Source organism: Anolis sagrei, chromosome 6 (assembly GCF_037176765.1).
Source record: "Anolis sagrei isolate rAnoSag1 chromosome 6, rAnoSag1.mat, whole genome shotgun sequence".
NCBI lineage: Eukaryota > Metazoa > Chordata > Lepidosauria > Squamata > Dactyloidae > Anolis > Anolis sagrei.
Window position 1 is genome coordinate 38,302,809 of NC_090026.1, and position 126,575 is coordinate 38,429,383.

Sequence of the window (126,575 nt, forward strand, 5' to 3'; positions counted from 1 at the left end):
TTTACCCATTTAAACTTGCAATTACTCAAGTAATTTTTTTCCATAGGGAAGAAGTAGGGAGAGTGAGATAGTAAGCCTTGGGAATAGTAAGACAAAGTGGGATCACATTGGATTAATCAGGACCAAGAGACATGGCATTTATCAACATCAAGTCATTTTCGATTTATGATGACCCTGCAAATGAGAGATCTCCCTGAGCCTGGGTCTTGCAGACTCCTCTACACTGCCACATAAAATCCAGATTATCTGCTTTGAACTGGATTATATGGCACTGCAGGCTCATATAAGCCAGTTCAAAGAAGATAATCTGGATTATATGGCAGTGTAGAAGGGACTTTGTCATGTATAGATTCTTTAATTACTTACCAGCGATAGAATCTAGCATTATTTAGGAGATAATAACATTTAGTTTCAACACTCTTAAGGATAAGTGCCTATCATTAGGTGCTAAAATATGCATCATGTGTTACTTTGTACTCATATGAATGAATATATAATTTGGAAATCATCTCAGGACTCCCAAATATATGCATGGCACATATATTAAGTCAGAACAGTCCAGACATCTTATCTGAAACCATACAGCCATATCTACTGAAATAACAAGTAGGCAGAGACAGAAATGTAATTATTTATACACTGTAGAAATTCATCAGAATTTTTCAAATGATGTGCTCCCGTATCCCTCCCAACATTAATTTTATGTGCCTGTACAGTCTATGTTTTAATCTAGATGATCCCAAAAATGCCATTGCAATCATATTTAAAAATGATAAATAAACAAACATAAAATAACCTGCAGGAAATTTCCCATGCTTTCCCATGAGGATGATGAGTTATGAGCAAATGAATTAGACTGACAGTATCTATTATTTTTTCAGGAAAACCAGCAGAGGTAGAAAGTCTTGCAGAAAGAAGTCTTCCCAAAGAGGTAGGCCAGGCATGTTAACATGTCGCCCAACAAGAGGGTCTGGCATCTTTGGGCTGCTTCACATTGAAGTCTCATTGAGGACCAAGATTAGCTCAGCTTTGATCCAGGAGCATTTAGCCCCTAACACATACTGGTAAAATCCTGTGTAAAGGGCTCTAGTACTATTTCCAACAGAATGTCAGTATCAAATCTTTGGCAAGAAACTGCTAGTTGGTGGTGATGCGATGGTGGGTCTATTGGTGGCATGAGCCATGAATTAAGGTAGTTGCAACCTGATCCAAATCTCTGAAATTGTGGGATCACTTTAAAAGCTTAATGGGTTCACATCTTGTTAGGCTATGGGAATCCATAACTTGAACAGGTTGTACTCTCTCAGCTTTAAAGAAAAGCAATGTCAAAACTGCTTCTGAAATGATTGATCCATGAAAACTACACAAAAGTTTTACTTTAGGGTTGAAATAAGTTGAAAATTTTTTGAAGGCACATAGCAACAAAAATAGGAAGTGGGCATTTCCACTCACCAAATTTCCTCATTCAGTTTCATCCTTCTGGTTAACATCCTTCCTTGAGTCTTCGTAAGTCTGCTTTACCCTGATGATTCAAATGTAGAAACTATTTTAATGCAAACACTGATTTTATTAAACTGAAATTTCCAGAAACTCCTGGCTAGTATTACCGTTTTGAAGTATTCTAGGAGATGACCCCCTTCCCCAATTTACTAAATTTCTACCATAGAATTTGCAAAGTGAAGCAAAGATGAGAATGCTCATCTAGAGTGCTCACAAATAATTTCCTTGCTTTCCTTGAAAATTCACATCCTGGAATTAAAGACAAGGCCAAATTTTAGGTCAAAATGCTACAAGGGTTCCAGGCACATTTCAGGCTCAGCACTTCTTGGATGCAATTATCTGTATATGTATTATTGCAGAAGGAGGTTTCCTTTACCTCCTTACACAACACCCATTGTTACAAATGCAGAAGAACAGCTAGGGTGCTGATGGACAGGGATCTGCCCTCTTGGCCGTTAAGCAGCAGTGGGGACCTTCCTTGTCATTTTTCAGCTGGTTTCACACATCTTCTGGGAGTGGAGAGGCCATTCCTACTTTATATTCTGGGGGTACAGAAGAATAACTGGAACTTGTCTAGGCACACCTCCATTGCTGTCAGTGGCCACAAAAGAGAAAACTGTTTTCATGAGCTTTCCGGCTGCTACTGCACTTCTGGAGAAGTGGGGAAGAGGTCTCCTCATTCTCCCACAGGGTATGGTGGAGACTCACTGGCAATGATTCTTGGGACCTCATCAGATGGATGCCCAGAAGCAGAGGAACAACAGGGGAAACTGTAGTATTGTCCCCAGCTTTGTCCCCTTACAATGGTTGGTTGTGGGCTGCCATCCCACAACATTTTCCAGCTGTCCCTAGCTTCCTCCTGCGCTGTCGCTGACGTCTGTACCTCAGAACTTCTTTTTAGCATGTTACTGAGATGGAGCCCAATGGAGGCCTATCAGAAGTATGTCATATGTGTCAACCAGGCCCGTAGCCAGGATTTTGTTTCGTGGGGGGGGGGGGGGGGGGAGCTGAATTTTTTCGGGAGGGGGGGGTTCGGGGGGGGGCTGAGTCTGAGTGAAAGAGGTACTAGCCTAGCAAACCTTTTGTATCATTACCCCAATACCCCCATGCATATGGGATATATTGAGTATGGTGATCAGATCATGATATGAATAAATATAACAGTTTAAATAATGCACCAGTAAGGCCTTTTCGCGAACCACCATGAGAATTGGGGGGGGGGGGGCTGAAGCCCCTCAAGCCCCCCCCCCCCCCCGGCTACATGCCTGGTGTCAACTCTTATAGCTTTGGTGGATTACATCCTGGCTCCATCCCAGCAGTGTGCTGAGGAAGAAAATACCCCATCTGATGCAATCCTTAGATCTTGACAATAACTGCACACTTTTTCACTGTCATTCTCTCTTGATTGCAGATTAAAGAAGATTGCCTTGGAGGAAGTCATAGCTTAGAGTTGGGTTTCTTTAAAGAACTGTAGTTTGGTGATAGTGGTGGGAATGGGAACATTAGAAGTGCTCCTTCTCCCTCTGCTCCTTTTTATAGAATTACAATAATCAGGTTTTCCTATGCAAATGAAATAACAATGAAAGCAATTTCAAGTTTATACTAATTCTTTACTTTTCCCAACCTGCAGGTACAACCCGGAAGCCCAGCAAGATTGTCTCCCTCATCCTGTCCTGCTCTTGGGGGAGCTGGAAGAGGAGCAGGAGCCGAGATGCCAAAAAGAGAGACAAAGAAAAGAAACACTGAATGGAGTCAAGTGGAGCTTCAAAGTGGAAGACTCCCTTGTCCACCCTATTACAATATTAATTAAAAGACTGGTTATAGATGGAAAAAATAGAGCTGTCTTGAAGAGCAAGGGAAAAGTGCATCTATGGGCCCTTCCAGACAGCCTCATAATCCAGGACACAGAAGTGGGGCAAATAAAAATCACTGTACCTGAAAGCACATCCAAACACAGAGCTGTCAGTCCTAGCAAATAGTCCTCTGGTGCCCTGTTACGTTTGTTTTTAACATATTTTAGAAATCTGCAAAATGTATGCAGGGCATCTGCCAGACGTTTTCTTTTAATTTTTTTATTGACACTCTGAGATGTGGTGGACCCCATAAGTGCTGATATAAAAATGAGTAAATATACGGTCATGAAAATACACACATTTTTTGCCCGATTTTGGATTTTAAGTGCATCTTTTTAACCTGTTTTTTGTAGCCGATTATGCGATTCAGTGTGCATTTTTGGGAAGTGTCATCTACCACCACAACCACCACCCCCCACCCACACACTCTTGTATTCTGGTTTCTCTTGGATTTAAGACCCTGTGTAGAAGGGCCCAAAGTAGTTGGAAATGTACCCCTCGAATCACAGGGTGATTCCACAGCTAGACCTTTTACAAATTGTGTAGGATAGGCAATTTTAAGAATCCCAGGATTATTAAAAATGGAGCCATGGAAGTTGAAATGTTAATAAAGTACTAAAGATTATGTGGCATGAAAGAGACCTCTGTATCAAATTACAGGGTTAGACAGGGTTGAGAACCACTGGAATCAAAGCAGAGTGCAAAACCGCATGCTCTTTTAGAGAAGCCAGCTGGGGGAATTTGGGTCAGCTGTATTGCTTGGTCAAATGCTGTGGACTTGTATGATAAATGTCACTATAAACAAAAAAAAATCTGCAAGATTCTGATAGTTTCTAGTGACCCAGCTATTTGAGGATGCAAGCTTCATGATCACTCACAATGGAAAGATCTTGTTTCAGTTTGGTCAGGAACATAATCAGATTTGGCAGAAGCATTCTCTCCTGATGTTTCACCTGCATCTATGGCAGGCATCCTCAGAGGTTGTGAGGTCTCACAACTTCTGAGAATGTCTGCCATAGATGCAAGTGAAACGTCAGGAGAAAATGCTCTGGAATATGTCCATATAGCTCAGAAAGCACACAACAACCCAATAAGGTGGGACTTTTTTTGTCACATTCCCTGTGTATTTGAATTTAATTTGATGGTTGTGGACAAATAATTCAAAATTACATGCATGCAAAAAAGCCTGCTGGACTGCCTGCCTGCCCACCTCCCTTCCCTCCTCCCTCCCTGTTTTCCATCCAGGAAAAACACATTTTGGATGTTGTTTTTGTGCCTTGAATGCTTGGGTGAGTAATTATTTTCTACTAGGTAATTACAGGACAGTCATCTAAAAGTTGGCACATTTGAAGCTGAATATATCAGTGTAAGTCAACTGCAAGGAAACAAAGCTTCAGCCCTTTTAAAATGCTCACGTCAGAGTCGTAAAACAAATAGGCTTCAGCCAGGAGAGTGCAAACTGTGGTTCTTCTACACCAGTGGTTTCCCTTTTTTTTTTTACTAGGGCCCACTTTGACAAGGGACCACTTTGACCATGAACCACTCTCCAACATTAGTACCAAAAGGGGAGGGGCTGGTCAGCTCTTTAGAAAGGAGCAGAAATAAAATAAATACAATAAATAAATAAATAAAGAGGAAGAAGGTTCGCCGACTGGATTTTCGTTCTCACGTCCCACTGCTGGGCTTCGGCCCACAGGTTGAGAACCACTGTTCTACTACACCCATTAAGAGAAAAATAACCATTCATACATCCTTTCCCCGCATAATACTCTTCTACTCCAAAAAAAATCGTGATGGAGGTTTGACCCCATCTTTACTGGTGGAACATAACAAATGGGCCTCAGTCTTTCTTATAATTAGCTAGAGAATTCTCCTTAATCAACACAGTAAAGGCTCTTCTACACAGCCATAAAACCCAGAATATTAAGGCAGACAATTCACAATATCTGCTTTGAACTGGATTGTCTGAGTCCACACACAGACATATAATCCAGTTCAATGCGGATTTTATACAGGAATTCATTTGAAATCTTCCCATACATGCCTGAAACTGGGATGTCCAAGCCCTATACTAGTAATATTTTCAGACTACGGTGGACCGCAGGTAACTGAATCTGTGGAAAGCAAACTCACTTCTTGGATAACAATGTTCTTTCTATCAAACGCCAGGACTAAAGTTCTTCACTGGCAATCAATTTGGTTTCCCAGCTGTGGGTCAGCTTGTACCTAATCCACCCCAAAGCCCAGCGTCAATTGTGAGCAGAACCTCTTGCTTTTCCCACTTGGTGTCCATTCCATTAATGTTCTCAGGGTGGTGCTGGGAAGGTTATCTAAAAGCCTGTTCATTTCACCAAGGGGTCCCTCAATGGATTTTGACACTCTCTGTGGTAAGGCCCACTAATTACTTGAGACAAGGCTAAGAACTGGACTTGTGTGAACTCTTGGCAATAACCATTCTCGTCATTTCAAAATAGCATTTTTTAATTTAAAACGGCACAGAGGATGCTAAATAAGGCTAGGTAAACTTTCTCTTTAAACTCTAAAAAAACAAACCCAAACAACAACTTATTGCCCAGTTTTTATCACCTCAGAATTATACAACATCACTGAAATCACAACAGACCTTGAGCAAGTTACTTCTTTGGACTACAGCTATCCATATCCTTCAAGCAGAATGGTCTGTCTGGCTTGGGAATTGTATTCGTTGTAGCCCAAAAAGTAACTTTTTCATTTTCAAACATGAGGATACTTAAAATTTATGCATCGTATCAGAAGCGAACCGAGGGTACAGTTGTAATGTATTTAAAAAACACAAAGTTTAAAAAACTTGGCATTATACTAAATGTCCTTTGACCAGTAACTGACCATTGGAGTGCCTCTAGCGTTGATATAAGAAGGTTCTCTATTGTGCATATGGCAGGGCTCAGGCTACATTGTAATAGGTGGTCTGTGGTTTGCTCTTCTCTGCACTCACATGTTGTGGACTCCACTTTGTGGCCCCATTTCTTAAGGCTGGATTTGCATCTCGTGGTGCCAGAGCGCAGTCTGTTCAGTGCCTTCCAAGTTACCCAGTCTTCTGTGTGTCCAGGGGCCAGTCTCTCATTTGGTATCAGCCATAGGTTGTGGTCCCTCGATTTAGCCTGCCACTTTTGGATTCTCACTTGCTGAGGTGTTTATGTCAGTATCTCTGTAGAGCTTAGAAAACTATTTCTTGATTAAAGATGTTCACATGTTGGCTAATATCCGAACAAGGTATGGACCGGAGATGTCACTGCCTTGGTCCTTTCATTATTGGCTGCTACTTCCTGGCTGATGTCAGGTGGTGCAATACCGGTTAAGCAGTATAATTTCTCCAGTGGTGTAGGGTGTAGACATCCTGCATGTCTCATTAAGAGCCACATCCACTGTTTTAGCATGGTGAGATGTGTTCCACACTGGGCATGCATACTCAGCAGCAAAGTAGCAAAGTGCAAGGGCAGATGTCTTCACTGTATCTGGTTGTATCTGGTTGTGATCTCTAGATTGTGCCAGTCAGCGTTTGTATGATATTGTTTCTAGCACCCACTTCTTGCTTGATATTCAAGCAGTGCTTCTTGTAGGTCAGAGCACAGACCAGGGTAACTCCCAGGTATTTGGGTGTGCTACAATACGCCAGTGGGATTACTTAAAATGCAGCACTTCCAAGTGTTGCACTGTGAATCATTCCAATTGTACATATTGTAGGCAACTGTGATGGATGCTCACAAACTTAAAAGCCTGGTGTTAACAATAGATAGCTCCACAGAGGAGGAAGTAGAACACGTTGGGGAAGAGAAGATACAACTGAGTGGTCTGTCCTTGATGAATGTATGTGGGATGTCTTGGGGGAGGAGAACAGTTCACAAATACAGAATCTGCATTTACAGAATGAATGCTATTATAGAAAATGCAGAACAATAACGCACTGGACATATCTGACTGGATTGTTCTTGATGAATGCAGGGGGATATCTCTGGGAGGAGGGCAGTTAAAGCTACAGAATCCAGTCAGAAATGCAGAGCTCTTAGGCAATCCCTTGTTGTCCAAGTAAGATTGTCCTCCAAGTTTGGGGTCCTGGTGATGGGTACATAGGTGACTGTGGAGCCCTATTCTAGACCTGCATGTTCTCCCACAGTGAGGACATTGATTTCTAGGTGGAAGGCAGTCCCAGTCTGGGTTGACTTGATGTGCCTTCCTCTTGGCACGTTTCTCTCTTTTGTCCTCCATTTGTGCCTCTTCAAATTCTACAGCACTGCTTGGAGCCGATCTATAAATCTCTTTTCCTGCTCTCCAACATTCCTTTTTCCGTTCTTGAGTTCGGAGTAGAGCAACAGTGATCGGGCATTTGGACAGCGGAGTGTATGGTGGAGGACCATCACTTCAATGCTGGTGGTCTTCGCTTCTTCCAGCATGCTGACATTTGTCTGCCTGTCTTCCCAAGAAATTTGCAGGATTTTTCGGAGGCAACGCTGACGGAATCGTTCCAGGAATATCTGTAGATAGTCCACGTTTTCCAGGCATATAGCAGAGTTGGGAGGACAATAGCTTTATAAACAAGCACCTTGATATCCCTACGGATGAAGAGCAATGAAGAGCAAAAACACTTGAACTGTGATTGTTCCGTCTCCCAGGAGTTTGATTTGCATTGCACCATAGTTGTAGGAAATAGCACCCGTTTTGCATTTTTTCCAGGGTTGTTACAGACTCAGCAACACCCTGATAGTTAACCATTTACAGTGGCTTGAAGTCAGCCTGCAAAGCCTTTGCTGCTGTTGGCTTACAAAAGTATCTTTTTGATTTTGAGACCGCCCCTTTTTCCTGGGGATGAAATCTCCATTTTGAGAACCTCTTCTGCCTTCTACAGAATAGCAAAAGACTCAGATGTGCTTGTGGTCAAGCCAGGCCAGCTCAGACAAGCCATCGTAAGTACTAACCTCTTGCCTTTAGAGCTAGTTCTGAGTTTAGATAGGGAAAGACCTGCTCTTTCTAAAATAGCAACTCAGCACTAGGGCAGAGAATATCCCAGGATTTCTCTGCCATTGGGAGAAGCTCTAACTACTTCGCCTCCAAGCTAGCTTTGAGTTTAGATAGGGAAAGACCTGCTCTTTCTAATATAGTGACTCAGGGCTAGGGTAGAGAGTATTCCAGGATTTCTCCACCATTGGAAGAAGTTAACTCAGCAGCTGAAGGTAAAAGTAAGAAAGGAACATCCACATGATTTTATAAGTTGACTGTTTGTATTTGTAACCTCAACAAGTTGTGCAAGCCTATCAAGGACTTTGAGGAAATAAAAATCTTGTTTGATGTTCAATCTGGAGATGTCTTAGTTCCTGGGACTCCTGAGCTTCAAAGTAAGGCCCCCACGGTCCACCCGGCTAAAGAAAGAAGCACATCGTAGTTTCAACCTTAAAGTGCCTAGGTGTGACTGCACAGTGATTGAAACTTACCTTTTTTTTTTTTGCAAGTCCTGATAGATGCCAAGTAAGAAGAGCTGCAAGTTCCTCCAGCTTGTGCCGATGCTGAGTCATTTCCAACACTCTCATGCTTAGCTAGTCTGAGTATGTCATTATGTCAGAGAGAGGCACAATAATGCTGAATAAATCTTTAAAAACAAACAAACCAGCAAGTGAGCTCTTATGTACTTACCTGGGGCTATCCATTACCGCCCAGGATATCGACATCCCAAGCTAAATTGCTGACCTCTAATGCAGACCCTATGGCTCAACGGCTGAATGGTAAGGCAATATTTATGCAAGTCCCACTGATTCAATGAATTTATTCCAGCTGGAGTTATCAGTTGGATTCCATAGGTCTATTCAAGGGAGACTTAACAAACAGTGGAAATCCTTTCTGGCACTCCAGGTGTGTTGTTGTTTGCAAATTGCTTATCTAGCCCACTACATGGCTCTGAGATGGCTCTCTCCACCGGTTCCTACAAGATGCAGAGGAGTCATTGAAGACTTAAGTCAGGCATGGGTCTACCTTCATTGTTGTTATGCTTTGTCGGCACCTGGTGGTCAGATAAAGAATCACACTTCTCATTTCCCCTATTTTTGGAGGAGTTTTTTTCCAGTCTTACATTCAGACTGAAACTAAACTGCCCTATATCCCAGGATGTGATCCCAGATTATTTGGCAATGTGGACTCCTATAATTTAGTATAAAGCAGGTAATCTGGGATCAAATCCTTGGATATAGGGCAGTCTAGATCCAGCCTCAATCTGGTACTAGTTGTCTTCGCGAGACACAATGACTTCCAGCATTCACAGCTCATAATCTTTGAACTAATCAGGTTATACCAGGAACCCCTTATGGCGCAGTCGGTTAAAGCTGCTGAGCTTGTTGACCAAGAGGTCATAGGTTCAAATCTGGGGAGCAGCGTGAGCTTCTGCTGTCAGCCCCAGCTTCTGCCAACCTAGCAGTTCGAAAACATGCAAATGTAAGTAGATCAATAGGTGCCACTCCAGCGGAAAGGTAACTGCGTTCCATGCAGTCATGCTGACCACATGACCTTGGAGGTGTCTATGGACAACGCTGGCTCTTCTGCTTAGAAATGGAGATGAGCACCACACCCCAGAGTGGGACACGACTGGACTTCATGTCAGGGGACAACATTTACCTTTTAATCAGGTTATATACAAACTTTGCAGAAAACTTTTTTTTGAGATTAGCAGCCATGTAGTTATTTGGCTTGGATACAGTGTGATTATTTTTCCACATCACCTCTTCCTTGCATAGGGAAGAGAAGCGGATGTGTTGTCACTGTGCCTTACCTGAATACCTGGCCAGGGGTGCTCAGAATGGGGTGCTCATGCAACCAACAAGGAAGGGGTTGTTCTACCTACTTCTTGCTGATCACATGGGTGCCCTATTATGACTTCTGTAGATAATACTGTAATGGCCAGTCATTCACAGAGAGCTCTGTAGCTAGTGAGAAGCAGGCGCAATACGGGGTCAATCGGATGGGCCAGCAGGACTGATGTGGCCTCTTCCTGCCTAGACCATGTGCAATTGACACAGCATCACAGAGTTCTGCTTAGTGTGTGCAGCTGCCATCACAATCTGGAACTGCAGACTGAATCTAGATTGACTAATTTAGACATAGCTACAGATTGAGAATGTATTTTGTCTAGTTCTTAATCCTGGCAGCCATTGTCTGCTTGTTTTCTGTCTCTTGAAGGAGCAGAACCATCATTGCAGACCCTTATTTTGAGCATTTGTGGTGAAGTACCCCCAAATGACAATGCCACTATGTGTAAGTCTGATGTTACTTCTTCCCCACTTTTAGGCCAGAATATTCCTCCCCTTTCTCTGTTTCCTCTGTGGCATTTTTGTAAACTGTAAGCATCAGAGAGTAAATATCAATTGTCAAACATCAGATGGATAGCAAGCAAAGCAACCTCTGCTGGGGATGTGGCATGCACAAAGGGACATATTTTCATTTATGGTGGGAATGCCCCCATGTGAAGAGTTTTTGGAATGATATATTTATCAAAATAGGTAATATTATAGGACTAAATATTACTCCGGATGCTAGTTAGCATTACTTATGGCTGTCACAAAGTGGAATTTAGAAATTGAAAAGAAAGAATTGGTGATTATTTTACTCACAGCAGCAAGAATTATAATAGCAAGGAATTGGAAAATAGTAACTAATCTTACACTGGAAGCATGGTATGGGAGGTATGGAACGTAGCCTTAAATGATAAACTATCAATGGAAATGAGGGTATTCGGAGGGGGGGGAACACTAACAGATCAGATTTTGATGCATACTGGTCAGTTTTCATTAAATATGCTTTTGAAAATGGAAAACAATATAACCTTTTTGGTCAGGAATTTTGGATATGGCATTTGATTAATGGCTGATTTATAAATATATGGCAAAGGAAAGGTTACTTGTTCAGGCCTTGGTGGTGTGGTTTGTAAAATGTCCACTGTTTTGTGTTTTGTTTACACTGTAAATTGTTAATGTAGGTAAATAAAAAAACTATAAATAATATATATTCTGCAAAGTGCCATGTATGGTGCTTTGACACAACTTCAATCTGCCCTGCGCCAGGATACTGTTGGGGTCATTTTCTTCCATACTAAAGGTGGGGAATTGAGGCTGTCCCCATTGTGTGTGTAGGGCACAACACCCAACAGCCCTAACATTGCCACTGGTAGGGATTATGTGAGTTGCAGACTGAAAATATCTTGAGAGCTGCTATTACCCAGCCTTGCTCTATATGAACCTAACTGCTATGGTTTTGTATTATTGTCCTCAGGAGATGGCTTCTTCAACTGTATGACATCCACAGGCAGGTTAAGTCATTGCTATTTCAGAAGGTAGGTAAGCAGTTCTCCCTTTTATTGTATCTTAAATCACTTGGTTGTCTTGTCTTGATCAATCTTTTTCTAAATCCTAAGATATTGTGTAGGTGCAGTGGGTTAAACCGCTGAGCTGCTGAGCTTGTTGACCGAAAGGTCGCAGGTTCGAATCTGGGGAGCAGGGTGAGCTTCCACTGTCAGCCCCAGCTTCTGCCAAACTAGCAGTTCGAAAACATGCAAATGTGAGATCAATAGGTACCACTCTGGCAGAAAGATAATGGCAATCATGCAATCATGCTGGCCACATGACCTTGGAGACGTCTACGGACAATGCCGGCTCTTTGGCTTTGAAATGGAGATGAGCACCAACCCCCAGAGTCAGACACAACTGGACTTAATGTCAGGGGAAAACCTTTACCTTTATCTAAGAGATTATGTAGCATGCTGTAACTCTGGATTCTCCCAAGTGGACAATTGCTCCCCATTGCCTACAGTCTAAAATAGTTTATTTATTATCATAATTATTATATGTATTTATATGGTGAGTTTAAACTCACCAACATCTTTACTACACGAAGATGAACTGGAGCAGGGAGCAGGGCAACGGAGTGGAAAAGAAAAGAGAATCTACTTTGGAAGAAAGACGTTAAGACACAAAGTTCAGGGCAACAGCAACACCACTGTTTATTTTCACCAAAGAAGACACAGAAAGAGAACATGGATATGGAAATGTCAACATTGGTGACCCAAAGCAGAAAGGAAGAACCTGGCTTTGGAAGCAGGTGTGCAAATGACTAGTTGTGCAACACACACACACACACACAAGCGTGCGAGGAGTGGAGTTCCAAGTAGGCCCACTGAGAGTGGGAGGAAAAATATTTTAATTTACCATTTATACATGAAAAATACAGATATCCGTTAATAAGGAACAACTGAATCCCTGGAAACCAGTCATTTATTTGGTCCCAAAGTCTGAGATCATGAAAATTGATGGTAAAAAATGTTTGGGAGGGAAGTAGCCTAGGTCCAGAGCTTGCCTTGCAGGTTGGTGGTGAATATTTCTATTACAGTTCCCCTGACCATGGCTATTAGGTGGCTTTGGGAAATGCAATCCCCACCTTCCAAAATAGTATCAAAAAAGTTTCCAAGCTCTGACTTGAGGTTATTTCAGTATAGGAAAAATGTACCCACTGATTCAAGGTTGTGTAGATGAACAAGGATAGGAATAAAGTGCAGGAAGTTTTTCAGCAAGCAGAATAAGAGGGGTGAATTGCACCCTGCTAAGGGTAATTCTTTTGATCTAGAGCCACCACCCCCTTTTTTTGTTCACTTAGCACTGGACCCTAATTTGGTTGAGAAGTGTCACACGGACATCAACAGCAGCCTTGATCCATTTTGCAGATCTTGCCCTGAACACCTACTATTATTTACCAGAAAGTGAAGAGTGCTAAGAGAACTCTAATGGATAAGAAGAACCCCCTCAACTATCATTAATGCCAAAAGGCATCCTCCTACCCAAATTCTTGCTACCCCGCTTGCTTTTGAAGTGCAAGAGGCCAAACTCTATGCACACGTACACACACACACACATAAAGCAGTTTTCCTGAACAAGAATCCATTTCTAAATGGAACTAACAAAGGAGACAATGAATATAAAAGCTGGGAGGCATGGTCACCAAAATTATGAGCTTGTGTGGACTTCAAAAGCTTGTCCTTCTTGGTCTTCATGCCAACCCATACTTTGTCGGGGCTGCCAAAATTCAATTGACACCAGACCACCAGGAAGAGGAACAACTAAGTTTGCATCTTCCCCTGCCTTTGTGTCCTGTATCTTCCATCTCAGATGGACTCACTGCATTGGGTAAGAAAAAAGGGTCTCACAAAAGACAGGAAAGTGAGAAAATTCCTCAAGAGATCAGTTTTAAAAAGTGGTTTCACCAGCATAACTCACACCTGCTCTGGCCAAGCCTTTTCAAGGAAGTCTGGAAATGAGTTTTGTACAAACGCTTCATACCTACTGCATGGAAATGTGGATGTGCTCATGCAGTGGGGGATGTTCCCTTGAATCACAAAAACCAGAACTCCCAGGGTTCCTTGGATGAAGTTATAAAAGGAGGCCATGAAAATGTCTCTATGGGTTTGGCATGCAAACATCAACATGGAAATTCCCTCCCCATCCTGATCTACAGGAGTTGGGAGAGAAGATATTGGTGTAGGTAGAGCCCCAATTCTACCCTGCTCCCCAGCTTTTAGGGTCATCCAAAATACTAGCCCAGCATTCCAGCTACGCAATTGAGTTTGTCCAACTGTTCAGGAAGCAGCTCACAAGCATCCCCTTCCTTCTCATTGGTGCCTCATCAGTGGAGGGCAACAAAAGCTGTGCAGTCAGGAAAGACAGGTCTTTCTTTGGTGAAGCTCTTGCAGCTGGGAGATTGCATACAAAGCTTCCCCTCTTGCCACCACTTTGTCCAGCCCCAGCCGCTGCAGTTTCTCCACCAGGTTCAAGCTGAAGATGCTGTTCCGGCCCTTCATGAATTTCCTCCGCTGCAACGGACATCCCCCCAAGGCCCACTCTGCCAGGCCATCCCAGCGGCAGCGCCACATGGGTGCCAGGGAAGGAGACAGCCAATAGGGAATGCTCAAGTCTCTGGCAAAGTGGGGCAAGGCTACCTCCTCTTCTTCTGCTCTGCCCCATGCAGAAATGCCTTGTTCCGTCAAGAGAGAAATCAGTCCAAGAGGGGAATAAGTCAGCTGCTGCTGCCGTTGTCGTTCCTCTTCCTCCTCCAGGCTGGGCTGTTCTTGCTTGGGGGGCTGGGGAGGGAGAGGGGCGCTCAGCCCCTCACAGGATCCACAAGAGGGCACAACTGTATTATAAAGACTAAAGAGAAGGGGACAAACACAAAGATACACATAAAAAAGAAAGGGAAAATTAATGTAATTGCATTCTCTATAGATGTTGCACTGAAGGCCAATCTGGTGCAACTTGACATTTATTGGCTCTGGGTTAATTTCAGTTGTGCCCTGGTTACTGTCATCCTCAAAGTGTTGCTTTGCTCAACACTCAGCAGAGCTTGAAATGTTATTCCTTTGGATTATAACTCCTAGCAGATCCGTTAGAATGACCATGCAGGATTCTATGTGGCCAAAAAGCTCAGTCACTGAGCCAGCAATGTGGTCCAGACCATCTGCTTGGTCTGACTCTATTGAAAACAGTAAGGGAAATCTTGGAAATACTGTGTTCCTGCCAACGGGGGATGTAAATCCCAAGTGGAGAAAAGCTTATTCCATTTTGTGCCCCATTGAGAAGAATAAAGTAAAGCCAAATCCAAGAAATCCCACACTTTCCTAAGGGGAAAACCATTCATACAAATGCAGTCTTGGGTTGTTGTAGGTTTTTTTGGGCTATGTGGCCATGGTCTAGAGGCATTCTCTCCTGACGTGTTGCCTGCATCTATGGCAAGCATCCTCAGAGGTAGTGAGGTCTGTTGGAACTAGGAAAATGGGTTTATATATCTGTGGAATGACCAGGGTGAGACAAAGGGCTCTTGTCTGCTGGAGCTAGGTGTGAATGTTTCAACTGACCACCTTGATTAGCATATAATGGCCTGACATTGCCTAGAGCAAACTTTTGTTGAGAGGTGATTAGATGTCCTTGTTTGTTTCCTCTCTGTTGTTGTGCTGTTGTAATTTTTGAGTTTTTTAATACTGGTAGCCAGATTTTGTTCATTTACATGGTTTCCTCCTTTCAGTTGAAATTGTCCACATGCTTGTGTATTTCAATGGCTTCTCTGTGTAGTCTGACATGGTGGTTGTGAGAGTGGTCCAGCATTTCCGTGCTCTCAAATAAACAAATAATCAAGGTGGTCAGTTGAAACATTCACACCTAGCTCCAGCAGACAAGAGCCCTTTGTCTCACCCTGGTCATTCCACAGATATATAAACCTTTTTTCCTAGTTCCAACAGACCTCACTACTTCTGAGGATGCTTGCCATAGATGCAGGTGAAACGTCAGGAGAGAATGCCTCTCGACCATGGCCATATAGCCCGAAAAATCCTACAACAACCCAGTGATTCGGCCATGAAAGCCTTCGACAATACATTAAATGCAGTCTTGTTTCCACTCATCCACAGATATTCTGAGCAATGTCTGTTCAGCTATAAATATTTTTGCAGCTTGCTCCAGAACAAGCAAGCTGCAAAAATTCCACTTTAATGGTTATGGGAACATTCTACGAAACTCTGGAATTTGCAGTTGAGGGTGGGCCGTTTAGTGCCTCCCTAAACTACAAATTCCAGAATTCCATAGGATGTAGACATGGCCTTTGAAACTGAATCAGAGTGGTGTAATGTGGTAGTCTGAAAAAGCCTCTATCTTGTTTTAACCTGGTTGAACAACAGTACTAAATGTAGTTCATAGCATAAGTCAACCCAATAGAATACTGGTTCTCAACCTGTGGGTCCCCAAGTGTTTTGCTCTACAACTCCCAGAAATCCCAGCCAGTTTACCAGCTGTTAGGATTTCTGGGAGTTGAAGGCCAAAACATCTGGGGACCCACAGGTTGAGAACTGCTGAAAGTTAACGCATAACATAGCAGGCTGCTCATTGTGGGTGTTGTTAAGTCTGGAAGAGTAAAAGACAGATTGATCTGCCCCTATAGAACCTGATCCTGCAAGATGTTAATTTCATAGGGTCTTGTACAGATTAACCTTCTGGCATAAACACAGAGCAAAGGGAAACAATGGTAAACCCAAAGCTACAATTAACTGTGACTGTCCAACAGACTGGTATGAAACCAAATGTATCTCCAGATATTGCTGAACATGTTACTCCCACAAGAACCCTCTGCCCCCCATGGCAATGGATAATTGCACTGCAGAGCAATATTTTCTAAGAAAAAAAGCATATTATTTGCCTTATAGCTCTGCAAATGCAATTACTATGACTGCCAAACTTCATGCCGTGCCTTAAGTGCCATTATGGTCCATGGTTGGACAGAACTGGACTGGTGCACAATGTGATTACGGAGCGGAGAGTGCCAACTATATTGTCCACACTGTATACTGTAATCTCTTTAAAATGCTGTGAAACACTGACACAAATGCTCATGCCATGCCTCTCAGTTTTTCAGTGCCTAAAGCTATTCTCAGTGAACAGGACTAGATGCACAGTGCCTTGAAGTCAAGGTACCAAAATGCAGTTGTCAAAGACACTTGGACATTGAATGTCTCCTCCTTCTCCCAACAATTCTCGCTATTTTTAGGAAAGAATTCTCATTAAACAAAACAGTAGTTAGGTTATCCAAATTGTAAGGTGCCCATTTTCCCTTTCTCTCTCTCTGCCCTTCCGCATATTCATGAAGATTTGAGGTCTGGGGAGCACCCTTTTGGGAAGCCATGGGTACCTTAGCTCAACATCACTGCATTAGTACTAGTTATGCCAGAGAAAAGCAAATGGGTTAGCAGTACAGTCTGGACTAGGAAAAGGTTAGTGGGTTAAAATCTGTGACTTCCCAAAGAGGTTGAATGGAGCTGCCTTCCCTCACCATCAAGGCCTATAGTATGACAATGTGTGAAGGATGAAGAAACGAGATGAAGATTGACATGTCGATACAAATAGATGAAAGCTTCATATTTCCTTGTTTCCCTGATTTTTTAAAAAGTTGACTTGTGATTCGGGATCCTTAATATTAAATTAAGCAAAGGGATCTCTTCTGTGATTTGCCTGCAATACTAATTTGTCAATATGTGACTAGCGTATTTTGAAGCACTCAATAATACCTGCTATACTTTTTTTTCTCCATAAAGGACAAAATATATTTTAAAATTATGGTTTTCCTCTTTTTACTTATCTGTATTTTTGATGTTATATGTCCTTGTTTGTTGATATGTTGTTTGTTGATATGTGCCTTTAACATGATTACCCCTCCTCTTAGTTCTTTTCTGCCAGATTTATTAAAATGAAGCTTGCCACAATCTTCCTCAAAGGCTGAGAGCATGGGACTTGTCAAAAGACACCCAGTGGATTTTCACAGGTGAGAGATACTTGAATCCTACTGGAATCCTAGGGCTACATCTTTAAATGATTTCACTTTAACTGCTAAGGCTCTGTCCTATGGAGCCTGGATGCCCCTTCCCTCATTGCAAATCCCAGGATTTTTTTAGGCTGAAAAAGCCCCCTCAGCTTATACTAAAGTCAAGATTATTTATTATTTTACTGTTGTTATTATTATTATTTTATTGCATTTATTATTTTACTCTATTATTATTATTATATTTATTATTTTTCTCTATTATTATTATTATTATTAAATTTACATTATTTTACTCTATTATTATTACATTTGCATCATTTCACTTTATTATTGCTTTATTACATTTATTGTTTTACTCTATTATTGTTATTATTACATTTATTATTTTACTCTATTATTATATTTATTCTTATTGGAAAGATAAGTATGCACATTTACACTGAAGGTTAGAATAATGGTTTAATCAGAGTTGAACAGTCTTATCTTAAATTACAGTTTTATGTAAATATTCAAATCTACTGATGCCTCCATTAATGTAATTGTATTGGTATCCATTTTTTATTTTGGAATTTACCAGTAGCTGCTGTATTTCCCACTCTTGGATTATACTCGAGTCAATACGTTTTTCCAGGTTTTTTTGTGGTAAAATTAGGTGCCTTTGCTTATATTTGGGCTGGCTTATACTCAAGTATATATAGTATTTGGTAACCTGTGGGTAGCATACCATACAGTAAAATGGAAGACCTAGCAAATACCTAGCGAAAGAGCATTGTCCTGCAAGTGTGGGTAAGTGAAACCATGTAATGTGAAGAGGTTCCTATCACAACTCTCGAACATTACACTACATTGGCACACCAAATTGCTATAAACCACCTGGAATACTAAAGGAAGGCCATAACTTCATTGTTCTGAGCACTTTTATATCCTTTTAAAAAGGAAGGTACTGCTAAATGATAGTGGTTTTGATAATTGATGAAAGTAATGGATAGGATAATGGATGGGACGAAAAGGTCGGATTAGAATTCCTCCAAGTGGCAGCTCATTCAACCTCTGATACTCCCCATTCTCCTTCCTATATCGAAAGAATATGCTGGCTGAGGATGCAGGGGTCAGGAGGAGACCCATTACAGATTGAGATTACAGATTGAGGGCTCCATGGACAGATTTCAACAGGCATATCCACAGGGCATCTTATCTGGGCTTGTCTGTCTGCCCATGATACTACAATGAAGAATGGACACAAGCCAAGTGGCCAATTTCCCTGGTTAGGTCTTAATTTGGATGACAACAAAGTCTGTCTCATCCCCACTTGGTGCTGGGAGAGGACAGTTTAACTGTGAGAGACCTGAAACTGAAGCGCCTCTGAGCATGCACAAGTTCTTTCCTTTACCAAATATAAATATTGCTTAAATGACTAGAGGCTGGCAACATAAACTTCCCAGACAGATTGAATCTTCAGCACACATTTTTGGGCATTTTACCAATGCACTAAGGGAGCAATAATTCATTTTGTTTTCTTCCTCTCCCATTTTCAAGATAAGGACCTACTTTCCTGTTTCCTTCAGCCAGCATAGCTTAGGAGGAATTGAGCAGGAGACAGCTGTGACCTGCCCAGCTCTCCCCAAACAAGATAGAGAGGAGAGGAGAGGCAGGGAGGGATGTCTTACTTCAGAGCCCCTGTCAATGCAGCAGGGGCCGCAGGAGATGCCCATACTGGGAGCAGCAACGCCTAGAAGTCAGGATTCAAATGGGGGAGATGCAAGGAGACATGTTAAACATTGCCACACAGACACACAGCAATGCAAGGTGAGGGGGGGTGTCCTCCTTTGGCCATGATGGCGGAGCAGAAGCCAGGATGGAAAGCAAGTGGAAAGGACCACAGGATGCTTACCTGGGTGTCACCATGGTGACCTCGTTGCTAGGGTGCAAGATGCAACAGGTGGTGATGGTGAAAGTAGGCGGGGTCTGGGGCAGATTGTTAACGGATTGAAAGACTGAAACTGACAGGAAAATGAAGGGTTAATGAGGAGGGTAAGTGGGTTGGGGACTATGGAGACATACAGACAGACAGACAGACAAGTACCTGGGTACCTACGAGATAATATGGAGGTGAAGATTTGGACAATGGGGAATGATGCTTTCTCCTAGTATATGCCATCAGCCCTTCCATTTATCTAGAGGTGATGGAAATATTTCCCTGCCTGAAAGCTACTATCACAAGGAAATGGCTGTATGAATTATAATTTATTATAATCACCTTAAGGTTTTGTTTTACTTGGTCACCAAATTCTGGACTATGACCGCAATAAGATCTAGCTGCCAAGTCCAATGGTGAAGTGTAAACTATAATACTGAGATGGCCTTAAGTTGCTTACATTTTCAGGCTAGTTATAGGAAGAGAACTAAAGGAAGGCCTCAGCTGTAGCATTTTGTCTTTTCTTCCAACACACTTTCATAAAACTGGCAAGGAATGATGGCCATCAAAGGAAGGCTGCAGTAAGGGAAACCAGCTTCAATGTACCAATAAGTAATATACATAGGACAGTGGTTCTCAACCTGTTTTTTCCCAGGTGTTTTGGCCTACAACTTCCAGAAATCCCAGCCAGTTCACCAGCTGATAGGATTTCAGGGAGTTGAAGGTCAAAACATCTGGGGACCCACAGGTTGAGAACCACTGCAATAGGGGATAGGTCTGATTAAACAGTCATGAGTCAGGATGATTCAGTCTGACCACCATATCTGTGGTGAGGACACAGTCCAGACTTCATGTTAATATGCAAAAATGTGGACAACAGGACTTCTGCCATGCCCTCCACAATACCATAAAGATGTGCTGGAGAGTTTAAAAAATGTCTAGAGATGACAGTTTGTTGGACATGGATAAATTAAACCATGGATTGAGGTCCCACAGATATGGATGTCGTACCCTAGGTTTTTTTTAAAAAAGCACAGAAATTGCTAGTGTTCCTAGCCAAAACTTGAACATCAGCATCTTGTCTTTCTCAAATGTTGCTTCTCCTTTCCACACCCCACAGAAAATACTGAAAAGGAGAAGGATGCTGGAGAGGAGTATTCTTCCCACCACTTACCACTTGGCCTTTCCTTGGCTTTGGCAGGTGTCGAGGTAGCAAGAGCAGGGAAGGAGCTCACATCCACATCATCTTCCTCTAGGTCATTAAGGCTGTAGACCTCCTCCAGGTCTGTGTCAAGCTGCCGGAAATCTTTGGTGAGCACGCCCGGCCGGGGGTCCAGGATTCCTGCCAGGTGAGGCCGGGCTAGCTGCTGCCAGTGATGGAGGGTCATGGAGCCTAAAAGAGACAGAGTAGAGGTCTAGGTGATGTGTGGAACCATTTGCCCAAGGCACCAATCAAAACTAGGGGATGCTCCCAAGGTAGACTGCACAGTTGAAAACTGTCATCCAAACTTTTTTAAGCTCTGGAAAAAATGTAGAAGATGATAATTATAATGTTTATACCCTGCTTTATCTCTCCCAGAGACTCAAAGCGGCTTACATTAAGTATAATTTATGGATGATCAACTTGTAACATACTTCCTGCATGCCAGTAATAGCAAAACTTTGACTTTTCTTTAACTGCTATGACTGTGTTTTCTAGAACTTTTCTGATAGTTGAATTTTGGATTTTGTGATTTATAAAAACATTTTTTTAAAATCTGTTGGAAACTACTTTACAACCTGTGTGTGTTCCAGTGGTTTGAACAATTCTGGAGACTAGGGTTTCATTCCCCACTGAGTCATGGAAACCCACTGGGTGACGTTGGGCAAGTCAATCACTCTCAGTCCCAGAAAATCCTATGACAGCTTCATTTTAGGGTTGCCATAAGTTGGAAACGACTTGAATAACAAGACATTTTGAGTTCCAAACTACGAAAAATATAGGATACAAATATATATTTAAATACTATTGTTGTTGTGGCTGTCAGAATTTGCAGTTCAGGGAGAAGTACTTGGAGTTCTTGCCAGAGCAATCCAGTGCGCCACCACATGAGAATTTCCAGGATTCCTTTGGATGCAGCCACCATAGTTAAAGCGGAATAATAGTGCTATAATTGCACAGTGTGAAAAGGACCTCAAGACAGAAAAAAAGGGGCTGACATTTGAGCTGTATGGTGGTGGGACATCTAGAGATCCCAGCTTTCCCATAAATAAGCCATATCGGTCCCAGCTCCACTTTACCACTTACCTTCCAGAGGCTTGATGATTTGAAGCTTATCAGGGAAGTAAGAGAAGGAACTCAGAGAGAAGCCAGATCCACCGGAGCCGCCTGAATAGTTGGTGCCAGTGGAGGTGATGCTCTCATTGGGTGTAAGAAACCCGCTGGAGTCCTCAGCATCCCGAGCCAAACGTCTAAGTTTGCATTCACGCTCCACCTCAAAGAATGAGCGATCAGTGCTGTGGTTTTCCTGGCGAGCCGATAAGCATTGGATAGCAGCTTCCAAGTCATGTCGGCCAGGTGTCCCCAGCGTACCAATCTCACCTCGGCTGAAACAGACCAGATAGGGGTGTTTACATCAATCCTTACAGCATCACCATCCCTGCTCTAAGTAACTTACAATCACAAATGAAACTGGAAGAAGGAGGGATCAGGAAGGGAATAAGTAATGGCTATGTATAATAACAGCCCTTTTGCGCAGAGGGAGAGCAAGAACTATATTTGAAACATGCCCAGATTGGCTAGGTCTGTATTTGAAAACACAGATTGAGCATCCTTTATTCAGAAATCTGAAATCCGATACTCCAAAATCCACAATTGTTCATATGGGTGGCTGAGATAGTGTCAATATTGCTTTCTGATGGTTCAATGTACACAAACTTTGTTTCATGCATAAAATTATTAAGGTACTGGGTTGTTGTAGGGATTTTTTCAGGCTATATGGCCATATTCTAGAGGCATTATCTCCTGATGTTTCACCTGCATCTATGGCAAGCATCCTCAGAGGTAGTGAGGTCTGTTGGAACTAGGAAAATGGGTTTATATATCTGTGGAATGACCAGGGTGGGACAAATAACTATTGTCTGCTGGAGCTAGGTGTGAATGTTTCAACTGATAACCTTGATTAGCATTTGATGGCCTGGCAGTGCCTGGGGCAATCTTTTGTTGAGAGGTGAATAGATGTCCCTGATTGTTTTTCCTCTGTTGTTTTGCTGTTGTAATTTTAGAGGTTTTTTTTTATTAAGGTACTGTTATATTATCCAGGTGGAGGTCATAAGGGGGTGCTTGAGAGAGAAAGATAGTCCATTTTACAGGGGCGAGTTGAAAGAGGAAAACTATTTTCCCGTTTTCCCTGGTTATTCCCCTCTCCACTTCTCATATCATAAATGAGGTTTGTTTCTGGCAGGAATATTAAAAAATTAACTAGGTATTTTAAATTACAAAAATGTGAGTCAAGCACTGAAAGGGTTAAGTGGATACAATGACTCAGCAAAAGCAGCGGTTCAATATAAGCAGGTGTGCCTGTAGCTTAGTAGCTCTCAGTCTGTGAAAGGTCTCTGTGGGAGAAAGCCCTCAATGTTAGAAGGCCTCAGTGTGAGATAGGTCTCAGTGTGAGCACATGATGTGGGAATGTGAATATGTACAAGATTTTTGGCAGACTATACAAAATGAGTCAAATCAAATACTAGGAAATGAGTGGGTCATAACAAAGGAAATGGCGGTATTAGGGAAAAGAGAGGAAACAGGAAATAAAAGGGAAATAAAAGAGGCAATAATAGAATGTGCAGAAGCAGTAATAGTATTAGGGTGGAAAGATAAATCAAAATGGACAATAAATAAATGGTACCAATATATGGTGGAGCAAATGGAATTTGAAATTATGAATGTGAAATTAAATGATTTAAAAATCAATGAAAATAGAATGAGAGAAATAGAAGATACATGGACAAGGGTAAAGAACTATATTATGAATCATTCCGGAGATCAAGCCATAAGAAATAAGATACAAATGTTATATAGCATACAGGATAGAAATGTATAAAGATAAATATATAATGATTGTCTCAAAAAGAAATGAATATGTGAAAGAAAATAATCCTCGTATTGGTGGTGGGAATTGTAAATGTTTTGTGTGTGCACAGTATGTTTTTTTTGTATTGTAAAAATTAAAAAAAGAGAAGGGCCTCAGTGTGTTAGTAGGCCTCAGTATGAGTAGGCCTCAGTGTTAGTTAACCTCAGTGGGAGAAAGCCCTCAGTCTGAGAGAACCCTCAGTGTTAGAAGGCCTCAGTGTGAGGTAGGGCTCAGTGTGAGGTAGGGCTCAGTTTGAGAAGGCCTGGTGTCAGAAGCTTTGGTCATAAGAAGCCCCAGGTTGAAAGCCATTGTGTGTGAATTCTGCTGTGTGTAAAAAGCTACTATATGAAGCTCCTGTGTAACTTTAGTATGAAAAGAGGCTCTGTGTGAGAGAGCCTCTTTTCATATCTGCATGAAAAAGAAGCCCAGCGTGGAAGTAAAGAAGGAAATCTAAAGAACTTTGTTTGTGTTATGGAAACCTTGTTCTTGTAAGTAGTACAACTATATTATTTTGCCATATAGACAAGTCTCATAAGGAAGATATAATTATGAAAAATAGTGTGTACAAATAATGTGTTCCATGGATGCAATGAGACGATTCTAGTTGAGATTAACAACTGGGTCCAGTCAGCGACCACACCAGAAAGGGCTCTGCCCATTCCACATCCCATTCATACTCACCGAGCATCATCATGAACTTCAGGTGCTTGACCATCCTGTCCTCCCACAATGGGACTGTCTGATCCATAGTAGCTGGTGCGAGGAGTGCTGTAGCGACTGCAGCCCAGTGAAGATGGCTTAGGAGAGCCTGGAGGAAGACTCAGTGGGGAGTCTGCCCGGGATTTGGCTTTCACAGCTTGCTTTACAGCCTTCACTGTCTCAAAAACCCGCCGGAAGCTCCTGGAACAAACAACACAGATACTCTCATTAGGTGTAAGAAACCCACCTGCAGTCAACGGTGGCAAATACAAGGAGAAGTTGGCCACCCATCTCCAGCAGTGAGAATGACTGGCCTCAAAGCATCACAGTATTTGTGCGCTAAATAAACAGAGATATCTTAAATTCAACTCCACGGCACTGATAACAACCAGGTGCAACAACTAAGCTCTCTCTGCAGCCATGTAAACATACCTCCTCAGATCTCAAGGAGATTATATTTTCCAATTTGAACCCCATCTCTTTCTCTAAATTTCATTTTTAGATATCAAACCTCTTTTCTCTGTTTACTTTTTTCTTCAGACTGTGCTGGCTCCATATCACTATCCTTTGAAAAATGTCTGCTTTCATGGTTTTCTCATGCTAACTCTTGTTTCACCCAGGCTACACTGTGTTTTACTCACTTGTATTCTGATGAACCAGAGCTATCCATCCCCTTTCGCATCGTGCCCTTGATCTCTGCAGCCAAAGAATCCTGTGATACAAAAAAGACATCATTAGTAAACTGAAGACGATTTTAAGCGATTAAATATAAGATCCAAGCAGTTATTCTATTCTGATCCTGCTCTCCTAAGGTGAAAGTGAACAGCAAAATACTATTGTGAAAGGGACATTTTTTAACCCTTTAAGGTTCACAGACCAAAAGATTGCAGTTTCTAATCCAGAGAGCTGCATGAGCTTCACTGTTAGCCCCAGCTTCTGCCAACCTAGCAGTTCGAAAATATGCAAATGTGAATAGATCAATAGATACCGCTCCAGCAGGAAGGTAACGGCACTCCATGCAGTCATGCCAGCCACATGACCTTGGAGGCGTCTACGGACAACGCCGGCTCTTCGGCTTAGAAATGGAAATGAGCACCAACCCCCAGAGTCAGACTTAATGTCAGGGGAAAACCTTTACCTTTACCTAAGGTTCACAAATTGAGTCCGACAGTCAATTGAAGCCATATTTAATGACACTGGGAGCCCCTGCTGGCGCAGGAGGTTAAACCACTAAGCTGCTGAATTTGCTGACCAAAAGAATGGCAGTTTGAATCCTGGGGGGGGGGGGTTAACTCCTGCTGTGAGTCCCAGCTTCTGCCAACCTAGCAGTTCAAAAACATGCAAATGTGAGTAGATCAATAGGTACCGCTTCTGCGGGAAGATAATGGTGCCCCTTGCAGTCATGCCAGCCACATGATCTTGAAGGTGTCTACGGACAATGCCAGCTCTTTGGTATAGAAATACAGATGAGCACCCCTCCTCAGAGTCGGACACAACTAGACTTAATGTCAGGGGAAACCTTATACCTTTCCCTAATGGCACTGTGTCTAATGGACACTTGGCTTGGTAGCCCAGGATTTGAGCTAGAACAAGTAATTCAATCAACTTAATTTTAATTAATTAAAATGCAGTGAAAATAATTGAGCAAGAAAAGGATGTGGCATATGGCCAGCCCTCATCCATTCCATGAATAAAAAAGAAAAGTTCAGCAGCTTAGTGGTTTAACCTGCTGCGCCACCAGCGCCCCCCCCCCCCCCCCCAGTGTCATTAAATACGACTTCAATTGACTGTCAGACTCCATTTTATAGAAGGAACATCATTTTACTATGCTTTCATACAGAATTAAACCTTAGCGTCCATGGCTTTTAGTATCCATGGGTTTCTGCAACCAAATTACAGCGGCCTGTTATACAAACAAACTCACCAACAAGCAGTGTTTCCAAATTATATACATCACACTTGTTTTTTTGGATCTTATTCCAATGATCTTGCTGTTATCATAGCAATAGAATATGTTGAGATATTTCTGGAGCATTACTGAGAATCTTTTCTGCATATTTAACTCAACTTGAAATCACTAGGAACTCACAGCATTGTCTATTTCTAAGCAAACTGGCTCTATCTTCTTTAGAGCTTACAGTCACTTCTTTTCCCCTTGACATTAAGTCTAGTCGTGTCCAACTCTGGGGGTGGAGCTCATCTCCATTTCTAAGCCAAAGAGCCGGTGTTTTCCGTAGACACCTCCAAGGTCATGTGGCCAGCATGACTGCATGGAGCACCGTTATCTTCCCACAGAAGCAGTATCTATTGATCTACTCACATTTGCATGTTTTCGAACTGCTAGGTTAGCAGAAGCTGGGCCTAATAGTGGGAGCTCACCCCACTCCCCACCAACCTTTCGGTCAGCAAGTTCAGCAGCTCAGCAGTTTAACTCGCTGTGCCACCAAGGGGCTTCTTTACTTTTCCCTTTAGTTTGGGCTTGTAAAAACCTAAACAGACACAAAGTGCACTGGAATCGGTGACTGACTTCTGAAAACAGCTCATTCTCTTGTGCTCAAACCTGCCTGGCAGGTAATTCCACTTGCAGAAAAATTAACCAACCATTCTGTAGGATGGAAAATAGGAATAAAGGAGAACTTTAAAGCAGAGGTCCTCAAACTTTTTAAACAGAGGGCCAGGTCACAGTCCCTCAAACTGTTGGAGGGCCGGATTATAATTTGGAAAAAAATGAATGAATTCCTATGTACACTGCACATATCTTATTTGTATTACAAAAAACCACTTAAAAACAATACAATAATTAAAATGAAGAACAATTTTAACAAACATAAACTTATTAGTATTTCAATGGGAAGTGTGGGCCTGCTTTTGGCTGATGAGATAGGATTGCTGTTGTTGTGTGCTTTCAAGTCATTTCAGACAGGTTGTCCCTGAGCGAGTGCCGGGTAAATGACCTTGGAGGGCCACATCCGGCCCCCGGGCCTTAGTTTGAGGTCCCCTGCTTTAAAACAACATGGTACCCATTTTTAGTGTCAAGAACTGAAGTCTAAAAATAAATATATAAGTGATCATTTGGATTTTTGGTATAGCAGATACCAACGTATTATAGAAAAATCAAGATGTATGTATAGATAGAGAGAAAGAGACAATTTATAGGTGACTTCATAATGTGTATTGATGACTGCTCTTCTCCCCCAGGTCCCAGCCTACATATCTCAAGGTGCTTCACTCTTACCAGAGGTAAGAAAGTGGGGGAGCTGTGGCGGTGGATGGTGCTGTTGGGGAGGCTGCGGTTCCGGAGGTTTTTAATCTCTTCCTGGGCTTCGTGCAACATGGCTCCGCATTCTGCATACTTCTCCTGCACATCTTGGAGCTGGAACGAAATTGCAGGGTGAAGAAGAAAAATGAGAGACATTCCATCAAAAAAGATTGGGGCAGGGGGAAAATGAGTCAAGCATCTAAGAGGAGATGGGGACCAAAAACAAAGCATTGGATTGCTGCAAGGTTTGGCAATCCATAACCTTACACAGCAATTGACACACTGTTTACATATTCAGTTTTAATTAATATGCTTGATTGACCATTAATCATGGCTTCCAGCTGTCACATTAGTAGCAGTGAGAATTTCCCAACATTTTTTGCTGGAAGGAATACTACTACACTATAGACAAATTGATTCAGTGTTGCTCTATTCAAGCAAACCCTGGAGGCAAAATCAGGGCCAACTTAACAGAGAAATCAATCATGCAGCAATAGTATGTCTGTACGGGAACCACAGTGAAGCAATGAGTTAAAACCTTGTGCTGCTGAACTGTTGACCTAAAGTTTGGCTGAACTGCTGACCTAAAGGTTGGCAGTTCAAATCTGTGAGATGTGGTGAGCTCTCATCTGTCAGCTCTAGCTCCTGCCAACTTAGCAGTTCGAAAACATGCAAACATGGGTAGATAGTTACAACTTTGGAGGGAAAAGGCAGAGATGCTCTGAGCAATCTTGCCATCCACACAAACAGGAGTTGATAACACAGGCTCCTCAGCTTGAATATGGAGAAAGCACCTCCCCAGAGCCAGAAATGAGTACCACCTCCAGAAGCCGGAAATGAAAGAAGAAGCCTCTGCCTTTGCTTGTGTTTGTGTGTCTTCATTGTATATGACTGTAAAGGCATTGAATGTTTGCCTATGTATGTAAAATGCTTAATGAGTCCCCTAGGGGAGAAGGGCGGAATATAAAGTATATTATTATTATTATTATTATTATTATTATTATTTGAAACATAACAAGATGAGTTCACAGCAGACACTCTGCTGGCTGTAGAATTGGATCACACGTCGGACACTTCCCAAGTGTCTAGGACTGTATGATGTATTGGCAAATAATGCGTGCAGATCCCAGTAAGGTGGCCTTCTGCAGCTGGCAGATGTTAATTTTGTCAGTGCCGATTGTGTTTTAGTGCAGGCCAAGGTCTTTAGGCACTGCACCCAGTGTGCCAATCCCCACTGGGACCACCTTTACTGGCTTGTGCCAGAGTCTTTGCAGTTCGATCTTTATTATTACTATTATTATTATTATTATTATTATTACTACTACTACTACTATGTGTAAAATGGCATGTTGAATGACCTCCATATCTGCACAGGATGCATATGTTCAGTACTTCATGCAGATATGCAAAAACATGAAGAATGCAAACCCCGGGGAAATTATGGACTTCTGGTCCAAGAATACCATACAGTCCTGGGGGAGACCTAGAAAATGCCTAGAGGGGACATATTTGTTGGACAAGGTTAAATGAAACCACAGAGAGCAGTCCTACAGATGTAACATTCTTGACAACTCCAACATCTGCAGCCCTCCTTTCCTGTCTTGTAGGGATAGTTCCAGGATACACACCTCTCCACGTAGCTGCTGTTGGACTTCCTTCACTGCTGTAAGATGTTGCTGCAGCTCCTCTACTTCAGAACCATACTAGTGGAGAAAGTGAGGAAAATATCATCAACAACATTCCCAGCATCCTTTGTTGCAATGATACTTGTTATTTAGGACTTCATTTTAATGATGTAGAACCATTCCATTTTACCAGTGCTGTTTTCATAGTTGGCATGTGTGGTGAAGTTTTGCCTCACATTTTCAAGGCCAGAACATAGCTAACAATTTCATTGCAGACCAACATGTGAATGCTATCAAGAAGTCTATAACATATAAGAAGTCTATAACTTGAGCAAGAACATGCAAAAATAAAGACAAAGTTCCTTTACTTGTTTGAGAGGCAATTCTTTAATTCAGCACTTGGGAATTTCATTCACAGTCCAAGAGACATGAAAGCAAGAAGCTTGTCCTGTGCCCTGCCAAATTTACTGTATATACTTGAGTATAAGCTGATTTTTCTGCCCTTTTTTAGGATGAAAAAGCCCCCCTCTGCTTATACTCGAATCAAGATTATTTATTATTTTACTGTGTTGTTGTTGTTGTTGTTGTTGTTACATTTATTATTTTACTCGATTTATTATTATTATTACATTTATTATTTTACTTTATTATTATTATATTATTTTACTTTATTATTGTTATGATTACATTTATTATTTTGATTATTACATTTATTATTTTACTCTATTGTTATGATTACATTTATTGTTTCACTGTATTATTACTGTTGTTATTACATTTCTATTATTTACTCTATTGTTATTTTTATTACATTTATTATTTTACTCTCATTATTATTGGAAGGACACATAAGCACATTTACACTGAAGAAGGTTAGAATAATGGTTTAATCAGAGTTGGACAGTTTTACCTTAAATTACAGTTTTATGTAAATATTCAAAAACATTTAACCTACTGATGCTTCAATTAATGTATTAAGTATTGTATCTATTTTTATTTTGAAATTTACCAGTAGCTGCTGCATTTCCCACCCTTGGCTTATCCTTGAGTCAACATGTTTTCCCATTTTGGGGGGATAAAATTAGGTGCCTCAGCTTATATTTGGGTCGGCTTATACTCGAGTATATACGGTATTAAAGGAAGTCACCTCTCAATTTAGGACAAGCCCATGAATTTCATTCGTTTGAAATGTAGTTTACAGTGCCTGGTACTTATTGATAGTTTTCCAGTCAAGTACTAACCAGAACTGCCTCTGCTTAGCTTTCGAGATCTGGCAAGACCTGGTGCCTCTGAGATATTTAGATGCCTACTAAAACTTCTACCAAGCCAAGAAGGTGAGCGATCTTGAGCTGCTCACTATCTAACCTATTTAACATGACTGTTGTTAGTATGGGGCAGGTAAGAAAGAGCCTTGCTAGCCTCAACCTGTCCGAGAAATTAAAATGTTATAAGGCTAAAAATGTTATAATGAAATAAATATATTTGTTAGGAATATCTGCCTCCAACTCTCATCTTTTACACACAAACTACTGTGCTATTTCTATTTCAGTCGCAGCATCTGGTGGGGGACTGGCATCCTGAAATGAGTAGGGAATGTGCCCCCACTGATCATTCCTTGTGGCAACTATATCTACTTTTAGAGCCCTATCAGGGATAGATAGGTGCAGCAAAACAGTTACAGCAAAAAGATGAGCAAGAGGTGCCTTACTCTAATTAGAACATTTATCTTATAGCTTGCAACAGATGGGGGGAATACCCATCAAAGCAGATGATAATTTAAAGCAGATGGTAGAGCAAATGGTGCCTTCTCTAAATTAACATCAATAACAAAAATTCATCAATTGCAGCCTTCCAGGGGGGCTTTTCAATCCTCCTACTGAAGGCAACATCTCTAGCTTGTGATGGGGACCACCCACTGCTTCTTTTGTTATGTTCAAGCAAGATGAGCTCTAAGAAAGAGATGTAAGAAAAACGAAGCCCTAGAGTGCCATCATTCACCCACAGTACTGTTAACACCAAGGGTTTCCTAACTAAAGTCATTGTAAAAGGGGTCCCTTTGATATGAGGGACAAGAGGAACCAGGACATATGCAGTAACTCTTCATCTGGAAGTCATAATGACATAGAAGTGAAAAAAATTGAACCATAGCTGGAGGTTTTGAGACACAAAATCAACAGAAGGTGCCTTCTTGGAGGTTGGACAACCAATTCTGGCAGACCGCTGACCAAACACCACTCCCAGTCAATGGACTACCTAATCCCTTTACTTACAGTGCGGCACTTCTGCTGCAGGTCTACAATTTGAGCAAGGAGCTGGCTGATCTCCTCCTGTTGTCGAGCTGTATCTTCTGTCTTACGGGCAAGTTCCTCAGAGAGTGAGACAACCTCTCGGCTGGCATCAGCTATTGGAAGGAAGACATCAGATTGTCATGGCATGGAAAAGATGGTTGCATGCAACAGGCCCCATGGCCTCTGACATACCCAGGAAGGCCTGTATACTACTAACAGGGACCAACACCAACGTCCATAGCCTCTCTTGAGGTTCTGCTCTCTGTGGTCTTCTGTAGACTTCCTGTAGTTGGATTCCTATCTTTCAAGCCTCTGTATCAATATCATCTATATTGTTCATTCTGAGATTTCTCCAACTTGTCTAAAGTTGTCATAAACCTGTACCCCGCTATTGTTCTAATTTGGCTATGAAAAATCCATCTATCATCTTCACTCATAAGATATTAATGGGGATGGGGAGAGTATATATTTAAAGATTCTTGTTGATATCAAATGTAATAGAGAAGCTGGTTATGAAATATCTATGGGTTTTTTATATCCTATAAGAACTCGTGGCCTTTCATCTGCTGTTGAACTCAGTTCCAGCTACCAATGCCAATGATGGAATATAGTAGGCATGGGTGATGCAAAGAAAATGTTTCTAAACTGTGTTCAAAGGTAGGGGGTGCTGGTGCTTCATTTCTAAAGCCAATATAGTGTTCATTCTGAGATTTCTCCAACTTGTCTAAAGTTGTCATACACCTGAACCCCGCTATTGTTCTAATTTGGCTATGAAAAATTCATCTATCATCTTCACTCATAAGATATGAATAGGGATGGGGAGAGTATACATTTAAAAATTCCTGTTGATATCAAATGTGATAGAGAAGTTGGTTATGAAATATCTATGCGTTTCTTACATCCTATATGAAAAAACCGTGGCCTTCCATCTGCTGTTGAACTCAGTTCCAGCTACCAATGCCAATGATGGAATATAGTAGGCATGGGTGATCCAAAGAAAATGGTTCTAAACTGTGTTCAAAAGTAGGGGGTGCTGGTGCTTCATTTCTAAAGTCACTTCCGAATTTTGGGGCTAAAAAATTCAAAACTTTAAGAAACTCCCAAAGCTTTGTAAGTACTTTGTTAATGGTGGTCGGCATGTGCATTAAGGAAAACATTACTCTCAGTGGGGAAACTTGAGGGGCTTCTTTTTTAAGCAGTTTAAGTTCTCTAGACTTTGCAAAAGTTGCTTGTTGCTTTCTTTCTTTATATCTCTTTGTAGATTCAACCAGTTTATTTTATATTTAAATGAAGACTGCTACAGACAGCTATTTTTGGGTCCTTCAGTCATTATTTGGCTATCATTCAGCATCATTTGGATATGCATTGTGGGAAATGTAGTTTAACAGCAGGGCCTTTTGCAATCTCTACCATTGGGGGCCTAGCCTTCCCAAAATTCAGTTAAGATGGCTATGATTAGCCATGCCCACCGCCTCCCTTCTGGCAGTGCCAGCCAAAAGAATGATATTTTAAAAGTTCCTTTGCCTTTACCAAAGTTGCTTAATGGTTGTGAAAATTAAAATAACCTTGGGAGACATCCGAACATTACCAAATATTTTGGGGAAAGATGGGTAAGTGGTTCAAATTCTAAATCCCCCCCCCCCCCTTGTTCCTGCGTGGTTCAAAACTCGCTTTAAAAGTGAAATTCGTATGTTCATATTCGATTTTTTATGTAATTTCGAATTTATCGACCATGCCAGAATATAGCCTAACTCAGAGCTTTCCAAACTGTGTGTTGCATGAAAAAATACGAACAAAGGCTGCCTGTCAGGAAGACACAATCAAGCCCACCTGACATACAGCCATACAGCCTCAGTTCAAAAACCTCAAGAGGAAGAGACTCCACTGGACTCCCATGCATTCTTTACCTCACTAGAGTTGGAAGAACTTCTAGTCCATCAGCCAGACAGGAATGCAGTCAAAGCCCTCTCAACAGATGGCCATCCAACCTCCATTTAAAAACATCCAGATAAGTTTAATCCCTACAGAAGTGGAATGCTGGTCCTGTTCAAGTGTACGTACTGTTATAACTTTAATAATTGGCACAATTTGTTGATTGAGTTGCAAGAACTGCCACTACTAAAATAGATATGTTTCTAATTAAGACAAGAAAATCTGTTGACAATGATGTTTATGATGAACCACATGCAGCGACTATAGAGGTAATCAACTGTAGTACATAAGTATAAAGGAAATAATTCCAAAATTGAGTTATATAGTAAATATTATATGAAACATATATGTGTGTGTGTAAAAATTATAATACATATGCTGTATATAATATGAAACTCTTATATGGGTTTGGCTTAATCTTCGGTTTGCTGGTAAAACCGAATTACTGTGTTATGAAAGAATGCATGTCTTAAAAGATTGTTACCAACATGGCAAGTTTGGAAAGCTGTGGTCTAACTAGTGGTGGTTTGTGGCTCGCACTACCATGGTGAATCCATCCTAGACTTTAAAAATGTCAACAACAACCTTTCCAAGGTGCTGAAACAGTTTTCAGGTCAGTGTTTAACACAATGGATACTCCTTAACTTTTGTCCTAGAAACCATAAGTGACCACTGAGTTCAACAACAGGTAGAAGGCCACAAAACTTCACCCACCATGGTTTAAACCAGTGGTTCTCAACCTGTGGGTCCCCAGGTGTTTTGGCCTACAACTCCCAGAAATCCCAGCCAGTTTACCAGCTGGTTTAAACTGATCAGTTATTACCATCTGAAAGGAAATGAAGCCATTGTTTTCTTTTTGAATGGTGCCATCTGCACTTTGATTTGAGAAAATAGGTGGAATATAAAATTACAATCAATCATGTACTGTATTTCCCACTTTCACTGCAAGGTCTTCTAAATGGAGTTTGTGACATATCAAAATGCCATTTCTGAATTCTCCTCAAACCTTTTCTCACTCACAGAATTGCTCCACGCAGTCAATCATCAGTTTCTGCTCCTGCTCCTCATACTGGGAGGTTTCTGTGGCAATGCTGGTAACCTGGGATGAAGGGAAAGAAGGAAGCCATTATCCGTTTGCTATCTAGGAAACTATATTTGACTGAATTGTCAAAGGCTACTCCACATGCAGTGCTCTGAAACAGAAGCAGACGAATCAATAAAAGTTTGCTGCTCTCCAACAGTTTAGCCTGACAGATATTATTGATGGTGAAGCCACATCAGTCATTCCATGCAAAACTTACTACAGACACCAATGGAACAAAGAAAGATCAAGCTACCTAGAAGAGGACTGCATACAGCCTACAGAATTCCTTTGAAATGTAGGTGTATTTTCAATACATGTCTGCCAATTACAAAAATAAATAAGGAATTCAATTTGGAACCATAGAGATGGAAGAGACCACAAGGGCCATCAAGCCAACTTCCTGCTATGCACAAACAGACCATCGAAACACTCCTGACAGATAACCATCCAGCCTCTGTTTAAAAAACTCTAGAGAAGACTCAACCACACTCTGATGCGGAATACTGATGGAAAAGTCACGTTGTTGTGATGATGATGTTTGTTTATACCCCACTTTTGCTCTCCATAAGAAGACTCAAAGTGGGAAGTTTCCCTCAATATTTAATCGGAGTCTTTTTTCCTGTAGTTTGAATCCATTGCTCTCTATCCCAGTCTCTGGAGTAGCAGAAAGCAAGCTGGATCCACCTTCAATATAATTGCTGTTGTTGTTGTTTATTTGTTCAGTCACTTCCGACTCTTAGTAACTTCATGGACCAGCCCACGCCAGAGCTCCCTGTTGGCTGTCACCATCCCCAGCTCCTTCAGAGTCAAGCCTAGGGTGGGTTGCAATTACCTTCCCCAGGGATCGCGTTTGGCCTGACCTCTCTGCCATGACCATCCCGTCTTGGGTGTCCCTTCACAGTTTCGCTCACGGCATCATTGAGGAGCTCAAGCTCCATTGCCGCGATAAGGGAGTGATTATTTACTGGAGCTTCAACATAATATCTTTTTCAAATATTTAAACATGGCTACCTTGTTCTCTCTTAACCTTCTTTTCTCTATGCCGAACATATCCAATGTACTATGCCACTCCACATAGGGCATGGTTTCAATGGAGTCCTGCAAGACTCTTTCCTAAAGCTACCGTATATACTTGGGTATAAGCCAACCCAAATATAAGCCAAGTCACCTAATTTTACCACAAAAAAAACTGGGAAAACGTACTGACTCAAGTGTAAACCGAGGGTGGGAAATGCAGCAGCTACTACTAAATTTTAAAATAAAATTAATACTGATAAAATTACATTAATTGAGGCATCAGCAGGTTAAATGTTTTTGAATATTTACATAAAACTAATTTAAGATAAGACTGTCCAACTCTAATTAAACCATTATTCTAACCTTCTTCAATGTAAATGTGCTTACGTATCCTTCCAATAATAAAAGAGTAAAATAATAAATGTAATAAAAATGATAATAGAGTAAAATAATAAATGTAATAAGACCAGAATAAAATATTGTAATGTAATAATAATAAATAGAGTAAAATAATAAATGTAATAAACTAATAATAACAGAGTAAAATAATAAATAACCTTGACTTGCTGAGGGGCTTTTTCAGCTTTAAAAAAAAAGGGCTGAAAAAGTCAGCTTACACTCGAGTATATACAGTAAATAGTGCTTGGAGTTCAATTTTATTGTTTCTGATATTGCCATGAGATTAATTTATTCATATGCCATCTTTCAATGGATTTTATTTATTTATTTATTTACAGTATCTATATCCTACCCTTCTCACCCCGCAGGGGACTCAGTGCGGATTACAATGTACATATACATGGCAAACATTCAATGCCATAGACACACAACATATATAGACAGACACACAGAGGCTATTTCACATTCCAGATTTCATGAGGGTATTCTGGCCACCAGGGGAGCTGTCGCTTCACCGTCCATTTGTGACACTGATGAAGTACTTCCTAATTCTTTGCACGCTTGCTGGAGATTTTTATGGCATCATAAATTAGTTAAACTAGCCTCCCCACATAAGCGGTACCTAAATTTCCTACTTGACAGATACAGCTGTCTTTCGGGCTGCAAAGGTCAACAGCAAGCTACAAAAATTGGTCAGAAGCTCACTCCGACCCGGGCTGGCTTCGAACTCATGACCTTTCGGTCAGTAGTGATCTTAATGCAGCTGACTCCCAGCCAGCTGCGCCACAGTCCCAGTGATTTCATAGCAGTTTTCACAATTAAGATATCAAAACAATGATAAAATCTAATATGCAGAAGAAAAAGAACATATTGTCGAAGGCTTTCATGGCTGGAATCACTCAGTTCTTGTGGGTTTTTTCGGGCTATATGGCCATGTTCTAGAGGCATTTCTCCTGACGTTTCGCCTGCATCTATGGCAAGCATCCTCAGAGGTGAGGACCTCACCTCTGAGGATGCTTGCCATAGATGCAGGCGAAACGTCAGGAGAAATGCCTCTAGAACATGGCCATATAGCCCGAAAAACCCCACAAGAACTGAGAAAAAGAACATACTTAGCAAAGATTTTTGAAAACCAGCTTTTGGGAGACGAAGAATGACTTTGCCTGTTACATAAAAAGAGCACCATTTGGCCATGAGAAGACCAGTCAACAAAGAGAGTGCCACATTCCAAAAGGTCCCCTTTTTATTATCTTACCCTCTTTGCCACTGAGAAAGAGAGAAGGTCATTGGCTTATAATATGAGGCTAAGGGCAAGTTGATATGGGAGAACACAAGCTATTTTTAGAAGAAAGCACTAGGCTTAGAAGTAGCATGGATGCTAAATGCTGGCCAGAATACATTTGGATAAATTGTGCCAGCCACACTCCTGACTTGATTTGCTCCCAACATGAACTTCTGAACCGTTTCCCAAAACAATCTCACTGGAGGATTAGCTGGTCAAGGATGATTGTGAACAGACTCACGCTTCACCAGGAGAGACTATAATCCAGTAAGCCAGTCAAAAGTGGTAAAACACACTCCACACCAGCCACTGTGATAGACTGAGCCTGAAGTGACAGAGCTGGATGTGAAAGAATTCCCCAAGCATCCTTGACATAGCATCCGGATACCCTTTTCTAAAGATGTCAAATGCTATTAACATTTCTCAATGTCTTGACTCACTTCTCCGACAGGTACACACTCATTGCTGTCACACACAAGCATCATTTTGCAGCTGAGCCCTCACCTCTGTACGCAGCTTCTGGTTCTCTTCCTCCAGCCCTTTTAGCTTCTGCTGAAGAGCATCATATTGGAAACACTGCTGCAAAGAGAGGGCGGATTCATTCCTTCGTAACCTGTTGGGGGCAAGTGACAAGACCATGAGAAAAATACAGCAAAGGAGAAAATAGCACCATATGACCACTTGATCTGCTGACTTAGTGCATCATTTCCAGAGATGAAGACGCCGCTTGAAAGCTAAATTTAGCACAAGTTAGTGCTAAAATATCTATATATTTTTTCAGTGAGGCATGACATCATTTTATGCACAGTTCAAGGACATATGGTTATATTTGTCAACTCAGATTTGGGGAAAAATTAAAAACAAAAAAACTATTTTAAAAAAACCTAGCTAAAATATCTTACAACTGTGAATAGATTTCACTTAACATTTTTGACCACAAAATAAATTAAGAAATATATTTGATAAACACTACCATCTGATCAACATTAGCGTGACACAACTGTCATTTCCTTTCACTTATTTTATCACTATTTTTGATGGCTTGTGATTTGCAAAAATCTCATCTCTTGGTTTTAAGTTTTGTTTTTTAAATTGGTTTGCTGTGAGTTTTCTGCACTGTAGGGCCATGCTCCAGAAGCATTCTCTCCTGACATTTTGCCCACATCTATGGCAGGAATCCACAGAGGTTGTGAGGTCTGTTGGAAAGTGAGGTTTAGATATCTGAGGAATGTCCAGGGTGGGAGAAAGAATTCTTGTCTGCCCGAGGCAAGTGTGAATGTTGCAATTGGCCACCTTGATTCACATTTACTGGCCTTGCAGCTTCAAAGCCTGGATGATTGCTGTCTGGGGGTCCTTTGTTAGGAGGTGTTAGCTGGCCCTGATTTATTCTTGTCTGGAATTCCCCTGGGTTGTTTTTTTTTTTAGTGTTGCTATTTATTTACTGTCCTGATTTTAGAGTCTTTAAATACTGGTAGCCAGATTTTGTTCATTTTCATGGTTTCCTCCTTTCTGTTGAAATTGTCCACATGTTTGTGGATATCAATGGCTTCTCTATGTAATGGTTTTATGATGTTTTTTGTGTGCTTAGGTGTATGTAATGTGAACTGCTTTAAGGGCATAGAAGTTGAAAAGTGCAATACTCATACGGTACACTCTAGGAGGGCTACTGTTTTTCCTCTACCTTCCCAATAGGAGAAATTAGGTCTAACCATTAGTAGGATGTAGTAACGGGATTGTCTTCCATTCTGCCTCAATGGCTTGGACAAAACAGTCTCAATTTTCCACTCTGCCAAACTCACCCAGCCACACAAACACAATACTTACGGGGTGGAGATAGTGGAGACCGGCTCACTCTCCTCAGTGCTGTTGGTATACAGATGCAGAAGGTCATCCCGCATTGATATTTCATGGCGTAACTGAGCAATCTTCAATAGACAAGAGACAAGGGTTCAATTTTAAAAAGGAACAATCAGAAGTATAACTTGGCACTTCTAACTTTGAAGCCATTCCATCAAAGCCTAATAAGGATTCTTTATAGATATTCCCACTACAGGAAAGGAAATTACTCTGAACCGAGTGTAGGGATGTGCCAATCCCTTCATTCTGAAGCTGCTGAGTTCCATCCACCCAAGTCTGAAATTCTGATGGAGAAACACTGATTTTTACCCCACATTTTTTTGGACAGAGTATGAAATACTGCTTGGAATGAAAGTGGTGAGGAAGGAGATCCAAATTCAAGTTCCCATTCAACTGTGTGTCTGTGGGAAATCACTCTTTTGGACGAGGCCAGTAGTTCTCAACCTTTGGTCCTCCAGGTGTTTTGGACTTCAACTTCCAGAAGTCCTAGCTAACTTATCAGCTGTTAGGATTTGTGGGAGCTGAAATCCAAAACACCTGGAGGACCAAAGGTTGAGAACCACTGGACTAAGCTATATTGTTGTTTGCTGCCCTGAGCCTCATGGAAAAAATGGTAAGATTGAAAAGCAAAAGACAATAACAAAAATACTAACACTGCCAGAGAGCAAACTAGAGGTGCTGTTTTTAATGGTTGTGCAAATATAGGGCTTTTTCAGGAGGTGCTGTTTGTTAATAAGCCCGAAAACAAGCAACAGCTACTGAAATTCTCTACTCTACAAAACCATTAAGGATACAGGAACCACCTCCAGTTTCATACTGGCAACCTTTAGAGGACACTGAGGAAAAGATAGTTCAGCTTCCTTTCACCTCTTTGTTGAGTCAGTTTTTCCAAGTTTCTCTTCAAAAATCCTGCAATACCTCAGTGCTGCCCAAATCTAGGAGTCTACATTCAAAAATGTCTTCTTCCAAGAGTCTCCTCACCTCTTCCTTTGCCAGTTCGATTTGCTCTTCCAAGAGCTCATTGCGTTCTGACAGACTCCGGTTCTGCTTCAGCAATGACTGTCCAATGCGGGCTGCTAACTCGAGGTCATGCTCTTTCTGTATAGATGGAGAAGACACAGCAGAGGTAAAGGTAACTTGTTTCATCCTTTCCTTACAAACCTCCTACTTGATTCATTCTTTGCCATCTTCCTTGTCCATGAATTTTGAGCATGAAACACACCGTTCTCAAGGTGATTTCATTCCTCACCTGCATTGTTCATTGCCAACCATAACAGTAATTAGTTACCGATAGAGTTACATTAAAATGTTTTGAAAAAGTAAGTTATTACTTCAGATGCTTTTAACTCGGGGACTGTTTGTACTTAATAACTACAAAGTCCTTAATATTAAGGAGTTATTTATCCCTTGCTATGTTGTAATTGTAAGGATATACAGTAACACATTATTTTAAATGAAATAAGCGGTAACAAGAAGTTGCTTGTAACTACGTGTAGTTATTACTGCATTTTCTTTTTCTGATTACTGAATAGCCAAGGATCAACTGACTAAAGAACTGCCATTATTTCTAGCCTAGTATAGGACCTTGTATTCTGTTTCAACACAATAAATTGTAAAATACAGTAATGAAAAAGTACCTCTTCCAGAAGACTGGTAACAGCATCTATATCGTGGTAAGTCTTAGTGATCCGCCCAACCCGCTCAGAGCAAAGTACTATGGAAAAATGGGGAGAAGAAGCAGAGAAAGTTGGAAATGATCCTATGTACAATAACAATTCAGGTATTTGTTACCAAGTAATCAAAATCCTGCACACATAAAGCATTAATCTATAAAATCTATATAAACGATACACTTTAAACATACCAGCATGCTTTTCTTTGGTTTCATTTATTTCAAATCATGAGGGCCAATTATGGAAATGCTACAGAGCATGCATAGGCTATGAAGATTTCAAAGGGCACATCTCAGACTGTCAATCACTTAGAGCAGTAGTTCCCAGCCAGTGGTCTGTGGATCACCAGTGGTCCGCAAAAACTAAAATATGGTCCGTGAAACATTTAAAATTTGAAAGCTTGTTCAATTTAAATTAATTTGTTAATGAATCCATAGCTACGCAAGTGGCACTGGCAAGTAGGTGTCAGGTGCGCGCAGGAGGCCCCGGGGGGGGGGGGGTGGGCAAGCGATTGACATCACGTGTCAAGTACTCATGCCACCCCGCATCAGTCGCACACATTATTTTGTCTTGTTCAGCTGTGTCAGTGATTCTGTTTTGCTGTTTAGTGATTTGACAGCTCCAGTAGTTTTACTGACCATGAATCCTCAATATTCATATTAATTTTGACGTATTTAATGATGATTAAAATTGGAGAGGTTGCAGAAGAAATCCAGGAAGAGCTAACTGAATTTCAAAATGATAGAAACTGCAAGGATGAGTTTCAATCTGATTATTTTGAGGGTATTTGGTGTTAAAAAGCAATTTTTGTACTAAAAGTCGAGGAATTGTCATGTACTATTTCATGCTCTTCTCCACAACTTATTTATGCGAACAAGGGTTTTCTGCTTTGCTGGTAAATAAAAACAAGTCCAGGAATCAATTGAAAGTAAGTGATAATATGTGTGTAGCCTTGAGCAATAATAGGGTCCCTGGTGGCACAGTTGCTGAACTTGCTGACCAAAAGGTTGGCAGTTCGAATCCGGGAAGCGGGGGAAGCTCCTGCTGTTAAGATTCAGCTTCTGCCAACCTAGCAGTTTGAAAACATGCAAATGTGAGACCAATAGTAGTTAGTTAGTTATAAGCACACAAACATTTCATGCCTGCTCTAGCTTGTGTGTACTGTATCAATCTAGCTAGAATAGGCACGGGCAAACTTAGGCCCTTCAGGTGTTTTGGATTTCAACTCCCACTGGCTGTTAGGAATTGTGGGAGTTGAAGTCCAAAACACCTGGAGGGCCAAAGCTTGCCCATGCCTGAGCTAGAGGCTGAAACTCTATGCTAATTTACTGTTTGCACATTCTAATGTACATGCACTCCAGTACGCATTCTAACATACATGTTATCCAATTACACTTATTCTTTGGATCGCATGGTTTCTGTCTGCAAGCGCTACAAGTGTATGTTGTTGTTTGTGTCACTGCTGATTTTCTATAGTCACTGATTTTTTCAAAATTTATGATTAAATATTACTTTGAAATGACTAAGGATTCTGCATGGTATAGGAGGAGGTCCATGTCTTTGGAATTCTCTCTCCAAAGAAATATGGGCAACCTCACACATACCTTACACTGGATGCTATAAACATTTGTTTGCTCAGATTTTTAGTGGTCACTTATACACCACAGTTGTAGTAGTTTCCACTGTTTTAATTGAATCTCTGTTTCTAAAATAACCTTGGAAGTATTCTGGTAGTAGTGGGTGGGTTTATAAAGAACTAATACATCTTAGGTATCCTTTATTCAAAATGCTTGACCCAGAAGTGTTTTGGAATTTGGATTATTTTTTCAGATTCTAGAATACCTACATTTGCGTAAAATGAAATATTTTGGAGATGGGACACAAGTCTAAACATGAAATTCATGTATGCTTCATTATACTATTATATTCATTATGCACATTGCCCGAAGGTAATTTTATATACAATGTTTTAATTATTATGTGTACACTGAACCATCAAAAAGCAAAGGGGTTCTTACCTCAACCACCCACATGGAAAAAATTGGGTTTTCGAGTATTTTGGAATTCCAGATAAGGGATGCTCACCCTATAATCTGTTTTCAATTAATATGTATTTGGCACATATTTTGCCATGTTTTTACCCAAAACAATGCATCTAAGGAGTAGTCATATGCCTATGTATCTCCACATCACAATAAATCATTTTTTGTAAACAAACACAGACACAATCAATCTCGACACAATCAATATCTCTGTTTGTTCAAGGCCATTCAATGAGTCACTCAAATGCCAGACAGTTTCCCAGGCCAAACATCTCAGATTGTTTTCACATAATATGTTTTAACTCCTACATCTGAATTTCAGAAATGGTTAGCTATACAAGTTAGAGCATTGATTCAATTTGAATACTGCTTTCTTTTGACTTCCATTCCGAGAAAACATTTGCAAACAGTGTTAACTAAATGTTTAAAGGTGTCTTTGAGAGCATGAGTAAAAATGCTCAACTCTAGCTTCTGGACTGAAAGGAAGGGGTAAATTAAATTTATTATTTTGACTCCTGGCAGGTATATATAATGCTTAATTCTAATTCAGAAGCATATTAGTTGAACTACGAAATAAGAAATAACACAGCCAAGAGAAGATATGGATTGAAAAAGACATTTCCAATGCCCAAACAAGCTACTCTACCCAGTCAACCTTGCCCTATTTAGCCTGTCTCCAAGGGCGATTGTCAGTTGCGATTAAATCTAAGTTATTTCTAACCCTCACTCCCTCATCTTACCTCCATACCTTGTGCCTAAGGCTACTTAACTGAGGATCAGGTTAGCTTTTGGACTCGCTTTGAAGGGTAAGACAAGACAATGAAATGACGTGCAGGAACAAGTCAGCCAACTCTTCCACGTGTGGTGTCGAAGACAACAAAAATAGATTATTTTCCCAACAGATTTGGGTGTGTTGAACTGGTTTTCTGAGTACGTCATCAACTCTTCACATTGAGTTTAGTAACAGTTACTTTTTTGGACCACAGCTATCACAATCCCTCAACCAATATGGCCAGCAATAAGGATGCTGGAAGTCTAAGCTTGGTCTTCATATCACAACATCACTTCCAAGTTCTGCTTGATACATATTTAAGCAAGATGTTCAGGATCTGGTAAACTGAAATGTCAACTAGAACTTTTATCAATCAAAAAATTATGTTATCGTTTTTAAGAGACACCACTGCATCCATCATGAAGGAGATCAGTGTTTCTCAAACTGGGCTCCTCCAGGTGTTTTGGACTTCAGCTCCCAGAAATCCCAACCAGTTTACCAGTTGTTAGGAATTGTGGGAGCTAAAGTCCAAAACATCTTGAGGAGAACAGTTTGAGAAACGCTGAAATCGAAAATTATAGCTGTGCAAGTAATATTGGGAAGTTGCCTTAGAATGAGTTATATCACTGGCCCATCTTGGTCAATATAATCAATATAATCAACAGTATATGGTAGCATCCCTCCATACTTTCAGGGTCTCCTTTTCGCAGTGTACATTTATGGCAATACCATTCCACTTTAATACACATAGCTCCATCCTATGGAAACCTAGGACTTGAAAGCTTAGGAAGGGGTATTTAGATCTATTAACTAGATAGCAACGGTACCTCATCAGCCTACAAATCCCAAGATTTGACAAGATGCAACCATGGCAGCTAAAATGGAATCACCATGCTAGAACTGTTGGTATAAAAAGGTCCTCAGACATAGGCTTTTACCAAACCTATCAGGAATTCAAAGCAGAGCATTCTGAATACAAGTCAAGTACTCTTCAGTGGACTCTCAGTTTCCACAAGGTTTGGTTCTAGGGCAATTGTTCTCAACTTGTGGGTCCCAAGGTGTTTGGGCCTACAACTCCCAGAAATCCCAGCCAGTTTACCAGCTGTTAAGATTTCTGGGAGTTGAAGGCCAAAACATCTGGGGACCCACACATTGAAAACCACTGTTTTAGGTCTTCCCCAGGGATACCAATATCAGTGGATGTTCAAGCTCCATTATGTACAGTGGCATAGTAAATCCATGGCATGGGCAATCCATGGTTCTAAAGTACGTATAAAACTAGAGGGCGCTGGTGCTTTGCTTCTACAGTGTTGCTAAAGTTCTGGTGGTAAAAATTTCAGAACTCTAAAAAAAAGTTCAAAATTTTTCTTATAAATGACAGTTCCTAATTGGTTCTGTCATAAAAATTGCAATTATAAAATAATGAAATTTTGAAAGTTTTGTTAGAGTTCTGAAATTTTCACCACCAGAACTTTAGCAACACTGTAGAAGCAAAGCACCAGCACCCTGTAAGTACTTTAGAACCATTTAGAGGCATGGATTTCCCATGCCTAATATTTTCAAGTCATGTATAGTGGAATTAATGGTTAAGGGGGCTGACTCTGTTGCTGAATTTTAGTAGGAGGTTGTAAACAAGTATCTCTGATTTTAATGAGTGTGTGAAGGAGAAATACTATAATCATAGTCCCAATTACGGAGCCAATCATAAGACCAGATATAGCTTTGTTTTGAAAACTGTGTGTGTATTTGCCCCTGCAACAATTCCAACAAGGATATTAAAAAGAGAATTCTAAACCCCTAATAATCTCAAAACTGCCTTTTGATTTCCAGATGAAACAAAGGAAGCAGAGAAGCATTTCAGCAAGAGGCCACTGCAAAGTAAGGAATCCTGGGCATTATTTGGAGTCATGACCCCTAAAGAGCCTTCTGCTCACCCTTTCCTTGATTGTTGCAGCCAGAGCATAGCAGAGGGATTACGGTTAGCCAGTGTTGTTTATTGCCATGCAGAGCCCAAGCTCAAGTCACTACTGTTTCTGACGCAGAAGAAGTAGGTTAACAGGAGACTATCAGAAATGACATCAAATCCCATTATGGTGTTTTGGCAGTGGGCATTATGCAATGGGGACAGGCCAAACCAAAGCACCCACAATCCCGTTATCCCCCTCCTCCCCCCAATTTGCCACTTTAACAAGCCAGCAAACCCCGCCTCCGTTCTCGCCTGCGTGCCGAATGGCACGTATCCACCGTGGAGAGACGCCATGATGGTCCCCCGGTCTGAATGCTCACTCACCTCCTCCCTCTGTAGGGGACCCTTTTGGCATCTCATCACCCAACCAAACCATAATTGGAAATAATTAGAGCATGAATTCCGGGAGAGTAGGGACCATAAACAACCCAACTGCGCAAGCGCTAAAAGGCCTTCATTCATATATCTATTCTGGGCACAGGCTGCGCTCAGCATGGATCACCCCCTTTGCTCCTGCCTCACAAGACCTGAAAAAAATATCAGAACTGATGTTTAAATATTTGGAGGGTCAGACAAGGTAAAATATTCTGGTTTTGGCATTGGAGATTCAAACAGGAATGCTAAAATAGATCACGAATGGTACAATTGATCTAACAGACACAAAAGTATGCTTCCTCTGAGATGCCTTCAACAACCATTACGAGTAATTCTGCCTGATCTTATAAAAGCATTGTGAAGAATTTTATTTGTTTGTCACAGCCCTATCCTACGCAATTGTTGAAGCTATTTACTTTCATAATCTAGAGAAGGAACAGGTAATTGCAGGGTTTTCTTTCCCTTTAAAAGTTCTGGCTTATCTCTGAACTTGACCTACTTATGAATCGATACTGGAAGGCAAATCCAATAGTAAGGAAAGAATGCTAGGAGCACATCTCCTCTTTAAAGACAAGCACAGTATTTTAAAAAATGTACTGCTCTCTCCATAATAATAGTTTCTGTACATTATAGTTTCTGTTCTTTTTTTCATTACAAAGTTATAACATTATGGTTCCACTTTATTTACAGTATTTATATTCTGCCTTCTCACCCCAAAGGGGACTCAGGGCGGATCACAGAATACATATACGGCAAACATTCAATGCCGATTATACAATGACAAGACATTGCTATGGAATTTGTAATTTTGACAGCAAAATATTGGCAGCAATATGTTTTGGCCCATCAAGATTTCCAGCACAATAACCTCCCAGACACAAGGTCAGTATTTGGATAGAACACTGCTAACTTGTGCTCAAAGACAGAAGGAAGTGGGATATAAATGAATAAACAATCCATGCAATAAATGTATATGCAAATAATACTGCAATGTCAACAGTGGAACAAACCTTTTTAACAGATTGTGTATATATTCTTCCAGCTACCCCTTTCTTTCATCTTGATCAAGCCCCTTGATAAACCTGGTTCCATACTATGCAGCTACAGTACAATGCTTCCATTTTCAACTGCCATGGCTACAATCCTGGGGACTGGTATTTGGTATCCAGCTGGAATTCTCAATATTCCTCCCCAAACAACAAATCCCAGAAAATACACATGAAGTACACATTCCCAGTTAGTATGAAACTACACATCAAGTACACATTCCCAGTTAGCTCTCGAATAAAAGTTTTTCAGCAACTGAATCTGCCAATGTAGTGAACTGACTTACTTAAGCTATTTACAAATTGGGCTTTAAGTAATAAGCCGCTTTATATATGCCTCTAGGATGGAACAGAATTACATTATTATTATTATTATTATTATTATTATTAAAGAGAAAAAACACTCATGATTTGTGAATCAGTGAATATTTTGAAAGTGAGGAAGACAAAAAAATGGAGAATGATGAAATGTGGTTTGATTGTATATTCCTGCATGGTAGGGAGTTGTACTGAGTGGCCTTGTGGTCTCTTCCAGCTCTCATGATTGTATAATTCTATGAAATTGGCTCTTTTCAACCTCAACTTTATAACCATTCCAGCCAAAACCATATTTTGCAATAGTGCAATAAGGTGCACTACCTAAAGTAAACTTGAAGTAGTTTAGGAAGTTTTCAAAGCACGGTTTAACATAAAATGGTTGTTGCTCTACCATTTATCCTTATTAGTGGTCATGTAATTCCTTAAATTACATGAAGTAATTTAAAGACTTACATCAAGTTGGGTAGATAGCTACTATCCTCTCAGCAACTCAGTCTGACACATTTCCATTTGGCCCAGAATTGAGCCGACTAAAATCCAATAGCAACCTGACTCAGCCAGTTCTATCACTTCATCAACTTGCATAAGAAACAAAAGAAAACCGAGTGACCTTCCCCCAAGATAAAGTCCCCATCCCCCACCCACCAGCACCTCCAAATGACATATGTTTAGTTATCATTTGCCCATGGCAGATCGGAGGTAATACTATTGTGGAGGCAATAAAAGGGACATTGTTTAATTTGCTCCATGGAAAGAATGGTCTTGCACACTTACAAGTGGATCAACTTGCTAACTGGATAATGTGCTTATAAACCAGCCTTAAGAGTGCTGTCTGTAAACTGAGACTAATAATGACCTACTCTTACAAGGCTATTGGAAGAAGCTACTATATTAAGGCAATGGTCAAGCACTTCCGTTGCTTGAAAAGGGAGCATATGTAATGAATAACATTGTGGTAGGAGGTTTTTTCAGAACACACACACAGCCTGAAGTCAATTGAATTGGATAGTGAAGCTCTTCGTAGACGCAGTGCAAATATAGATCCTGAAAAAAAATTTGGACTGTATTGTTGGTGTTTACCTCTAAGCAGTTTTCAATTCATAGTGACCCAGGGTTATCCCATATTGGGTTATCTTAGCAAGTTTTGTTCAGAGGGAATTTGCCATTGCTTTTCTCTGAGAGTGAGGAGAGGGTATGATTTGCTCAAGGTCACTCAATGTGTTTCCATGACCGAGTAAAGATCTGAACCATGGCCTCCAGGGTCATAGTCAAAACCATGCTGGGTCTCCTATGGGTTTTATGATACCATAAAATGGATAAATCTAAGTTATACCTCAAGAAGAAATCTTCTATACTTCTATAAATCCTCTATAGGAGAAATCTCCCCCCTGGGGAGATAGGGCAGAATATAAATAATGATGATAATGATGATGATGATGATGATTATACATAACACATTAACTCGTACCAAAGACACTATTACATTACAACCTGTGCAAGCTAAGCATATATTTGCTTAGGATTTGCAGAGGGTTACAAAAGGCCAGAGAAAAAATTGGTCTCCAAACCAAACCACAGTATCAACAACCTGGAAGAAAATTATGGCAGATCCCAAAATGTGAAAGAAAACATAGCTGCCAAAAGTCTGCCAAAAAGGAAACCAATTTCCATGTCGACATCTTCCTGCCTGTCATTATATAACTCTGCAGATATTTTAGGAAGATGACAATTGTCTGTAAGCATTAAACTAAGAGCCTGCTAGCTATATACCAAACAAGAGATAGTTGGGGAAACCTTTCTCCCCCTTTTACAGCCAAACCCCGAACTTACTCAATAAACCTTCTCAGACACAGAACCCTAAAGGAAGAAGATGAAAACAAGCCACTCAGCACAGAACTGCCTGTGTACCAACGTAAACATTAACAGCTCTTCCAATTCAATGTTTTTCAAGCTACCTGATGTGATGGATGTACAGTCACTTTTCTCCATTATGCCTGGGATTAGCACCATATTTGAACCATATTATTTAGGTATTTTCATGGAAATCTGATGCAAACTAGACATTTGTGGATTATGATCCAGCACTATTGTATGAACGAGAACTTTGAATAATTTATACTTCAGAAAACATAGGATTCAGGACATGTGGGTCTCTAAAAGTTGGGACGACAGTGTCTATCACACCTAGACAGCATAGCAAATAATGGCAAAGGACCACCGATGATACAGTTTGACACTATCAGAAGGACTACATGTGCTATACGAAAGAGGTCATTGGTTGAAACCTTAAAAAGTTTGTTTAAATCAGGCATGGGTAAACTTTGGCCCTCCAGGTGTTTTGGACTTGAACTCCCACAATTCCTTACACCCAAGGGCGGCTCAACCCATTACGCAAAGTAAGCATTTGCAGTATAGTTGATTTTGCCCAGGGACGCTCTTGGGGCGCTCTTGGGGGGAAATAGATCTTGACATATGCGAGTTGTAGTTACTGGGATGTATAGTTCACCTACAATCAAAGAGCATTCTGAACTCCACCAATGATGGAATTGAACCAAATATGGCACACAGAACTCCCACGATGAACAGAAAATATATATCAGTGATTGGTTGGAGGGGGCGGGGGGGAGGTGCCAAAATACTGTTTGCTTACAGTTGAAAATTACTAGGGCCGCCTCTGCTTACACCCAGTAGGCTGTTAGGAATTGTGGGAGATGAAGTCCAAAACACCAGGAGGGCCAAAGTTTGCCCATGCCTGGTTTAAACTTTCCTTAAAGGTGGTTTTAAAAAAATCTCTTCTTTTTTCACAGGTCTATGGAAACAAATAAGCCATTTTACACAAAAACAAAACAATCAATGTTACTGTCATCATGTAATCAAATTAATACAACTTACTAGAGGTTATAAAGACCTGAGGGGCTGAAGGGTAAGGGCCCATATATTTGGAACTGAGTCGTTGCTGTTCAAAATGGTATTATAATACCTATCTGACCGATAATAATCTTTAGACAAATTATTCTGTTTCAACACAGACATTAAACTATGATTTATAGTGAATAAGAGTTGGCTCCTAGGTGACCAAGGTGAGATTTATTTATTTTTTAAAGTCTGTTCTCTCTTTTTGACCACAACTGGTTATCATTAGTAATATATAGACACACTGATGGTAAAAACTCCATGGGTTTATTCAATTTTGTGGACTAATTTGTAACACTATCCTATCCTATGCTGTCTGGGGTTTGCACACTTTTTAGAAGTCTGACTTTATTGTATAATACTTCTTTAATCGGGACAAATCTACCCTAGTTCAGTTTGTCCAGGGAACAAATAGTCAAGAAGCAAGATCACACCATCATGCTGACCATTTTGTGGCAACAGCATCATCAAACCATAATGTTACGTTGGTGTTTCACGTCACAAGGAGAACCTCCCTGTAACTTCAACCACAAGGTTTTTTTTGGTGGAGACTGTTGTATGTTTATATGAAAATAATCAGAGGTGAAATCTTATGAAAGCCAGTCTAATATATAAGTTAGAGACTCATCCAGGCCCCTTTCAGCCATGAAGCTCCCAGGGTGTCCTTGGGCCTGGCATTCTCTCTCGCAACCTGACCTAAATCACAAGGTTGTTGTGTGGAAACTGTTTGGGAAAATGCCTCATACACTGAACTAAGCCTGATAGGAAAATCCAGGATAAAGCATAACCCATTCATAATAACAGTGATATGTGAATTCAACCTTATGACCTTTCAGCTTCACGCTGCATGCAAAGTCATTTTACAAATTTCGCACTAAACAAGGAAAAAAGACTATTTAGTGTAGTGAATAGTAGAGACATCACACTGGCAACGAAGATCCGCATAGTTAAAGCAATGGGAATCCCCATAGTCACCTACAGATGTGAGAGCTGGACCACAGGGAAGACTGAGCAAAAGAATATAGATGCTTTTGAATTGTGGTGCTGGAGGAAAGTTCTGAGAGTGCCTTGGACAGTGAGAAGATCCAACCAGTCCATACTTCAGGAAATAAAGCCTGACTGCTCATTGGAGGCAAAGATGAAGTACTTTGGCCACATCATGAGAAGAAAGGAAAGCTTAAAGAAGACAATTATGCTGGAGAAAATGGAAGGAAAAAGGAAGAGAGGCCGACCAAGGGCAAGATGGATGGTTGGCATCCTTGAAGTGACTAGACTGACCTTGAAGGAGCTGGGGGTGGTGACGGCTGACCGGGAGCTGTGGTGTGGACTGGTCCATGAGGTCACAAAGAGTCGGAAGCGACTGAACGAATAAATAATAATAATAATAATAATAATAATAAACCTTTATTTGTACCCCGCTACCATCTCCCGAAGGACTCGGTGTGGCTTACAAGAGGCCGAGCCCAAATACAATAGTAAAAACAATAACAACAACAGCAAAATAACTCAAAAAAAAACAAAGCAATGACATTAACAACACACAATGATGCAACTAAAATCAATGGCAGGGCCAAATGTAATAATTAAAGTTAAAAAGTGTGGGGTGTGGCCAGGTGGGGTGTTTGGAGGGGGATGGGCATGCAGATATCCTAGATCTCTGATAAAGTGCATTGGGACATAATGCTAAAAGTTTCCTTATTCTGGGAAGGCACACTGGAACAACCACGTTTTCAAGCTCCTCCTAAAGATTGCTAGGGACAGGGCCTGCCTGATGTCCTTAGGGAGAGAGTTCCAGAGTCGAGGGGCCACCACCAAGAAAGCCCTATCCCTCGTCCCCACCAATCGCGCAACAACAAACAACAACAAAAGATCTTTGTATCCACTGGGGTTTGGTTCCAGGATCCCTGTGGATACCAAACTCTATGGATCCTCAAGTCCTATTATATACAACAGTGTAGTAAAATTGCGTCCTTTATATAAAAGGGCAAAAGCAAGATTTGCATTTTGGATTTGGGGGGAGGGTATTTTCAAGTGTTAGATGGTTAATTCATTGATATTGAAACCACAGATATGAGCAAATTATATGCTCATTAGAAAACTGCAGGCTGACAAACAAACCTGCACAATACACTTTTTTTTTTTCAAACACAGGATTGTACCCTCATTGGTTTAAAAACCCATAAAATGTAAAGCAGTCCAGGGATAGTATAGATCAGTCTTCCAAAGCAATGATGGCTAATGATGAGAGATGTAGTCTATCTGGAGGATTTCAAATAGGAGCAAGGCTGATACTGATCATCAGAAGTCTTATAGTGTTTAGCATAAAATACAATATTTCTCATTTCAAGCATGTGCATACCTTGATTGTTTTCCAATTTAGAGAATTAACATAATGCTCTTTGCAGAGGGAACACGGTATATAGTCTCTTATCTAAAACCTCTCTGTAGTAGGGGTGGTCTGATTGTTTAGGGAGATGGGACACTACCCACCGAATCTCCAAAAAGTGAGGGATAGAAGGTACGCTGAAGCTTTGCAAAATAAAGGGTTGGGCAGGAGTCTAGACACCGCTGGTTTGTGGGCATCTCTTGGCTTTGCCTTCAGTGACCTCATCCTCCATCCTGTCAATCTCATCCTCCATAGGCTATGGGACAGGTTAAGCTCAGCTGTATTCCTGGATCTCTTATAAGTGACCTACCTGTCGCTAAAGTTTATTACTTAATAATAATACTAAGATTGACAAGAAGCAACTGGACAAGTTTACACAATATGAGGATTGAAATATAAAACTGCAAAGACTCTGGCACAAGCCAGTAAAGGTGGTCCCAGTGGTGATCGGCATACTGGGTGCAGTGCATAAAGATCTTGGCCTGCACTTAAAAACAATTGGTGCTGACAAAGTTACTATCTATCAGCTGCAAAAGGCTACCCTACTCAGATCTGCATGCATTATTTGCTGATACATCACACAGTCCTAGACACTTGGGAAGTGTCCAACGTGTGATCAAATACAAAAGCCAGCATAGTGATCTTGTTTGCTGTGTACTAATCTTGTTATGCATCAAATAATAATATAGTAACACTTCATTTGTATTCTGCCCTACCTTCCCGAGAGGACTCAGGACAGATTCCAGTGTATATATAGACATAAACATTCAATGTCCTAAATAAACTCATTGCATGTGGATCTTTTTCATTCAGATTTAATCTCTCAGATGTGTAAAAGAACTGAATGATAATCAAATACGGAAAATACTATATGTTATGCCAGCACGAGATTAGAAGGCAAATACGTTTTTACTCATATAGACAACCCCAAAGAAACAGTTAATTGTAAGGATTTTAGTGTTTTCCAGAACCTTTCAAGGTCACCAGAAACAAATGGCTAAAACTATCAGGTTGGAAGCCATATAAAAAGATCCAGTTTTTATACGGCTTCCAAATGAATTGTTTTAAAAACCATCTCTAACCTTTACGAAACATTCCTAACCAAGAGAAGGAAAGCAGACAATTTGATTTTTTTTTCATGTCAGGAGCGACTTGAGAAACTGCAAGTCGTTTCCGGTGTGAGATAATTGGTCATCTGCAAGGATGTTGCCAAGGGCACCCCCGGATGTTTTGAAGTTTTGCCATCCTTGTGGGAGGCTTTTCTGGTATCCCTGCATGGGACGCTGGAGCTGACAGAAGGAGCTCATCCATGCTCTCCCCACATTCGAACCTCCAACCTGTCGGCCTTCAGTCCTGCCGGCACAAGGGTTTAACCCATTGTACCACCAGGGGCTCCTAGACAATAGATAAAAATGACGGAGAAAGCAGATCTTATGTTATTTTGAAACTGTTTATTTTATTTTGTTATTTCATGTATTTCTTTTTGGTATTTTTGTTTATTGTATTTTATTTTGCTGTACTGTAATTTTGGGCTTGGCCTCATGTTAGCTATCCCAAGTCCCCTTTGGGGACATGGTTGCGAGGTATAAACAAAGATTATTATTGTTATTATTATTATCTTTACAGATCTGTATAACAGGTAAATGCTGGAGCCAAGAGACGAATGCAAGAGGAAAACAGATCAGACAGACTTCTCAACAGCCTTCTAGAAGAAAGATAATAAACATCAGCAACCCAGGACACACACCTGTCTCCAGTGCACTCAAAGCATGCAAAGCAGCAAGATCAAAGTAACCTTTCCCCAAATTGAAGTCATCTTCAGAATTGTTCAGCTACCCACTTCTCATCATCCCCAGTACTGTGGCTAGAGTTGCAGCCCAATTATTTCCAAGGGTATTGGGCGTGGAAAGGTTTGAAAGGTTGGATAACTGCAGAGCTCTACACCAAGCCACAAGAGAGACTGTTTTAAAGAGGAAACCCCAATCTTTTGCAGCAATTTATTTATTTACAACATTTATATGCCACTCAGAGCGGCTTACAAGATATATATACATATAATATATTATATTAGCATAATACAATATCAATATTATATATTACTATATTGTACTATACCATTATATTTTAATATTATTGGTAATATTAAACGTAAAGGTTTTCCCCTGACATTAATTCCAGTCATGTCCGACTCTGGGGTGTGGTGCTCATCTCCATTTCTAAGACGAAGAGCAGGCGTTGTCCATAGACACCTCCAAGGTCATGTGGCCGGCATGACTGTATGGAGCACCGTTACCTTCCCACCGGAGCAGTATCTATTGATCTACTCACAATTGCATGTTTTCGAACTGCTAGGTTGGCAGAAGCTGGGGCTGACAGTGGAAGCTCACACCACTCCCTGGGTTCGAACTTGTGGCCTTTTGGTCAACAAGTTTAGCAGCTCAGCGGTTTAACCCACTGCACCACCAGGGGTTCCCAATATAATATAATATAATATAATATAATATAATATAATAAATATACATAGGTAAAGTTAAAGGTTTTCCCTTGATATTAAGTCCAGTCGTGTCCCACTCTGGGGTGTGATGTTCATCTCCATTTCTAAGCCGAAGAGCAGGTATTGTCCATAGACACCTCCAAGGTCACGTGGCTGGCATGACTGCATGGAGCGCCGTTACCTTCCCACCGGAGCGGTACCTATTGATCTCACATTTGCATGTTTTTGAACTGCTAGGTTGGCAGAAGTTGACAGCGGAAGCTCATGCTGCTCCCCGGAATCGAACCTGCGACCTTTCGCATAGTGCAATATCAGTATTATATATTACTATATTGTACTATACCATTCTACTGCAATATTATTAGTAATATTACATATAATAATATAAAACATATAATTATAATGTCATTATTAGTAGTAGTAATCGGAGCCCCCGGTGGCACAGTGGGTTAAACCTCTGTGCCGGCAGGACTGAAGACCAAAAGGTCGCAGGTTCGAATCCAGGGAGAGGCGGATGAGCTCCCTCTGTCAGCTCCAGCTCCTCATACGTAGACATGAGAGAAGCCTCCCACAAGGATGATAAAAACTGGGTTGTTGTAGGGGGTTTTTTTGGGCTATATGGCCATGGTCTAGAGGCATTCTCTCCTGACGTTTCGCCTGCATCTATGGCAAGCAAGGAACTAGGAAAAAGGAGGAACAGAAAGGAGGAAACCGTGAAAATGAACAAAATCTGCCTACCAGTATTAAAAAACTCTAAAATTACAACAGCACAACAACAGAGAGGAAACAAACAAGGACATCTAATCACCTCTCAACAAAAGTTTGCTCCAGGCACTGTCAGGCCATTATATGCTAATCAAGATGGTCAGTTGAAACATTCACACCTAGCTCCAGCAGATAAGAGTCCTCTGTCCCACCCTAATCATTCCACACATATATAAACCATTTTTCCTAGTTCCAACAGACCTCACTACCTCTGAGGATGCTTGCCATAGATGCAGGCGAAACATCAGGAGAGAATGCCTCTAGACCATGGCCATATAGCCCGAAACAACCTACAACAACCCAGTGATTCCGGACATGAAAGTTTTCGACAATACGATGATAAAATCATCAAATAATCCGGGCGTCCCCTAGGCAACGTCCTTGCAGATGGCCAATCATCTCACACCAAAAGCGAGCTGCAATTTCTCAAGTTGCTCCTGACCAAAAAAAATTATTAGTATTATATTGTATTACATTATATAATATCAGGGTGGAAGGAAAGCATCCCAGGAAAGAGTGAGATCTGGGCACGAGAAGGTCAGAGAAAAAAACAAGGACAAGGAGGACATTTAAATCCGTCCTACCTTTCCAACCCCATCTCCCCTTTCTTTGCAAACCCGCAACCCCTTCTTACCCTCCTCCAGCTCCTGGGAAATCAAGTCTGTGTTGTCCTCCAGTGCTGTATTCCCATTGACTTCATCATAGGAGGCAGGGCTGGTCCAGAATTCCATTCCCTGAGAGCCCAGGAGCTCCTCTACCTCAGTGGGGAACATTTATCTCCTGGGAAGGCACCCTCCTCTGTTACCCTTAAGTCCTCCCCACCCTGCCTATGCAAAAACAAACAAACAATTGCAAAGCAAGCGAAGCTCTAAAACGCCTGTGGCTTCCAGCCTGAGCAACCCACACTCTCCTCCTGCCCTGTGCTTTTTTTTCCTTCTCAATGCAGCCTCTGCTTGCCCCCACCCACCCTTACTTATAGAGTCTGCTGTCCACCTGCTGGGGAAGAATCCACTTTCACCTGCAAAAAAGGGGAGTGCCTGAAAGAAGGATGGGGGAATGCTAAGCACATTTCAATGCCTTACCTGTGCATTGCAAAAAAGGCACAATTTGAGAGCTGGAAGATGTAAAAGCTAAGCTTATTGGAATTGTTGGGGAAGGGGAGAAACATTCGCCTCCCCCTGTTGCTATGTTGCACAATGGTCCAGCCCAGCTCCATCTTTATGCAGTATTTCTGAATGGGAGGGTGGGTACATGTGGGCTGAGCACTTTTTAAAAACCCATATGGAGATACATTCAAAATAATGACCACTTGAATGGTGAGGGATTAGGATTTCTATACATTACAAAGCACCGTGTGTGTATTTTTGAGACACATTTTCATTTATCTTGATCTTACAGGGAAATTAAGGCTGTATCTACCAGGCAGAATTAATGCAAGTTGACACCACCAGAATTGCCATGGTTCACTGATATAGAAAAGGAGCCCCTGGTGGCGCAGTGGGTTAAACCCCTGTGCCGGCAGGACTGAAGACCGACAGGTCGCAGATTCGAATCCGGGGAGAGGCGGATGAGCTCCCTCTGTCAGCTCCAGCTCCCCATGCGGGGACATGAGAGAAGCCTCCCACAAGGATGACAGAAACATCAAATCATCCGGGTGTCCCCTGGGCAACGTCCTTGCAGATGGCCAATGCTCTGACACCAGAAGCAACTTGCAGTTTCTCAAGTCGCTCCTGACACGACAAAACAAATACTGTAGAAAAGGAGCCCCCGATGGCGCAGTAGGTTAAACCCCTGTGCCGGCAGGACTGAAGACCGACAGGTCGATGGGTTCGAATCCGGGGAGAGCCGGATGAGCTCCCTCTGTCAGCTCCAGCTCCCCATGCGGGGACATGAGAGAAACCTCCCACAAGGATGATAGAAACATCAAATCATCCGGGTGTCCCCTGGGCAACGTAGTTTCAGACGGCCAATTCTCTCACACCAGAAGCGACTTGCAGTTTCTCAAGTCGCTCCTGACACGACAAAACAAATGCTATAGAAAAGGAGCCCCCGGTGGGTGCAGTGGGTTAAACCCCTGTGCCGGCAGGACTGAAGAACGACAGGTCGCAGGTTCGAATCCGGGGAGAGGCGGATGAGCTCCCTCTGTCAGCTCCAGCTCCCCATGCGGGGACATGAGAGAAGCCTCCCACAAGGATGATAAAAACATCAAATCATCCGGGCGTCCCCTGGGCAACGTCCTTGCAGACGGCCAATTCTCTCACACCAGATGCAACTTGCAGTTTCTCAAGTTGCTCCTGACACGACAAAAAAAAAAAAACTGCTATAGTATACCGGGAGATATACAAGGGTTGAATGAAAAGTATTGCCTCTACCTTTGTGACTTGGGTTTGGATGGGAATATTTTAATAAAACCAAACACAGAAATAATCCTTAGTACTGGGTTGTTGTAGGTTTTTTCGGGCTATATGGCCGTGTTCTAAAGGCATTTTTTCCTGACGTTTTGCCTTCATCTATGGCAAGCATCCTCAGAGGTAGTGAGGTTTGTTGGAACTAGGAAAAAGGGTTTATATATCTGTGGAATGACCAGGGTGGGACAAAGGACTCTTGTCTGTTGGAGCTAGGTGTGAATGTTTCAACTGATCACCTTGATTAGCATTTGATTCTCTGGCAGGCGAAACAAATGCTAATTTCCGAATGAAGCAGACAGTGTTTAAGGACCGGGACATCCGTAGGGATACCAAGGTGCTTGTTTATAGAGCTATTGTCCTCCCAACCCTGCTATATGCCTGTGAGACGTGGACTATCTACAGATGTCACATGCAACTCCTGGAACGATTCCATCAGCGCTGCCTCCGGAAAATCCTGCAAATCTCTTGGGAGGACAAGTGGACAAATGTCAACATGCTGGAAGAAGCAAAGACCACCAGCATTGAAGTGATGGTCCTCCGCCATCAACTCTGCTGGACCGGCCACGTTGTCTGGATGCCCTACCACCGTCTCCCAAAGCAGTTGCTCTACTCTGAACTCAAGAACGGAAAATGGAATGTTGGTGGGCAGGAAAAGAGATTTAAAGATGGGCTCAAAGCCAACCTTAAAAACTCTGGCATAGACACTGAGAACTGGGAAGCCCTGGCCCTTGAGCGCTCCAGCTGGAGATCAGCTGTGACCAGCAGTGCTGCAGAATTTGAAGAGGCACAAATGGAGGGCGAAAGGGAGAAGTGTACCAAGAGGAAGGCACGCCTCTCACCTGGAAACCAATGCCCTCATTGCAGAAGAAGATGCAGGGCAAGAATAGGGCTCCACAGCCACATATGAACCCACAAGAATACTGGAAGACAATCCTCCTCAGAAAATGAGGGATCGCCTAAGTGAAAGTGAAGTGAAGGCGAAACATCAGGAAAAAATGCCTTTAGAACATGGCCATATAGCTCTTTAACTTGCTTGAAATTTCTCTCTGAGTGATACAACTATCGTCCTGAATCAATCTGTCAACCTTTTGCTTGTGAAACCCCGTGGTTGCTGCCACAGGACGTTCAACTCTTTGTTTGTCACGCAAGTCAGATGTTCCCACCTCAACATCTTTAAACTTACTCACCCAGTGACACACAGTACTCACATCAACACAATCACCATAAACAGCTTGCATTCCCTGATAAATCTCCTTTGGGATGACACCTTCTGTTATGAATTCAATGACTACATGTTGCTTAAGTCGCATTGACTGACCGTCTGCGCAAGGTTCAATACTTTGCACTTTAACAACAATGCTAAGGCTTCCCGCCAAAATGGAAATGTAGAGGAGAGTCTACTGAACAAGCCACTACCTGTCACATACCCAGTTCTGCCATCTGTTGAGGAGTTATGAAGGTGGAGGCATTACTTTTCATTCAACCCTCATAGTTTGGGAGCCCTCAGTGGTGCAGAGGATTAAACCGCTGAGCTGCTAAGCTTGTTGATTGAGGTTCGAATCTGGGGAGCAGTGTGAGCTTCCGCTGTCAGCCCCAGCTTCTGCCAACCTAGCAGTTCGAAAACATGCAAATGTGAGTAGATAAATAGGTACTGCTCTGGTGGGAAGGTGATGCAGTCATGCCAGCCACATGACCTTGGAAGTGTCTAAGGACAACAGCGACTCTTCAGCTTAGAAATGGAGATGAGCACCAACCCCAAGAGTCGGACACGACTGGACTTAATGTCAGGGGACAACCTTTACTTTTAGAGTTTTTTATTGCTAATGGAGCCCTACATTTGAATATCAAATCATGTTTGAATTACACATTTTTGTCTAAAATTAAGGTAAAGTTAAAGGTTTCCCCTGACATTAAGTCTAGTCGTGAGTGGATCGATAGGTACCAAGGTAACGGTGCTCCATGCAGTCATGCCGGCCACATGACCTTGGAGGTGTCTACAGACAACGCCAACTCTTCGGCTTAGAAATGGAGATGAGCACCACCACCCAGAATCAGACACAACTTGACTTAATGTCAGGGGAAAACCTTTTATGGTTTGACGAGGCGCCAGCATTCTTTGGCAGAAAAGGTAAAAGACCTTGCAAGACTACAACCCCCACTCTAGCTTCTAGAACTCAGCCATGGCAGTTCAAATGGGGTCAAACTGAATTAATTCTACAATGTAGATGCACACTATGAAAGTATAATGGATTGGACTGAATAAGATACACATTCAATTTCCAATTGCAAAGTGCAGTGGTTCTCATCCTTCCTAATGTTATGACCCCTTTAACACAGTTGCACATGTTGTGGTAAACCCCAACCATAACTATTTTTGTTGCTACTTCATAACTGTAATTTTGCTACTGTTATGAATCATATGCAGGATGTATTTTCATTCACTGGACCAAATTTGGCACAAATACCCAATACGCCCAAATCTGAATACTGGTGGAGTTGGCGGGTGTTGATTTTGTCATTTGGGTGTTGTAGCTCCTGGGATTTGTAGTTCACCTACAATCAGAGAACATTCTAAAGTCCACCAATGATGGAATTGAACCAAACTTGGCACATGGAACTCCTTTAGGGAGTTGTTTTGAACCACCCCACTGCAACGAAATAAGCAAAGCCTGGGCAGACTTTTACACGAGGCACGCCACTCGGTAACTAGAATGTATTTAGGCAAACCTCTGTAATCTCTCCCATGTTATTATTTTCGGCAGACTTCAATAATTTTCTTTAATGTCCAGACAGCCTACACAGTACACAGCTTTCTGCCAACCCCCAACAGACATGGAATTCTAGGCAGGCTAAAATGATTTTGAGTAAGCCCTGAATAATTTACACTTAAGATTTAATAATGGATGAGGTCTTCACTGAAAGGAATGGTGCTCTTGCCAAAGAGGGTGGAGAATAACAGGACAGTAGTAAATGTGGAAGTGTGCTGAAGATACAACTATAACCGTTAGTTTGGCCAGATCCTGAGATCTGTAAAGCCTCATCTACTACAAGAATGATCTAGAAGACCATCCAACACTGCAGAATTATAGAAGTTTGACACCACTCTTAACTACCATGGCTCCATCCCAAGGAACCTTGGAATTTGTCGTTTGTTGTGGCACCAAAAGTCTCTGATAAGAGAAGTATAACTTCCCATAAAACCACAAATCCCAGAATTTCATAACTAAGGCCTTATCTACACTGCCATAGAATCCAATTTCAGAAAGCAGATTAACTGCTGGATTATATGAGTCTGCACTGCCATATAATCCAGTTCAATGCCGTTAATCTGCATTCAAAAATTGGCAACGTAGATGGGACCTTTGCATCATAAAAGTTAATGTATTCCCGAACTGCTATTGATTCTGCATAGGGTGCAACCTATGAGGCATACACTCTATCAAGATAGCAAAATGTTTGTATATGTGTCTGTATGTATTTATTGTGACTGACTACATAGATATTCCCCCCTTTTCCCAGTGAGATCAGGATACATGACTCTCCTCCTCATACCCAATTTATCCATATAAACCAGGGGTCCTCAAACTTTTTAAATAGAGGGCCAGGTCACAGTCCCTCAAAATGTTGGAGGGCCGGAATATAAATTGAAAAATTGAAAAAAACTGAATGAATTCCTATGCACACTGCACATATCTTATTTGTAGTGCAAATAACACTTGAAAACAATACAATAATTAAAATGGAGAACAATTTTAACAAATATAAACTTATTAGTATTTCAATGGGAAGTGTGAGCCTGCTTTTGGCTAATGAGATAAGATTGTTGTTGTTGTTGTTGTTGTTGTTGTTGTTGTGTGCTTTCAAGTCATTTCAGACTTAGGTTGACCCTGAGCGAGGGCTGGGTAAATGACCTTGGGGGGCCATATCTGGCCCCCGGGCCTTAGTTTGAGGACCGCTGACATAAACCCTCTATGATGTAGATCAAGTGAAGACAGAATCATATCCTTCAAATGTCCTGATTTGGCAGGGACAGTCCAATTAATTCTCTGTCATCCCATTTTCTTGGCTGCTTTTAAAATGACCCTGTTTTCTCCTTTTCATCCAATTTTCTCCCTTTATCCTCATCTTACTTCAATTGCTACAAACTGAGTTCAAATTTAAAAACTCTAAAATTACAACAGCAAAACAACAGAGAGGAAACAATCAGGAACTTCTAATCACCTCTCAACAAAAGATTGCCTCAGGCACTGCCAGGCCATCAAATGCTAATCAAAGAGGTCAGTTGAAACATTCACACCTAGTTCCAGCAAACAAGAGTTCTTCGTCCCACCCTGATCATTCCACAGATATATAAACCCATTTTCCTAGTTCCAACAGACCTCACTACCTCTGAGGATGCTTGCCATAGATGCAGGCGAAACGTCAGGAGAGAATGCCTCTAGAACAGGGCCATATAGCCCGAATAAACCTACAACAACCCAAATTGCCGATGTAGATTACACCAGCAGAAGATGGAGAGGAAAATGAAATCTAGCCCTTCCTTGTAGACTCGGGCAAAAGCAAACGTCTCATAGTTTATGTATTTTCCTCATCAATAACATTGGTCATTTTGACTGCACTTGTCCACTTGTGTCTCGGTTTTCGTCTGGAGGACCTACAGAATGACTGGACCATGATTATCCAACAGGTTTCACGGTGGAGAGGGCTGGGGAATGAACTTGGATCTCAAACCCAGGGCAATACAATCTGTTCAAGAATTGATGCAACTCTGTCAGAATGAAGCACGGGGCACATGTTGCTGAGACAGCTATAGATGGAGGTGAATATGGACAGATGCAAGTGGCACATGGGTAGGTAATCTCCTCTCCAGAATGATCAATCCTGTTTTGGTCTGAGTGCTTGCAATCTGATTAGCCACCCAGGGGATCTTTACTAAGAAAGATTAATTGGAAGGTTCAGCGTGGGTGTCATGACTCATATCTTACCCCAGTGCACGCTATCCTATTCCTTCCCTTTCTCCTACAAGAAATGTATAACAGAGCCTTGAATGCTTGGGTCTTGTTTGATTACAACTCCCATCACTCCCTAAAAGAGTTAGAATCAGAGTTGGAAAAGATCACAAGGCCCAGCTGGTCCAACCCCTTGCCGTGCAGAAATACACAATCAAAGCACTCCTGAGAGGTGGCTATCCAGTCTCTGTTTAAAAATTCCAAATAGGAGAGTCCACCCCATTCCATTGTTGAATAGCTCTAACCATTAGGAAGTTCTTCCTAATGTTTAGGTGGAATCTCTCTTCCTGCAGCTTGACTCCATTGCTCTGTATCCTAGCCCCTAAAGCAGTGGTTCCCGACCTTTGGTCGATGGACCACCAGTCGTCCCCAATAACTAAAATATGGTCAGCGGCCTCACAGTTACATAGTTGCAACAAGAGCAACTGGTCTTGCAAAACCGTCTTATAGTGCCGAGGTAACAGAGATGTTGGATGTTGGGAGGGGAGAGACTGACCACTCACGAAAGATGCGAAAACAAGCCTCCTAACTGCTGCTTCTCCTCCTCCCCACTCCCCTTGAGCGGAGCCATTCCATGTGGAACCTGGAAGCAGGGGTGCCTTGGTGTCTTTGTTTTTAGGCCTGTTCCTGAAGCTATTTGGGATGATGATCCAGAAAATTGCATTGGATAGACCACATCAGCTCTAGATTATTAAATTTGGTTTTCTGTGAGCGAGCAGATGGCGACTACTCGGTGGCATATGTTCTGTATCAGAAACTAGAGCTGATGTGGTCTATCCAATGCAATTTTCTGAAGCAGCACCCCAAATAACCAAACTGAATCTAAAGTTGGCCAAAAACTGATTCGCAACCCTTTTGGTACTAATGTTGGAGAGTGGTCCCTGATCAAAGTGGTGCCTGGTCAAAAAAAGATTGGGAACTACTGCACTAAAGCAATAGAAATCAATCTTGGCCCCTCCTCAATATGACATCCTTTCAAATATTTAAACATGGCTATCATGTCTTCTCTCAACCTTCTCTGTTTGAAGGGCATGATCATATTTAGAAGATAAGTATGATCTGCCTTGGTTAGTACTTAGATGGGAGAATGCCTATAAATGCCACCTGCCGTGGGCTCTATTTCAGAGGAAGGAAATGGCAAACTCATCTCTGAGAATCCCTTGTCTATGAATTTTATAGTGTTGCCATAAATTGACAGGATAACATGAAGGTGCGCAGAGATATATATACATAAGCCATTGCTGTGGATGTAAATATTTCCCCTTTATATCAACACAAATCTATGGAAAGATGCAATATCGAATCTCTTTTCAGAGTCTGAAAGAAATGAACTGTGACTTCTCTTGTTGTCAAAACTTTATTATTTCACATAGATTGATGTTCTCTCTGCTCCAAGGACTGTTATGGTTTACTTGTTTTTTAATCATACACTTGTGTTTATGCTTTTGGCTCTATTTGTACACTCCAGTTGTTTAATAACAAATGTTTTTCAGAAAGAAACAAAGAAAAAGCTTTGAAAGTGCCACCCTGATGAAGACTAACTTGGAAACTTATTTTTAATAAGTAATATTTCCAAGCTCCGGGTCCGGCCTAAAACAATGGTAGCTGCCAAGAGCTGTCCGAGGGATCCAAGTATACGATTGCTCAGAAAACTATGCAGAAATTATTTGCATACTCTCCATCCGAATTCCATGACTTGAGACAGGATGTCTGAGTGACCACTGCTCATCCTTTCTCCAACTATATCCTCTTCCCCTTGTTTTAGGAGGAATGAGGATGTGATTTAATTTTGGACTAGGACAGCAATAAAACATGAGCTGGTTCTCTGCAAAAATAATAATAATAATAGTATTATGTGTGGAATTTGTATCCTCTGATCATGGTGATATCGCCAAGGACAATTCTTGTGACTGAAGCAGCTGGAAAAGGTGCCAGATTGGTCACAGTCATTATATATTTGCTATGTTCCACAAACAGAAAAGTATTCTTTGCACACACACATACCATTTTTCTCCATGTGACTGCATGCCCAGGGGCTGCTCAGAACTGCACAGGAAGCATTGTGTGCAAACTGATCCTGAAATGTTAGCCATTGCTCCCTAAGTGTTCTTTCATATTACACAGTTACAGCACTATGATTCCACTTGAATGGCCACAGTTGCCCCTTGAAGAATCTCAAAGTGTACTATTTAGGGAGAAATATTTAGAATTTTCATCCATAGAGCTCTACAGAATCCCATAGGATGAAACCATGGCAGTTAAAGTTAGAGAGCAGTAACTGTAAAGTGTTAAATGGTCCCAAGACAGAGATGGAAAAACTGTGCTCCTCTAAAGAGGTGTTGAACTGTGCCGTCACACCCAAATCCTATAAAAATAAGACTAAGATGTGCTTCACTCTTTGTCTGAGCAGACAGCGGGGGTCTTTCTTTAGAAACTTGAGATTCCCAGCAACTGAGGCTACTACAGGTTTTGAACACCAAAACAGAATATTTATTTCTCAAAGTCCTTGCAGACTTGGCACAGCTTGTCAAAGTTACAAACAAAACAGTCAATTAGTGAAACCATAGCGATGTTCTTTCTTTCCTTTTTCCTCTAGTCACTGAGTTGCCTTCCTCCAAATGGTAGAAAAAATCCTGAGATCTTTTTACCCCAACCCTGAGCTACTATCTTTTAGAAAGCGTAGGCCTTCCCTATTCCAGCCCAAGGTTAGTTTTGGAGATGAAGCAAACAGTGTTCAATAACTATTTCAATAGCCCTCAATAACTATCTCGATAGTCCTTTATACTAAATAGCTCAAAATCTCAATATGCTTCTCTATAGCTCAATACCTATCTACCTACCTATCTATCTATCTATCTATCACTCATTTAACTCAATTGCTCAATAATTCAATACTTTCCTTTACTCAATTATACTTACAATGATTTTTTCAGAGCTCTCTGACTGGCCTTTTCTCTAAAACTGAAGGGGGCAGGGGAGATTCCAAAATGGAGATCTCAAGTCCAGGAAAAAAGGCGGTCTCCTAACCCAAAGAGATACTTTCTAAACCAATAGCTGCAAAAAGGTCTGCAGGCTGGCTTTCCAGCCTCTGATGCACAGTACCGTGTCCATCCCTTAGTTGCATTAGAGTGTCTCTTTTGATTGAAAGGAGAAAAAAATCAATAAATCCAATATTACAGCTGTTCTGTCACCATTTATTGTATGATTGTTTCATTCCGTAGCAGTCCAAATATTGCATAGTTTTGTAAGAATGCTGAAGCTGCACAAATAAGGGTAGGTAGCAAGTTTGTGTGGAAAACGGATTGTCAGAAGTCGCATCACCAAAGGCCAGCATAGCAAAACTACAGCAAGATATGAAAGTGATTGTTCCAATAATGGTATGTTTGCATTTGCTTATACAATGTGATTGCCATGAGACTATACACTGGTGTGATAAAGTCCTTAGTTTGCAAAAGCTGATACCACCAACTTCATGCCTGTCAGCAGTGAGATGAATGGCACATTGTTGAGTGAAAAAGAACATTGCAGACAGGTAGGAAGAAGGCTTTGCTTGCTCATCTAATTATACTCAGGAGGGATAGATTGAGGGTTAGAAGAAAACTCTTATTTCATGCAATTTTCTAGTGTTTCATGGAATCAGGAAGGGCAGAGCAGCTGGTTAGAGGGTATGAATAAAACACTAAGCTCTGACTCAAAAATAGCAAGGATGTTCCCGAAGAGCCCGGAAATCTCCTGAGACAACCTCTTTAAGACAAGATTAGCTGCCTACGACCTTGGTAGGCTGTGGAGGACACTATGGGGGTAAATAAGAAGTAGACTGATTTAAGGCCACCAGCAGAGCTGTCAATCAAGGCTTCATTTTAAGTTTGGGGGCGTCTGAGCTCTAGAGTCAGCTTCACATGTGTTGACACATTCTTTATGTTTGTCTAACATATATTTAGCAATCGAAACAAAGACACGCAGGAAGAGTTATTGCTGGATTGGGCATTGTCCTAGAGCTCCCAGCCAATGAGGGTATCCCAGGGCAAAATGCCCCCTCCTAGGCCCCTCTTGACAGAGAAATTGTGCTCAGACTGCCTATAGAATAAATAAATGATTGTTTTATTTGGTTTTATATTTAAATTAACTGTTTTAATCATATTTTATGTCTTTGATGTTGACTGTAAACCGCCCTGAGTCGCCTGCGGGCTAAGAGAGGTGGTATATAAATATAGTAAATAAATAAATAAATGCTACGGGTAAAAACCACAAAAAAGGAGGATTAGGACTACCCAAAATTAAAAGTTATTATGAAGCAAACTAATTGAGACATGCAGTAGAAGGGATGCTAAACAAATCTGGCACAAACTGGATGGAAATAAATACTAAAGCTATAGAAGTGAGATTCAAAAATATATTTTTAAGGAACACTCAAAAAAGGAAATTAATCAAATGGGAAATGTACCATTAAAAGCTATACTAATAATATGGAACAAATATAAGAAATACCTAATCAAAGGAAATTCTAAAATAATGCCAGATATAACGGAGGGGAAATTTCCTAAAAACCTAAAAAATGTGATGGAAAATAAGTTGAAAAAGAAGAAATTAGGCAAAATTGGAAGTTGGGTGGAACAAATAAAGGAGAAGAACAGCGTTAAAGAAACCCTACATAAATTAAATATATCATGGCACCATTGGGCTCAACTGGACAAATGGTTCAAGCCCCATGTAATGCCTTTCTCTGGAAGCAACCTACACCTAAACGTGTATCAAGTGTCAGGGTTTTTTTTAGCAACTGCCTCTCATTAAAAATAATAATGATGGTGTATTCAACTAAAACTTGGGAAGATCCGGGTCCTCTAGGCTTAATATACACTGCCACATAATGCTGTTTCAGAATGCCATTTAACTGCATTGAATTGGATTATGTAAGTCTATATTGCCATGTAATGTGGTTCAATGCACCTAAACAGTTCTGTCCCAACTTACATGTCTGAATGCATCTCCCCTTATGAACCATCTAGGACAGTGGTTCTCAACCTGGGGTCCCCAGATGTTTTTGGTCTTCAACTACCAGAAATCCTAATAGCTGGTAAACTGGCTGGGATTTCTGGGAGTTGTAGGCCAAAAACATCTGGGGACCCCAGGTTGAGAACCACTGATCTAGGACCTTAAGATCATCTGTGGAGGCCCTGCTCTCATTACCTCCTTCGTCACAAGTACGTTTGGCGGAGATGAGAGACAGAGTCTTCTCGGCGGTGGCCCCTCGGCTGTGGAACGCCCTCCCTGTAGGTATTAGATCGGCCACCTCCCTTTTAACATTCCTAAAAAAAGTCAAGACATGCCTTTTTGAACAAGCGTCTCCAAATGCAGAGTAACTGACATAGGAAAATGGAACGATGACAATGAGACCGGACAACGTTTTTAACAAGGAGACACTATGAATTTATATTTTATTGATATGTTTAATTTTTATTATATGTTATGTTTTTAATTGTATTTATGATATTGTAAGCATTGAATTTTACCCTGTTAACCGCCTTGAGTCGCCTAGGGGCTGAGAAAGACAATATACAAATACAGTAAATAAATAAATAAACAAATAAATACAATTAAACTACATTTGGAAATTGTATTACAGGCAGTAATACAATTTGTTCGTAAGTATCCAACTTAAGAACAACTCATAGTTAAGAGTGGGGGTGAGACAACAGAAAGTGAGAGAAATCTACCCCATTGAAGAGACATTCAGTCCTGAAAACGTTATCAAGGGAAAAGGTTTCTCTACTGAAGCTTTATCACCAATCGTTGGTTCCACAACAAGCCAATATTTCCAAATCCAATGATCACAAAAACAGAAAGTGAAGGGAAATCTTCTGACCTGGGGCACAGACAGCAAAACAAACACCACAGGGGTGTTAACCTTTCTCTATGCTATTCAAATCTAATAGATAGATCGACAAGACAGATAGATTAATAGATAGACAGACAGACAGGTAGATAGGCTGGAGTTACCCTTAAAAATTTACCTGTTCCGACTTACATTCAAATTCAACATAATCTTGTTGATAACATGGGGATTGCCTGTATATGGCAATGTAAATAGGGCCCTAGTGTCTCTGGAGTTTTAAAATCTACTGAATGATTTAGGGCCAGACATCCATCCATCTCAATGTGTTCCACCTCACAGGTTTGTGAAGAGAGCCTTGTATGCCCTCTTGAGTTCATTGGGAGTAAAGCAGAATATGCCATATGCACTTAAATTATATTTTAAACTTCTGGAGAGCTTAAAGTGACCCTATTAGGCTATTTTCTGAGCAAGATTTGTTCAGAAGCGTTTGCCATAGGTGGAAAGGTGGAAAATGTGTGGTGGCCAAGATCACCCAATGGGTTTCCAAGGCCAAGCAGGGATTCGAATCCAAGTGTCCATAGTTGTAATCCAGTATTCAGACCATAACACAACATTGGCTGTCAAGATACAGTCAGTATATAACAGGCATGTGCAAACTTCAGCCCTCCAGGTATTTGGGACTTCCAAGTCCCACAATTCCTAACAGCTGATAGGAATTGTGGGAGTTGAAGTCCAAAATGCCTAGAGGGTCAAAGTTTTCCCATGCTTGGTGTATAGCCTGTGATGGGCAACATGTGATCCCCCAGAGGTTTTTGGATTACAAGTTCCACCTCCCCCTTACTATTGGATGTTCTGACAAATATCCGGAGGACACATATTGTCCATAAATTGTGGACAATACAGAGCTAGATGAATGATAAGGAAGAGTAGGAATCATATCACCTTCTAAATGTTTGATGGAAAGTCCCAAAAGGCAGAAAAGCCATAGTAAGTAATATGGAGAATTGGGGGAGGAGGGGTTGTACGATTTTCACTCCTGCTAGAACACAACTTCCTATGTTCCTAGAGTAAGTTATTATGGATACAATAAGTAAGGATGTTTAGGACTGTCCTCTTATAACTTCACTCTCCACTGGTCTCAAATGAAATAAGCAAGAACAGAACTACCTTGCTCCTGTTCTTTTAATTGCCACACAGTTACTTTATTGGAGGGTTTCCCTTTCACTAACTGAAGGGTTCTGCTCACAGATTGACCCCCCATGAATTTGTGGGAGATTTCTCTCTCCCTGCCAGCTCTTTTTAAAGTATTTTCATGTGCCCCAAGAGGTTGCTGTGGGATAAAGCAAGTCAGGAATTCCAGTTGCAGACATCTAATTCGATTCAGTCCCAAACATTTCCCATCACTTTATCTTAGAAGTCTTGAATGATATGAGAATATCAACTGATACTTTGAAAAATCAAAAATCCACTCCTTACAACCACCAAGACCAGTGGGTCTCAACCTGTGGGTCCCCAGATGTTTTGGCCTTCAACTCCAAGAAATCCTAACAACTGGTAAACTGGCTGGGATTTCTGGGAGTTGTAGGCCAAAATGCTTGGGGACCCACATTTTGAGAACCACTGACCTAGATGAACCTGAAATACTGTACATGATCAAATAAACATGCCATGCCAATGCTCTACAATATGAAGAACACATTAGTTTGATCCTACTATGGAAGTAGTGAGGAACCAGCTTGCTTTTTGAGACCAGTTCAGAAGGTCAGATGACTTAGTGGGCCTTAAAGACCACTCCCCAAAGCCCCATTCTAGATTATTCAACCAGACCTTGGAAATATCAGTTTCCTTAGACTACAGTTCCCAGAATCCATACCAACTCCGCGAATCCAATTGGGATTCTGGAAATTCAGACATTTCCAAACCCCATTCCATCGCATTTTGCATTTCTCTGTGGAAGGAGATGGGTTTGAAGTTCCACTAGCACTTAAAGAAAACTCTGCTTTAGGGACGGTGACCAAGACTTTGACTGTCTCCACTAACTGCTTGCTACCTCATCAGGCCTTGGCTTATCTATGTGAAGGTTAACTGAGACTTCTCTACTTTTGGGCTCAACTTCCTAAATTTGGGGTTCTTCAGATGTAAAGAACTACATCACTTCCCCTCTTTTCTAGACAGTATGGAGTTGTACAACACTACATCTGGAAAGCCTCTACAATGAAACAATAAAAAAGGCTAGAATAAACTCACTTTCTCTCCCCGATCTACATGAGGATGATGAATATGATGCATGTTTTTACAGTTATTTTAGCAATAATAAAAAATGCACAATGTAGTCCATACACTTGGAAGGAGTGCTAGATAAAAGCCAAGAATTATTACCAACCAGCCTTATATTCGTAGAGCCCTTCAAGTCCCCCAGAAACACAACCAAAGGTAACTTACAGAAGTATTCCAAAGTCTTCTCAATCTGCTGTGGTGTAAGGCAGTTGGGAGCATCCGAGGCAACAAGAGGGGTTCGGATCCAGTCCTCGTGTTCATATCCAAACACAGTGTCTGCCCGGAGCTGGTACAGGGGCAAGTGGTCACCCAGAAGGCTGATGATTTCCACCTCAGGCACATTGGTGCTATTACAGACCTCTATAGGGAATGGACAGGGAAAGAGCAAATGGTCAGCAGAAGGGAAGAGAAGGATGTATGCATCTGTTCAATCTTGAGAAGCTGAGTTGCCTGTGGTGCATTTGCATCACATTGTTACAACAGTCTAAAACCACTTTAGTTGTCATGAGTCTGAATCCTATAGCATATTGGGATGTACACAGAAAACAGTGATTTATGTTAGAAAGTTCTAATATACACCCTGAATTACAAATCCGAAGAATTCACAGGAGACAGATAGGACAGTTAATGTGGTATCAGACTACTATGACTGAACTGTGTTCGTATACTACTGGGAAGCCAATGAGAGGCACAGTGGACTGGTTTAAATCAGATGTTCAGAAAGGTTACTTTGGGGACTATAAGTTCTATCATTCTCCTTGTCATTTATGACCACTGTGGGAAGGATTCTGGGAACTGGAGTGCAAAGACAGAACTTCTCCAAAGCTTTGTGTTTTCCCAGACCCTTTGGGAATTATTCCCTCTACGAAGCAAACAAAGAGTGGAATATGTGTGCAGTCAAGTTATCTGCTAACATATGGCAAGCCCAAACATTTCATAGGGTTTTCTTATGCAAGGAGAAGAAGAGGTGTTTCTTCTGGTACGTCTTCCGAAATATAGCCTATAGTACTTGGACTTTGTATTTCTAGGTGCAAAGATTACTGCAAATGCAGACTGCAGCCAGGAAATCAGGAGACGCTTACTTCTTGGGTGGAGAGCAATGACCAATCTTGCTAAAATAGTGAAGAGTAGAGACATCACCCTGGCAACAAAGATCCACATAGTCAAAGCAATGGTATTCCCCGTAGTCACCTACGGATGTGAGAGCTGGACCATAGGGAAGGCTGAGCGAAGGAAGATAGATGCTTTTGAACTGTGGTGTTGGAGGAAAGTTCTGAGAGTGCCTTGGACAACAAGAAGATCCAACCAGTCCATACTTCAAGAAATAAAGTCTGACTGCTCATTGGAGGGAAGGATAGTAGAGGCCAAGATGAAGTACTTTGGCCACATCATGAGAAGAAAGGAAAGCTTAGAGAAGACAATGATGTTGGGGAAAATGGAAGGAAAAAGGAAGAGGGGCCAACCAAGGGCAAGATGGATGGATGGTATCCTTGAAGTGACTGGATTGACCTTGAGGGAGCTGGGGGTGGTGACGGCCAACAAGAAGCTCTGGCGTGGACTGGTCCATGAAGTCATGAAGAGTCGGAAATGACTGAACGAATGAACAACAACACTTGGTACTGGGTGGTGGTCTCCCATCCAAGTACTAACCAGAGCTGATGTTGTTTAACTTTCAAGAAAAGGAAGGCACAAAATCTTGCCCTTCCCAGTTGTTTTTTAATTGTTCAGTCGTTTTTAACTATTCGTGACCTCGTGGACCAGCCCACGCGAGAGCTTCCTATCCACGTCACCATTCCCAGCTCCTTCAAGGTCAAGGCAGTCACTTCAAGGATACCATCCATCCATCTTGCCCTTGGTTGGCCCCTCTTCCTTTTTCCTTCCATTTTCCCCAGCATCATTGTCTTCTCCAAGTTTCCCTGTCTTCTCATTATGTGACCAAAGTACTTCATCTTTGACTCTAATATCCTTCCCTCCAGGCATTATTTCCTGGAGTATGGACTGGTTTGATCCTCTTGGGGTCCAAGATTTCACTCGTGGCATCATCGAAGCACTCAACTTCCAGCACTATGATAAAGCAATGATCCTTTGCTGGAGGTCCTTCCCAGTAGATTCAGGCAAAAGCAAACCACTGCAGTCTCTCCTAGCTTGTATGTTCCTCCTCATTACTAACTTTTGCCATAGTGCCCACATTCTAATACATGTCCATAAATGTCCCACTTTTCTACAGCTAAAAAGGCCATACGTAGCCATTTTTCAGGATCCAGGCTAGTGTGTATGTAACATGAAATTCAAGTGACAAAGAAGGTTCAGCTTTCTCATTGCATAGTTGTCTTCATTGCGGTATCACGTTTCCAATAAAAGAACTCTGCTGCCACCTTTTGTCCATGGAAAGACATGGAAATTTTCAAGAGACATGAGGGGGCGGAAAGCAATTGTTTCTCCAGAGAACTGAAGGTGGTTTAAATGAGAGATTCCTGCTTGTATGTCTATACTATATGTTTGTTTCCAGTAAACAAGATTGACAGGGTTTTGCAATAAAAAAGAAATGCATTTATACATCACGATTCTCTCAAAACAACTCTCTTGAAAGCTATGATTTGTCTCCTAGCTCAATCCCCAAGCGAAAAACATTTGAGCAGTTCTGACATTTTTACTCATAAGTTGCACATCCTCCTAGGAGTCCTTTAATGCTACATATTCAAAGTACTGGTTTTATGTTCAGTCCCTTTCCCCCTAGGCAGCAATTTTTGAAGTTTTTATTCAGAAGGCATTTGCACAGGCATTTTAAAATGTTCTGCTGCTATAAGAACTAGAATTTTGGTCACCCCATTCAATTCTCCCAACACCAAAACAAGATTCACAATTACTTTGAACATCATGCATAAGGAAAAGTCTGCAAAATGTAGTTTCTACTAACCAGCATAGGAGACCTAATTGGTTTTTGTTTTAGTTTAAAACAGATTTGGCTGGGTCCAGGCTTAAGAGTGCAGCTACACTTTAGAATTAATTCAATTTGACACCCCTTGAACTGCCATGGCTCAGTGCTACAGAATCATGGAACTTTCAGTTTCACAAGGTCATTAGCCTTTGCTACCAAAGAGTGATGGTAACTCACCAAACTGCAAATCCCAGGATTCCATGCATCGAGCAATGGTAACTCAAGTGTTGTCAGACTGCATTAATTCTACAGTGTAAACACATCCTTAGTATATCGAACTCCAATATGCTGATGACAACGTCATCTGTGCACATTCAGAAGAAGACCTACAAGCCACTCTAAACACCTTCGCAAAAGCATACGAGAAGCCCGGCCTGTAACTGAACATCGAGAAAACCATAGTGCTCTTCAAGCAGTCACCAGCCAATCCCTCTCCAATGCTAGAAATATAGCTTAATGGTGTAACATTAGAAAATGTTGACAATTTCCACTACCTTGGCAGCCACTTCTCCACAAAAGTCAACATTGACACTGAAAGACAACACCCCCTGAGCTCTGTGAGTGCAGCATTCTTCTGAATGACGCAGAGAGTATTGGAAGACCGGGACATCCGTAGGGATACCAAGGTGCTTGTTTATAAAGCTATTGTCCTCCCAATCCTGCTAAACGCCTGCAAGACGTGGACTGTCTACAGACGTCACATGCAACTCCTAGAACAATTCCATCAGCGTTGCCTCTGAAAAATGCTGCAAATCTCTTGGGAAGACAAGCAGACAAATGTCAGCATGCTGGAAGAAGCAAAGACCACCAGTATTGAAACGATGGTCCTCCGCCGTCAACTCCTCTGGACCGGTCACATTTTCCAGGTCACATTGTCCAGGTGCCTGACCACCATCTCCCAAAGCAGTTGCTCTACTCCGAACTCAAGAATAGAAAACGGAATGTTGGTGGACAGGAAAAGAGATTTAAAGGTGAGCTCAAAGCCAACCTTAAAAACTCTGGCATAGACACTGAGAACTGGGAAGCCCTGGCCCTTGAGCGCTCCAGCTGGAGGTCAGCTGTGACCATCAGTGCTGTAGAATTTGAAGAGGCACGAATGGAGGGCAAAAGAGAGAAATGTGCCAAGAGGAAGGTATGTCAATTCAACCCTGACTGGGACCGCCTTCCACCTGGAAACCAATGCCCCCACTGCGGGAGAACATGCAGATCAAGATTAGGGCTCCACAGTCACCTACAGACCTACTGCCAGTACACCAATCTTTGAGACAATCCTACTCAGACAACGAGGGATCGCCTAAGAAGAAAAACTTCCTAGTGAAATCAATAGTGCTTAAGTTAGCTGCTTTGCTTTCCTATGCAAAGCTATGGCAGGATTTACCTTTTTGAAATGCCAACACTATTTTGTCTTGGTCTGGTTATGAAAAGCATGGAGCATATCCAGACAGGCTTATAGCACAATGACATTTAGTCTTGTCAGAGGAAAGTGATTTCAATGCAGCTTACTTCGAGTTAAGTTTCATAGGATTGCAGCCTTAAATACTATTATGACCCATTTAACTAAGTATGACTTATAAATGCTAACACTGGCATTTTTTTTTAATCGGGTTGGTTCATTTGTTTCATTGCAACCTTGGTGCACTTCAGCCTAGCTTGATAACTTTTAAAATCACCACTTTCTTCTCCTTTGTCTTGATCTGTTAGTAGGAACACGTGAGAGCTATCTCTATGTTGTCACTAGCTTTACCTACTTAATTCTGTGCAACCAAAATCAAGCTGCTGTATGAGCTGTAAAAGAAGGAGGAGATGGTGCAGTTGGTTGGCTTGCATGTTGTTCATTCGTTCAGTCGTCTCCGACTCTTCGTGACCTCATGGACCAGTCCACGCCAGAGCTCCCTGTCGGCCGTCACCATCCCCAGCTCCTTCAAGGTCAGTCCAGTCACTTCAAGGATGCCATCCATCCATCTTGCCCTTGGTCGGCCCCTCTTCCTTTTGCCTTCCACTTTCCCCAGCATAATTTTCTTCTCTAGGCTTTGCTGTCTCCTCATGATGTGGCCAAAGTACTTCAGCTTTGTCTCTAGTATCCTTCCCTCCAGTGAGCAATTGGGCTTTATTTCCTGGAGGATGGACTGGTTGGATCTTCTCGCAGTCCAAGGCACTCTCAGAACTTTACTCCAACACCACAGTTCAAAAGCATCAATCTTCCTTTGCTCAGCCTTCCCTAAGGTCCAGCTCTCACATCCGTAGGTTACTACAAGGAATACCATGGCTTTGGCTTGCATATCTCTGGATTAATTTGTGGCCTTCCAATTCACAAATGGATAGCTTCTACCTTTGGGGCTATTGGGTAGACATAAATTTAGATCTCAAGTGTTCTTGTGTTATGACCAAATACAATGGTCCCAAACCATGGGAGCTGCTTCTGTTAATAGCAGAAAGATTGTATCTCCATAAAACACTGCTTGGGTTCCTTTGTGTATTTTATTCCTCATTGCTTCATTTCCCCGTGTTCTTTTTCCACGGAGGAGACAAAATGCATCATGTAATGGGTAAAAGTGTAAGTAGTAAAGCAGGAAATCTCGTGCTCAGATTAAACCTCGGGCATGAACTTTAAGCAGATAACTGTTATCTCAACCTCTAGCGTGCAATGCAGAAAGAACAACACTAGCCTACCTGTTTCGTACTGTTGTTAGGATGACAGAAATAAGATAAGAGACTGAAATTTTAAAATATAGTGATGAACTTTATTTAGTTGTTCTTAGAAAATAGAATTATATTCACCCAAAGGTTACTGGGAAGGACAAGGCTTGCCCCTCTCCTCTCACCTATCCTCTGCTGAATTAATTAGATGCAAATTAGCTCAATTTGCAACAGTGGAAATAAGCTGAGGACAAAGGGGTAAAGGAGGAGAGAGAAACTGAAACATATTAAAAGCAGCAGAAAAGTGGGGCAGCAGAGGATTAATCCAGACTCTTCCTGACAATGTTAGCATATATAGGATATAGATGCAGTCCACCATGGTGTTATGAAGAGATACATTTGAATTCACTCTCCTAAATGTTACTCAAGGCCTCCTAGTAGCACGGTGGTTAAATAATAATAATAATTATTATTATTATTATTATCTTTATTTATACTCCGCCACCATTTCCCCAATGGGGATTCGGGGCGGCTAACATGAGGCCGAGCCCAAACATAATAGAACAAAATAATATACAAGACAATAAAATATAAATACAACAAATATATAATACATCAAAATAAAATAAACAATGCAAAAACATAATAAAAGCAGACATAATGGGTGGGCCAAATGTGCAAGATAAAATGCTAAAAACATTAAAACCCTAGGTGAGGAGTCTGAGACAGACAGAGGTGCAGAGGCGCTGAGCTGCTGAACTGAAAGGTTGGTGGTTCGAATCCGGGGAGCGGGGTGAGCTCCCGCTGTTAGCCCCAGCTTCTGCCAACCTAGCAGTTTGTAAACAGGCAAATATGGATATAAATAGATCAGTAGGTACCACTCCTGCGGCAATATAATGATGCTCCATGCTATCATGCTGGCCACATGATCTAGTAGGTGCCTACGGACAACGTCGGCTCTTCAGCTAAGAAATTGAGATTACCACCACCCCTCAGAGTCAGACTCGACTAGACTTAATGTCAAGGGGAAACCTTTACCTTCATAATATCCATTAGATTTATCTGCCAAGTATATATTTAATTACTTTATCACATATCGGCAATAGTATGATAGCTGGGACCCTATGCTACACTGGTTGCGCAATGTGGGTCTGAATTAGGGGAACACGTGCGCAAGTGAGCACACTGAGTGAGACACAGCTGCGGTGGAGTTGTTGCAATGGAAGGAAGGATAAAAAGGAGGGGAAAAATATGACCAATCTTTTGGCACAGATAGCTCATTTCTATCCTGTTTAAGGTCTTTGTAAGCCGCTGTTTATCATTTAACATTAAATAACTGTTACATTACTTCATTCTTCTCCTGTCGCACGTGAGTTAAATTACTTCACTGCTGTCCTCTCGCAGCTCCGTCTCTCACTCACTCCGCTCACTTGCGCACGTGTTCCCTTCATTAATTCAGACCCGTGTTGCGGAACTTGCATAGGGTCCCAGCTATCATTCTATTGCCCACAAATTTTTCAGTATAATGAGCTTTGTAACTAATCATTTCCCAGTTCTAATGAAAGGACTGCTAAATGTGACATTTTATATGGGATTTCTTAAAATAATATTAGTGTAATACATTCTCACATTTCTAGCATTCAGGCTGCTAGTGCTATGTATCACAAATGTGAGTAGATCAATAGGAACCGCTTAATGGCGTTCCATGCAGTCATTCTGACCACATGATCTTGGAGGTGTCTAAGGACAATGCCAGCTCTTTGGCTTAGAAATGGAGATAAGTACCACCCACCAGAGTTGGACACGACTAGACTTAATGTCAAGGGAAACCTTTACCTTTTACCTTTACCTAAATGTTACTCACCAGTGAGGGTGGTTGCATCGTGTTGGTTCTGCGGTCCATCCGGGTTTGAGGCAGATAGTGTTGACTCTTGCTTGACAAGGAAAAATGGCTGGCTGTTCACAGAAAGGCTCTGGCCTACGTGTAGCTGTTCCAATGCTGATGTGTCCAGTTTGGCTGGTGTCACGGGGAGGATATAGCTACCATGTAGAACTGGAACACAGCACCAAGGCTGGGTAGTAGAGGATGACACAGAGGTCTACTCCACACCTGTGGAAAGATAAGAAGGCAGGATGGTTGAAAGCTGTGACAGCACCAAGATCCATACTAAAATCCATTGAAAACATGGGTTGTTGTAGGTTTTTCGGGCTATATGGCCATGTTCTAGAAGCATTCTCTCCTGACGTTTCGCCTGCATCTATGGCAAGCATCCTCAGAGGTCATGAGGTCCTCACAACCTCTGAGGATGCTTGCCATAGATGCAGGCGAAACGTCAGGAGAGAATGCTTCTAGAACATGGCCATATAGCCCGGAAAAACTTACAACCCAGTGATTCCAGCCATGAAAGCCTTTAACAATACATTCTTAGGAGTCTCTGTTGTCTTTGATCCAGAGTTTGGGAAAAATATTATTTTGCACTACAATGCCAGCTTATCTGACCATATTGTTGGAGATATCCTTCCAAACACAAAAAACAAACAGACAAACAAACAAGACCGAAAATAAAATCCAAACCCTTTGCAGCCTCTATCTATCCATTCCATTTCTCTAACCCACGCAGTCTTACTTATGTCTCAGAACTGAATATAAGGTCTGGGAAAATTGAGCAGCAAGTAACTTATGTTCCTTCACCCACCAGGAACTTAATCCTTAAGCATCATCCACTGCTGGCAGATAACTGCAATTTAAAAAAAAAACCAAGGACTTTTTTGTCCATATGGTCTCAGAAAGTGATACACGATCCGCTATTCTGCCAGGTCTTGAAAGGCTAGAAATCTAATTACTTTCTCCTTCTGGTAAATCTGGCAGCACTTCTGATGTTGGGGCAGCAGGAAAAAGAACCCTTGAGTTGCTTCAGTTTTTTTCCGCAAGCGAGGGATGAGTACGACAAGCATGGCAGATATTGACATTTGGTGATTTTATTACTGGGCATATTCTGGGTTTACAGCACTAACAGCTGACAAGTCACAACGCAGAGAAGGTCTGTGAGGACACATAAAACCTCACGTACTAACGGAGTTGTGCCAGGTGGCATGTCTGGAGGAAGATGGACTTTGCACCGTAGGTCACAAGTTTCCTCGGATTGTGGCATCATAGTTTCAATCACAATATGGGAAGAGTAGGAAGAATGAGCCAGTAGGAAAAAGTTTGATCTTGTTTCAGTTGTATCATTCTGTCCCTTTTCTGTTTCCCTTTTCTGTGCCACATCCAAATTCTGAAAATTGTGCTTTTTGTTTTTAGACTGGCTATACAGGCTGCAGGATTTTTGGGAGTTATAGACCAAAACACAACTTTGCTCATCTCTAGTTATGTAAACATGGGCTCAAACTATATATGACATGGAATTGGACACATGATTTTGCATTTTATGTCTCTCCAATTGAGAAAGGTAAATATAGTACCACTCCTATATCAAGTGGACTTCACCTGGCTATGCAAAACCATAGATAGTAGTGAAATTTATTGTTTTCAAGGGACAAATGACAGAAGTACAAAGAAAAAGGTGTAGGTGGTACAAGAAGCCTTAAGGGAATAAGTGAAATTATGGATACATGAAACCACATATTTGGTGATGGCAGCCTGAGCAGCAGCACAAGTAGAAAGGAATGGCTTATCAACTAGGTTGTTGTGAGTTTTCCGGGATGTATGGCCATGTTCTAGAAGCATTCTCTCCTGACGTTTCACCCACATCTATGGCAGGCATCCTCAGAGAATTGTGAGGTCTCTCAAGACTCAATCAAGGCCTTATTGTTCAAAAGGATTAAAATATCATTGGTTACATTAACAAAGTGAAAGAAGAAAGTGCAAAAGCTGGGTTGCAGCTAAACATAAAAAAACCAAAATTATGGCAACAAGAATGATTGACAACTGGAAAATAGAGGGAGAAAATGTGGAGGCCGTGACAGACTTTGTATTTCTAGGTGCAAAGATTACTGCAGATGCAGACTGTGGCCAGGAAATCAGAAGACGCTTACTTCTTGGGAGGAGAGCAATGTCCACTCTCGATAAAATAGTAAAGAGTAAAGACATCACACTGGCAACAAAGATCCGCATAGTCAAAGCCATGGTCTTCCCTGTAGTAACCTACAGATGTGAGAGCTGGACCTTAGGGAAGGCCGAGCGAAGGAAAATCGATGCCTTTGAACTGTGGTGTTGGAGGAAAGTTCTGAGCGTGCCTTGGACTGCGAGAAGATCCAACCAGTCCATCCTCCAGGAAATAAAGCCCAACTGCTCATTGGAGGGAAGGATACTAGAGACAAAGTTGAAGTACTTTGACCACATCATGAGGAGACAGCAAAGTCTAGAGAAGACAATTATGCTGGGGAAAGTGGAAGGTAAAAGGAAGAGGGGCCGACCAAGGGCAAGATGGATGGATGGCATCCTTGAAATGACTGGACTGACGTTGAAGGAGCTGGGGGTGGTGACGGCCGACAGGGAGCTCTGGCGTGGGCTGATCCATGAGGTCACGAAGAGTCGGAAATGACTGAACAAATGAACAACAACACATTAACAATTGTAATATCCATATCTACTGGGGCCGTGGTGGCGCAGCAGATTAAACTGCTGAGCTGTGGAACTTGCTGACCGGTTTGAATCCCATCGTCAGCCCCAGCTTCTGCCAACCTAGCAGTTCTAAAACAGGCAAATATGAGTAGATCAGTGGTTACCACTCCTGTGGCAAAGTAATGATGCTCCATGCAGTCATGCTGGCCACATGACCTAGGAGGTGCCTATGCACAATGCTTAGAAATGGAGATGAGCACCACCCCTCAAAGTCAGACTCGACTAGACTTAATGTCAAGAGAAAACCTTTACCTTTATAATATCCATTAGATTTATCTGCCGAACATATATTTAATTACTTAATCACAAATCTTTCTGTATAATAAGGTTTGTAACTATTCATTTCCCAATTCTAGTGAGAGGACTGTTAAATGTGACATCTTATATGGGCTTTCTTAAAATAATGTTGATGTAATAAATTCTCACATATCTAGCATTCAGGCTGTGAGTGCCATGTGCATTGTCGAATTACCCGTTTGGCACCACTTTACCTGGCATGGATAAATTCTATGGAATTATGGCAGCTGTAGTTTGTTGAAGCATCAGTATTCTTTGACAGAGAAGGTTGAAGACCTTGTAAAATTACAGCTCCTGGAACTCCATAACATTGAGTCATGGAAGTTAAAGTGGTTTAAAACTGCATTGATTCTACAGTGTAGATTCACCCTAAATCACAATGTTTACATAGATGTACAAATGAGGTGGAGCCCCCTGTGGCACAGTGGGTTAAACCACTGAACTGCTAAACTTGTTGACCAAAAGGTCGCAGGTTCGAATCCGAGGAGCGGCATGAGCTTCCACTGTCAGCCCCAGCTTCTGCCAACCTAGCAGTTCGAAAACATGCAAAGGAGAGTAGATCAATAGGTACCACTCAGGCGGGAAGGTAATGGCGCTCCATGAAGTCATGCTGGCCACATGACCTTGGAGGTGTCTATGGACAATGCCAGTTCTTTGGCTTAGAAAGGGAGATGAGCACCAACCCCCAGAGTCGGACACAACTGGACTCTATGTCAGGGGAAAAAAATTAACTTTACAAATAAGGCATCAGAATTTTTTGAAGAAAAAAATTGAGTTTGTATTGGTTTTTTATTGATTTTATTGATTTTATTGATATAATGCATGAACTAGTGTGATGTAACTGTGTAATTGTGTAATTTTGTGTCTTGATTATTTTGTACTGCAGGCATCGAATTGTGCCGTGCTTCTGTAAGCCACCCTGAGTCCCCTTCGGGGTGAGAAGGGCGGGGTAAAAGAACCCAAAATAAATAAATAAATAAGAAACACTGCTACTTGCAGGGGTACAAACAAATACATTAGAGAATTGTAAAAGGGGTGAAGGAGGTGGAAAATCCCTCCAAGCAGCTATGCGAGGACTAAATGTACCATATTTGCTGGTCACTGAGTGCTAGTCTGTTGTGGTGTAATGATATTACACGGAAGAGGAACTGCAACACTGCATGCTACAATTGTTTCCTGCAATCTTCATTGCTTATTAATGGTTGTTTCCTTATTTATGTCCACTGTATGCAGTTTTAGGGACTTTGGTAGGAAAGCAAGAGACAAATCAGCAAGCTTTGGGATATTGCCGGGAAATAAAATCAACCTCCAAAAGGCCCATAAGAAAAAGAAATACTCTTGAGGTTGAAATTAGATTGAAACACTGTTCAGCTCCTTTGGAATTGGAGACAAGGCTTTTAGGATCAAAAGATGCCACTTCCAGGCTTAAACCTCTAATTCAGGTATCCACTAACAAACCAATTCAAAAGACAAAGGGTCCAAGGCACCTTTTTCTCTGAATCAGCATGAGTTCAGATTTTTTTTCCTAGTCACATGTCCTGTTTATATCTGAGAAAGTGCAATAAAAGAGTAATTTTACAACAGAGGCAACTCCCTAGCAGATTCTCTTTCCTTATGCACAAAGGGCTGGATGGAGGTGTGTGTCTTTACCCATGTATGCCACCAGCACAGTTTTATGGGTGTGTGTTTGTGTCTGAAATCAACAACTGACCTATGTTTCTTTCTTCCTTATTAGTGTCATTGAGAGTCACAAGGTACCATAAGAAAAATGGGCTATCAGTGGTTTTCAACCTGTGGGTCACCAGGTGTTTTGGCCCACACCTCCCAGAAATCCCAACCAGTTTATCAGCTGTTAGGATTTTTGGGAGTCGAAGGCCAAAACATCTGGGGACCCACAGGTTGAGAATCACTGGGCTATATAATTGATAGTGAACCTTTTAGAGAATGAATGTCCAAACCAGATAGGGTTAGGGGGGGTTGGGCACATGGGGGGGGCAGCAAGCGAGAGGAGTCAGTGGGTTGAGTGAGTGAGCATGTGAGTGAGCGAGCAAGGGGATGGGGAAGTGGGGGTAGGATGGCAAGCTGGGGGAAGTTGAGGGGCTAGTGTGGGGAGGAATGGATGGAAGCCCCCCAAAGCTGTACTACTAAATCAACAGGCCTAGGATACTCCTAGAAAGATGGTTACAAGTATTACTTAGGACCCTTCTACACAGACTTATAACCCACAACAAATCACAGGTTTACCTGAGGTTTCCAAACCCAAATTAATCTGGAGTAAATTAGAATTTTGTTGTTGTTGTTCATTCGTTCAGTCATTTCCGACTCTTCGTGACCTCATGGACCAGCCCACGGCAGAGCTCCCTGTCAGCCCTCACCATCCCCAGCTCCTTCAAGGTCAATCCAGTCACTTCAAGGATGCCATCCATCCATCTTGCCCTTGGTCGGCCCCTCTTCCTTTTCCCTTCTATTTTCTTGAGCATAATTGCCTTCTCTAAGCTTTTCTTTCTTCTCATGATGTGGCCAAAGTACTTCATCTTTGCCTCTACTATCCTTCCCTCCAGTGAGCAGTCGGGCTTTATTTCCTGAACTGGAATTTACTCCAGATTAATTTGACACTTGGAAAGATCTGGATCTTAATGTGAGGTCTGGATCTTTCCAGCTGTGAACCTGTGTGGATTAACTCCCCATTGCCATTCTGGTTATTTGGGCTCTCACTATACCATTTTGCCCCAAAAATCTACCTCTGATTGATGGAGGAGAGCATGTAGCCACGCATCCCTCCAAGAGAAGGTGCAGGTTTTGAGGAACGTGTGGGGACTAAATTCCAGGAGGAACTGGGATTAAATATCCCAATTCCTCCCAGGAATTAATCCTGTCTGGAAGGGTCCTTACAATTCCATACTATTTGAGGGAACTTTAAAATGCTATCTTTCTACATTACAAATCCCTGGATTATTCAGACAGTACAGCCACTTTGGATGTTGATGGTACATTCTGGGAATTGTAATGATAAAAAAGAAATTTTCTCTCGGTTCTGACATTTAGGGTACAATGCTTTTACTTCTCAGTTCTTTGAAATAATACCTTCCAATGAGTTATTTGTAATTACTTTCTCTTTGCAGAAATGAAGACATACTAAGTAGACTAAATATAATCAAGGCCCTGGATCCCACCTGATCTCGGAAGCTAAGCAAAATGATCTCTGGTTAGTACTTGGATGAGAGTCTGCCAATGAATACTATTAAAAATAATAAATTGTAATAATTTTATTTCTTACCCACCTCTTCTCATGTCTCAAGGTGGGTTACAACATTGCTAGAATGCAAAATCATTTAAAAAAACACTCTATAGAATACATATATCAAAATATATTTCCATAAAATACATAGTTATTTATATATTTACTCTATTTGTTTCCTGCCTTTCTCTACACTGGAGGGAACTCAAGGCAGCTTTACATATTAAAATACACATAAAAAAAGTTAGAAGTTTAAAATTTGTCATTAAAAACTCATTTCAGCTATAGTACTTACTTAATAAAGCATAATAGCTTTTAATAAATTTGTGGTTGGACAGGTAATGAGACCAGTATGAACAATATTGCTAGTGATCAGAAAAGCATTGTGGTTACAATACACAAATACAGCTAAATGAAGGCTATCATGCACTTCCATTTACAAAATAATTCCATATATATATTCACAAGAAAGGCCCATTGCTTTTAATAGATCTAATTCCAAAAGTAAAGAAGTGTAGGACTGCAGTTGGGAGAAAAAGAGAATTCTGTCAGTGACATCACTAAGACCCCTTCCACACAGCTCTATATCCCAGAATATCAAGGCAGAGAATCCTACAATATCTGCTTTGAACTGGGTTATCTGAGTCCACACTCAGATAGTGTGGGATTTCCTGCCTTGATTTTCTGGGATATGGGGCTGTGTGGAAGGGCCCTAAAGTTGGTGTCACCTGGGGTGGTAACTCTTGGCCCTTTCTCACAGCCATATAACACAGAATATCAAGACAGACAATCCACAATATCTCCTTTGAACTGGATTATCTGAGTCCACAGTGCTATATAATCTAGTTCAATTGTGGATTTTATACAGCTGTGTCAAAGGGGCCATGGAGTCATCCTATGCACTTCCTCCCCGACCGGACCACAGTATTGTAGCTAAAATGCCAAAAAAATTTTTGACAAAATCATCATCAGCAAAAAAACAACAGCTTGTGCTTGTAATATGCACAGGTAGGTCATAACAACATATCTGACTGGAGCACATGCAGACTAGAAGGTTCAAAAGGTAAATGATCATTGACTTTTAGCCTTGTAGATATATTGATAGAGTACATCTAAGCTGAGTTGATGATAAACATTCTGGTTGTTGCTTGGTTGGGGAAAATGATTCAAAACTCGTTTCAGATGTAGGGGGCACTGGTGGTTTGATTCTAAAGTCAATTAAAATTTTCACAGAAAAAAAATTCAAAACTTTTCAAAACTTCCGGGACTTCAGAATTCTTTCATTAATGGTTTGAAAGTAAAAAACACTGGGGTTTTTTTTACTTTGAAAGTAGTTGTTTTACTCCAGAACTGGGGAAAAGCAAGCGGAGGAAATTCCTTCCTTCTCTGGTTTAAAACTGGCTTCTCTGGCTTGAACCGAGACCAGGAAATTCCTGCGTTCTCTGGTTTAAAACTGGCTTCTCTGGCTTGAGCCGAGATCAGGAAATTCCTGCATTCTCTGGTTTAAAACTGGCTTCTCTGGCTTGAACCAAGGCCAGGAAATTCCTGCCTTCTCTGGTTTAAAACTGGCTTCTCTGGCTTGATCTGAGGGCAGGCACCAGAAGCGGGGAAAGCTGAATCATTTCCAACTCACTTCCTGAGTTGTAACAAAAATGGTGGAAAAAGCTTCAGAAGGGCAAAGGGAGCAACTCTATCCATGCCTACTAATTACCATTGTTTTTAAACACCGCCTTTTCCCAGTCTTAAGTACTATTATGTAAACATTTATTTTAACATCTATATAGCCAGAAGAGCAATTATACAGACCAATTTAAAAACCAAAGAGACAATCACCCTGAATAAAAGAGGAAACATACGGTAATCTTATTTACTGCTGGGGAATTGCAAACAGAGACTAGATAGGAAAGCAAGCAGGTTGACATTCTAGAGAGTTATGCGAAATGTTGATCAGATTTACCTGACTGATGCATCATGGCACACATGGAAATCATGGTTCTTGGAAAGGCAGCTGGGCTAAAAATGGTCCACATTTGCATTAGCGATTGTATTACTGTTCCAGTCTTTCCCCAGAATGGAGAATTCATACAATCTGGGGGAAAAGGCAGAAGAATTAGATGGGAAAACATAGAACTAAAATTTGAGAGAATGCTTCTGAAACATAGCCATACAGCCTGGAAAACTCATAGCAATCGAGAACTAAAATAATTACATGAGGAAATTGTCTGGATATTCTGTTAATACACTAAATGTGGTATTACTGCTCAAGCAGGGAGCTTTGAGATGGTAGAACAGAAGCTTTCTGAAGCTCTAGGTGCTCTCACTACCTATTACAGGGAAAACCAGCTGATCTCTAATCCATCTAAAACACAGACATGTGCCTTTCATCTCAAGAACAGACAAGCATCCTGAGCTCTGAAGGTCACCTGGGAATGAATCACACTGGAGCATTGCAGCGCACCCAAGTACCTGGGAGTCACTCTGGACCGTGCTCTTACCTACAAGAAGCACTGCCTGAACATCAAGCAAAAAGTGGGTGCTAGAAACAATATCATACGAAAGCTGACTGGCACAACCTGGGGATCACAACCAGACACAGTGAAGACATCTGCCCTTGCGCTGTGCTATTCTGCTGCTGAGTATGCATGCCCAGTGTGGAACACATCTCACCACACTAAAGCAGTGGATGTGGCTCTTAATGAGACATGCCACATTATCACGGGGTGCCTGCGCCCTACACCACTGGAGAAATTACACTGCTTAGCCGGTATTGCACCACCTGACATCCGCGGGGAAATAGCAGCCAATAGTGAAAGGACCAAGGCAAAGTCATCTCCAGCTCATCCCCTGTTTGGGTATCAGCCAGCACGTCAGCGACTTAAATCTTGAAATAGTTTTCTAAGATCTACAGAGACACTCGCTGGAACACCTCAGCAAGCGAGAGTCCAAAAGTGGCAGGCTCAAACCCAGAACCTCAACCAATGGCTGATACCAAATGAGAGACTCCCCCCTGGGCACACAGAGGACTGGGCGACTTGGAAGGCGCTGAACAGACTGTGCGCTGGCACCACGAGATGCAGAGCCAACCTTCAGAAATGGGGCTACAAAGTAGAATCCTCGACATGTGAGTGTGGAGAAGAGCAAACCACTGACCACCTGCTGCAATGCAACCTGAGCCCTGCCACATGCACCATGGAGGACCTTCTTGCAGCAACACCAGAAGCACCCCAAGTGGCCAGATACTGGTCAAAGGACATTTAATCAACTACCAACTCACAATTTTCGTATTCTGTCTGTTTTTGTTTTTTTGGTTTTTTTGCTTTGTTCTGTTAGAAATGTAATATAATCGACTGGTTGCACTGACACGATAAATAAATAAATAAATAAATAAATAAATGTGGTGAGAATGGATACACTACTTTCATCTTTTTTTCTTCTTCTTGGTAATGTCCAACTGAAATCAGCAGAACTTATGAAGAAGCTAATGTATACAGAGGAACAGTACAGTATATTTAAGGCTCTCCGGTGGCACAGCGGGTTAAACCATTGAGCTGCTGAACTTGCTGACTGAAAGATTGGTTGTTTGAATCTAGGGAGTAGGGTGAGCTCCCGCTGTTAAGCTCAGCTTCTGCTAACCTAGTAGTTCAAAAGCATACAAATGTGAGTAGATCAATAGGAACTGCTTCTGCGGGAAGATAATGGCACTCCATGCAGTCATGCTGGCTCCAACAGTGTTCACATTTGGTCCAGTTCCATCATTGTTTGAGTCCACAATGCTTTCTGGATGTAGGTGAACTACAACTCCAAAACTCAAGGTTGATGCCCACCAAACCCAATATTTTCTGTTGGTCATGGGAGTTCTGTGTACCAAGTTTGGTTCAATTCCATCACTGGTGGAGTTCAGAATACTCTCTGATTTTAGATGAACTATAAATCCCAGCAACTACATCTCCCAAATGACAAAATCTATCCCCCCTCTCCCACAACCAGCATTCAAATTTGGGTGTATCAGATATTTGTGCCAAATTTGGTCCAGTGAATGAAAATACATCCTGCATATCAGATATTTACATTACGATTTATGACAGTAGCAAAACTACAGTTATGAAGTAGCAACAAAAATAATTTTATGGTTGGGGGTCACCATAACATAAGGAACTGTATTTAGGAGCCGTGGCATTAGGAAGGTTCAGAACCACCGCTCTTAACTCTCTAAAAAGTAACAGTTATGGAAAAATAACAAGCAGAGTTAAAAAATAATGTAACAAGTTACTTCCTTTATCATTACAATAAGTAACAGAAATGAATTCATTTTTAAACACTGTAAAGTCAGGGGTATATATTGGTTTGTGTTCTAGACTGGAGTCAGTTAGACAGCACCCGAGAACAACAATGAACAATGGAAGGCATTCATCTTTGTAATTTCTGTAAAGAACTTTTTATTAACTCAAGCTCGTGGTAACTCCTTAACTAAATACGGGATTCCTTATCAATTAAGAGCTGTTCTTTCTTTCTTAATGGGTATTAAATTGTGTTCTTGATTTTACTGTTTTCTCATAGGAAAATACATTATGTGTTTAAACAAGATGGTTTTTAGTTCAGCCGTATTGTGAGCTCCCTTAAGGATTTCCATTATTGAGGAAGGGGAGCTGGGTTGTAAATGCAATAAATAAATAAATGACCACCGACTGGGAGAGACTCAGGTTTAAACAAACAGGTCTGACACTGTCACAAGAAATCTGACTCTGCGCCGTGAACACAGTCCATTGGGAAATGGACCTGTCACACTGAATAAGGACATCCAAAGTAAAAAACTGGGGCTGCATAAAAGAACAACGAAATATTATACACTTCAATCACATTTTGCAATCTAGTCCACTGAATGGTTGTGTTTCTTTACTGTGACAAGAACATGCTTTGTTTGGTCAGATTTCCATACTTGGGTTTAATTTTCCAGAAAAAAGGATTCTTTTTTTTTTCCTTTTTCTTTTTGCAAAGGATAGTTGTGGAAAGGAACTGGTAAGTCTAAAACTTGGGGAAGGTCCTTTGTTAGATTGCTGAAATATGCCTAGCTTAGTGTTTCTCAACCTGGGGGTCAGGACCCCTGGGGGTGTCGTGAGGGGGTTTCAGAGGGGTCGCCAAAGACCATCAGAAAACACTTATTTCTGATGGTCTTAGGAACCCTTTTGGCAGTGACGACTGAAGATTTATTTATTTACCTTACTTATATACCGCTGTTCTCAGCCCAAAGGCGACTCACAGCGGTTCACAACAAATACGAACAGCAAAAATGCATCCTTGTTGGTGTTGGTGAATGACAACTCCCAGAATTCAAAAACAGCCCCCCACCCCCACCCCACCAGTAGTTAATGTTGGCCATGTCGGTAATGTGCCAACTTTGGTGCAGATCCATTTTGGGCTGGGTTCAGAGTGCTATTTGATTATAGGTTAACTGCCATGCTGGAAGAAGCAAAGACCACCAGCATTGAAGCGATGGTCCTCCACCATCAACTCCGCCAGACCGGCCACGTTGTCCAGATGCCCGACCACCATCTCCCAAAGCAGTTGCTCTACTCCGAACTCAAGAATGGAAAATGGAATGTTGGTGAACAGGAAAAGAGATTTAAAGATGGGCTCAAAGCCAATCTTAAAAACTCTGGCATAGACACTGAGAACTGGGAAGCCCTGGCCCTTGACCGCTCCAGCTGGAGGTCAGCTGTGACCAGCAGTGCTGCAGAATTTGAAGACGCACGAATGGAGGGCGAAAGGGAGAAGAGTGCCAAGAGTAAGGCGCGTCAAACCAACCCCAACTGGGACCGCCTTCCACCTGGAAACCAATGCCCTCACTGCAGAAGAAGATGCAGAGCAAGAATAGGGCTCCACAGCCACATACGGACCCACAAGAATACTGGAAGACAATCATCCTCGGAAAACGAGGGATCGCCTAAGCAAGTAAGTAATAGGTTAACTATCAATCCCAGCAATTACAACTCCCAAATGTCAAGGTCTATTTCCCCCAAACTCCACCAGTGTTCACATTGGGGCATATTGAATATTCATGCCAAGTTTGGTCCAGATCCATCATTGTTTAAGTCCACAGTGCTCTCTGGATGTAGGTGAACTACAACTCCCAAACTCAAGGTCAATGCTCAACAAACCCTTCCAGTACTTTCTCTTGGTCTTGGGAGTTCTGTGTGCCAAATTTGGCTTGATTCTTTTGTTGGTGGAGTTCAGAATGCTCTTCGATTATAGGTTAACTATAAATCCCAGCAACTACAACTCCCAAATGACAAAATGAATACCCCCCCCCCCCCAACCCCACCAGTTTTCAAATTTGGGCATATTGGCTATTTGTGTCAAATTTGGGCATATTGGCTATTTGTGTCAAATTTGGTCCAGTGAATGAGAATACATCCTGCATATCAGATATTTACATTACGATTCATAACAGTAGCAAAATTACAATTACGAAGTACCAATTGAAATAATGTTATGGTTGGGGGTCACCAACACATGAGGAACTGCATTAGGGGGTCACGGCATTAGGAAGGTTGAGAACCACTGGCCTAGCTGCTCCTCTGTTTTGTGGTATAGAAACCACTCCCTTTTCTTTCCCTGATATTTTTGCCTCTGGCACCAAATGTTCTTTCTGTTACAGTAGTAATTGCTGGGAACACACCTATTCACTACCCAAGGTATTCCTGTGCCTGACTGTACTAACATGAATACACATCTTTTCTGTAGGCACTGCTTGATCTAGAGTACACTAGATCCAACTTCTGTTGGCTAGTTCCAACTTGAGAAGGGCTGTTGAATCAGTTGTTAAAATGGTGAGTCATGATATGGGTAAATCCAATTCCTTCCCACAGATGCAGACTGTGGCCAGGAAATCAGAAGACGCTTACTTCTTGGGAGGAGAGCAATGTCCAGTCTCGATAAAATAGTAAAGAGTAGAGACATCACACTGGCAACAAAGATCCGCCTAGTCAAAGCCATGGTATTCCCTGTAGTAACCTACGGATGTGAGAGCTGGACCTTAGGGAAGGCTGAGCGAAGGAAGATCGATGCTTTTGAACTGTGGTGTTGGAGGAAAGTTCTGAGAGTGCCTTGGACTGCGAGAAGATCCAACCAGTCCATCCTCCAGGAAATAAAGCCCGACTGCTCATTGGAGGGAAGGATACTAGAGACAAAGTTGAAGTACTTTGGCCACATCATGAGGAGACAGCAAAGCCTAGAGAAGACAATTATGCTAGGGAAAGTGGAAGGCAAAAGGAAGAGGGGCCGACCAAGGGCAAGATGGGCCGACCAAGGACTGGACTGACCTTGAAGGAGCTGGGGGTGGTGACGGCCGACAGGGAGCTCTGGCGTGGGCTGGTCCATGAGGTCACGAAGAGTCGGATACGACTGAACGAATAAACAACAACAAAATGCTTCAGCTAGCTTCATATTGTTAGTCTAAGGGCCTATATGCTATTATTCCACTAGCTGTCATGACAACAATCTGTGAAATTCTGGGCTAATAGTTTAGCGAAGCCCAATAATATTAATAATAATAATAATAATAATAATAATAATAATAATAATAATCTCAATAATAATTGAGAGCCAAATTGACAAAGAAAAAACATGGCTGTGGCTCACAAAAGGAACTCTGAAAAAGGAGACGGAGGGCCTGATTCTGGCAGCCCAAGAACAAGCCATTTGAACCAATGCCATCAAAGCCAGAATTGAAAAGTCAACAACAGATCGCGAATGTAGACTCTGTAAGAAGCAGATGAAACAATAGATCACATCCTCAGTTTTTTCCCCCTGTAGTGTCAGAAGTTACTTCTGGTGTGACAGAATTGGCCATCTGCAAGGACGTCGCCCAGGGGACACCCGGATGATTTTGATGTTTTTATCATCCTTGTGGGAGGCTTCTCTCATGTCCCCGCATGAGGAGGTGGAGCTGATAGAGGGAGCTCATCCGCCTCTCCCCGGATTACAACCTGCAACCCGTCAGTCTTCAGTCCTGCTGGCACAGGGGTTTAACCCACTGCACCACCGGGGGCCCTACATCCTCAGCTGCTGCAAGAAGATTGCGCAGACAGACTACAAGCAGAGGCATAACACTGTTGCTCAGATGATTCATTGGAACTTGTGCCACAAATACCATCTGCCTGCGACAAAGAACTGGTGGGATCACAAGCTGGAAAAGGTTACAGAGAATGAACACGCCAAACTCCTCTGGGACTTCCGGATTCAGACAGACAGAGTTTTGGAGCATAATACTCCTGACCTCACAATCGTGTTAAAAAACTAAGTATGGATCGTCAATGTCGCAATCCCAGGTGACAGCAGGATTGCAGAGAAACAACTGGAAAAGCTGACACAATATAAGGATTTTAAGATCGAATTGCAAAGACTCTGGCACAAGCCAGTCAAGATGGTCCCAGTGGTGATCGGCACACTGGGTGCAGTGCCTAACGACCTTGGCCTGCACTTAAACACAATCGGCGCTGACAAAATTACCATCTGCCAGTTGCAGAAGGCCACCTTACTTGGATCTGCACGTATTATTCGCCGATACATCACGCAATCCTAGACACTTGGGAAGTGTCCGACATGTGATCCAATGCAACAGCCAGCAGAGTGTCTGCTGTGGACTCATCTTGTGTTTCAAATAATACCTTTATTTATATACCGCTCTGTCTCCCCAAGGGGGACTCAGGGCGGTTTCCAAATAATATCACAGAAACAGAGAAGTAAACAGCATAACATAAAATTAACAAAACAACATAAGCATAAAATTATCACAATAACACATGCATATTAAAAATAATCCTGCCTGTTCAGCAATTAAAAAGCCAGACCATGGCTAGTGCAAACTCAAAATATGAGGGGACCGGGAATTAAGTACAGTGCTATAACAGGCTAACGGCAATAGTAGGTATGGGTCTGTGGCTGCTCATTTCCAGGGACTATTAGAGGGATGACTTGGTAATAGGTAAAAGGTGCAAGGCCATATTTAATAATGTTTGGGGCTGGACTAGAACTGGTCATTCTCAAAGGTTTGTTGAAACCACCAGGTCTTCAAACTCTTACAAAAGGAGGGGAGGGATGGGACCTGTTTTATTTCCATTGGAAGGGTGTTCCAGAGGTGGGGGGCCACCACCAAGAAGAACCTCTCTCTCGTCCCCACCAACCATACTTGCGATGGTGGTAGGAACAAAAGGAGGGCCTCCCTGGAACATCTTAGAGTTCGCACTGGTTCATAGAAGGAGATGCGATCACGGAGACACAGAGCCCAAGAGCATTCTAGCTAAGAATTCTAAAGGCTTCACATCCCAGGATTCTATATGTTGGGTTGTTGTAGGTTTTTTGGGCTGTGTGGCCATGTTCTAGAAGCATTCTCTCCTGATGTTTCACCTGCATCTATGGCAGGTATCCTGAGAGGTTGTGAGATCTATTGGAAACTAGGAAAATTTCCAACAGACCTCCCAACCTCTGAATGCCTGCCATAGATGCAGGCGAAACGTCAGGAGACAATGCTTCTAGAATATGGCCATACAGCCCAAAAAACCTACAACAACCCAGTGATTCCAGCCATGAAAGCCTTCAACAATACGTTCTACATGTTATTTCTATAGCAATTAAAGTGCAATAATAATGCAATAATAGTACAGTGCGATAGTAAAGTTATGTCATCAGTTGGGGACCCCGCCCCCAGCACTAACTGATGCTCTGGGCCAGAGTGAAAAGCGGGGGGGGGGGGGGGGCAGGGGACAGTTCCACCTTGTCTCATGTGCTATGCTAATCTATATAAATAAAATGTAAAGTTCGTTTGTGGGATTAACATAACTCAAAAACCACTGGGCGAATTGACAACAAATTTGGACACAATACACCTATCAGGTTAATGAGTGACCATCACTCATAAAACACTGGGGGGGGAAAACAACTGAAGAGACTTAAAAAGCCAAAAAAACCCCACCAAAAATACATTACAGTGCATGTGCAAAACCTCATACATACACAAACACACATATATACACAAATATATATACACACAAAACACACATACACAGACTGGAGCTACAGCAACGTGTGGCAGGGGACAGCTAGTAATATATTATAATATAATGTAATGTAAGGCAATATAATACTACTAATAATATGATATTATAATTATATATTTATATTACATGTAATATTACTAATAATTTTACAATATAATGGTATAGTATAGTATAGTAATATTTAATACTGATATTGTACTATGCTAATAATATATTGTATGTATTATATCTTGTAAGCCTCTCTGAGTTCCCTTCGGGGTGAGAAGGGTGGTATATAAATGTCACAAAAATAAATAAATAATAGAGCTTTGAATTAGGATCCTGGGATCTTAGGGTTGAAATCTAGGCTCAGCTATGAAAACCCACTGGGTAATCTTGGTTAAGACATGTTTATGGCTTGTGTGTTTTCTTCCACACACACATTTTGATCACAATTTTCTTAAATTACACAATTTTATATACAGCACGTTTCTCCCAAGACGGAAGCATATTTGTGCACATTTAGTTATGTGTTTTTACTCCGTATAATTGTTTTAAAGCAGGCAGAGAATCTGAAGCTTATATGTACCAAAACACAGACACACAAGTTTTTTTTAGCACTCTCTCAAACTGTGAGTTCATTACATTAGAAAACTCTTGGAAAGTTACCCTTTTCTTGGACTACAACTCTGTCCCAATTCCCGCCCATTGTGACCATTTGCCATTGGGGAAAACTGGGAATTGCAGGCTAAAAGGTCATTGATTAAACTATTCATCAAATCCATAACAGCTGGATAAGCTTGAGAGAGAGAAAGGAAGGGAGGAAGACAGGAGGGAAGAAGGGAAAGAAAGAAGGAAAACACATGGTAATTGAAAGCTGATGTGATCAAAAACCCAAATGCCTTTTAAAATACTTCTTCTCATCTCAGGTACGTTACAAGGATTGCTTGATTCTTTATGCACCTCAACTGCCTCTGTGACTCAGGGCCCTTCTACATAGGCCCTAAAATGCAGAAGAAACTGGAATTAAAGGTCTCTGTGTGTGGCTAAATGACTTTTAAGGAAAATGTGTGCTAATTCAGATTAACAGTTGAAAAACATGTGTTAAAAAGGTGGGCTTAAAACCCAATATCGGCCAAAAAAATGTGCATATTCGCATCACTGAATATCCTTGCAGTCAAGAAAAACACGTGCTGGTGTAAATTGCTCCAGCACATTGTATATTTTAAAATCCCAAATAGCTGATCAGGGTTGTAAGCAAATGGAAACATGGACACACAGGTGACTAAACGGAAGCACAAATGGAAAGCAATTACAATGAGAGCTCTTTGCAATCATTCTTTTGTTTTGATATTTATGAAATGAAACATCTTGTGCTTGAATTCACAGTAGGATGAGGAGAGATAATAAGAAATTTACTTGTGTGTAAATTTTGATATCTGCATCAGTTCATATAAGATCCAGTGCATCGCTGAGAGTCAATTAAAAATAATTAAACTAAATTTCTCCTGTCCATTTTCCGGATTTCTAAAATCTGTTACAAACAAAGATGTCAAGACAGCAGGGGACCATTTATCGGGACCGACAGGTCTGTGTTTGGACTTGCTGTCAGATCCTGCAATTTTTTGCTCCACTTCATTGTCCCGGATTATGACACTGTCTGGAAATGCCCTCAGACACACTGAAATGAAGCCACACTTCCCTTCAAGACCAAGGTACCTGTGCTGCACAACACAAATTCTCCACCACAAAGCCCCTTCTGCATAAAATAATGATGTTGGAGCTCCCCATGACCTCTCTATCCACAAACAATGCAGCACTGGCAAAGACGTGCATTAAAGCACCTCTTTGGCAGAAGCAGGGATGGTAGAATCTTAAAAAACAAACCTTGGGTGCATCTACATTGTAGAATTAATGGACTTTGACACCACATTAACAGCCATGGCTCAATACTATGGAATCATGAAAGTTGGAGTTTTACATGGTCTTTTGGCCTTCACAGCCAAATAGTGATGGTGCTTCACCAAACTACAGCTCCCATGACTTAACAGCATTGAGCCATGGCAATCAAAATAGTGTCAAGCTGCATCCATTTTACAGTGTAGTTGCACCCCTTGGCAGTTGACCTCTCCTCTCTTGACTCAGGACATTTGCTGTGAAGGTAGGAGGATAATAATATGAACAGCACCCACACCAGCAATCTGCGCTCGGTATTCTGAAATAGAGCCAATAGCCAACAGCTCGGCTTACTCCATCACCTTTCAGAGCATATACTTGCCCACCCATCCATCCCCATCTCCCCTTTCCAAATCCCAAAATTTTAAAGAGGGGGAAAGACACCAACCGTGAGGCTTCTTTGCATTTCTCTGAGTCCTTTGGTCTTTCATTCCCCTGGGTAGAGAAAAGACACTGTGTCGTCAATGACTCAGCTCAGCTCTCAGATTCCTTGGCTCTCACCAAAGTCCTGTAGCTTTGCAGCTTCTCTTGGCCCAGTTCCTACTGGCACATAAACTCTGCTGGGGAATGGAGTCGGCTCTATCATAAGGCAAGGCAAACTTAAGTGGCAAACTCAAAAACAATGCATCTGCACTGCAGAATTAATGCAATGTGATGCCACTTTAAATTCCTATGCCCCCTTCTACACTGCTCTATAATCTAGACTATCAAATCAGATAATCCATATTATTGGGTTTCAACTGGATTATTTGAGGCCCCTTCTACACTGCCATGTAAAGTTTCCGCTTTGAACTGGATTAGATGGTAGTGTAGATTCATATAATTCAGTTCAAAGCAGATAATGTGGATTATCTGCTTTGATAATCTGGATTATATGGCAGCGTGGGACTGAGTCTACAATGCCAAATCACCCTGTGCCATCACACCCAGACCCTATAAAAATAAAACTAAGATGTGCTTCTGTCTTTGTCTGGGCGGACCGCGGGGGTCTTTCTTTAAAAGCTTGAGATTCCCAGCAACTGAGGCTGCTACAGGTTTTGAACACAAAAACAGAATATTTATTTCTCAAAGTCCTTGCAAACTTGGCACAGCTTGTCAAAGTTACAAACAAAACAGTCATTTGATGAAACCATAGAGATGATCTTTCTTTCCTTTCCTTCAGTTACTGAGGTAACCTTTCCCCAAATGGCAGAAGAAAATCCTGGGATCCTTTCACCCTAACCCTCAGCTGCTATGGTTAGAAAAAACAGGTTTTTTCCCTATCTATAGCTCAAGTTAAGCTTTGGAGATGAAGTAATGCTCAATAATACTCAATGACTCAATATCTATCTATAACTCAATAAGCTTCTTTATCTATATAATTCAATCTATCTTTCTATCTGTAACTCAATTACTATCTATATCTCAATCAGACCCAATATTACTCAATCTCTTAATTTATCTTTCTACCTATTTCTCAATCATTCTTAAAATGTTTTTTTCAGAGTTACCTCCCTGACCAACAGCACATCTTAAACTTTCTTTCTCTACTGAAGGAGGCAGGGGAGATTCCAAAATGGAGATCTCAACCCATGAAAAAATGCGGTCCCTAGACCCAAAGAGGTACTTTTCTAAACCAATAACTGCAGAGAGCCTGCAGTCTGGCTTTCCAGACGCTGATACTGTTTAACTTCCAAGGTGCTGCTGTGTCTGTAGCAACCCTGGGGAAATGCAAAGGAACACTATCCCATGCAACTAAAAGGTAATGCAAACTATGCTCCTAGAAGACAGAACACACCCAAAGAAAATAATCTGTATTTTAAATGGCACTGTATAAGGGGCCTTTGGGTCTTTCTACACAGGCCCTAAAATGCAGAAGGAACTGGGATTAAAGGGGGCTGGGTAGTTAAATGCCATTGGCTGAAAAAGTGTGTAGGATCGCATTAAGGTTCAAAAAACAAAAAAGTGTGCTTAAAACCCAATTTGGGCTAAAAAAATGTGTATGTTCGCATCAGCGTATATGCCTGAAGTCAAGGAGGAAAAAGGACTTTGTCCCTATATGCTTGTATGGACTACTCCAGTGCATGTGTTCATTTTAAAATCCTGAAACAGCTAATTACGCCTGTAAACAAATGGAGCCAGACCACACAGGTGGCTGAATGGAAGCAAAAATGGAATACAATTCCCGTGAGAACTCTCTGCAAGTATTCCTTTGTTCTCATGTTTATGAAATTAAATAGAGATTGAATTTACACAGTGGGCACCAGCATGGAAAGCAAAGGACCCCAAAGGGAAATGGGGTTCATGACGATAAAAGTAAATCAGCCGGAGGAGAGATGACAAGAAATCTGCTTGTGAGCACATTCAGATATCTGAATCGGCACTTCTGAGGTCCAGACCAGCACATCAGCACTCCATTTTTAATCTGAAGAGCCGGCATAGTCCGTAGACACCTCGTAGGTTATGTGGCTGGCATGACTGCATGGAGTGCCATTATATATTCCTGCTTGAGCAGTACCTATTGATCTATTCACATTTTACATGTTTTCGAATTGCTACCTTGGCAGAAACTGGGGCTAACGATGGGACTCACTCCACTGCACAGATTCGAACCACAGCTCAGTGGTTTAATCTACTGCGACACCACGGCCCCATGGACTGTCCTTAAGGTTCTCTCTCTCTCTCTCTCTCATATATATATATATATATATATATATATATATAAACATTTTATTGATTAGTCCATTGACCATATCAAAAACATTTGACAAACACATACATTAAGACATAAGTTAAAATAAACAAGCTGTTAACAAGGTCCCAATCCAAATTAAATATCTTCATCAACTCTTAAGGTACCACAACTGCTCCACTCTTTTGCCCCGCATTTTGACACTGTCTGGAAGGACCTTATATCTGTTGAATGCAGAGGGCTGACCGTAGTAGATTTCTGATTTCAGGGAGAACTGTGTTACATGGCAAAATGTTTCTCCTTGTGATGTTGTGAGACCATTCAAGAAGATTTATTTGACAAGGATATTGGGGACTGTAAAATGAAGACAGTGAATCCTACCCTCCCAACATTTCAAAGATGAAAATGGGAACAAGTGTGGCCAAGCAACTTTAGAGTGAGGTCAAGATGACAAAATTATTACGGTGGAAGAACTTTCAAACTGGTGGAAAGAAACTGCAGCAGACTCCACCCTTCTCTTCTCTCCATCCTCATCGGGGGTTAACTGAGTGCAAAGTAATTGTGCAATTTGAACTCAGTTTTTAGCAGCTGGAGTAAGTTGAGGACAAATAGAGAAAATGGGAGGTTGAGAGAAAAACTGGGGCATTTTAAATTTAGTTGGCAAAGTGGAGTGAAATCCGAGGGATGAAATGTATCCACCTCTGGACAAGGTGCACATTAAGTCAATCAGGATTTTCTCAAGTTTTCTGTCTTTGAAAAATCAATCCTTGTTTTAAAAAGCTAGCAAAGCATACAAAGAAGAAATGAGTAATGTAACAAGTGGTTTACAAAACAGGATGATGAGTAACAGTAACTAATTACATGGAAAACTGCAAAGGGATCCAATCACATTAAAAAAAAAACGAAGGATTGGGGTCTTTAGATAAACTCCATGCCCAGCTTCTTCACTGAAGAATAACCCAGATCCCTGTTGGTGTGATTTAACTGCAATATTCCATAAAGCAAACCACCCTAGCATTTTATTGTATCGTTTTACAAGGATTCCCCAGTGGCACAGCGGGTTAATCCTCTGAGCTGCTGAACTTGCTAACTGAAAGATCAGTAGTTCGAATCCGGGGAGCAGGGTGAGCTCCCGCTGTTAGCCCCAGCTTCTGCCAACCTAGCAGTTTGAAAGCATGCAAATGTGAGTAGAACAATAGGTACCCCTTCGATGGAAAGGTAATAGTGCTAGTCACATGACCTTGGAGGTATCTACGAATAACGCCAACTCTTCAGAGTCGGACACTACTAGACTTAATGTCAAGGGAAAACCTTTACCTAATGTTTTAGGTCACCATCCAATTGAACATCTATTCTAGCCAGCTTTTTAATTAGCCTGTGTGCCATTTCATACGATGAAGAATACTGTGCTTTGCTGAAGCTTACACAGTTCTTTGCCAGAAATCCATCAAAGGCAATTGAATATTTACATCTGTTGGGACCAACCTGGGACCTTATACTCAACCCAAGCAGACCTTACCCAGGTGCCAGGCTTTCTGCCTTGATGCCAAATTCCTGTTGCCAAAGAACAATCTCTGTGCCAGCCTTAAGGAATCAATGACTTACTGGCTCCAGGCTGGCCGCACCCAGAACAAAACGTCTAACTGTTGTATAAAACAGCATTGTGTGGGGCACACAAGGAGAAAGGAACATTTCCCCCTTTGTCCCCTGAAAACCAATTTGGTCTGGTGCTCATGAAAAGAGATGGAAATCAAGAGCAATCCACTGTGTGCCTTATTAAAACTCCTCTGCCTTAGGTTTAGAGATTATGCCAAGAATTGCCAACATGTTTTCTAAGAGCCTTAAAGACTAGAAACTTCATATATTATGTATGATAAAAGCATAGGGTTCAATGAATGAACACAGAAAAAACTGTGTCACTTCTCCCACCAATGCACGCTTTATTCTATCCATACAATGATAAAACTGTGAAATCCTGATATATTCTAACAATGCTTTTTGAAATGACTTTGGAAATGAGTGATAGCTTTTCTCCATGTGGCACAGCAATCTCAATGATCCCACAGGACCCAGTGGTCGTTTTTGCTGGCTCAGATGAAGAACGCCCCCTAAAAAATCATCCAATGTGAAATCTCCCCCTCCTCTCCCGCCATTGGGGAGCCATCCTCTGGCACGCAAGCCTCGGCCGCACATTTCACCAGGGGCCTTATTATGAATGCTACTAATGAACCATGAAAAGCTATTAACTGCGTCCTGGCTAATCAAACTTCTCGCCGAGAGGGAAGGGAAAGCAAACTTGTTCTTTCTTGTGCTCTCGCTCTCTGTACAAAGTTTGGTCAAATTAATAATAACAACAATAAGTATTTTAATACATGGGAGGAAGAGGCAGATATGCCTATGGGAAACCTTTCTTTCCTCCATCTGTCCTTGCACAGTCCACACTGGCATATGATGATGACAATGATGACGGTGATGGTGATAGCAACAACAACAACAACAACAACAACAACAACAACAACAACAGAACTGTATTTATTTCTTCAGATTCTTATAGAGTGGGCCCTTAATATCTGCTGGGGTTTGATATGATGATGGCAATGGTGATGATGATATCAACAACAACAACAACAACAGAACTTTATTTCTTCAAGCTCGTATAGAGTGGGCCCTTAGTATCTGCTGCGGTTTGATATGATGATAACAATCACGATGGTGATGGTGATAGCAGCAGAAGCAGCAGCAACAACAACAAAACCAACAACAAAGCTTTCTTTATTTCTTCAGACTCAAATAGAGTGGGCCCTTAGTATCCGCTGGGGTTTGATATGATGATGGCAATGACAATGGTGATGGTGAGAGCAGCAGCAGCAGCAGCAGCAGCAGCAACAACTGAGCTTTCTTTATTTCTTCAGACTAATATAGAGTGGGCCCTTACTATCCACTGGGGTTTGATATGATGTTGACAATGACAGTGGTGATGGTGATAGCAACAACAACAACAATAACAACAACTGAACTTTCTTTCTTCAAGCTCATATAGAGTGGGCCCTTAGTATCCACTGTAGTTTGATATGATGATGACAGGCATGTAGCGGGGGGGGGGGGGGGGCTTGAGGGACTTACCCCCCCCCCCCCAAATTCTCATGGTGGTTCGTGAAAAGGCCTTACTGGTGCATTATTTAAACTGTTATGTTTACTCATATCATGATCTGATCACCATACTCAATATATCCCATATATGCATGGGGGTATTGGGGTAATGATACAAAAGGTTTGCTAGGGTAGACCCTCTTTCACTCAGACTCAGCCCCCCCAACAAACTCAGCCCCCCCCCCCCCCCGAATCGAAATCCTGGCTATGACAATCCTGGATGATGACAATGATAATAGTGATGGTTTTGGGTTTTTTTGTCATGTCAGAAGCGACTTAAACTGCAAGTCGCTTCTGGTGTGAGAGAATTGGTCGTCTGCAAGGACATTGCCTGGGGACGCCCAGATGATTTGATGTTTTTATCATCCTTGTGGGAGGCTTCTCTCATGTCCCCGCATGAGAACTCTGAAAAAGGAGATGGAGGGCCTGATTCTGGCAGCCCAAGAACAAGCCATTTGAACCAATGCCATCAAAGCCAGAATTGAAAAGTCAACAACAGATCCCGAATGTAGACTCTGCAAGGAAGCAGATGAAACAATAGATCACATCCTCAGTTTTTTTCCCCCTGTAGTGTCAGAAGTCGCTTCTGGTGTGACAGAATTGGCCGTCTGCAAGGATGTTGCCCAGGGGACACCTGGATGATTTTGATGTTTTTATCCTCCTTGTGGGAGGCTTCTCTCATGTCCCCGCATGAGGAGCTGGAGCTGATAGAGGGAGCTCATCCACCTCTCCCCGGATTCGAACCTGCGACCTGTCGGTCTTCAGTCCTGCCGGCACAGGAGTTTAACCCACTGCACCACCGGGGGCTGGTGATAGCAACAACAACAAGAACAACAACAGAACTTTATTTCTTCAAGCTCATATACAGGGGCCCCTTAGTATCCACTGGGGTTTGATCCCAGGATCCCCATGGATACTAAAATCCATTGATGCTCAAGGACAATGACATGCAACAGTATCCTTTAGATAAAATGGCCAAATCAGCATTTGCTTTGGGGAATTTTCAAGCAATGAATGGTTGAATCCATGGATACAGGATCCATGGCTGGAACATTCTTCTCTGTGACTTTCTCACATATATTTTATGCATGGAAAAGTTTAGAGAGGGTTGAAACAGAATCCGAGAGTCGCCTAGCAACACTGCCTAGAAAACAGAAGATTGGCACTTTTTCTCCCAGCAGGTCTTCTCCTGTGCTTTTCCCCAGCCACATGAGAGACAACAATCCAACTACTTTGGCAGAGGGAAGCCTAACCTGTTGAACTTCTGCCCATCATGAAAGCTGCTCAAGCCAGAGGCAGCTGCTGAAAGTTCAGAAATGAAGCATGCATGGCACTGCCAATCCTACAAGATCCATAACATGTCAGAGAGACTCTTACAAAAGGCATCACTTTACTCCCACTCTGGGATGGCAGGCACTGTTCTTTTACTATATTATATGCCATTGCAAGTCAGTCTGGGAAGGGAAGCTAACTTACTTGAACTTCTCCCTTTGCTCTCCTCTTCTGAGCAGTGAGCAGCACCAGCTAGCAGACAGATCCCTCCAGGAACAGCAGAAACTTCCTTTGCCTTGCTTTGCTTTCCCTTTCTCTGCTGAACAAAGCCTCTCCTCCAGCAGGTGCCAGGGCAGGGAGGGCTGGCCCCATGGACTGCTGGGAATTGTAGTCTGGGGTAGAGAAACTTAATTCCACTCCCCTTCCTTTCCTGGCTGATGTTTCCCCCTTCTGAATCTTCACTTTCTCCTGTTTGGGTGGCTGAGGACGTGACAGGGTTTGTAATCCCCTTGCACCACTTCCCTATTTGCATCTTGCTGTCTTTCCTTTTGCCTCTCATTTGCATTGTGCACAACTTGCTTTTTATTTGCATCTTTCACAATTAATTGGAACCAATATTCATTTTTTCCCCTGGGACTGGTTTGGTGAGCCCTTTTATTGCATTTTATTTCATTTGATACTTTGTTTTATTTCTTCAATTTTGTCACATTCGTTACTTTTGAAACTAATTATTATTAAACACCCCAAAAGAGAATATCTATATAAATAAAAATGTAATGTTTGTTTGTGGGATTAACCGAATTCAAGAACCACTGGACGAATTGACAGCAAATTTGGAAACAAGACACCAAACAACCCAATGTATGTCCTTCACTCAAAAAAATTGATTTTGTCATTTGGGAGTTGTAGTTACTGGGATTTATAGTTCACTTACAATCAAAGAGCATTCTGAACCCCACCAACAATGGAATTGAACCAAACTTGGCACACAGTTCTCTCATGACCAACAGAAAATACTGGAAGGGTTTGGTGGGCAATGCCCTTTGGTTTTGGAGTTGTAGTTCACCTACATCCGGATATCACTGTGGACTCAAACAATGATGGATCTGGACCAAACTCTACACTAATGCTCAATATGCCCAAATGTGAACACTGGTGGAGTTTGGGGAAAATAGAATCTTGACATTTGGGAGCTGTAGTTGCTGGGATTTATAGTTCACCTACAATCACACAGCATTCTGAACCCCACCAACGATGGAATTGAACCAAAGTTGGCACACAGTTCTCCCATGACCAACAGAAAATACTGGAAGGGTTTGGTGAGCAGTTTCCTTTGATTTTGGAGTTGTAGTTCACTTACATCCAGAGAGCACTGTGGACTCAAACAATGATGGATCTGGACCAAACTCTACACGAATACTCAATATGCCCAAATGTGAACACTGGAGGAGTTTGTGGAAAATAGAATCTTGACATTTGAGAGTTGTCGTTGCTGGGATTTGTAGTTCACCTACAATCACAGAGCATTCTGAACCCCACCAACGATAAAATTGGGCCAACCCTCCCACACAGAAACCCCATGACCACCAGAGTGGGCCACAGCAACGCATGGCAGGGGATGGCTAGTTATTTACATAAAAATAGATGGAACAATATGGTTAAAAGAAAAGTAGGAAAAATAAGTGTATAGAATATACATGCAAAGAGGTGGAACAATATAGAATCATAGAGTTGGAAGAGACTTCATGGGCCATCCAGTCCAACCCCCGGCCAAGAAGTAGTTTGAAGCCATTGTTCCACATCCTAGTCTTCAGGGCAGCAGAAAACAAGTTTGCTCCCTCCTCCCTATGACTTCTTCTCACATATTTATACATGGCCCTCATCATGTCTCCTCTCAGTCTTCTCTTCTTTAGGCTAAACCTGCCCAGCTCTTTAAGCAGCTCCTCATAGGGCTTGTTCTCCAGACCCTTGATCATTTTAGTCGCCCTCCTCTGGACACTTTCCAGCTTGTTAATGTCTCTCTTCAATTGTTATGCCCAGAATTGGACACAGTATTCTAGGTGTCGTCTAACCAAGGCAGAATAGAGGAGTAGCATGACTTTCCTGGATCTAGACACTATACTCCTATTGATGCAGGCCAAAATCCCATTGGCTTTTTTTTGCCACCACATCACATTGTTTCCTCATGTTTAACTTGTTGTCCACAAGGACCCCAAGATCTTTTTCACACGTACTGCTCGTGTGAAAAAGAAATGGTACTGCTCGTGTGAAAAGCAATATGGTAAAGAAAAGAAAGTAGGAAATATATGCGTATAGATCTTTCCAACACTACTACTAATGTCCAGAAAGAGAGTGAGAAAAGAGAAGAAAATAAAATAAAATAATAGAAACATTTTAAAAAGGTCTCTTTGAACTTCCATTCTAAGCCTCCGCGATTGTACATTTCTTACTTATTGTTTTTTTTATAAAATAAAAATGTTATACTGAATTTAAAAAAAATTAAAAAGAAAAAGGTGGGAGTGGGAACCGAGGGGTCCCTAATTTTCCAATTTCCCTTGTCTTATGATATACCTCGTTGGTTTTTCTCTTTTTCATAGTCTTCGAAGAGTTTCCAATTTGTTGATTTTATCGGGGTACCCGAGATCTTTTTCAGGAAAAAGGTTGATGTGTCCATGACTTTAATTTCTCTTACTTTACTTATCCAATTATCCAATTCCGATATCTCTTCTAGCTTCCACTTTTTCGCTTACGATATCCTTGCTGTAGAGGTCATATATGTAAATAATATATAGTTGTTTAAGTCCAGGGTTAATTCCAAATCTGTCTTCAAAAGCAACCCCATGTAGAGTACATTGCAGTAGTTTACACGGGATGTAACCAGAGCATGGACTACTGTGGCCATGTCAGACTTCCCAAGGTATGGGTGCAGCTGGCACACAAGTTTTAAGTGTGCAAATACTTCTACACATGCCCTAAAACATGGAAGATACTGGGATAAATGGAGGGGTGGCTAAATTTATTTATCTATTTACAGTATTTATATACCACTTTTCTCACCCCGGTGGGACTCAGAGTGTTTTACACAGAAATAGTGGCAAAATACTGTGCCTTACAAACGTACACAAATCACAATCGATGCCATAGAGTCTGCACAATCAACACCATAGAATAAAATCTAAAATCAATGGAACAATTCATCATAAGATACAATAAACAGACATTTAAAACATGAAATATAAGAATTAAAACACCTAATAAAAGCATTAAAATCACATTATCCAACTCGTAGACTGGATAATGATAATGCATGCTGATTTGGACGAACAGCTGAAAAACATGTGTTGAGAAGAGTCTGATTTCGGCCAAAAAATCTGCATATTTGCATCACTGTATATCTCTGCACTCAATGAAAACACAGGACTTGGTTGCTATACGCTGTTTTGGACTGCTTCGGCACATATGCGCATTTTAAAATAGCAAAACAGCTGAACTGGGCTATAAACACAGATGGCTAAATGGAAAACAATTCCCATAGGAACGCTCTGCAACCAGTCCTTTGTTCTGATCTTTATGAAATTAAACAAAGTTTGAATTTACAATAGGGTGAATAAAGATAATAAGAAATCTGTTTGTGTGTAGATTTAGGGCCCTTCTAAACAGGCCCTATATCCTACGATCTGATCCCAGGTTTTCTGCTTTAAACTGGATTATATGAGTCTGCACTGCCACATAATCTGGGATAATTATTATGGGTGTATTGTTGTTGGGTCCAGGCATTGAATGTTTGCCTTTTATGTTTGGAATCCACCCTGAATCCCTCCTGGGAGATAGGGCAAAATATAAATGAAGTGTTGTTGTTGTTGTTGTTGTTGTTGTTGTTGTTATAAACAGAAAACCTGGGATCAGATCCTGGGATATAGGGCCTGTCTGGAAGGGCCTGTAGATATCTGCACTGTATCCTGACCAAAACCCTGTGAAATAGGCAAGATTGCCAAGTTCACCTCTTGAGATTGGGGGCTTCATCTACACGGCCATATAATGCATTTCAAGGCACTTTACAGGCAGTCCCCAAGTTACAGACAGCTCATAGTTGAAGATGGGGATGAGGCAACAGGAAGTGAGAGAATCTACCCTTCGCCAGGGAAATCCACTCCTAAAAGAGATATTATCATAGGAAAAAGGTGTCTGCACTGAAGCTTTATCCCCAATCCTTGTTTCCACATTTTTCAAAATCCTATTCTCACAGGGACAGAAAATGAGGTGAAATGTTTTTCTTGGAACATATCCCTATGGATATAATGATCATACCATATAGACATGGGAATATGCTCCAAGAAACAGCTCTTAATTCTGAACTTCCATAGCCAAGGGTGAGGAACAATGGGAAATAACACTTGCCCATCCCTGTTTTAAGGCATGAATTAAAAAAGAATTAAACTGACTCACTTGGAAGACTCACTTGGAATTTGTGAACATCCTGCGGGACCTCCACGATGACATGATGGCAACAGTCTTGGGCAGCAATGGCTCCCAAAGTGACCCATTTAAAGTGGAATCAAGTGTCAAACAGGGATGTGTTATTGCCCCAACTTTATTCTCCATCTTCATCACTATAATACTTCTTCTTGTTGATGGGAAGCTTCCCACCAGAGTAGAAATCATCTATTGGACAGATGGCAAGCTATTGAACCTCAGCAAACTGAAAGCCAAAACCAAGGTCACAACATCTGTTATAGAACTCCAATATGCTGATAACAACATCATCTGTGCGCATTCAGCAGAAGACTTACAAGCCACTCTAAACACCATTGCAGAAGCATACGAGAAGCTCGGCCTGTCATTAAGCATCGAGAAAACCAAAGTGCCCTTCCAGCAGGCACCAGCCAATCCTCTGCAATGCCAGAAGTACAGCTTAATGGTATAACATTAGAAAATGTTGACTATTTCCACTACCTTGGCAGCCACGTCTCCATAAAAGTCAACATTGACACTGAAATACAACACCGCCTGTAATACAATGCTCTGCGAGTGCGGCATTTTTCCGAATGAAACAGAGAGTGTCTGAGGACCGGGACATCCTTAGGGATACCAAGGTGCTTGTTTATAAAGCTATTGTCCTCCCAACCCTGCTATATGCCTGTGAAACGTGGACTGTCTACAGACATCACAAGCAACTCCTGGAACGATTCCATCAGCGTTGCCTCCAAAAAATCCTGCAAATCTCTTGGACAGGCAGACAAAGACAGGCGGACAAATGTCAGTGTGCTGGAAGAAGCAAATACCACTAGCATTGAAGCGATGGTCCTCCGCCATCAACACTTCCGGCCACGTTGTCCAAATGTCCAATCACCGTCTCTCAAAGTAGTTACTCTGAACTCAAGAATGGTAAACGGAATGTTGGAGGACAGGAAAAGATATTTAAAGATGGGCTCAAAGGCAACCTTAAAAACTGTGGCATAGACACCGAGAACTGGGAAGCCCTGGCCCTTGAATACACCAGCTGGAGATCAGCTGTAGCCAGCAGTTCTGTAGAATTTGAAGAAAGCTTGAATGGAGGACGAAAGAAAGAAATGTGCCAAGAGGAAGAAGTGCCAAGCTAACCCCAACCGAAACCGTCTTCCACCTGGAAACCGATGCCCTCACAGCAGGGAACATGCGGGTCGAGAACATAGTCACCTACGTACCCACTGCCAGGACACTGCACTTGGAGGATAATCTTACTCAGAGAATGAAGGGTTGCCTAAGTAAGTAAGCAACCTGACTCAGCATAGGGTTCATCAACACTGGAGAATTAATGCAAGTTTGACACCACTTCAACTGCCATGGCTCCATGCTATGTATGAGAGTTGTAGTTTTAGCTGGTCTTTAACCTTCTCTGTCAAAAAGTGCCACTGCTTCATTGAACTACAAATCCCAGGATTGCATACCATTGAGCCATGACAATTGAAGTGATGTTGTTCTGCATTGATTCTACAGTGTAGATACAGTCTGAATCTCTTAATACCCATTTGAGTTATGGCAGATGTTATTTATTTACTTACTTCATTTATACCCTGCCTTTCTCACACCGTAGGGGACTCAAAGCAGCTTACAAACTCCAGCAATAATTCAATGCCACACAAACAATAACAATAAAAACACACCCCATCAACTATATAACAGTTTAAATATTTGGACATATGGACAATGAAAATGCATAGAACAATAAAACAAATCAAAAACGTATCAACATGTGAAGTGCCGAGTCTTGATTTCGTGCTTATCCATGTTAGATTCATCTGGGCTATCTTCCTTGGCAGTTATGATTAATATGTCCCATTGTAGTTTTCAAAAAAGTAGTTGTGTTGATCTCTTGCTGTATGAAGAGAAGGAAGGAGAGGAGAGGGAAAAAAAAGGAATGTGGCAACACCTTTATGACTAATTGGTTTTTGTTCTTGCATCAGCTGTCATGGCCATAAACCAACTTCTTTGGAAGGAGCTGTTCTTACTTTGAATGCATCCAGGTCTGAGTCTTCTGTTTCCCATATAGTTCATAAAGTGATGAGAGGTACGTACATGAGTAGGTGACATTAGCCAGTCCAGGCCTATCACATTTCCTTTATTTTTTTCCCACATGTCTTCAAATTTAAATGTAATATGTTTGAATTGTCATACTCCAAAAGCCCCGCTATGTGGCAGCAGCAAGCTATATACCAGGGCTTCTTAAACTTTTTCTACTCACAACCCCTTTCCACCTGATAAACTTTTGTGTCACCGGGTATTTAATTATACTAAATAGGTATAAAAACCAAACATTTACTGATAATAAATCAGCATTTGCAAGGGTTGCTAAACAGGCTGATTTTTGTTTTTGCGGAGTACAATAGAGTCTTGCTTACCCAACCTTTGCTCATCCAATGTTCTGTATTATCCAACGCAGTCTGACTACCACCCAGATCCACAGCTGTTTCAATATATTGCCATGTTTCAGTGCTAAATTCGCAAATACATAATTACTGCAGAATGTTGCCATGTATTGAACTGCTTTTTCTGTCAGTTTGTTGTAAAACATGATGTTTTTGGTGCTTATTTTGTAAAATCATAACGTAATATGACATTTTATAGGCTTTTCTATAATCCCTCCTTATTATCCAACATTTTGGCTTATCCAGTGTTCTGCTGGCCCGTTTATGTTGGATAAGTGAGACTCTACTGTATATAGAGTCATAGAATTGGAAGAGAAGGGTGAAAGGAAGAGACCTCATATGCTATCCAGTCCAACCCCTTGTCAAGAAGCAGGAAAATCACATTCAAAGCACCCCTGACAGATGGCCATCCAGCCTCTGATTAAAAGGCTCCAAAGAAGGAGCCTCCACCACACTCCAGGTCAGAGAATTCCACTGCTGAACAGCTCTCACCATTAAGAAGTTCCTCCTAATGTTCAACCCTTTCTTGTAGTTTGAAACCATTGTTCCACATCCGAGTCTCCAGGGCACCAGAAAACAAGTTTGGCCATCCAGCCTCTGTTTAAAAGCTTCCAAAAAAGGAGCCTCCACCACACTCCGAGGCAGAGAGTTCCACTGCTGAACGGCTCTCACAGTCAGGAAGTTCTTCCTAATGTTCAGATGGAATATCCTTTCTTGTAGTTTGAAGGCATTGTTCCGCGTTCTAGTCTCCAGGGCAGTGAAAAACAAGCTTGCTCCCTCCTCCCTATGACTTCCCCTCAAATATTATACATGGCCATCATGTCTCCTCTCAGCCTTCTCTTCTGCAGGCTCAACATGCCCAGCTCTTTAAGCCGTTCCTCACAGGGCTTGTTCTCCAGACCCTTGATCGTTTTAGTCACCTCCTCTGGACACATTCCACATCTCCCAATTCTGGGCATTGTGGTGCCCAGAATTGGACACAGTATTCCAAGTGTAGTCTGACTAAGGCAGATTAGAGAGGTAGCATGCATTCCCTGGATCTAGACACTATACTCCTGTTCATGTAGGCCAAAGTCTCATTGGCCTTTTAGCTGCCGCATGACATAGTTGGGTCATGTTTAACTTGTTGTCCACGAGGACTCCAAGACTTTTTCACACATCCTGCTGTTGAGCCAGGTGTCCCCCATTATGTATCTTCACATTTCATTTTTTCTGCCTAAGTGGACTATTGTGCATTTGTCCCTGTTGATCTTCATTTGGTTAGTTTTGGCCCATCTCTCTAATCTGTTAAAATCGTTTTATATATCTGTGGAATAACCAGGGTGGGACAAAGAACTCTTGTCTGCTGGAGCTAGGTGTGAATGTTTCAACTGACCACCTTGATTAGCCTGGACACAGCATATTATTTGAGAACACAGAAATGCTGGACCACTCTAACAACCACCATGTCAGACTACACAGAGAAGCCATTGAAATCCACAAGCATGTGGACCATTTCAACAGAAAGAAGGAAACCATGAAAATGAACAATATCTGGCTACCAGTATTTAAAAAACTCTAAAATTGCAACAGCAAAACAACAGAGAGGAAACAATCAGGGACAGCTAATCATCCCTCAACAAAAGATTCCCCCAGGCACTAACAAGCCACACACAAAAAACTGCCAGGCCATCAAATGCTAATCAAGGTGGTCAGTTAAAACATTCACACCTAGCTCCAGCAAACAAGAGTTCTTTGTCCCACCCTAGTCATTCCACAGATATATAAATGCAATTTTCCTAGTTCCAACAAACCTCACTACCTCTGAAGATGCTTGCATAGATGCAGGTGAAATGTCAGGAGAGAATGCCTCTAGAACATGGCCATGTAGCCTGAAAAAACCTACAACAACCCAATAATAATAATAACTATTATTATTATTATTATTATTATTATTATTATTATTACTCTGAGTCCCCTTTGAGGTGAGAAGGGCGGGGTATAAATATAGTAAATAAATAAAATAAATACAACAAGTTATTCACTGGCAGTATCTCATTCAATTATTAACCTGGGTTGTCCTTGCTTAGCTTCCAAAATCAGGTTGAATCTGGTGTCTTTGGGATGTTTAAGCCCAGATACTACTAATTTGAAAAGCCAATGATGAATGTCATTCTCATGCCCCCAACCCCATGCAAAAGAGACTGATGAGCTAAAAAGAAATTCACCTCAATCAGAATTCTTGGTGTTCATCATTGCAGCTAATGAGGATTAGGGATGGGAAGAATATTTCTAATTATTTTTCCCTAGGTTGAAAAATTGGTGTCAGGAAATCCCATCAGGAAGGATAATAGAACCGTGAATTTGTGTGCCGTATTCTTCAGGTTGTCAACGTCTCACATGTAAAGATGAATAATTAACTTTTTTCTCTCCTCTACAGTATTCTTCCAATATTTGATTGCCTGGAAGTGTTGTGAAGGAATTATTCTATGGAGACAGATAAATAGACATTCAAAATAGAAAACACTGCCTCCTGTACTGAAAACCTGCTTTCTGCACAGAAAGCACAATATTTGTATGAAAAATGTGACTTTTTACACAAAATAATTTCTGTACAACACTTTCGGAGTATCAGATATGGGAAGAATGCTGCAGTGTAATTTTTTTTCTCACAGAAGAAAGAAAGCTGCTTTAATTATTTATCCTTGCATGCGAGGATGGATAGGTTGAGGATTTATATCCTTAGTCAGGGATACTCCTGGGGATGTGACTGCCTCAAATGGCTCATTTTGTATGCTATGAAAGAGCAGAAAAATGTACTTTTGAAAAAGAAATACTTAGTTATTTAGGCAATGTTTTATCCCAACTTTCCCCACTCAAAGGCCCAAGGCGGGTAATGGTATTTATTAAAATACAAACAATACAAACATTAAAAACAGTACACAACAAAACCAAATATTTGACATTAAAATCTATATATTAGCATAAAACCATGAAATTCTAAAATCAACGGTTCCTAAAAGCCATCCGGGTACTTCTTGGACTCTGTCTTCCTCCTTCAGGTGTCACAAAATAACTTGGCTTGCTTTCAGTGCTACAAGGATTTACTGGAAGTGTGGAGTACACTTCATATTCTACTACAGGCAGCAAACTATTGGCCCTTGGCAATTAAACACTGCAAGCCAAAGAGACATACGGATCACAATGTGTTTTATGTAATATGTTATTGTTTATTGTTCGCGTTTTCGGTTTGCGTTTTCGGTTTTACTCTGTTGTAATTTGTTGTTTGGGCTTGGCCTCATGTAAGTCGCTCCGAGTCCCCATCGGGGAGATGGTGGCAGGGTAATAATAATAATAATAATAATAATAATAATAATAATAATTGTTATTATTATTGGTATTCCCTGAATTCAATACATTGAATTTCCAATATACAATGTAATCTCGATTATGTCACTAACCATTTCCCCCCTTTTGAACAGCAAATTAAAGAAGATTTACAACCTCTATAGGTGAAACTGTTGAACTCTTATAATCTGGGACTTGGATTGAAATACCAAAATGGCAGCTGTCTCACCCTCCTCAACTTTCTCCTTCTCCTCCTTTAAGGGGGGTGTTTGATAAAGCACACACTATGATAGAAATATGAGGGTTGAATGAAAAGTAATGCCTCCACCTTTGTAACTCCTCAACAGATAGTAGTACTGGTATGTGGCAGGTACTGGCTTGTTCAGTAGACTCTCCTCTACAGTTCCATTTTGGCAGGAAGCCTTAGCATTGGATGGTTGTGTTGTTAAAGTGCAAATTATGGAACTCTGCGCAGACAGTCAGTCAATGCGACTTAAGCAACGTGCAAGCTGTTTATGGTGATTGTGTTGATGTGAGTACTGTTTGTCGTTGGGCGAGTAAGTTTAAAGATGTTGAGGTGGGATCATCTGACTTGTGTGACAAACAAAGAGTTGGATGTCCTGTGACAGCAACTACCGAGTCTGTCAACCACAAGGAAAAGGTTGACAGATTGATTCAGGACGATCGTCATATCACTCAGAGAGAAATTTCAAGCACAATTGGCATTTCACAAGAATCTCTGGGTCACATTATTGCTTTGTTTGGTTATCGGAAGATCTGTGCACGATGGGTACCCAGGATGCTGACGCCTGAAATGAAAGCGCACAGACTTGAAACTTCAGAGACTGGATCTCACCACCATACGACATCCTCCATACTGTCCAGATTTAACACCATCTGACTTCCATCTGTTCTCAATAATGAAAGAAGATCTGCAGGGACATCATTATGCTTCTGATGAAGACGTTGAGAGAACTGTGAGACGCTAGTTGCAGAAACAGAGTGTCGACTTCTTTCATGACGGCTTCAGAAAATTTGTTCATTGTTGGCAGAAATGTATCCAATTATCTAGTGATTATGTGGAAAAATGAATAGTGGTAGTTAAAGAGCACATTCTAAGGATTATTTCTGCATTTGATTTATTAAAATATTCCCATCCAAACCCAAGTAACAAAGGTGGAGGCATTACTTTTCATTCAACTCTCGTAGAAACAATATGCCATCTCCAGTTAGAACAGTCTGTTTTGCCCTCATGCCCTCCAGATATGTTAAACTGCAACACCCAGAATCCACCAGAGAGAGCTATTCAAAAGCATATGATTTTGGAAAGTGGAGACCAGATTATCTCGCAAAGGAGTAATACAATGACTCTATTTGGTGGGGCAACTTTGGCCTGAATCCAGTTGGTACTAGTCCTGAGTAACATAGGTCTATTTAATCAGAAGGAGGTGCCTAACTGTTTACCCACTATTCATCAGCTGATTTAATGGTCTAATCAAAATGGGACAAGCAATTAGATCCAGACCATTATCTCAAGGATGCAGTTGTGAAACTGAGCTTGGAAGAATAGTAGTGATTTTGTTAAGTGAGTTTATTTTGCTGCCGTCAAGTTTCAGAGCTTGACTACCATACTAATTTTATCCCATTACTCCTTGCCAGATGAAATTCCAACAATGTTATGTCCATCTTTCTACTTTCTGCTTTTGATGATCACTAACATGCATTTTACTGCAGTATAAGCATTCCTGGGGGAACGTGGGAAATCCTCAATAGATACCCCCCACCCCCCCCACCCCAAAGCATCCAGGGCTGGCATACATACATGCACATACATTCCTGTCTGGTTTGAAAACTCTGAGAGTTCACCTTGTTCCATGCACCAAACAATAACCACACTTTCTTCAATATTGGCAATGGAGCCACAACCTCCAACATTCATGAAGGTAGCAATGTAAATTTGGGGTTCTTTGACGCACAAGTCTCTCCTCCATAACTTTAGTGCCACCTCCTGACATATGCTGCCTGAAATCTGCATAGAGGGCTAGACCTAAAGATGTGAATTAATTGAACTACTTCTTGTCATTTCATCTACACATACCCTAGAAACTGCAACAAAAACTCTGAAACTTTCTACCAATATCACACTGTTTTCCATTGGCATCTGGCTTTTTTTGCCCACTAGGCAATTCTGCGAGTATACCTACGTCCTGAAAAAGAATATTGTCTACATACTTCCACCTCAGCATGTGAAAGACATTCTCTCATTTAGTCAATTACCCCTGCCAAGGTAACCAACAGTTTGAGCCAAAACACACAGTTTTGCAATCTAATGCAATTATTCAAATTAAACTAAAACGCAAATTAAACTAACCATGCATGTGTTTGCCTGGAAATGTATTGGGAGCTTTTGGGCAATGGCTCATAGAAGTCAACATGGGTTCTAGTCATGTTGGTTGGAGGATTCTGGGAGTTCTAGTCCTAGTATTTGTGTTCTTTATCTTCCTCCTCTTGGAATGGTGAGTCCCCTTGTGGGATAGAAATGTAATAAACAAACAAACAAATAAACACCCTTCTATTGCCCCAATTTTTGAGCCAGAATCGAGCTCAGCTTTTTCTCCAGTTCTGGTATCTCAATAGCACAGTCTTTCAAACCTTATCTTCACAAATTCACAAGTATGAAAAACAATCTAAAAATACTGTGTAGCCAGAAATCACAAGATAAACAACAACATTTTATTATGTGTTGTTGTAGGTTTTTTCAGACTATATGGCCATGTTCTAGAGGCATTCTCTCCTGACGTTTCGCCTGCATCTATGACAAGCATCCTCAGAGGTAGTGAGGCCTGAGGATGCATGCCATAGATGCGGGTGAAAGGTCAGGAGAGAATGCCTCTAGAACAGTGGTTCTCAACCTGTGGATCCCCAGGTGTTTTGGCCTACAACTCCCAGAAATCCCAGCCAGTTTACCAGCTGTTAGGATTTCTGGGAGTTGAAGGCCAAAAACATCTGGGGACCCCAGGTTGAGAACCACTGCTCTAGAACATGGCCATATAGCCCGAAAAAACCTACAACAACCCAGTGATTCCGGCCATGAAAGCCTTCGACAATACATTGAACATTTTATTATTGTCCAAAGACTCTTATTGCTCTGTAAGTGTACAAAATATGCAGGGTTAATAAGATTAACAACAGCTGACTGATTTAGCACACACTTGGATGAAATTAGCAACAATTAAAACTAGTTAAAATGCAGGAAGAGGAAGAGGGGCCGACCAAGGGCAAGATGGATGGATGGGATCCTTGAAGTGACTGGATTGATCTTGAAGGAGTTGGGGGTGGTGACGGTTGAGAGGGAGTTCTGGTGTGGGCTGGTCCATGAGGTCACAAAGAGTCGGAAACAACTGAAACAACTGAACGAATGAACAACAACAACAAAATGCAGGATTAAAACTGATTGAAGCCATATAAGATGGTTATGAGCATAGGCAAAAGACTACCAAATAAACTAGCTAAGCACAAAAGGGAGACCTTGCTATTCTAGTGTCAATTTCACTTTTTTTGTCGTAACAGGAGCGACATGAGAAACTGCAAGTTGCTTCTGGTGTGAGAGAATTGGCCGTCTGCAAAGACATTGTCCAGGGGACACCCGGATGTTTTGATGTTTTACCACCCTTGTGGGAGACTTCTCTCATGTCCCCACATGGAAAGCTGGAGCTGTTTGAGGGAGCTCATCCGCGCTCTCCCCAGATTTGAACCTGCGACCTGTTGGTCTTCAGTCCTGCCGGCACAGGGGTTTAACCCACTGCATCACCGGCCAGTTTACCAGCTGTTAGGATTTCTGGGAGTTGAAGGACAAAAACATCTGGGGACCCCAGATTGAGAACCACTGTTCTAGAGGCATTCTTGTCTGATGTTTTGCCTGCATCTGTGGCAAGCATCCTCAGAGGTTGTGACCTCACAGCCCGAAAAACCTACAACCCAGTGATTCCAGCCATGAAAGCCTTCGACAATACAGCTTTATGATGGTTTGTCCTCCTTTTCCTGAACAAATCACTTCCTCCACAACACCAGTGGGTTTCTGATATTTAAAAAAAACTTTTTGAAAGGCAGAATGGGAACAGTGGTTTCGTCTTCACCAGGAAAGAAAAAATAAAGGTGAGCGATGCTCGCCTGAAGTGAGTAGAGCCTACAGGAAGGAGAGAGAGAGAAAGACAGATTTGGAGCAAGGAGAGAAAAAACACACTTGCTCAACTAGGAGATGAAGATACAACTCAAGCCCCCAGAACGTCTATATTTCCAGCCTGTTTACAAGAAGAGCAACACTGTCCTAAAATCTCAGATGTGCACCCACTGAAACGCTTTGAGCCTAAAGGATGCCAGTACCTTGATTCTACCAAGATAACACATTGCTTCCCCCCGTTAGAAACAGTGCTCCTTTTCGACATTGTTGCAGCCAGATTAATAGAAACAGACAGGGCCTGTCGCCCAGGTGTATTAACTAGCAGGGCAACGCAGACTGAAAGAGGCAAAGAGAGACATCAACGTAGAGACATATCTCATGGAACAGTTCCAGACAAAAGTACAGTTTGTTCTTGTCAGATTTAGAGGACAGCTGTGGGAAGGTCAAAAACATGTCCTCACCAGCCCCAAGTCTGTTCAGAGAAAAAGTTATGCAGATACATGCACATTACTACAAATCCTGTTGCATTCCGCCTTCAAAACAAGAAGACATCATGTGTACAGAGCTCCTAGGCAAGTATTGGAAGAGCCCGGGGCAGGAAAAGAGATTCTACTTAACCATTGGGAAGAACTCCTTGACAGCTAGAGCCCTAGGACAGTGGAATATGCCTCTTTGGAGTGTGGTGGAGTCTCTTTCTCTGGAGTTTTTAAACAGAGGCTGATGGCCCAAATGCTTGGTTCCACAGCCATGTTTTTCCTTTTTTTAAAAAAGCCAAGAGGGAGGGCGCTAATCTAATTTAGTTGGGGAAGATGTTTCATAGATGAGAAGCCACCACTGGAAGGCCCTGTCTCTTGTCCCCACCAGTCACACCTTTAAAGGAGGCAGGGCTGAGAGCAAGCCCTCTCTGGACGATCTTAGCTTCCAAAATGGTTCATAGTTCACTTTCCTTCTGAAGGCCAGGAAGGAGGGCGCTGCTCAATATCACTGGGGTGGGAGTTCCCCAGCCGAGGGGCCACCACTGAGAAGGCCTCATCTCGCGTTCCACCAGACATGCCTGCAAAGGTGGCAGGACTGAGAGCAGGGCCTCCCGCAATGATCTTAATCTCCTAGGTGGTTCATAGGAAGAGATACGTTTGGACAGGTAATCTGGGCCAGAACCATTTAGGGTATAAGCTAAAGCCAGCACTTTGAATTATTCTCGGTAGCAGATTGGCAGCCAGTGGAGCTGGTGTAACAGGGGATTGTATGCTTCCAGTACCCTGGATGCCACCTATTGGACCATTTGGAGCTTCTGGACAGTCTTTAAAAGCAACCTCATGTAGAGCACATTGCAGTAGTCTATTCGGGATGTAACTATAGCATGGATTACCATGGCTAAGTATTTTGAGGCATTGTGCAAAGCTGAAATTGGCAACTTCTAGCTGCCTGCCTACACTAGAAGCAAGTTGGAGCCAATGCAGATAGTGGAGTCTCCAGGACTCGGAGGTCTGCCAACTGCTCCAGGATGCCTGTGGTGGGAAAGAAACACAAAGCAGTTTTATTTAGCTTTCAGGCCAAGGCTAGCCCTACCATTAGACAAACTGAGGCAACTGCCTTAGGACTTCAATGTTGGGTGGTAGAAATGACAACTAGGATGTATATATCTATATAAAACTAGGGCATTTTCCTTCAGATAAGAATCCTCCTTTCAAATACATTTTCCTTCTCATTCAACATCTTAACTGATGTAACTAAAGTTATACCCCAAAACAGAGCAATTTGCAATTGAATTTTTTTATTCTATCTGTATTACTTGCTTCCCTTTTATATGGAAAGAAGCCTTATTTGCTATCCCTACTGTCTTTTCTGATGTGTCTTGCCATCTTGTGATATGTCCAAACTACGACAATTCATTTGGGCTTGATATGCTCTTGGAATAATTGGTTCATCCCTTTGGGAGTCTGTGGTATTCACAGAACTCTGTGGTATTCACAGAACTCTTCTTCAGCATCAGATTTCAAATGAGTTGCAAATATCTGTTTTACTTGAGAGACTCTACTATCAGCAGAACCTCTTTCCCACAAAACCACACAATCCCACCACCACAGATTGTGCCGTGGTGGGCATGTTTTTATCATCAGTAGTTTTAGACATGCCTCCCTGGTGGCACAGCAGGTTAAACCACTGAGTTGCTGAACTTGCTGACCAAAAGGTTGGTGGTTTGAATCCAGGGAGCGGGGGTGAGCTCCCGCTGTTAGCCTCAGCTCCTGCCAACCTATCAGTTTGAAAACATGCAAATGTGAATAGATCAACAGGCACCGTTTCTGAGGGAAGATAATGGCGCTCCATGCAGTCATGCTAGCCACATGACTTTGGAAGTGTCTACGGACAATGCCTCCATTAGAAATGGAAATGAGCACCAACCCCCAGAGTCGGACATGACTAGACTTAATGTCAGGGGAAACCTTTACCTTTACTTTACCTTAATTTTAGACAAAAGTGTGTAATTCAAACATGATTTTTTATTCAAATGTAGGACCCCATTAGCAATAATAACATTTATAAGTAAAGGTAAGGGTTGTCCCCTAACATTAAGTCCAGTTGTGTCCGACTCTGGGGGTTGGTGCTCATCTCCATTTCTAAGCTGAAGAGCTGGCCTTGTCTGTAGATACCTCCAAGGTCATGTGGCCAGCATGACTGCAAGGAGCACCGTTACTTTCCCACCAGAGCGATACCCATTGAACAACTCACATTTGCATGTTTTCGAGCTGCTAGGGTGGCAGAAGCTGGCTCTGACAGCGGAAGCTCATGCCAGATTTGAACCTGCGACCTCTCGGTCAGCACGCTCAGCAGCTCAGCGCTTTAACCTTCTGCACCACTGGGGGCTTTATAAACCAAAACTTCATGATTGTGAATATATTTAGGTTTAAAGCTAAAGTGATGTTTAATTTCAATCAAACACTCCAGACATCCCTTCAGGTCTCATTATGTAAGAGAAAGAAAAAGTTAGTTTAACCTTGAAAAACAAGGTTCACACACTCAAGCTTTTTAATTTTAGAAGACTAAAACCCCCACGCAATGCACTATAGTGTACTATAGTTAATAGCTTTTGACAACTGAAGGTTTTAAAAGAAAGGACTTGTAAGAAAGTGCTGTTTTTACTGTTTCTAACTTTACTTTTTAAAACTTGCTTCTAACATTTGTTAAGTAAATGTTTTAAATTGCTTTAAAGCATTGTCACTAGTTGATTCCCATTCTAATGCCTAGTTTCTGTATGATGAAACTTCATTGTGTTTTCATTTGTAAGCAACCTTGCATCTCGGTTTTAGGGGAATGGCAGGGTTCCCCTAAAACTAAAACCCCCACGCAATGCACTATAGTGTATTATAGGTAATAGCTTTTGACAACCGAAGGTTTGTTTTTTTAAAAAAAAAGGACTTGTAAGAAAGTGCTCTGCTTTTATTGTTTTAACTTTACTTTTAAAAACTTTTTTTTACATTGGTTAACTACATGTTTTAAATTACTTTTAAGCATTGTCACTACTTGCAGGGAGCGGTCAACCCTCCTGTTTAAGGAGCTCCACTGGCTGCCGTTCATTTTCCAGTCCCAATTCAAGGTGCAGGTTCTTACCTACAAAGCCCTGAATGGTTTGGGACCCACCTGCCTGCATGATCGCATTTCTGTGTAAGAATCCACACAATCTCTTCGATCATCTGGAGAGGCGTGATTGGTGGGGACGTGGGAGAGGGCCTTCTCGGTGGTGGCCCCCCAACTCTGGAACTCACTTCCCAGGGACGTTAGACATGCCCCAACATTTGCAGTCTTTAGGAGGAGCCTGAAAACGTGGTTGTTCCAGTGTACCTTCCCAGAATAAGACGAACTCTCAGCAATATGTCCTCACAATGCACTTTAATACTGACTTAGGATGGACTGTGCTCCTTCATTTCTCTCCGAAAAATCCTATCCTAGTTATATTTTACCTTGTTCACGTCAACATATTTTCAATTTTAATCTATTACATTTGGCCTGGCCATTTTTAAAATTGTTTATGTCACTATTGATTGTTTTTTGTGTATGTGATTTATATGATTTGTATGTTATTGATTGTTTATTGATGTTGTGTTTATTGATGTTTTGTTTGATGTACTTTGGGCCGCATGTTATTGTATGTTATTGATTGTTTATTGATGTTGTGTTTATTGATGTTTTGTTTGATGTACTTTGGGCCGCATTGAGTCCCTTGGGGAGATGGTAAGTTAAAGGTTGTCCTGACATTAAGTCCAGTCATGTCTGACTCTGGGGTGTGGTGCTCATCTCCATTTCTAAGCCGAAGAGCCGGCGTTGTCCATAGACATCTCCAAGGTCAAGTGGCCGGCATGACTGCATGGAGCGCCATTACCTTCCCACCGGAGTGGTACCTATTGATCTACTCACATTTACATGTTTTCGAATTGCTAGGTTGGCAGAAGCTAGGGTTGACAGCGGAAGCTCACGCCGCTCCCCGGAATCGAACCTGCGACCTTTCGGTCAACAAGCTCAGCAGCTCAGCGCTTTAACCCACTGTGCCACCGGGGAGATGGTAGCGGGGTACAAATAAGGATTATTATTATTATTATTATTATTATTATTATTTCCTGAATCCCATTTTAATGAGTAGCTTGTGTACGAATGGCAGAGTATTAGTATAGTATCTGTTGGCTTATGGTGCCTTATAGCGCCTGTTGACTTATGGTAACCCCATGAATTTCAAAGGGTTTTCTAAGGCAAGGAATATTCAGAAGTAGTTTTGCAAGTCCCTTCCTCTGAAATACCTCTCACAGCTCTTGATATTCATTGATAGTCTCCCATCCAAGTACTAAGCATAGATGAAAAATATCCCCTTTCTCTTCTCTTCCACTTGCTAATCTGGATGATCTAAAAAGTGGAAGGACCAATAGTAATTCCTGTTATCAGGGTCAGCCTTTAATAGTCAGATTGCTGCCTTATATGGCAAGTTGTAGATGTGTATGTGGCAGCACCACATTGTTGAAGAATGAGACTACGATGCCCCACATCTTCTGTACCATCTGTTCTTAGGTGTAGCTGATGATGGTATCCCATTGTCATCCTGAAGTAAGAGTCATATATCATTCAGGGCATCTTCGGTATGTTAAATGGCAGAAGAACCCTACTTATCCTTCTGCTTGAACTGAAGAATAAATACGATTCTTTTACCATTTCACAATGTAAAAGCAGACATTGGGCAAGCTTTGATTATTGCAATGCACTCCACCCAATGATGATCATGATTGAGAAGAAAGAGACTGTTAGGGTTTGGAAGAGTTGCATCTGGCTAGGCAAACCTCAAAGGCCACTTAAAACCGACAAACTAAAGATTTTGTATGCTCAGGGAGCATAAAATCCCCGTTATTCCAGCTTCACTAGCTGCCAGTTTGCTACCAAGCACAATACAAAGTGCTGGCTTTAGCCTATAAAGCCCTAAACAGTTCTGACTCAGCTACCTGAGGCAGATGTCTTCACTTTGTCTGGTTGTGATCCCCAGGTTGTGCTAGTCTGCTTTTGTATGATATTGTTTCTAGCGCCCACTTTTTGCTTGATGTTCAGGCAGTGCTTCTTGTAGGTCAGAGCACAGTCCACAGTGACTCCCAGGTATTTGGGTGTGCTGCAATGCTCCACTGGGATTCCTTCCCAGGTGATCCTCAGAGCTCGGGATGCTTGTCTGTTCTTAAGGTGAAAAGCACATGTCTGTGTTTTAGATGGATGGATTTAGGTACCCCCCCCCCCCCCGCCAATAACTTACCCCATCTCTGTTTGATCATGGTTCAACCAATGGGTTTTCAGCAGGTGAGTGAATACCAATTCTTGCACCAAGTGGATCTGAAGCAAGTACCATAGGTATGTTTATGTCTGTAAATTCATTTTTGCCTTATTTCCATTTTCCCATGCCTGTTTGTTTACTTTTGCTTGGGAGAAATAAGGAGAAATACAAGACACCAAATGTGCTTCGCTGAAACCTTCCCTCCCACTCAAAGTCTGACTGAACAAACTGTCCAGCTTCTGACATTTCATTTCATGCACATCTTTACAATCATTCCGCCAGAAGCTTGCTATATGTCAAGGTTGAGATGAGAACTAAACAGCTAATATGACAGTGTGATTTTTTTTGTGTGTGGTCTAGCAGAACTGCAATATACATTGCCTCTTTCATTTGAGTTTGCAGACATTATTATGTTTTAAATTACTCATCCCAAATGTAAAGTACACAAATTAAGAACTTAATCTCACAAGCATAGTGTTCTTCCATAACTGGAAAAAGAACACAGGAGCATTGTCTACTTTTCCTCTGTTCAAGTTACTCAGTATTGCCAGTATGCCTTTACACCATGTCCAATCTCCAGTAAATCAGATTCAGTTCACATCAGAAAGCTAGCATGGCAGAGGGAAAGCAGCTTGATACTGGAAGGAAAGGCATAAAGGGGAGGCAGATTGGCTCCCAAACTCCCTTTGATCTTGGCTCCATCCTTTTGCTATGCTGCAGGGATTAGCAGTTCACAGGCCTACATGAAAAAAGAGCTTTTCTCTAATAGGCCTGAGGAATAATGCACATGGAGAGAAAGGGAGAAAATGGGACTCTCCACTCCCAAGCTCAGATTCCTTGGAAATCAAATAATTCAAAATAAAATTTATATAACAGCAGTCACTAAACAGTTTGCTTAGATTAATATTTACTGGATTACCCAATTCGCTTCTATTTATTTTGCTAGTAAACTTGCCAAGATTATAATGTTTAAAACTATAATGGATAATGTGTTTTCCCCACATGTTGATTTATTTATTCATTTATTTACAGTATTTATATTCCGCCCTTCTCACCCAAGGGACACAGAGCAAATTAACATTCCAGCTTTTCCAGCTTCATGAGGGTATGCTCAGTTCTGGCCACAGGGGGAGCTGCCGCTTCACCGTCCACTTGTGACACCAAGTCCTTTGATGGAGTACTTCCTCATTCTTCTGCACGCTGCTGGAAGGTTTTATGGTATCGTAAATTAGTTAAATTAGCCTCCCTGCATAAAGCAGTACCTAAATTTCCTATTTGACAGGTGTAACTGTCTTTCAGGCTGCATAGGTCAAGAGCAAGCTAGACTATTAATGGTCAGGAGCTAACTCCAACCCAGGCTGGCTTCGAACTCATGACCTCTCGGTCAGTAGTGATTTAATGCAGCTGGCTACTAACTAGCTGTGCCACAGCCCGGTCCAACTTCAACTCTTGAGATCGTTTACCCCTAGATTGGCTGGTTGGGGGCTGATGGGAACCATAACAGTGGGAGCCGTGTTTCTCTAAGTCTGCCAGGCCCATAGCCAGGATTTCGTTTCGGGGGGGGGGGGGGCTGAATTTTTTTCAGGGTTTTTTTTGGGGGGACTGAGTTTCGGGGAGGGGGTGCTGAGTCTGAGTGAAAGAGGGTCTAGCCTAGCAAACCTTTTGTATCATTACCCCAATACCCCCATGCATATGGGATATATTGAGTATGGTGATCAGATCATGATACGAATAAACATAACAGTTTAAATAATGCACCAGTAAGGCCTTTTCGCGAACCACCATCAGAATTTTGGGGGGGGGGGGGCTGAAGCCCCCCGAGCCCCCCCCCCCCCCTGGCTACATGCCTGAGTCTGCTAAACAAAGAGTGAATTGCACTGTGCTTACTTAAAGCCAACCAACAGACTTCCCATGGTCGCACCACAATCCCACTGAAAATTCAGCTCTATTTTGGACTTTGGTTCCCACCATTCCTAACAGCTTTCTGGAAGCTGAAGTCTAAAACACCTGGAGGAGCAGAGTTTGAGAAACACACTGGGTTAGAGGGTCACATCTTCCTCATTCATTGGACCTAATGGACCCCTTGCATGAC

At 41.6% G+C, this 126,575-nt stretch overlaps 1 protein-coding gene and 1 long non-coding RNA gene across 3 annotated transcripts; both read right to left on the reverse strand.

Moving 5' to 3' along the window:
- Nucleotides 1-12,341: 12,341 nt before the first annotated feature.
- Nucleotides 12,342-56,910, reverse strand: LOC132778229 (trafficking kinesin-binding protein 1-like). Of its 2 annotated transcripts, XM_060780993.2 has the most exons (16): nt 56,565-56,909; nt 40,818-40,894; nt 40,162-40,278; nt 39,148-39,248; nt 37,828-37,936; nt 34,562-34,640; nt 31,592-31,722; nt 29,325-29,399; nt 27,673-27,810; nt 25,079-25,149; nt 24,420-24,638; nt 21,917-22,215; nt 20,804-21,022; nt 19,606-19,714; nt 19,382-19,443; nt 14,471-14,560 (listed from the first exon to the last, which is right to left on the reverse strand). In XM_060780993.2, exons 1-15 carry the CDS (start codon nt 56,701-56,703, stop codon nt 19,395-19,397), a joined length of 1,932 nt encoding a protein of 643 aa, XP_060636976.2. In that variant the 5' UTR covers nt 56,704-56,909; the 3' UTR covers nt 14,471-14,560; nt 19,382-19,394. The 2 variants fall into 2 exon arrangements, with proteins under 2 accessions (XP_060636974.2, XP_060636976.2); XM_060780991.2 differs by lacking the exon at nt 19,382-19,443 and having other exon boundaries at nt 12,342-14,560; nt 56,565-56,910.
- A 22,123-nt stretch (nt 56,911-79,033) lies between these two features.
- On the reverse strand, nt 79,034-104,711 carry LOC132778230 (uncharacterized). The gene is made up of 3 exons (XR_009631740.2): nt 104,479-104,711; nt 87,149-87,280; nt 79,034-79,142 (listed from the first exon to the last, which is right to left on the reverse strand). It is a non-coding gene; the product is annotated as an uncharacterized lncRNA (long non-coding RNA).
- Between the last annotated feature and the right edge of the window lie 21,864 nt (nt 104,712-126,575).

Bases quoted from the DNA above. Each gene is read 5' to 3' on its own strand.
- LOC132778229 (XM_060780991.2), bottom strand. From the start codon at position 56,703: ATGTTCCCCACTGAGGTAGAGGAGCTCCTGGGCTCTCAGGGAATGGAA. The intron at 37,937-39,147 runs GTAAGTATTGTG...TGCCCCCAACAG, and splicing joins GTCTCCACTATCTCCACCCC to GTTACGAAGGAATGAATCCG. The intron at 29,400-31,591 runs GTAAGTAAAGGG...TTTCTCCACTAG, and splicing joins TGCAGCAGAAGTGCCGCACT to TATGGTTCTGAAGTAGAGGA.